This window comes from Macaca thibetana, chromosome 2, assembly GCF_024542745.1.
Source record: "Macaca thibetana thibetana isolate TM-01 chromosome 2, ASM2454274v1, whole genome shotgun sequence".
NCBI lineage: Eukaryota > Metazoa > Chordata > Mammalia > Primates > Cercopithecidae > Macaca > Macaca thibetana.
Genome location: NC_065579.1, coordinates 52,754,377 through 52,898,555, shown reverse-complemented (window position 1 = coordinate 52,898,555; position 144,179 = coordinate 52,754,377). Strand labels below are relative to the sequence as shown.

Below are 144,179 nucleotides of genomic sequence, written 5' to 3'. Positions count from 1 at the left end.
AGAATACTAAGTGACATGTCACTTACCTACTTCTCTAGGGTACTCTTAAGTTTTATCCTTGAATCATATAAAGTGTATAGGCTATAATGTGTTTAAACATCTTGATTTCACTGACCTGAGGATGCCTGCAAGAAGCAGGTATGTGAAATTCACTCCTACATTTACTGTAAAACTGCTATTGAGGGTAGTGGTGCCACACCACTTAATGCCCCCAATATTAAACTCTTTGAATTTGTTTTAGATTTCAGTACCAGGAAAACATGTCTTGCTGAGAAACATATATGCTTCTTCCTTCATCATCATAGCAGCAATTTTAATGATTGCAATTTCTAACCTCTTCTTCCCCAACCAGGAAGCTTAGAGCCAAATTTGAAGGCAAATCATAAAAATTATGTTAATTCTTAATGTTGGCATCCTCCCATGTTACTCTTTCCTGGTTTTGTTTTCTGTTTTCTTTTTATTACCCTCATTGTTACATTCGTATATAAAGGACGATTCTTCCTTGTTTCTTTTCTCTCAATTTAGAAAGTGAAAGCAAACATCTTTTTTTGTTAAAGAAATGTAGCATTTTCATTAGAAATTTTATTTCACTAGAAATGAAAATACTATTTCACCACCTGATTACTTTGTTCATCTCAATTTGTGTAATCTTGTAGGATTTTTGTCTTGACCCTTGAAATTTAGAAAGTACAGCTAGCTGCAGCACTCTTTTTAATCTTGGCTGCCCCTTAGTGAACCTTTTTGACCTAATGACTCTGACCTCTTTTCAGTTGAGAGAATTTTTCTTCTATTATTTCTTTTATGATGATTGCTTCCCCTTCATCTCATCTATTCTCTCATGAAGATAATTAATTCTTGGAAATAAACACTTTTAAGGTGGCCAATTCGCCTGATTTGCTTGCAACTTTCCCAGTTTAACACAAACCAGATGGTTGGTCACCCTACACTTGGCTAAGCTATCGAATCTCTGAGGATAGTGGTTTTCAAACTATTCATCATAAGAGTAGAGTTTTATATATTTTAAAATCTCCAATCCATTGTGGACTGATATTTTTGAAAATACAATAAAAATAAATACAACAAAAATGAAATAAAAAATATATAAAAGACAAACCCAATTTTAAAAATTATTAGATTCAACAGAATTACAGTTACTCTGTCAAATTGCTCTGAAAATTTTAAATGAGGACTCTCAGTTTCTATTGGTTGCTTGTAAAATCTGCAGTCACCTAGTGGACAAAACTTTGAATAGTCCCACTCTAGGATTTCTTTAATCTGCTCTGATAATCCCTTGCATCTTCTCCACCCCACATTCCCTTCTCTGCAGCCTGTGCTAAATGCCTCTTTTGTGTTTACATACCCCATTACAGTAAGCTGTGTACTTCCTGAGGAGCAGGGATGAAGTCTTATTTATCTTTCTATGCCCAGCACTCAGCACACTGCCAGGCAAGGAGTTTCTTAGACTGTTGTATATATTCAGTCTTTATTGAGGCTAGAAGAAATTACAACCAAGTTTCAGTTATGGTTGTTTTGGGAAGAGTGGGACTGTGAGGGCTTTCCTTATTTTTGTACTTTTCAGTATTTTCTAAGTTTTTCTAACACGTGTGCTAAAAATGGGAAGATTTAAGGATTATTTTAACAATTGATATTGTAGAATAAGTGACATCTACCTCATCATGACTTGTGGTCAGTAAAAAGTCCCCTTTCACAGTGTAGTTGACTTGTAGGACAGAGCCCAGTTTGTGTGAGAAAAAGAAAACAACACTAAACAATCCTTGTCATCATTGAGGAACAGGATCCTACTCTCATCCTATTTAGATTAGGAAAGTCATCAAGAGATTAAAATTACTAATTTTGGAAGACAGGGAAATTTTGTACAAAATTCCTCCTAAATATAGAGGATAGAAAGTGTTTCCTTTTCACACTGGGTTCCTTTTCAAGTGGCCTGTGATATTGTGAAGTTCGATAACTACCTTGTTTGTATTATTCAGATGCTGGAATAGCTGGATGTGATCATTTAAACTATGAGTGATGGGGTCCTGACTTCCTTACCCAAACAATAGTACTATTTGAACTGGCAGTTAGTCACAGCTTTTTTAAAAGTGACTTATCTGTAATATACAATATGACTAATTTAGCAGCTAAGCAATTTCATTGTGATCTTGGTGTCAGTGGAATTCCTGTCACCTATCCAACAGTTAAGTCATATTGCATAACTGTGGGGTGACATCACCATGCTACAAGATTATTGGCTGTAGACAAGAAAAAAAAGTTTCCTGGACTGTAAGCCTTTCCGGTATCTGAACGAACGACTTGTGCTGTTACTGCGGTACAGCCAGAGAGAAAAGTAAAAAGGGATTTATAGTGGCTGGCTTTTGGTGTGTCATTGGAAATCACAGCCTGTAGCACACGGGGAGATTCTCCAATGTGCCTAATTATGAGATCTCTTCCCTTTGTGTCATATTCCACAGTATCGGTCATTAAGGTATGGAGTGAGACAGCCGACACAATGGCATTCTCTTGTAATTAGAGCATTTTATTTTTCTAAGAACTTTGTAGTCTTCCCTTTAGAAGCAATACTTTTAAAAAAATGCAGTCCACCATCTGCTATACACATCGAAACTGAAGAGATGGTCAGCTGGGACCCAGCTGAAAACCTTTTATGGCTGAAAGCCCGTTTATTTTCCAGGGAACTGGTAGTACAGGTTAATTACCACATAATACATACATTTTAAGTTTATTTAATTGTATAAAATATCAAGCTTTAAAACTACCCACAGAAATGCCTAAAACCTGGAGCTATAGCTGACTGAAATTTGAGAATATAATGGCTAACATTTATTGTTTACTATTTATTGTTGACCATCACAGTTCTGGCTAAAATTTATTGTTTACTATTTATTGTTTACCATCACTGTTCTGGCTAACTTTTACTGTTTACTATTTATTGTTTATTATCAGGTTCAAAGTAATTTAATATATTAATTCATTAAATCCTGTGAAGGCAATACTATTATTATTCCCAGGTTAAGGATGAGGGAACGGAGACTGTGAGATCACAAAACTGGAAAAGAGTAGAACCAGGATGTGAATCCAAGTGGTTCAGTACCACGGCACACAGTCTTAACTGTTGCCTTCCACTGTATCTTTTGTAATAATAATAACAACAATTATTACTACTACTGCTGTTGATACTACCACTGCTACTTTCATCTACTGAATGCTTTTTATCTGACAGACTCTGAATTATAACCATCATATCTCTTTATTAACTCTATGAGGTAGAAGCTGTACTATTATTATCCCCACTTGGTAGATTAGGAAAATGAGACACATAGAAAATCAGTCACACAGACAGTAGGTAACGAAGCAAGGATTCAACCCCTGTCTAGATCCAGACTCCATGCTTTTAACGACCATACTATGCTGCTTTTCAATAGCTGCCATTTATTGAGTACCAACTAATGTGTAATCTTCACAAATATCCTGCATTGTAAGTATTATTAGTCCTAATTTATAGATGAGAAAATGGAGGTTCCAAGAAATCAGGTAACTTGCCAGTTTCTAAGCAGCAGAGCCAGAATTCTTCCGACTTCATTGAACACCACTACACCACACTACCTCTAAAAACTTGAAATAATTCTGATGCAGGATGACAGAATATAAGTCTGTAAAGGGCTGGTATCTCAGGAGTCACTTAGTGCAAAGAGTAGTATCTTGGTCTGGGCATCCCCAAGGGTGGGGCCTGGTAAAAAGATGCTGGAAGTGTCTTACAAGTCAGCAGTCACTGAGGGATGGTGCTCTGATGGAGGGGCAGTCTTCTTGAGTGCACCCTGTTCATCTGTGAATTCTGGATGATCCTCTGAGTGTGGGCGGATTCCTCTCTCTCCCGTCAATTCTCTCTTTCTTTTTTCATTTCCCTTGATATTTCCAAAACGGCACTCCTCTGCCCTCCTTCGTTTAGTAAGGAGTCTTGCACATGCTCAGTTCTCTTGCCTTGTAAGGGTTTCCTCCCCACCCCCAAGCCTCCTCTCCTTTTCTAGCACATATTCAGCCCTCTGGAATGCGGCCACCCATAAGCATGACACACATTTTCAAAGGGCTTTAGAAATGCATGTGATTAGTGAATTACATTTTGTTAAAGGGGAAGTGTATCAATACTGCACATATGTAACCTGTTAATTTCACAGTATGGGCATCCTGCCTTCAAAAATATAATAATTTTAAAAATCTGAAATCACAATAAAAAGCAAAACAAACAGACAAAGACTGAAAAACAGTTTGAATTTTGCAAGAGAATTTACTCCAGAGTTTTTAAGTATAAAGAGCCCCTGTGGTTTCTTTAAATTCTTATTCTATTAAAGGAAATCAAATGTATTCATTTATTCTTGGGGACACAGAGAATAAAAATATGTATGACACATCCAGCATGTACCTAAATACTTAAAAAGTGAAGTCAAGGCCAGGTGCAGTGGCTCATGCTTGTAATCCCAGCACTTTGGGAGGCCGAGGTGGGCAGATCACCTGAGGTCAGGAGTTCGAGATCAGCCTGACCAACATGGAGAAACCCTGTCTCTACTGAAAAAAATACAAAATTAGCTGGGCGTGGTGGTGCATGCCTGTAATCCCAGCTACTCGGGAGGCTGAGGCAGGAGAATCGCTTGAACCCGGGAGGCAGAGGTTGCGGTGAGCCAAGATTGCACCATTGCACTCCAGCCTGGGCAACAAGAGCACAACTCTGTCTCAAAAAAAAAAAAAAAAAAAAAAGAAAAGTCAAATGTCCTAAGAGTGAAACAAATGGTAAGACAGGGTTGTTCTAATAAGGAAGCAAATCCCCTGAAGCAAATTATCAGGGAATCTTCTTGAAGGAGGAGAGACTTGGCTGGAGCTAAGAGAACTGGTAGAACAACAGAAGGTTGATATTAGACGTTAAGGAAAGGACAGCCCATACAGGGAATTAGAGTGATACAAAAAGACAAGAATAAGGGATGAAGCCATGAATCCTCCTTGAGGGTAAATAGCTATTAAGTAATATAGAATATTTTATAAAAATATGCAGGGATTTGTTTGCTTTTATACCAGAGAATAGGAAGTAGTGTGAAAACAGGTCCCATCTTAAAATTAGAAGGGGAAAAGTTTAACATTTTAATGTGCTATGAACTGGCCATCCCCTGGACCCATGCATTTCCCTCTAATGAAGATAGAAGTAGACTCAGCATTATAAGCAACTCAACAGTCCCCAGAAGGTGTACTCCTCTAAAGTTCACTCTGATAACTCTCAGTGGGCAGGGAGTCTACTCCTGATTAGGACCTGGGCCCTAATCAGATGACCTCCTGGGTCCTGATCTTCTCAGTGACCTCAGGTGAATCATCCCATTTTCCCTGCTCTGAGTTTAAATTCCTGAAAAATCACAAGGTCCTTGTATTCAGATAGTCAGTAAATAATGTGTGGGAACTTCTCTCATGTGCTGTTTGTGGTCCTAATCAGTGTCTGGGGATGGATTTTTATACCCAACACTTCTGCAAGATAAATGAGTTCACTTTGGTTCTTCACTGACAAGTGCTTTGGGATGTGGTCCTGAGGAGATCACTTCACTCACTCATTCAGATGTTGAATGAGTGCCGACTGTGGTAGTCAGCCTCCAAGATGGCCCCTGATGATCCCCTCCTTCCTGGTATGCATGCTGGGTATAGAGCCCTTGGACATTTGTCAGTGGTGTTCTGTGGGTCCAATAGAATACGACAGAGTGATGGTATGTCACTTCTGAGATAGATGATTGGAGAAATTGTGGCTTCTGCCCTGTTCTGTCTTGGATCACTTCCCCTGGAGGTAGCCAGCTGCCATCTCATGAAGACATTCAGTGACCTATAGACAGGGCCATGTGGAACTGAGGCCCTCCGCCAACAACCGAAGAGAATCCAAGGCTTTTTGTCAACAGTTCTGTGAGTAAACCAGCTTAGAAGCAGATTCAGTGGCCTCAGCCAAGTCTTTGGATGATGCAGCCCTGGCTGGCACCTTGAATTGAGCCTTGTGAAAGACTCTGAGAACCCACCCATTGAAACTGCTCCTAGATTCCTGACTTTCAGAAACTGTGTGACACAATTAATATTGGTTGCTTTAAGCTGCTAATATTTGGGGTATTTTGTTAACATAGCAACAAACAACTAATAGACCTACCATTTGTCTGTTCCTGTGTCAGGTACTGGGAATGAATATAGCTTAAGAATTGCCTTCTAGAAGCTAACAGTACTCAGGGAAAAAATAAAAGTCAAAACTAAACAAACCAAAACAAAACCCAGGTGTATAAGTACCTACTTACAACACAGTACAACAAATGCTGCAAGGGAAATCCCTACACGTGCTATAGGAGACAGGAGATATATAATAATGCACTCTATTTGGAGAGAGAAGGGGTACAGAACAGCTTCACAAATAGACACTGGCAATTAGTCTCCAAGAAAAATCAGGACTTTTCCAGGCAAAAAAGAGAGAATAAAATATACAAAGACCCAGAGGTGGGAGACCCATGGTGTGCCTTAGGGAATGTGTTCAATTCCATATGGCTATGGCTAAGGATTCGTATGAGGGTTCCCTGCTAGGGAAGATCAATTTATCCTAAGATATGAGAAGCCATTGACAGATTTTAATGAGGAGATTGACAGAATCAGATATATGTTTTAGACCAACAGCTGGTGTTGGATCACAAGGAGGGCCTGGTAGAATTAGAGGCAAGGAAAGATGGAGGCCATATAGAAAACTACTGTAGTTCTTCACAGTAGCTACCCATGTTAGAGACTAGTGAGCTTCTGATGTGATTATATCACTCCTATTTTTCACTGATCATATATATGTGTGTGTGTGTATATATATATATATTTATTTTTACAAAGTCTCACTCTGTCATCTAGGCTGCAGTGCAGTGGTGCAATCTCAGCTCACTACAACCTCCACCTCCTGGGTTCAGTGATTCTTGTGCCTCAGCCTCCCAAGTAGCTGGGATTACAGGTGTGCGCCACCACACCTAGCTAATTTTTGCATTTTTAATAGAGATGGGTTTTGCCATGTTGGCCAGGCTGGTCTCGAACTCTGACCTCAGGTGATCTGCCTGCCTCGGCCTCTGAAAGTGCTGGGATTACAGGCAGGAAGCACTGCGCTTGGCCAAGACATATTTATTATGTAGTATTTCATATTCAGACATAATAGTTTTATTTTCATTTTCACTTTGAAATGATTTCAGATTTATGAAAGAATTTCAGGAATACTGCAAGGAATTCTTATATACTTTTTACCCAGCTTTCTCAAATGTTAACATGTTATATAACCACAACATAATTTTAAAAATTAGGACACTGACTGGGCCCGGTGGCTCACACTTGTAATCTCAGCACTTTGGGAGGGCAAGGTGGGAGGAACACTTGAGGCCAGGAGTTAAGAGATCAGCCCAAGCAACATAGGAAGACACCATCTCTACAAAAAATTAAAAAGTTAGTTAAGCATAGTGGTGTGTGCCTGTAGTCCCAGCTACTGGAGGAGAGGGTTGAGGTGGGAGGATCACTTGACCCTGGGAGATTGAGGCTGCTGTGAGCCATCATCACACCACTGCACTCCAGCCTGGGTGACAAAGTGAGACTCTGTCTCTAAATAAATAAATAAAATCAGGAAATTAAGATTGATACGCTTTTAATTAATCAACTGACTTTATGCAGATGTTCCTTGTTGTCTGATTAGTGTACATTTTCTGGTCCAGGATCATACCTTGCTTCTAGTTGTCACGTCTTCTTAGTCTCCTTTAATCAATATCTCAACTCTTCTTTGTTTTTCATGACCTTCACGCTAATGAAGACTACTATCCAGTTATTTTGTAGAATGTTCATCAATTTGGGTTTAGTTTATCTAATATTCCTCATGACTAAATTTAGTTATGCATTTTTGGCAAGAATACCATAGAAATGATGTTATGTGTTCTCAGTCCATTGTATTGAAAATCAGATGGTATTGATATGTCTCATTACTGGTAATGTTAATTTTGATAACTTGGTCAAAATTTTTTTGCCCAGGTTTTACACTATGAAGTTTTACACTATAAAGTTATTGTGATTCCTTTGTAACTAATACATTTTTTTCATATTTTTTGAGAAGATACTTTGAGACTATGCACATTTCCTGTTTCTCATCAAACTTTCACCCACTAATTTAAAAATTATTGAATTAAAATTACTTTATTGATGCTTGAATTAATAATTATTTTAGTGCTTGCCAAATGATGAAAATCATGAGATTTTGAATTTTTTGTCTGGTAGTTTCGAAATGTATTCATAAATTCTTTGATATTCTGTCTTTTAAAAAAATGGAGCCTAACTCCCCTTTCCTTGTGTGTGAGTTGTACAGTAGTTGGCACCTCTTTTCTAGTGAACAGTATATAGCTGAAGTGGCTTCCAAGGCCAGATCATAAGAGGCATTGTAGTTTACTTTTTGATCTTTCTCTTGGATGACTCACTTAGGGAGAAGTCAGCTGCCATGTCATGAAGACACTCAAGTAGCCCTATGAGATGCCCATGTGAGCAGAAATTGAGTCCTCCTGCCAACAATCAGCCATAACTTGCAAAACACGTACATGAGCTACCTTAGAAGAGAATGCTTCGGCCCCAGATAAGCCTTCAGGTGACTGCAGCCCTGGCAGACATCTTGACTGCAACCTCATGAGAGACCCTGAGCCAGAACCAACCCGCTAAGACACTGCCCGATTCCTGACCTACACGCATGGGGGTGTGAGATAATGTTTATTGTGTTAAGCCACTAAGGTTTGCTATAATTTGTCATGTAGTAATAGATAATGAATTCATGCTGGCAGGTAGGAAGGAAATCGTCAGAGACATGTTCAGGAGGAATTAATACTAGGAAAGAAAGTATACCCCCATCCCCCAAAAAAACCATGGATATGTTTTTATGCATTTAAAAATGCATATTAAAATTATAATAAGATTCTACTTTTCATGAGATCAGCTAAAATTGAAGTCTGATAGTACCAAGTGTCTCATACACTGCTGTCAGAACATAAATTGGTACAATCATTTTCAGAAAACAGTTTTGCATTACCTAGTAAAGGTGAAGTTACACATACTACCAGATAGATTATCAACATCCTACCCTTATATGTGCACACACCAGAAATAAGTGCACATGTACATCGAAAGATATGTATGTCAATGTTCATAGCAGTATTACTCATAAAAACCAGAAACAAGTATCCCTGAATGGTAAGATGTATAAGAAAATTGTGGAAGATTCATTCACTAGAATACTGTACATAAGTGAAAATCAACAAACTACAGCTACAGACAATAATGTGGATGAAGTTTAAAAACAATGCTGAGTGGAAAAGGTCCCACGCAAGGGAATATATATTGTATGAATCTATTTATGTGAAGTTCAAAGGGAGGCAGAGTTAAGCTATTTTTTTTTTTTTTTTGAGACGGAGTCTCGCTCTGTCGCCCAGGCTGGAGTGCAGTGGCGCGATCTCGGCTCACTGCAAGCTCCACCTCCCGGGTTCACGCCATTCTCCTGCCTCAGCCTCCTGAGTAGCTGGGACTACAGGCGCCTGCCACCGCGCCCGGCTAATTTTTTGTATTTTTAGTAGAGACGGGGTTTCATCGTGGTCTCGATCTCCTGTGATAAGCTATTTTTTTTAAGGGATGATTACTTAGGTGGTAAATCCATAAAGAAAAGTAAGAAAAGTGAATACCATAAATGTCAGAATAATGGTTTCTTTAGGGAGGAATATAGAGGTTGTAATTGGAAAGGGAATATGGGGTGGGGGCTTTCGGAGGTGTTTACGATATATCATTTCTTTTTTTTTTTTTTCTTTAAAAATAATTCCTATTGGCCAGGCATGGTGGCTCACTCCTGTAATGCCAGCACTTTGGGAAGCCGAGGTGGGTTGATCACTTGAGCCCAGGAGTTCAAGACTAGCCTGGCCAACATGGCGAAAGCCCATCTCTACTAAAAATACAAAAATTAACTGGGCATGGTGGTACACGCCTGTAATCCCAGCTACCCAGGAAGATGAGTTACAAAAATTGCTTGAACCTGGGAGGAGGAGGTTGCAGTGAGCTGAGATTGAGCCACTGCACTCCAGCCTGGGTGACAGAGACTCTGTTTCAGAAAAAAAACAAAAACAAAAGCAACAACAACAAAATCATTCCTATTGAAATTTAACTTACATTTAATAAAATTAATGTAACATTATATATATAATGTAAAATATATACTTATATATTATATATCCCTATTATATATAATACATTGTATGTGCTTATATATTATATATAATACATCTTCTAATATATGTATGTAATATATAATGTAACCTGTGTATCAGTTACACAGATGTTAACTTTACAAAGTTCATTGAACCATACATTTGTATTCTATGCACTGTTTGTTATATATTACAGTTTAAAAGGTCAAAAGTAGAGTATAGCCAGGCACAGTGGTTCATGCCTGTAATTCCAGCACTTAGGGAGGCAGAGGCGGGAGGATAGCTTGAGCTCAGGAGTTCAAGACCTGACTGGGCAACAGAGCAAGATGCTGTTCTCCACAGAAAGGAAAAAAGAAAAGTAGAGTATAAATATAGCATAGGATCTTGAAAATCAGACTGGATCAAAAGGTGAACATGAACTAGCAATTAGGGTTCTGTTTAAAAACAACTAACACATGTTGGGACATAAGAATTAGGGTAGCCCACAATAAACTATCTCCTGGCTTATTTTTTTTAAACATCACTGGGTGGGTCAGTAGTCTGAACCTGATTGCCAAGACAGTTCCTAAACCTGAGGAGTATGACTTATAAGTTTTTCACCTTGACAGCAGAAAGCAGTTGGGCCCAAGAGAGGGTAGGCTTGATGCCAGCAAAATTATGAAGATGAAGCCTTAAGTAACTTATCCTGTTTGTGCTTGCCCCCTGCTCTGCTTCTCTACACCTTTGGATTCTCAGCAGTCTGTTGCTTTTCTATACCTTTGGATTCTCAGCAGCCTGTGTACTTCTGTATGTATCCCTCTTCCCTTCCTGTCATCTACCCATTTCCAAAGCCAAGGCAGGTCTAAAGTCCTGCTTTGTTGACTCCTGGTTTAGTCAGGGGTGTTTCTATCATATCACACTGGTTGAAGGTATTTGTACCTTAACCTTGATCTCTGATTATGAATGAAAGGTTTTGGGTTCTATTAAAGAAATTTTCATCACCAGTAACTGGTTGTTTGAGGTGTATTTTGGGTGAGGTGGGCCTTGCTGCCCCTGTGGTAGCACCTTGTAAGCTCTGGTATGGTATGCCCTGGGGAGAAGGAGTCAGCTAACTTTTAAAAATCACTCCAGGTGATTCAGATATGACAACCTGTATCCTGTAAGATAACTTGCCTTCTCTCCACACCCTGTCTCTCAATGAGAACCACCTTTTACAGGAAGGCCACTCATAAGCAGATATATCTATTTATTCATTCATTAAACAACTATTTCTTGAGCTCTAACTATGTATGGCTATGGGCTAGCACTGGTGACTCAGGGTTGAACAAAAACAGGCATAGGCCATGCATGGTTTAGTGCAAGACACACATTAATCAAGTCAAGCATATAAATGTAAAGTTACCAGTCAGGTAAGTGTCGTAAGTCTGGGTTTACTCAACATAAAGACAGGTGAATTGAGAGGTAGCTTAATAATTATGATTTTCAAGTATGAGATGAATAAATTATGTAGAGGAGAATATTGTACACTGTAAAAAAGACATAAAAAAGGAAGTTTGCTGTAGCATAAAGAATTGAAGGTAGTGGCTACCATAGTCAGAGGACTTGCTCTGTGCCAAGCATGGTGTTATTTTATTTTATTTTTTTATTTTTGAGACTGAGTCTCACTTTGTTGCCCAAGCTGAAGTGCAATGGTACAATCTCGGCTCACCATAACTTCCGCCTCCTGGGTGCAAGCAGTTCTCCTGCCTCAGCCTCCCAAGTAGCTGGTACTACAGGCATGCACTACCACACACGGCTAATTTTTGTATCTTTAGTAGAGACGGAGTTCCAAGTGAGCCAGGCTGGTCTCGAACTCTTGACCTCAAGTGAGCCACCCGCCTGTGCCTCCCAAAGTGCTGGGATTACAGGCATGAGTCACTGCACCCAGCCTGGTGTTATTTTATACATTAAAAAATTTACATAAATATATTTTACATATTTTTATATTTTTATAAAATGGTGATTATATATTATCATTTATTAAACTCATATATATTGATAAAGCCTCACAGAACTCTACAAAGATAAAAAAAATCAATACTTAGAGATATTAGATAATCTGTTCTAGGTCACACAACATATATATATTTAATAACAGCTTTATTGATATAAAATTCACATACCATAAAATTTACCCTTTTAAAATATAAAATTCAGGGGGTTTTAGCATATTCACATACTTGTAAATTACCACTATCTAATTTTAGAACATCTTTATCACTCCCAAAGAAGTCCTGTATACATTAGCTTCTACCTTTCATTCCCCTCATCCCTGCCAGTCCCTGGTAACCACAAATCTACATTCTTTGTTTATGGATTTGCCTATTCTGTAATTTCAATAATGTTTTCAAGATTCATTCATGTTATAGTGTATATCAGTACTTTGTTTCTCTTTGTTGCTGAGTAATATTCCATTGTACGAATAACCTCATTTTGTTTATTCACTCTTCAGTTGATGAACATTTGAGTTGTCTCCACTTTTTGGCTATTATAAATAGTGCTGCTATGAATATTTATGTACAAGTTTTCGTGTAGACATATGTTTTCAGATCTCTTGGGTTTATTTCTAGGAGAAGAAATGCTAGATCATGTGGTAACTCTATGTTTAACATTTTGAGGACCGCCAAACTGTTTTCCAAAGTGGTTGCATCATTTTACAATCGATCAGCAGTGTATGAGGGTTCCCATTTCTATACATTCTTGTTAACATTATTTAAGCTATCCTAGGAGTGTGATGTGGTATCTCATTGTGGTTTTGATTTGCATTTCCTCAGAGCTGAAATTCATGACATTCATAATCAAGTTCAGGTCCAAAGCCAGAGTTTTAGCCACCGTGCAATACCATCTCTCTCATGCTCTTAGAAGTAAGGAAGAATATGTTGATAAGATTGTAACGCACTGGATTGAATTTTAATTATCATCTGGGTATTCACCTCTAGAAGCTTTTAAAAACAAGGGCTTTTTTGTTGTGGCTGGTTTTTTGTTTTTTTGAGACAGAGTCCTGCTCTGTCACCCAGACTGTAGTGCAGTTGTGTGATCTAGGCTCACTGCAACCTGTGCAATTCTCATGCCTCAGCCTCCCAAGTAGCTGGGATTACAGGTGCGTGCCACCACACCCAGCTAAGTTTTGTGTTTTTAGTAGAGACGGGGTTTCACCATGTTGACCAGGCTGGTCTCAAACTCCTGACCTCAAATGATCCGCCAGCCTCAGCCTCCCAAGTGCTGGGATTACAGGTGCAAGCCACTGCACCCAGCCCGGTTTTGTTTTTAATCTAGGATATAATAGTTATGGAGTAAATTCAGTGATGTGCTGGTAAATGGTTGACAACCAATTAGGGGTGCCACAGTGGGGTGGGGGTAGCAGGAGGAGCTCTGATTTGTAGCCGTTGCTTATTACCATGATGTGAATACTCCCATCCATTACCGATTTCAAGCTACCGACTTGATGTCTGTCAGCCAGTTTGCAAAAATCCTGAAAATGTAACAATCAGCTCTTGTGAACAGTATGAGCCTGAGCCAGCTCCAACACACAAATTCTATAAATTCATTAAGGCACTTTTTGAATTACAAATGTCTTTGTACATAAGAGAAAATGAAATGGTCACTGGTTACAGAAGATATAATTACGTATGTAGAAAAATCTAAAGTAATTCATGTAAAATTAAGCAATATGCAGTTTCAGCAATGGGACTAGATAAAATAGTTATACAAAAATTATCTTCTCCCACAAAAATAATTAGTTAGCAAATGTGATGGTGAAGATTTCCCCATCATAGTAGCAATGACACAATAACAGCAACAAAGCCTTAGAATACCTGTTAATACATTTAATAAAGAATGTACAGTTTCTATAAGAACAAACATCAGAAATTCTTCTGAGGGGCATTAAAAAACTTTGAAAAAAAAGGGAAAGATGTATGCTGAGATCTTACAGGAAGACTCAGTATTATGTAATTATTATTTCTTCCCGAAATATTTTAGAAATCAAATGCAATCTCAATTACAATCCCAACAAGATATATTTAGAAAATCAATAAGATGAATAGAAAGTTCGTTCATCTAAAAGAAAAAACAAAACAAAAGGAGGTGAGGCTAGGAAAATTTCGAAAAATAATACAAGAGAAGGCTAATTTTTAAAACAACAACTACATTTCTTTTACAGTCAGAAAAACAAAATACAGTTAATTGAAAAAAAAAAAGAAAAAGCAAACAAAGAGAGGCCAGCTCAACTCTGGAGTGCAAGAGCATTCCTCAGCCATGTGTTCCCTTCCTTTGTGTCCCAAATGGAATGAAAGTGTGGAGGGAGGGTGTTAAGTGACTTTCTGAGCTGTGTTTTGAAATGTATTTCTCCTTAGTAACAATGTTACAAACAGTGCCGAGATTCCAAGGCTAGCCCAGTTCTGTCATAGGTTAGGTACAGGCTTCTAAGTCATATTTTATAAACTCAACTACCAAATTTAATATGGATCCCACTGTATGTGTTCTAATCTCCAACTTTTGGAATGCATCATTACAGTCAGTAGGGAAATACTTAGACAAGTAAGTATAGTGAATAAATGAAGTATTTTGAGTGTCAATGTGGCATGTTATGGCAATATGTTCAATGTTTTTAATTCTCTTTCACCATGGAATGTTTTTTTGATTTATCATTTGCTTATTTGTGTAGCTTATAAGACAATTACATATTTAACTTAGCATTGTGAGAAACAAAATTGATAACATTGCTTTAACCTCCTGAATGTATAATATGTTCTTATTTCTGAACAGATAAATTTTTCAGAATATGGAGGAAATAAGCAGTCCAATCTCCACTGAGCTGTATATTTTTTCAGATGTTTATTCTGGAGTGAATACTTATGGGGTAGAATTTCTTGAAAATAAGACATGTCACATTCTTGTTCATATGTAACATTTATTACAAATGGCAAGAAATGGTAATTTAAAACTAACTTTAAAAAATGAGTTCAGAACAGGTGCGGTGACTCTTGCCTGTAATCCCAGCACTTTGGGAGGCTGAGGCATGAGAATTACTGGAACCTGGGAGTGAGAGGTTGCAATGAGCTGAGATCGCACCACTTATCTCCAGCCTGGGCAACAGAGCAAGACTGTCTCACACGCGCGCGCGCACACACACACACACACACACACACACACACACACACACGAGTTCAGGGAAGTTTAGTTTAGAACTAATTTATAGCTTGAATACTTTGAGGTAATATTTAGATTAATTTATTATTCACTAATTTTGCTGAAAATTTATATCATGACTATTCTGATTCCATCTTAAGGCACAAGGTTACTCGCAGTGGATAAAAACTCAGCTATAGCTGAGGTTATTGAAATGCGTATAAGCATCCTGGTTCATTTTCAATTTGCATATGTATGTGGGTAGGGTGTGTGTGTCTGCACGCGTGCACAATCCTTAAAATTACGTGGAATATTAACAAATAATATCCTTCACATCTGATGTTTGTGCAATAATATTAGAGAGAGAGAAGGTTATTCTCTGAGACCCTCCAAGCATCTTGCTGATAACTAGTTTTATCCTTTGACACCACCGTTTGAGGCCACAGCAGCTTGCTGACACTCAAACAGTGAGTTAGTGACAGGCTCTGCAGAGAACAGAGCACTTCTCTGTCCACAGAATTCCGGGCACCAGGACGAACACATATGCACTGTAGACTTTGAGTATTTTTATATGACTCAGTATAAATGTATACATTCATAGCCTCATGAGCGCATGTCTGAAAATATGGGGTCTCAATAGCTTCATGCATTTTCCTCACTAGCCAGTGAGTTCTCTGGCATACTTAATCAATCCTCTACTATTCTTGGATAGGAAGTACTAAATTTCTGAGGTTTTAACAAATACCATATTTCACTTAGGCGTGTAGAAATTATCCCAGTATAAGTGCATTACTATTTTTATGTTTTTGATTTTAAACTTCTATTATTTTTAAAATAACATACATAATGTATATTCATAATGGAAACACACAAAATGCAGATAAGTAAAAAGAAAAATATACCTGATCCCACCATGTGGAGATAATAGCAACCATAATAAATTTGATGTATACCTGATTTAGACTTTTTTCCATGCACTTATATACATGCATAGAATTTTTCACAAAAATAAATCATATAGATGTCTTAAAATCTTCAAACCCTGCTTTTAAATTTAATATACCATAAATACCTTTCAATTTCCAACATAATATTTAATGGCTGCAAGCCAGGAATATTTTAGCTGAATAGGACCAGGAATTCTTTGCCCCAAAGATCTTATATTAAATTGAAACTTAATTATCCCAGGGCCTGGCCTCCTGAGGATAAGTTGTACCACTGTGACATCAAAAGGTAGTCAAAGGTCACTGTTCAAGTCTGCTGGGTGTCTAGGTGAGTGTGTGCATGTGTGTATGGTACTTCACAGTGTGGAACTGAGCTGGGGATAGAAAGAGGTGTGAACTACAGCCCTGGGCCAGGAACCAAAGGCCAGTGTCTGGATAGACCCACATTGCCACTGAGAATTCTAAATTTAATCCCATCTTCCAGATAATTTGAAGCTTACATTTTTTAAGGAAAAAAGAGAGAATATTTTTTATTTAGTAGTTTACTTTCATAACTTTAAAACATTTTGGCACGTGATAGGTGTACTGTCCTTCATTTGTACTTGAGGCGGCCCCTAAAAATGTCAGGACCAGGCCTGAATACACAGATTATATACTTTCTAAATTTCTAGAATGTATAATAATTGTTTTATATAATAATTTACCTTTCTATATGAATGAAAAGGCGTATTACATGAGTGCTCATTTATTGACTGGCTAAGGTTCAATTTAATATGATATTATTGAAACTTCACCATATACCATATTCTACTGGGTACAGCATGAGAGGCAAAATACATAGGCCAGACCCTTACGGGACTCCCAATCTTCTGGGGACCTCAGACATGTAAAATAATTATCCCACAGAGTGATAAATGCATCAGACAAGTGTGAACATGGTCCAGAGCCACAGAGAGAAAAGAGTAGATAACTTTAGGGTCAGGACCCTGGATCAATTAATTTATCTGGATAACTATAGCCTCACAGAAATCTTAAAAAAGCTGTATAAACCATTCCATCCAAGATGAATTATTGTAAACCTTTGAAATAGTTGAACATTTTAAATTTTTGATAAATTTGGTAAGTTGGTCACTTGACAAATTGATCATTCAGGAATTCACTTTCAGTAGATGATTTTCACCTAATCAGCCTGTTTTTTTGAGGGGCTGATCTCAAGGTACATTCATAGAAACTGTGTCCATGCTGGGATTTAAAAAACACATAGGAAGGCCAGGTGCGTTGGCTCAGGCAAAGTAATCCCAGCACTTTGGGAAGCCTAGGTGGGTGAATCACCTGAGGTCAGGAGTTCGAGACCAGCCTGACCAACATGGTGAAACCTGGCTGTACTAAAAATACAAAATTAGCTGGGTGTGGTGGTGCACACCTGTAATCCCAGCTACTTGGGAGGCTGAGGCAGGAGAATCACTTGAACATGGGAGGCAGAGTTTGCAGTGAGCTGAGATTGTGCCATTGCACTTCAGCCTGGGCAAGAAGAGCAAAACTCCTCAAAAACAAAACGAAACAGAACAAAGCAAAAAAACACATAGGAGTTTGAGTGGGAAGGAATGTGGTGAGTTTATGAGGAAAGATACTTTGTGAAGAGGGAACAGCACATGTGTCAGCTTGGAGCACATCATGGAGTGGCACATTCTGAGAAGAGTAGGTGGTTAAAAGTGCTCAGGGAAGAGCCTGTCATATAGAAGCTCTTAATACATGCTAGCTATTATTATTAAAAGATAATATAATTATTATGTTTAGGAGTTCAAAAGAAAGATAGTGATGGTCAGGCAGTGGAGGAGGGTGTGAGAATAAGAAATATAAGGAGTAGATCTGACAGGCCTTTTTGGTGATTAGATTCAAGATGAGGAAGACAGGAGCAAGAACAAGTGGGATGGTGGAAGAGAATTTTGCTTTGGACATGGTGAGTTTTAGATACTTTTGGGTCATAAAGGATATCCAATGAACAGATTGATATGTAGGCCTGCAGCTCAGTAAAGAGATGTGAAGGCCACATAAGCAAAATGCCAGGGTAAGAGATTGATCAGAAATAGCTGCACTGATGTACAAATGCTATTTCATCTATTTGGCCCTTGATGCATGACGTCTGTTAGTACTCAGAAGAGAGGGCACCTTAATAGCTTTCTCAGGTGCAATCTCCACTTAAAAGCTTTGCTTACCAATCCAACTGGGTAGGGCTTCTTTACTCTTACACTCTTTGTTATGGACTGAATATTTGTGTCTCTCCCACCCCACCAAATTCATATGTTGAAGACGTAATCCCCAGTGCTGTGTTATTTAGAGATGGGGCCTTTGGGAGGTAATGAGGGTTAAATGAGGTCTTGAGAGTGGGCCCCTGGTCCTATGGGATTACTGCCCTTATAAGAAGAGACACTACTCTCTTTACTTGCGCATACACCAAGGAAAGGCCATGCGAGCACACAGTGAGAAGGCAGCTGTCTACAAGCCAGAAGAGAGCCCTCAGAGAAATGATCTGGGGCTTCTAGCTTCCAGAACTGTGAAAAAACTTTGTTGTTTAAGCCACACAGTCTATGATATTTTATTTTATTATGGCAGCCTGAGCTGACTAGTATAGCCTTGTATGAGGGATTCTTTGTATTCCTCCTATGGGTTGGGTCTTTTGTTTCACTCTCTTTATTAGTGTATGTTTCTTTTCACTCCTTCCAGATTATAGGCAGCTTGAAGATAGGTCTTTCCTCATACGTATGTTAGCATTCCCTGTGGTGCCCTGTACAAGGTTTTGCCCAAAGGAGATGTTCAATAAACATTTGATGACCTCAAGATAATGCAGCAATTTCAGTGAAGAAGGTCACAGATAATAAGCTTAGAGCAGGAGACTAGGCAGCATTCAAGACTTGGGCTCAGGTAGAAACAGAGAAGATACAGGATTTCAGTGTGAAATTTGGAGATTAGCAAGGACAGAGGTTCTCAACAATGATCAGTGAGAAGAGTGAGATGGCCAACATGTCTCCATGTAAGGCATATTCTTTTTTAAGTATTTTGTACTATGCAAGCCATTATGTAAAATTATGTTTTGGCTTGGCTGCTTCAAATTGGCTTTGAAAAAAACATTGTTTTTGAGTTAGAGTTTGTCTAAAGCAAATGAGTTTAAAGGCTAAAATCGAGAATGGGTCATGTCCATGATAATTTTATGTAGTAAAAAATATTTTTAAAAGAACTACCAATCAACTAAAAAATCCAAAAATCGAACAATGGCAGCCACTACCCCCCAAAGAAACGAAATGAAACAAAACAAGCAAACAAAAAATATTTTGTTTATTGCACTTCAAACTCTAGTTTATTGGGAACCACTTAAAATTGACATAATATTCTTAAGTGGAGACTCAGGGATGATGATGTGATTCTGTGTATTTTCTGCGGGATGCCAAGTATGTTTTGGGGGTCATGGTAGAAAACTGAGAGGGACTTTGCCACAAATGTCTCAAGATATCCCTCTGTGAGGATTGAAGAAGTGGGGGAGATTTATTTATTTATTTTCTCTGGAGCATCTTTCATTGCCATCTTGCTAATCTCCTAAGTGCTCTGGAAACAATGACTCATATTTTCTTTTCTGAGCTCTGACACCCACTCTAGGTAGCCCTAAGAAAATCGTTTAAATCTCCCCAATGCCTCAGTTTTCTCATCTGTAAAATAGAGCTAAGAATACCAGCCTTCCTCAGCTATTCAGTGAGAATTAATGTTTGAGATCTTCAGATAAAAGACTCTCTGGATGTGCAGAGGGCTATTACACAAACAATAAAACTACATTTGTACACCACTTGGCATGATTCATACGAGAAGAGACAAATTCCTGTAAGCTCTGCATTCTGTCAAGACCAGGATGTACATCTGTCCATTGGTGGTGTTAAGCCTTAGACTCTGTCCAACAGAAATACAACATAACTCATATATGTAATCTTAAATTTTCAAGTTACCAAATTAAAAAAGGGACAAGTATATATATTTTAATAACATATTTTTAGCTTAATATATACCAAATGTTATTTCAATGTGTAATTATTAAGCAAATATTAATGAATTATTTTACAGTCTTTTAACTGTTTTTGAAATCTAGTGTATATTTTACCCTCACATCTCAATCTCAGTTTGGATTGACCAACTTTCAAGTGCTCATAGCCAATTGTGGCTCTAGTGGCTCACCTATTGGAGAACACAAGTCTTAAGAGTTTGCTCCAGGCTGTGACATCCATTCATCCACGTGCTGGTTTCTCTTAGGTGGATAGGTTGGTAGAGTCAGCTTTACTCCATTTTCATCCTCTGTAGTGTTGGGCTTCAGCGCTGATGATACTAGAAAGTCCTTGTTTCTGACCAATCTCTTACCCTGGCATTTTGCTTATGTGGCCTTCACATCTCTTTACTGAGCTGCAGGCCTACATATTTACCAGCAAATAATACCTTTTTTCTCCAATCAGGTGAACTCCATCAAGGTAGGAACCATGCTTTTAAAATACTATTAATATTTCCAACTCGTAAAATGCTGAATGTGCAGTGAATATTACAAAATAGTACAGTAATAGTCATTGTTATCAGATCTAATACCTTTTGGCATTAACTATTAGATAAAGTACAAAAGTGGAAAATACATGGTCTTTTTAATTGTATGCAATTTTTCAAATTTTTGAGGGAGGGAATCATTGTTATCTCCTAGTTTGAAAGCAGACAAGTAAATCCCACCTTTGATTAGTTCACTTGTTTTTAAAATTTCATTTCCTACTTTGAAGAGAAGACATTGCAAGCAAAAGCATGTTGCTCTAGATTTGGATTCCAGACTGGCAGAGGAAGGACGAAGCTTTGAAACTCTGGTACTCTTACTAACATTCTTCTGTCATCTTCCACTTGTGATATAGATCTCCTTTTATAAACTCAGGCATTAGAACTTTGGTGAGTGAATTTTCTCAAAAGAGGCCGTCTTTATCCAACTTAAGTAGGGAAGGGAAGGCCATAAGAAACACACATCAGGCTTTCTGGACAAAAGCTACATGAAGCAGTTTTTTTCCCCAGTCTTCACATTTTTTTTTTTTTTTTTTTTTTTTTTGCACTGTGTAAGAAAGAAAGAGAGAATAAAATCTACTACAGCCTATGATTACATTTCATTTGATTGAGACTGACTGTCAATGTTACTCTAAAATACTGGGCCACTAAAGTGTATGAGTTTAGGAGTAGAACTGGGGAGTTACAGAAACCATTCATTCATTTATTCAACAAAGTGTATGTATCCTGTATTATGTATTCAAAAAAATTTATCACAAATGCATGAGTGAAAGATTTCTATATCTCCCTAATTCTGCTCCTTCTAAAAATCATTTGAATAAAGTATATTTTCCACGAATGGTTGAAGGACGTTAATTTTTGCCAATACACAATTGTATATACAGGGGAATATGTTCATATAATGCCCTGTTTACTTTCATTGCTGGTACAGTTAAGCCTGATCAGTTCTCAGTATATCATCTTGTCCTTGTGACAGGAAATATGACTAGAGTGCTGAAAGGTTTTTAATTATACTCAACGTTACCTCAAATAATGATAGTCTACTTGTGGGCACATGTCTTAGAGGAGAATCATAGTCTGTGCTTTGTGCATGAGACAGATTCCTTCATTTCCTTTGCTTTTTGCTTGAACCGGAAAAATGGTTCAGAGAAATTCATGCATACTTCCCTGCCGTCCCCACCCAGCAATGGTGAGGCTGACGCATGACGTATAAGACAGTGTGAGGAGAGTTTCAATATCTTTGGTATCTTTGATACTCCAGGCTCAGGATGGAATAGGGGTTGGGGAGGCAGGAGTGAGTAAATGACCCCCCAAGGAAAATGCTGCAGACTCCATCTTAGAAAATCCTCTGCAATGCTGGGTGTGGTGGTTCACACCTGTAATCCCAGAACTTTGGGAGGATCACCTGAGGTCAGGAGTTCGAGACCAACCTGGTCAACATAATGAAACTCTGTCTCTACTAAAAATACAAAAATTAACTGCGTGTGGTGGCACACGCCTGTAATCCCAGCTACTCAGGAGGCTGAGACAGGAGAATCACTTGAACCCAGGAGACGAAGGTTGCAGTGAGCCGAGTTCATGCAATTGCACTCTAGCCTAGGCGACAGAGCAAGACTCCATCTCAAAAAAAAAAAAAAAAAAAAAAAAAAGAAAAAGAAAAAAACGGAAATCCTTTGCACTTGATATTTTTATTCCTTCAATGCTACTGAATTCCACTTTTGTGGTGTGAGGGTGTGAGGGTACAGGGAGTAGGAAGGGTGAGGTAGGGGAGATGATATATGCATGTTGAGTCCTTTAAAAACTTCACCCAAATGGTCTCTGCAAATCTCATTGGTCACCATTTCCTGCCATTCAGTTTGCCCAGATGTGTTTATTTTCTGTTGTTGCAAAGCCATTCAGCGCCCCACCACCAGAACAGTGTAATATTGATTCTAGCACATCTCTGTTGGCAGAGAAATCAGGAAGACTTTGAAAAACAGGGATGGTTTAACTTTGCAGTATAATGGATGGTTTTGTAGGCCTTTTTAGCTGACTTTGAAGTTGAGATCTTTTACACAATTAAATCTAGTTGTTATGGATTCATGCCAGTGAGAAAGCATGAAGAGTTATGTTTTTCAATACCTGGAGGAAAGAGGCAGTCATTGCACGGATTGATGCCTCAGAGCCCTATAGTCTAGAAAAAGGTCTATAAAATCAGACTATCTTCATTCTTTCAGTAACTATGCTAAATCTGTAGTAGCTAACCTGCAAGGAAGTATTGTCTGAATGACGGCTGAAGAGACAGTGGGGAATCATTCCAACTTGAATATGTATTAGTAAAGCCTATGCAAAATATAAAAAATTTAAAATGATGATACATTGAAGTCATGAGAATACAATCGTCTTTGAGCAGAATTAATGAATCGATGCCATTTCACAGCAGGAGAAGTGGGGAAGGTAGGGGGAAAATAATAGACTAATGGAATTTCAGGATGTTAGGAATTCAAAAAGCAAATGCTTCCCCTTCTGATGAGTCCTCTAAGGACAATTCCTGGAACATGGCCCGCAGAAATTCTGCACAACCACAGCCCTCTCACTTCTCCAGCAGCAGCAAGACACCGCCGGGGCAAGACCATGGCGCTTTCTGCCCAGGCTCTAATTCATGCCTGCAGAATAACAATCTGCTCTTGGTGCACCAAGCACAATGCAAGCCCTCTAAGCTGCCACTCATGCAGGGCCTGCTAACACTCCCGGCCCTTGTTTCTAATTCTTGGCATTGTTGGGGCAGGGAGTGTGGGGAGAGTCACACACTTCCATGCTGGGAAAGGCAGGGCCCCTGGTGGCCCAGCAAGTCATCAGACAGCCTGGGCAATAGCAGCAGCCAGATGAGCTAGAGGGCAGCTTGCACCTCTTGGCAAAGTTGCCAAACATTGAGGAATCTGGGGACTGTGGTTCCAAAAAGTCTGGTCTCTTTTGGAACCAGACTGAAGCATGAATTTGAGTTGGGGACAAGGGATCCCCCAACTCAAAAAAAAAAAAAAAAATCCACCTCATTAAAAATTCTTTTGGCATGGCAGATTGCTACAGAGTCTGATTGTAGTGCCAATGTCTTTCTAACACCCTTCAAATGACAGTGCTGACAAATTCCCAAGCAGCCATCAAATTGCATGATCTTGACCTGGTTGGATAAAAAGTGGTGCTAGCAAAAAGGTGATTGATTGAAGATTATGACAGTCAGACAGATGACACGGTGAATATTGGAAGTATTAATAGCAAGCTTATTTCTAATCTTTACACTGTAGGCAAAAGAAGTAACATGTCAAAAATATCACAGAACATTTTTATTATGGGAGGAGGCAAAATGTTCTTAAGCTTATAATGTAGTTGCACCTCATAGGTAAGCCTTAAAGCCTCAAAGCTTTGCTTTAAAGCAAAGACTGGTGTTGATTCTCAGTCAATTTGAAGGGTGAAAAGGGCTGTGAGACTATTTTATGGTAAGAATAATAGCTACTACTTTTTGAGCACTATGTTACAGGGATTTTAAATATATTAGCTAATTTAAGCCTGATGGCAGCCTTGTCAGGTAGGTAGCTTTGTCTCCAATTTATATATGACTGCTAACTCTGAGACAAAGGATAGTTAGAAAGTTCTGCCTGATCCCAAAGCTAGCACACTTCAATTCACTGCAGTAAGCCACCTCTCTGCAGCTGAAAGGAGACACAAACCTAGGGACATGAGATAAATGGATTTTTTTCCCCTAAAGAATTGCCAGTTTTCATGATCTTGGATAGAGTTCTATCTTGAGAAGTAACCACAGTTGCTCTTCACAGAAAACATACAGCAACATCTAATATTGAGAAAAACTGTGAGCATTTCCACTTCTGATTAATGAATCGAAACTAAACCAATAAAGTCTAGCCTTTGTGACAGTTCTTTGTCTCCTCCTTGGCCAAGAATTTCTGCACACACTGAGTCAGAGTGTCAGCACTCTCTTGACTTGGCACACAACTTGACATGAGTCACTAGAAGGATTTGAAACTTAGGGTTGGAAAAAGCCACTGCTGTTAAGTTGGTACAGACAAAAATATTTGGGTGTCAACTCTTGTGTTCCTGGATATAGCTTGCTCATTCATCTACATGTTGATTCATTCAATAAATATTCTAATGTACCCAATAAAATACAAAATACTAGGTAAAAAGTTTAATTAGTAAAAAAAAAAACAGTGAAAAGCAAGTGTCTCACCTCAATGTGCTAGTTTCTCTGCTGAGGGACAATCACTGCTAGCAGTTTCTTGGAGGATCCTTCTAGAGATATTCTAGGCATATATGTGCCTTTCGCTTGGTTTACATAAGTGTTATCGCATCCCTTCAATAGCCTGGGCACTGGTTTATATAAAGTGATGATCAAGACTTGGGCCCTGTCCCTGAGGAGGAAATAGAACATAAACCAACTTCCACCTTATGATTGACAAGTTCCCTGATTGGAGGTACTTATAGGCGGGGTGGTGGTTTGACTGAATCAGGATTGAAATATCAATGTGTCTTATCAGCTGTCACAAGTAAATTGTTGTTATTAATAGTGAAGTGCCAGTATTTGAAAATTATTTTTTAACATCGGATAATATGTATTCCTGTGATAATCGACCTCACTTGCATCCTAATTTGCTTACAACTGAGACAGAAAGGTGTGGAGATTAAGCTGTTTCACTGAGAATTGTGCATGACACTGGACACATCTATGGTAGATTCTCCTGTAAATGTGATCTGGTGCATATCCCAGGCAGTTGAACATTTTGTACAATCAGGGTACAAGAAGAGCATAATTTCTTCATTTTCTGGGGGACCACTAGAAAGTTTTCCCTAAATAGTATATGCTTCCCATTTAGTGGGGTATGGTTTTCCTAGTTGCCTGGTTTCAAAATATTCATTCTTACAATGGAAGGGAAGTCAGGAAGTGACAAAGCCTCCCATCTGGATTGAATACAGTTTGGGACAGTAGTTTGTGCATGGTGAGGCAGATAACACTTTACAGATTTAGTAGACAGCTGAGTCTGATGCATGTGGATGCAAGCTACTGGTAGAAGACTTGGAGCAAATCCTTTCAATGCAGCTTGGATTTATGGGAGATTTTCAGGCGCCTGTAGGCTTGGAAGAGGGGTGTACAGTAGTATGTGGTTCACAAAGAGTTCACGTTTACTTCGGTTCACCTGGATTCTCACTCCCAATTGAGTTTTACTTCCAGTATGCTTGTAAACCAACTTCAGACTCGGATGCAAACTCGGCTCAATGTCTGATAGGGAGTTAAAGAGAGAAAATAAAAAATGGCATAAATAAGTTTCACATGATTTCCAGTCCAAGCTATGAGCTGGCTCTGGCTCGCTCAATCAGCCAGGAGCAGAAAAAGTTTTGCAAACTTCAGTGACCCTTGCAAAAAGCCTGGTCTACATCCTGCCATCAGGAGAAAACCCAGAACCGGTTAGATGTGCCCTGTTTTGGTTTCTTTTACAGCTTGCCTTGCAGTCGTCCTAGGAGAGAATATGGCCCAAGTACATTCTCCTCTTGATCTTCCAAACGTGCCCCTCTAAGGGGCAAGAAGGTTTGCTTTCATTATGGCACATAAGGCAAAAATGTATCTTGGAATGAAGTACAGCTGAATTGCTGAGGGCAGGACTATAAAATACAATCTTTCCCAAGGATTTTCTTCCTTAGGAGCTCAAATAGCAGCCTAGCTTGACAGCAGGGGCTCTAGGCTGACTTAAGTTTTTATATCATGTCAGAAAAATATAAATATAATTATCTTCCTTCATTAAAGAACCCATAACCCAAATTTGTACAGTCAGCCAAATTTCAGTTGGAAAAATACTGAAATATGTTATTATCCTTTTAAAAGTCATCTGTACAACACTAGGATATAGGGCATAAGGTTTGAGAGGGATTTTTTCTTCCTTCCTTCCTTCCTTCCTTTTTTTCCTTTCTTTTTAAAAGTCATATGAAGCAGAACTACATCTGAGTGAAATCTTGCCTTTTCACCTAGTTTTTTCCCCTAGCTAAGTTAAATAAAGCACAAAAAGAGTGCATTTCCCAAGTACGTTATGAGATCCTGTCAATTTGTTTCTTCCCCTTGCTTTGAAAACCACCCCTAAAGAGATAAAATTACTTGCATCGATTCTTACAGAAAAGCAGCCAAGGTTTTATTAAAAACATTGTCCTTCGTACTCTTGCATATTTTCCTTTTCTCCCTAACATGGAAGGACATCAAATATAAAAGAAACACAAATGTACAATACTGCCTCTTTCATCTTTGCTCAATTTCCAAAATCTTCCAACCCATTGCTTTACTTTTCTTTATTAAATTTTAAAGCCGAGTGAGTGGAATGCTGCATTTGAATTGTGAGGCCATGGGGGACGTTGGTGAGAGACTATCTGCATTGTTTCACTCATTCAATTCTCATAAGCTCTTCTCACCCTATATTGGGATTGGCAAAATATTTTTATATCTTGGGGAAGATGATCAAGCTAATTGGTTTCCTTTAGAACTCAGAATTCTGGAAGTTCATGATCCTTGATGTGACTGGATTCTTTAGTAATTAAAAAAAAAAAAAAGATGAAAAAGTGTCCTGGATACCTGGTCGAATATACAAACTTTAAGAACAAGTTCAGAGTTTCCTCTCTAATACATACAGTGTATTACAGAGTATTCCTTGGAAGAGCAATCCTCTGAAATACACATGAAAAATAATTTGATAATTAAAAAATCATTTAATGAAAAAATGTGTGATGATCTGGATTTCTTGCTTTTTAAAATTAGCAGCTTGATAAAGTTCACTAAAACATGTCCCTGTGAGAAGTGATCTCTAAAAGCCATAGTTGTAAAGCAGACTCTATAGCAAAATAAAGGCAAAATATCTGTGATAATAAGTTAAATGAAAAAAATCCAAAATTTTATCTTTCTTTTTAAAGACTAAAAGGAAACACATCAAAAGAATAGCCTAGAATTACTTGTTATATTTTTCTTTTTTCTATTTTCATTCTTTCTGCAATTTGGAATAATTACCTTTCTAACAACAATAATCGCCAGATCAGCTATAGTCCTTATATTTTTAGTGGGTCTGATTTATCCTGGACTGCCCTGTGCTTAGAGATGCAGACCTCTGATTTTTAAAAAATATGTGCTTTAAACACAGAATAGCTTATCAGAAACTGTAATTGTGTTAGATAAAATCTTGGCCCTAAAAGAAAACACAACTGTACGTGCTGGGATAAGCATTTTGAAACTAAATGAATAACTGAGGTTATTAGTTCAACGATGAGCACACCTGAGTTTTGAGACGTATGACCCAATAGCATATGATGAAATCCTGGATCCACAGAGAGTGTCTCATATTCACTAAACTCATCAGAATGAGCATTTAGTTCCTCTAAAGCAAGGTGCAGTAAATCAGGGGAAAGCTGCAGATCCAGTCAGACCTGTTTGCATTCCTTTCCCCTCAGTGATTCCTTAGTTCAATGGGGTTCATCCTTTGGGAATGTTTTAACACCCTTTGGAAACAGTGCCAAAGTCCAGGGCTTTGACAGCTTGATAAAACCTTATTTTAGGCTGGGTGCGGTGGCTCACGGCTGTAATCCCCCAACACTTTAGGAGGCCAAGGCGGGCAGATCACCTGAGGTCAGGAGTTCAAGACCAGCCTGACCACCATGGTGAAACCCTGTCTCTACTAAAAATACAAAATTAGCCAGGCATGGTGGCACATGCCTATGATCCCAGCTACTCAGGTGGCTGAGGCAGGAGAATCTCTTGGACCCCGGAGTCGGAGGTTGCAGTGAGCTGAGATTGCACCATTGTACTCCAGCCTGGGCAGCAAGAGAGAAACTCTTGTCTCAAAAACAAAAAAACAAAAAAACAAACAACAAAAAAACACAAAACCAAAAAATCACACCGTATTTTATCCTGAGATGGAGAAAAATGTGCCTCTGGGAGGGGCTAAATTATCAAAGGCAATGCTATGTAGCAGCAGTAAGTTAACTAGCAGATCTTGGAGAGATGAGAGCCCCTTTGAACTTGCTGGGAAGTTTAACAGCGAGAGTACAGATTCCTGGGAGAAGATCTGTTACCAAAAGACGATAAAGAACTAGTAAGTAGCTTTCCAGCTGGACAAAAGGCAGGAGACAGAATCCATCCAGCTGCAGATCCGTGTTTAATTCTTGCACTGGGGGAGGGAGTGAATGCATAGAATTTACGGGATGGTGTTGAAAATATAATAGATGCCCAAACAAGAAATCGGGCAGATTCATTTTTCTTTTGTATTATGGACCGGAATTTAAAGTGTCAGTTTGAACAGGGAATTAACTGGACTTGCTGGGATGACAAGTCATGAGCCATTAGGGAAACTGGTCATTTACCGATGCCAAGGCCAGCTCTCTTCCTGGGGACTCTCTTTGAAGTCAGGAGATGTTGAGAACACAGGGGGTGAAGGAAGGAATGGAAATTAGGGTGAGAACGGGCTTTGTAGTGGTATCATTTCTCCAAAACAATCTAGTGCTTTTCCCTTCTTCATTCATTCAGCAAATATTTCATGACCTCTCTGTGCCTGGCACTCTGCTGGCATTTGGGATTCAAAAATGAATACAGGAGAATTCATCTCTTAAAGAGTCTGGAGGTAATTTCAAACACTGACAAATTTCCTCTTCCTATTCTTATTAGGAGGAGCAGCCTGGAAGATGCATTGCCCCATATTTCTATAATCTTATGTCTCTAATTTAAAGACATTTCAAATTTCATATAATTTTACTCTTTTTAGTAAAGGCAATTCATTAAATACATAAGATGTTATTTGAAATGCTTTTTTTTTTTTAAACCTAAATAAACTCATTTGTTAAAAAAGAAAATTGCCCCAAGTCAGCCAGAGTTTTCATTCTGATTTTGTTGTTGTTGTTTTGGTAGAGACCAGGTCTCACTATGTTGCCCTGGTTGGTCTTGAACTCCTCAGCTCACGCAATCCTCCCACCTCAACCTCCTAAAGTGCTGGGATTACAGGCATGAGCCACTGCGCCCAGATTCATCGTTGTTTTTTAACAATTTAGTTTCTGTATTGATTTCATGAGCCTCCTTTTCCATCTGTTGAAATCCATGGATTGTATTAGAAAGACATTTGACCTATTGGGGGAGATGGATTATTATTGTTTTTAAATCAATTAGACATCTAACTAGGCTGAAAACAACCATGAAAAGGTTTTTGTTTGTTTATTTGTTTTTGCCTGGCAGCCACACAACCAAAGTATAAAGGCTTGTTTAAAAAAAAAAATCTGTTTTGCCTATCTAAACCTTTCTAAAAGGAAGGAAATAAAATTTTGTAACTTTCCAAGAAGTGAAAACCAATTAACATTTTAAAGTCACATTACACTCATAACCTCTAATACATTGTTTCCAGAAGAGCTATTTCTGCTGAGTCAGAATATAAAATAGGATTCAAATACCTATTTCTTTGATAAGTTTAAATGACTGTGACTAACAATCTCAATATTTCTTGTTTTATGGAAAAATTTTAGTTTCTCAAGGATCCCGTGGGGATTGGACATGATGGTGTTTAAAGGCCTCTAATGAACCCTGCCTTGGATATGTGTAGTCCCCTCCCGCACTGCATCAGGATTGGTCTGTGAAAACGGCAGAAATGATGGTATGACTTTTCCTAGGCTAGATCACAAAAGACCTTGTGGCTCCTCTCTCTCTTTCTCATACATACGCACATCATTCCATCCAGGGGAAGCCAGATGCTGTGTTGTGAGGACAGTCAGGCAACCCCATGGAGAGGCCCATGTGGCAAGGCATTGAGGACTTCTGCCAATAGCCATATGAATGACCATCTTGGAAGTATGTGCTCCAGCCCTGTATAAACCTTCAGATGACTGCAGCCCCTGCTCAGAGCTTGACTGTAACCCCATCAGAGACCCTAAACCAGAGACACTCAGCTAAGTCACTCGTAGGTTCCTAACCTACAGAAACTTTGTGAAATAATAAATGTTTATTGTTTTAAGCAGCCAAGGTTTGGGGTAATTTGTGATGGAGCAATAGATAACAAAGACCCTTTCAAAGTGAGATTAATTGATTCTCTCATTCTCATGCCACACTGGTAATAGCTGCCTTGTGAAATATTCTTACTGGAAGCCATGGGAAGTTTTAAACCTCTCTGGATTCCTGCACATTGCTTGCATTAATTAATACATATACATGTGTGTATCCATATATATAAAGTTAATGCATTTTTTCTTAACATTTTTTGAAATTCATTTTCCATTTTAAAGACAATATATGCTTATTAAAGAAGATGTGAGGAAACGTTAAAAAAAGTTACTGATAGTTCTAACACCGAAAGACATCTATAGTTAGCACATTTGAGTGTACTTCCCCATGTTTTCTTTCAGGGTGTTTAAAAAAGTAGTTGTGATCATGTGCTGTATAACCATATTTTCACCAAGTCAAATCCACTTCCTTAAATAACAGAGCCCAATAATGTGCTTTGCTCATCTTTGTCATTCAGCTCCCTGCTCCGAGTGACAGGTTCTCAGAGAAATCAGATGCAACTATGTCCTGAGCGTGCAGATGGCTCATGAGGGTGTCGTGTGTTTGGAGCCAGGCCCTGGCAGGGAGTGACCAGTGCCGGGGATGCCAGACACATGGAAGATGATTTACATCAACAGGCAGTTTCCTCTGTGCATATTCTTTTTATTTTCAGTACTGACATGTGTGTGAAGGGCCAACCCCTGTCCCCCACTAACTTATATTTATATCCACAAATTTCTTAAGGAAATCAACACTTCCTTATTCTCTGCTCTTCGTATAAGGCTGCAATGCTGGCAAAGCGTAGGCATCAGGACCCTCTCCAAGGCCCTGAGAAGGGTTCTATAAAATGTTCAGAGGGTCATACGTTTTTGTAAAATTTGCAAAAATAAAAAAACTTGAATCACAATAGGTTAAGACTGCTACATCTTTCCACTCTGCCCCACCCGCCAACCCAACACACATACACTTTCCTTTATGCAGGGTGGTGCTGAGTGGTCATGTGAGGGCATTTTATTGTTATAATTTTTTTTTTTTAAACAGAGCCTGAAAAATTGTGTCAGTTCCAGGACCTAAAAACCTGGATATACCTCTTCGTCTCTGAATTGCAAATATATAGGTAATATATTTTTAATATAAATAGATATCTGTGTGTATTTATATATATATTTTAACAGTTTTTTAATTCTTTGTACAGTGAACATAATTTATTTATTATTTGTTAGCCTTATTTGTTAAGTCAGAGGAAATTTCAGAGCCGTGAGGGTTACAGAATGAGGGATTTCTAATGAGTTCAATGTTCTAAGTGGTTTTATGTGATTCCCAGGGTTGTTTAATCAGAATTCATAGGTTCTCAAGAGGTGCTCCTCCCTGTGTTCACAAAACCCCACTTACTGACTCTGTAGATACTTTTTGCAGAAAATGGCTGCCTCTTCAGTTGTCCACTGTGACCCTTCAACTAGGAGAGAACCAAATAGATTTAACTTACTCAACTCGACACTTTTGAACAAAAAAGAATGCAGAATATATAGCACCAACCAGGTGAGGGTTCAACTCTATAAAAAAACTGTGCTGCTCCCTGAATGTTTATTCACTTTACTTGTTGATAGAGGAATTTATCCTTCTTTTAAAAAAACTTTTGAAATTTTAAAATCAAATCAATGCCTGCTGTAGCAACCAGGAAAATATGCTCTTCAGATGTCCCTTTAAGAGGACCTGCGGCCGGATGCGGTGGCTCACGCCTGTAATCCCAGCACTTTGGGAGGCTGAGGCAGGCGGATCACGAGGTCAAGAGAGCGAGACCATCCTGGCTAACACTGTGAAACCCTGTTTCTATTAAAAATACAAAAAAAAAAAAAAAAAAGAAAAGAAAAAAGCCGGGCATGGTGGTGGTGCCTGTAGTCCCAGCTACTCGAGAGGCTGAGGCAGGAGAATGGTGTGAACCTGGGAGGCGGAACTTGCAGGAACTGAGATCGTGCCACTGCACTCCAGCCTGGGCGACAGAGCGAGACTCTGTCTCAAAACAAAAACAAAAACAAAAACAAAAACCTGCTGTGGGGCACATAGCAGAATGATGCCCCTAGCTGCCACATCTTTGGATCTACTGCGACATTCATGCTGAGCCATAGCCCTCTGGGCTGCTCCCAGCCAGTGACTGAACACTGCAGTGGTGCTAGGGTGCAAGCACAGGCCCATCCCGCCTGACACAGAACTCTGCTAATGGGCAACTTTTGCTTAGACAGTCCCTATCAGCCTGGCAAGTCTTTCTCAGAACTGCTCTGGGTTCCCAGGCTATTCCTATCCAGCCTTTCCTTGCCTCTCTCTCTCCACAGGTGGCAGACCTGATCTCAATCCCAGCTCTCTCTCTGTCTACTCCTGCTTCCTGCTTCCTTTATCCTTCACAGGCTAAGCATTAAACATCAAGTAAGTAAACATCAAGTCCCATCTAAGCATGTACTTCTCTGAGCATCTGAACTGACATACGTACTCCCTGTTAAAAATGAGCAAATCTGGAAGGGCTTACACGAAGAAGCAACAGTTCCTCCCCTCATTCTGTCCTTCCCCGCATTTCCTCACATGAGGAAACACTTTCAACAGTTTCTCTTATAGCTCTTTGGCAGTTACTTCCATACTCCTAAAATAATAAGTTTATGCCATGTTTATTATTTATTTGATATATATTTTAGATATTTGTTATATACATATAAATATATGTAATATGTTTGTTTCCATAATATGTTTATGCCATATCTTTCTTTTCTTTTTTAACCATTGAAGTATAATGGACACACAATAAACTGTTTATATTTAATGTGAGCAGTCTGATGAATTTTGACATTTATATATGCCACAATCAAGCTATTAAAAAGGGCAAGGGAAAACTTTCAGGGGTGAGCACATTCATCACCCCTGAAAGTTTCCTCATGCTCCTTTTAATACCCCCTACCACCTCTCCATACTCTCTGATCTGTTTTCTGTCACTATAGGTTAGTTTTCATTTTTCTAGAATTTTAAATAAATGGAACCTTATAGTATGTGCTATTTTTTCCTGACTTCTTTCACTCAGCATAATTAATTTGAGATTCAACCATGTAGTTGCATGTACCTAATTCATTCTTTCTTGTTACCAAGTAATATATCTCATTGTATAAATACAGCATGATTTGTTTATTCATTCATCTTTTGGTGGACATTTGGGTTGTTTCCAGTATGGGGCTATCACAAATAAAGTTGCTATGAACATTTTTACACAAGTGTTTGTATAGATTTACATTTTCTTTTCTCTTTCCTTTCTCAATGATCGTTGTACTTTATCATGGGGTATCCAAAGTCTTGAGTGCCATTGTTTCATATATTTTATCTGGTATTTTAGTTGTTTCAGGCAGTATGGTAAATCTAATCCTTCTTACTCCACTCAACTGGAAGTGGAATTATCACATATCTCTTTAGCTAATTGTAATCTCCCTTTGAGTGATCCAATACCACTTCATGTGTAGTGTATGAACCCCCGGTATACCTGTTTTTTCCCTCCCAGCCTTTGTGCTATGGTTGCCATATATTTTGCTTTTACTTGTTATAAACTCTTCAATACATTATTATTACTTTCCTGTTTCTTTAGTCAACAAGTTTAGACATTATCTGCTGATTTCCATAATGTTGGCTATGGATTTAACTCACTTGTCTTTCATCTTCCAAATCTGGCCTTTCTTTTCTCCACTTCCCCATAAATTGCCACTAGTTTTAGATGTTTTCTGCTATTAACAGTTACCTTTGTAACTACCAAAAAATACACTCACATCCTTACTTCTAATTCCATCGACCATTTGACAGTACCTCTTAATTCTTTGATTTGTGAGGTGAAAGTATGAAAGCTCTTACCCTTTCCTTCATTTCTTGATTCCTCCTAATCTCAACCAAATGCTTAATTTTAACTTATGTTGTCAAGAAAAAAGAAAACAAAAAACGTGAACCTCATTCTGCAACTACCCGTAAGTCTTCCTTTTTAGGCTGACCCTGTGGGTTGATTCTAAGAGTTGAAAATTGATCAGCAGTGATTATAATGTTATGACTATGGAAAGATTGTTCACTGCTTAGCTGCATAAGACACTCTGATTTTATGTCTTTTTTTTTTTCATAGCTTTGTGATTGTCTTGGAATTTCTAATTATTTCCTTCTCTCCATCCCCATCTTTTGCATTGCTGTGATTTTTTTTTACAACTTGATATTCCAATTTCTTAAAGATAGTATCAAATATGTGGATTACTTCAGGTCATATACATTTTTTCCCCAGGTACCTGCCTTTCAAAGCCCTTGTCCCACCAGCTCCAAACTGGACTGTTCTTCTCTAGATTTATTGAAAAACTAAAACTGAAGAGACAATTAAACCATGTCTTCCTTCCATTTTTCTCCTGTTTGGCTTGTTTCTTCAACTCCATATTTTTCTCTTTTTTGGTTTACTCTCTTGTTTTATTGGAACACATTCTTGAATCACTTCTTTAAGAAGGGTATATGAGAGGTAAATTTACTGAGTCCTTCCACGACTTAGAATAACTTTATTCTACTCTCCAATTATATTGATAATTTGATTGAATGTTGATTTTTTCATTTAAAATCATTTTTCCTCAGAACTTTGAAGGCAATGTTTCATTGTCTTCTAGAATTCAGTATTGCTGAGAAATGAGATGACAATCTGGTTTTTTGGAAAATAAGGCAATTTGCTTTTTTCACTTCGAATTTTTTTGGATAAAAAATCTTGATATTCTTAAATTTCACCATTCTAGGTCATTTTTCTTTCATTTTGTGTAGTATTCTACTATTTTTTTCTCCTTCTTTTCTTCAGTCTAGAGACTCATGTCTTTCAGCTCTGATAAATTCCCTTTTAAAAATTTGTTTGTATTCTCTCATTTTGTTTGTTCTTTTTGGACCATCTATTCACTGAACATTAGCCTCCTGGATTTGTACATTACAATTTAGCCTTTCTTTTGCATTTTTAATCTATTTGTATTTTCTACTTTCTTGGAGATTTCCTTGATTTTATCTTTCAATCAATTTATTAAAACTTTGCTTAAATCACTATACTTTTAATTTCTAAGAGGTCTTTCTTATTTTGGGTCATTCCTTTTTTATAACATCCAGTTCTTGAATTACAATCTTAATATTTTAAAAATTCTGTCACAGATAATTCTGATAGTTAAAATATCATTTTCTAGTATGTATTCTTAAAATGTGCAAATTTGTGCATATCTTGCATGGGTAATGAGTGTGGATATGTCCATGGACATACATTTCTCAAGGGTTGGTATTTTAAAAATCTACTAGGAGATGTTATTTTTCCCTTTAGTAGAATGCAACTTTCTTCAGTGTAAGTTGAATTTTCAAAATATGGAGTTCACATGTTCAGAGTATGTACTTTCTCACTGACCTAGACCAGCTGCTGCATTGAATTTGCTTTAGAGAAATTTGTTTTTCTTCTTTCAAAAATTTGGGAGTTCTTTTCTTTTTTATTGTATGTTTATATCTCACATGTCAGTTGATGATCTGAAGCCAAGGGACCAATACTGGGTAATGTATGACCAGAACCAGATGAGAATACTTAGTAGCTGGGACAGAAACTCTTGCAAGTGTTTAGAAACTGATGTCCTCTCAGAGTCATCCTGGAATGTAGATGCAGTGGGAGGGCTGGGGAGAAAGATCATTAATCTGGAAATTGACCCTTTCAGCATCTGCCTTCCTCCAGATATACTAGTTGGGTGATCTAATTGCATGGTTGTTCAGAGTCTTAAAAGTATATGCAAATTGATAAACTATGCACCAAAATAGTAGCCATGCTTATTTGTGGGTTTCAGGATATGGGGTGTTACCTTTCCTTTAAAAATATATATATATGCAGCTGGGCACAGTGGCTCATGCCTGTAATCCCAGCACTTTGGGAGGCCAAGGTGGGTGGATCACGAGGTCAGGAGTTCGAGACCAGCCTGGCCAACAAAGTGAAACCCCGTCTCTACTAAAAATACAAAAAATTAGCCGAGCATGGTGGTGGGAGTCTGTAATCTCAGCTACTCAGGAGGCTGAGGCAAGAGAATCTCTTGAACCTGGGAGGCAGAGGTTGCAGTGAGCCAAGATCGCGCCATTGCACTCGAGCCTGGATGACAGTGCAAGACCCCATTGCAAAAACAAAAACAAAAAAAATTCCTTATTTCTAAATTTACTACAATGAACATAACTTATGTAATAAGAAAATAATTTATTTTTAAAGTGTATATATGAAGTTTTCTTCTGAATCTCCATTTACTATGTTGAAAGCAGCAAAAAAAAAAAAAAAAAAAAAAAAAAAAAAGCAAAAAAAAATATTTTAACTCTAGAGCTAATGACCATAGCTGAGATGAAAAGATTAAAATCCTTCAATGGAAAGGGCCAAGAATGTGATAGATAAAGGGGAAGGAGAGTGGGTAAAAATATTGGTGGGGAAGATATAGAGAAGGAGGTGGGAGCAGAGAGAAGAGGCCTCAGGTATATACTCTTCTGCCCTCAACGCTCACAAATGATGGAATCATGGCTTTGGATATAGTCTGGATTTGCAGATGGCATATAATTGAAATTGGACATCTGAATTTTCAGTATTACTGTGGTGGAAACTCATGAGGTAGGTTTCTGCCCTAGTATAATAATTCAGAAATAAGTTATACATGTGGTTGGATGGTATGTGCATCACTGACTGCCCATTTAAACAGGCAATATTCAGATCACCCATACCACCCAGGCAGCCTCTGCTTTGAAGAGGGCTTTTGAGAGAAGGCTGGCTTCTCCCTACTGAGGATCTATTCATTTGTAAAATCAACAAATGCAATGGGACCTGTACTGAGATTTTTACTCAGAGCCCAGAGTTTAAAATGCTGTCAGGATTGAACGGAATGTGAAAACCACATCACCACAGAATTGCATTAATGAATGATCTGGAAGATGGACTGAAAGTAAAATTTTGATGTATTCTCAAGAGAATGAGAGCAAAACATCGGAATACAAAACTGACTTTTGTATTCTCTCTTTGTTAAAAGGAGGATAAATGTTATCCATTAGAAAGAGTCCATTCTTTTTGGGAATCCCTATAATTCAGGAATTTGCATCCATGGGCATTATTGAGAAATGCCAGTGTTTAGAAATCTTGTGCCTTGAATGGCTTGTTGGGCTATATTTTAGTATGTTTGAGTCACACAACCACCAACTGGCCTAAGAGACTTACTTTAAAATTCTAAGCCTGGAGTATCTAAGAAGACTTTGAAACCAACCCCTAACTTTAAGAGAGGTCAAATTTAAGAATTGCAAAATCAAACTACAATCTTATATTGTATAACTGACTTAATGATTATTGCTCAGAATGAATTAACAATACCTAACAATAAATCAAAGGACAAACACTAACTGTGATATATCTCTCAATATACAACATACCTGTCAAGTTGAGTCATTTTCAAGCTTATGATGAGTGCAATGACTTGTTATGTCTTGTCATACGTTTTTAAAAAAATATATTGTCAGTGTCAGGTACTGTGGCTTCTTTTGTTTTTCTGTATTCTGAGAGCAAGGGTTGCAAACCTCCCACTCTCCAGCCACTCCCCCAAAACAAACAAATATACTCAAACAGCGTAATTTTTATTGGCTTATTCTTAAGGGCGATATCTTAACATCTTGGTATAACAAGAGTTTCAGAAACAGAATAACACCAGCTAATGTGTTTGTGTGCTTGCAGCATGCCAGACAGTCTTCTAAACACTTTACTTGTATTAATTTATTTAATCCTCACAGCAACCTGATTAGACAATATGGTCATTATGGATTGAATTATGTCCCTCCCCACACACAAAAAAAAGATATGCTGGAGTCCTAACCCCTCAATACCTCAGAATATGACCTATTTGGACATAGAGCTTTTACAAGGGTAATCAAGTTAAAATGAGGTCACTAGGGTAGATCAGGCACATGTAGACGGAAGATGACCAGAAGAGATACTGAGAGAAGATGCCATCTACAAGCGAAGGAAAAAGGTCTAGAACAGATTCTTCCTTCATAGCCCCCAGAAGGAACTGACCCTACCTACACCTTAATTCAGATTTCTAGCCTCCAGAACTGTGAGATAAACTTCTGTGAAGTCATCTAGTTTATGATACTGTGTTACAGCGGCTCTTATAAACTAACATAATTGTACTATTATTATTGTCCCCATTTAAAAGTTGAGGAAACTGAGGGCAGAAAGGTTAAGTAACAAGACTGAAGTTTGGCCTGGCATGGTGGCTCACACTGGTAATCCCAGCACTTTGGGAGGCTGAGGCAGGTGGATAACCTGTCACCTGAGGTTGGGAGTTTGAGACCAGCCTGGCCAACATAGTGAAACCCGATCTCTACAAAAATAGAAAAAAATAGCCAGGTGTGGCGGCCAGCACGTGTAATCCCGGTTACTCAGGAGTCTGAGGAACAAGAATTGCTTGAACCCCGGAGGCGGAGGTTTCAGTGAGCTGAGATCGCACCACTGAACTCCAGCCTGGACAACAGAGCAAGACTCTCTCAAAAAACAAAACAAACAAAAGACCGAAGTTTATGGCTAGTAAATGGGATGAAAACTCAGTCTGCTTCCAAATTCTGTCTTCCTAAATGGCTAAGGTATTTGACCTCTCTAAATTCAATTATTGTAGATACTGCTCTTGGTTCCAACTCTCCCTGCCAACCTCTTTCCACCCAGTGCAGGGCACAGTTATGATGAACCATTGATTAAAGTGTACCCGAAATGAAACAAAACAAAACAACAACAAAATAACATAACAACAACAACAACAAAACATCTAATACATATATTGAGCCCTAGTATCAGGCACTTATTATGATCAGGAACTGATAATATAAAGATAATATTATTCTGGTCTCTGTCCAAGACCTCACACCTTAGAAGGGGAACATGCTCTTTACTTAGGGTGAGGGAGCCCCACAGGGGTGCATAGCAGAGATATGAGTCAGTTTCACCTAGGAAGAGGCAAAGACCTCTATGGAAAATACCCCATGTAGGAGATAACCTTTGAGTTGGGCCTTGATAAGTGGAAAGAATTTGATAGATGGCTAACATAGAGAAACATTTGGAAATAGTTTCATTTTGGTGAATGTAGTTGGATACGTAGGGTTAGTAGCTCTAATTTTAAGAATATATGAATGAAAAAGCAACATTGGAGCTCTAGGCAATTGCTTGGCAAGGCTACTTTTATCAAATGAGAGAAGAGCTGCAGACAGTAGATAGTTTCTACTTTTCACAGTTATACTCCAAAGGCCATTAGCTTAAAGTTTAATAAACCTGCATGACCTAATGGAAGAAAGACTTGGGAACCTTAATTGGATTTTTCAGGGGCAGTTGAATCTGTACCAGTTGAAACTGGGACCAGTAAGGGAGGCTGATTAAAGTCTCAGGGTCAGGGTAATACTGAAGCTGGAATGTAGTCTGGAATATAGTTTGACCTTCATGGTATTGGCTAACACCGAATGAATAGCTTCCTCATAATATTAAAAATTTCTGTCTTCTCTTAAAAATATAAATCAAAAGATCTGGCAATATTGGGCTTGCATTTCTATAGGGGCTTCCTTTGTGTATTAGTCCAGGCAGGCTATCCTGTGTTGTCCTAACAACACACCCAAACCTGTAATAAATCATCAGAGGAATACATTGTTTTTTATTCATGTCAAAATCCATGTGTTAATGTAATTTCAGTAGCTTTTCTTTGAGTGATGACCCAGGAACCTAGACTTCTAATCTGTAGCTTTGTTCTATTCATCACATGGCTCCCAGGATCTCCTAGGGTATCTTTTTCACTTCAGTAGGGGGAAAAGAAAGAGTGAATAACTGAGTGGGAGATTTTTCACGGACCAGGCCTGGATGGAGCACTCATTCCTACTATATACATTCCATTGGCCGGAACTCAGTCACATGGCCCTAACTAATTATAAGGAAAGCTGGGAACTATACTCTAGCAGGAAGAAGAGGAAATAGAGTTTGTTAAGCACATAGCAACCACATATGTACTCTGCAGCTCACCATAGCTCCTACTCAGACTTCTTCACTAATTTATCTACCTAGCTTCTGTAGGCATTTGAGTTTGCAATCCCCAGTTTAGGTATTGAGAGTTGCAGTAGAAATTACTCAGATTTGGAGTTAGACAGACCTGTTTGAAAATTGGTTGGCCACAGTACTGCTTAAGATAATAGTGCCTTAAGAGAGACCAAAACATAGTTGCTTAAATGAGATAAAAGAAATACTCCCCCACATAGAAGTCCAAGTTGATAGTTATTCTAGAATGGAAAGGAGCCCTACCTCTGAGGTCATTCAGAAATCCAAATTCCTTCTATCTTGATGGTCTGCCACCCCTAAAGTGTGATCCTGGTCCGTGTGATTGGACCAGTGGTTTACCTTCAACACTAATGGGAAGAAGGAAACAGGAACTGGAGGGCATGACCTGGAAGTTAATCACATCCTGTCCTTCTGTTCACATTCCATTAACCAAAATACAGTCACCTGTCCCACAAAGCTGCAAGGAGATCTGAAAAATGTGACCATTTGCTGGGTAGGCATGCATTAAGCTATAATTTGGAAAATTCAGTTACTAAGAGAAGAATGAGGGAAAACTATAAATAGGCCACAGCCATGTACTATTTGTGTGGCCTTGAAAAATAATAAAAATAAGCAGAGGTTCAGTTTTCTTATATAACAAGAGATCCGAAGGTGGGTTTTTGTTTATCAGGCTAATGATGTTAGGGAAAATATGATCACTGAATTTTCTTTTGGCTTTTCTCTCATGATTCCAAGATAGTTGTTCAAGTTTCAATCATCACATCCAAACTCAAGTAAAGAGGAAGATGAAAGATGTACCAGTTGCATCTTTCACATTTATCAGGAAAAGCAAACATCTTCCCAAACTCCCAGGCATTCAGTGAGTGATAAATACATATTATCTCAAAAGAGTTACTTATTTATTCTTTTTTTGTTTTCTTTTTAGTTAACATGTAATTTCACATATTTATGGGCTAGAGAGTGATGTTTCAATACATGTATACAATGTGTAATGATCAAATTATAGTGATTAGCATGTCTATTTTTAATCATTCTGAACCTCAGTTTTCCCATCCATTATATGGGATGCTAAGATCTATCTCATGGAATTGTTGTGAGAGTCAATGAAATAATATTGTTGTCTAGAACACTGCCTAACATATGATAGATGCTCAGTGAAGGGAATAACTTATTATTTGAGGCAGTGAACCTTGACAGTTCTGTCTTTGAATCCACATGACCTTGATTAAGTTGCTTACCTTCTTTGAATCTGTTTCCTCATCTTGAAAGATGGGGATAATTTTATCTTCTTTTTACAGAGCTGTTGTGAAGATTAAGTGGAATTACATATATTAAGCATCCGGCTTATAGGAGCACCTCTTTTAAAGGTTAAGCAGGAGCCACCCTGAATTTACTTGGGGTGAGAGAACAGGAGATGCTGGGTATATGTTGCTGAGATAGCTTCTCCCAGCACACTCCCAGAAGAATGGGGCTGGGTAAACATGATGAACACAGCAAAACACCAATAGGGAGGGATGATGGGAAAGCCAAACACAGGTCAGGTCAGTAAAGGAAGCACAAGTCCAGGGGCCAGTTCAGTCTTCTACCTGAAGCAGAGACAGCACCAGGCGAGTTTCAACAGGGCTCTGGTTACCTTCCCAGGTGGAAGATCAGGCCCTTCTCACTTGTACAGAAGTGGTGAGCTCTGATGGTCTGGAGATGATCAGCAAACTTTGACAGGTCTCTGTCAGTGTCATCCCAACAGCCAGTTCTTAGGGCAGCAGAGGACCCAGGACAGGTCTCTGAAGGATGCCTTCTTCAATGGGGTGGCCAAGCAGCTGCATTGGGACAGGAGTTCATGCAAGCAGATATGGGCGGGGTTAGCCTCATGAATTACAAAGAGGCTGAAAATGAAGGCTTCATTCCTGGGGGCAAATTTGGCCAACACTAGAAGGAGGGCCTTTCCCCTTCATGACTCTTGGGAAGGGTTTGTTGGGGGAAAGAGACATTGAGGGGCAAGATTAAATAGCTCAGTGTTTACCCCAATCAGTTTGCTCCCTACTCTTTGTCTTTCTTTCTCCCTCCATACTTTCCTTCTTTCTTTTTCTCCCTCCTTCTTTCCTTCCCTTCCTTCCCTTTCCTTCCTCTCCTCTCCTTGCCCCTCCCCTCCTTTCCTCCTTACCTCTTCTCTCCTCTTCTTTTCTCTGTTTTCTTTCTTTCTCTTTCTTTCTTTCTCTTTCTTTCTTTCTCTCTCTCTCTCTTTCTTTCTTTCTCTTCCTTCCTTCCACTTTATTGAAATATGATTTTTGTATCAACAATATAATTCAGTGGTTTTTAGTATAGTTGTATGTGCAACTATCACCAATACCCACTTCCAGAACAATTTGATCACTCCAAAAAGAAACCCTGTACCCGATAGCAGTCATTCCCTATTCCTCTATCCCCAGCCTCTGGCAATCATTAACTACTTTATATCTCTATGGATTTGCTTATTCTGGACTTTTCATGTACTTTTGTGGCTGGCTTCTTTCACTATGTTTGAAAACCTTTGTTTTCAAGGTTTATTCCTGTTGTAACATGTATCACTCCTTCATTCTTTTATGGTCGATGATTTCCCCTCATATGGCTATACCACATTTTATTTATCAATTTGTCAGTTGATGGACAGTTGAGCTCTTTTCATCTTTTTACTATTATGAATAACAACGCTAGAACATTTGTGTACAAGTTTTTGTGTGGACATGTTTTCATTTCTCTTGGGTATATGCCTAGGAGTAGAACTGCTGGGTTATGTAGTAACTATATATTTAGCCTCTGAGGAACTGCCAGACTGTTTTCTGTAGTGACTGTACCATTTTGCATTCCCACCACTGTGTATGAGAGTTCCAATTTCTCCACATTCTCTTTTGTTGATTTGCAAAAGGAACACTAGGTGTCTGAACCAATACTTGTTATTGTCTTTTGTATTATACCATTATACCCATCCTAGTAAGTGTGAGGTGGGACCTCATTGTGGTTTTGATTTCCATTTCTCTGATGACTGATAATGGTGACACCCACACCTTTTTTTTTTTTTTTTTTTTTTTTAATACACAGAGTCTCACTCTGTTGCCCAGGCTGGAGAGCAGTGGTACACTCTCAGCTTACTGCAACCTCCACCTCCCAGTTTTAAGTGATTCTCCTGCCTCAGCCTCCTGAGTAGCTGGGATTACAGGCATAAGCCACCAGGCCCAGCTAATTTTTGTATTTTTAGTAGAGACAAGGTTTCACAATGTTGGCCAGGCTGGTCTCGAACTCCTGACCTCAAGTGAACCATCCACCTCAGTCTCCCAAAGTGCTGGGGTTACAGGTGTAAGCCACCATGCCCAGCCGCCCCCACCTTTTTTTAAGAGTAAGCTGAGTGGCTCCTTTTGTGGCAAACAGCATGAAGATCATACAGCTTTTGGGGAAGACCCTACCATATCCCAGAATGAATTCTGCAAAGACACAGAGCTTGTGCTCAGTTATTTAGAGAAGGGCCAAGAAGAATTGAGAAGAAGTGTTCTGAGGTGGCTGACAATTTGCTTCTGTTCTCCCAGCTTGGATTACAGAGATTTTAGTTCTCTCTCCCAGGGCTGAAGGATGGTAGCTCCAGCTGTAAGTGGAAAGTTGCTCTAAAAGCCAAGATGGTTAATATAGTAGAATATTCAATAGTGTTAAGCAGCTTCATTTGACTTTGCTGGAAAAAAGGTTTATGAACAAGGTCAGGAATTCATCAAATGCCCTAGCAAGCCTTAGGCAGAAAAGGACTTAGCATTTAGAACTCTGGTTCCCAGCTGCTTGCTGAGTTCTCCTTTTCTATGAGCATGAACTGGTAATTAAAGACCCCAAATTGCTGAAAGTAAAGAGTTTCGTGCCCATCTCCGTGGAGCTAGATGAAACTGCTCCCTTCTCCTCTTGTACCTGGACACCAAGGTCGTGAACAGGCTGCATCAAGTCCCAGGGAAAGAGAGGAAATGAGTTATTTCACATTGTGTGCCCCGGTTTTTTAAAGCACTAAATTCACCTCTGCCTTCCTTGCCCACAATTCCCACTTCTCCCCAACAACCATACAATAAAGCAGTAGATCTGAGAGCTTATGAAATCTTGCCTAAAGTGCTCTTCACAAGGAATATTCTTTGAGTTAGCTCATGGGAGTAGGAAGGAAAAAAGTCCTCTCCCTCTGCTTGGACAGATTAAAGATGGGAAAGGCGGGAATGCCTCCATCGATGTCTGGTAGGGAGGAACATCACAGGAAGAAGTAATACTATGTTGATTGTGTTTGAAGTGGGAGAACCTGGTATTTTCTGAAGCGCCACCATTTCAAACAGTGTTCTCATGACCCTCTGATGGTGTTTAAAAGGAGTTGAGGGGATAGAAGCTGGTTTGCAAAAGGAATACCAGGTGTCTGAATGATCTGCCCCTTTGAAATGTCTGGAATTTTCCTCTTCAAAGAACTGCTAAGTGGAATCTGGCTTTCAGATACTCTGAAAACGTCTCCAGACTTCAACAACTTTCCCGGATTGTGTGGAGAGCACTTATGTACTTACAAAAATAATAATCTGTAAGATCTATTGTACTTGGTGTCTGTTTTGGGTAAATTCTCAGCCATGAAAAGTACAAGCCATGATCTGTGGAGAAGGGAATTGGTTGTGTCTCTTTCTTGGTCAAGGCGGGGCGCGGTGGCTCACGCCTGTAATCCCAGCACTTTGGGAGGCCGAGGCGGGCGGATCACAAGGTCAGGAGATCGAGACCACGGTGAAACCCCGTCTCTACTAAAAAATACAAAAAATTAGCCGGGCGCGGTTGTGGGCGCCTGTAGTCCCAGCTACTCAGGAGGCTGAGGCAGGAGAATGGCGTGAACCCGGGAGGCGGAGCTTGCAGTGAGCCGAGATCGCGCCACTGCACTCCAGCCTGGGCGACAGAGCGAGACTCCGTCTCAAAAAAAAAAAAAAAAAAAAAAAAAAAAGGATGAGGAGTACAGGTGGAAGGGGTGTTCTTAACAGGGAAGGAAATGAACTCATGCACATGCTGCAATTGAGAACCAAGAGATTTCCTGACGTGCTGTTGTGCGACTTAGGATGAAATGTGCTTGTAGTGGAAATTTAAAAAGATCACCCCTGTAATCCCAGCACTTTGGGAGGCCAAGGAGGGTGGATCACGAGGTCAGGAGATTGAGACCATCCTGGCTAACACAGTGAAACCCTGTCTCTACAAAAAAAAAAAAAAAAAAAAAAAAAAAAAAAAAAAAAAAAAAAAAAAAATTAGACGGGCGTGGTGGTGGGTGCCTGTAGTCCCAACTACTCGGGAGGCTGAGGCCAGAGAATCGCTTGAACCCAGGAGGCGGAGGTTGCAGTGAGCCGAGATTGCGCCACTGTACTCCAGCCTGGGCAACAGAGTGAGACTCTGTCTCAAAAAAAATAAAGAATAAAAAAAGACAGGAGAAAGTAGTTTTCTGGAGTGTTCTTGGGTGGGTGGGAGGTGAGGTGGAGAAAAAGGACACATGGTATTATGAGACTATATCTTTGTTCTAATGACTAGTATTCTGATGGAGAAATGAATAGCTCAATCCCCAAACTAGTGTCAGTGCTATAAATTTCCCTAGAATCAAGAATTCATTTTTGATCTAAATTAAAATTTATTTATTTTTTTTCCCAAACATGTTCCCCAAACACCAACAGTTGACTATTCTGTGGTGGTGAAGGGATAGAAGGAGAGGCAGAAGAGGCAGTGGAGAGGCAGTTTGTTATGCTGGTATAGTCTAGGAATCCAGAAATCAAAGACTTTTCTGGTTATACCTCTATTACAGTTAATTCTTTTGGATTCTTAGAAGGATTAAGATAATCTATATGAAAAGGTTTCTTTATCAAACTCACCTTGTTAATCTACTTGCTGGAGGGAATCCATAGTCTCATTAAAAGTTAATAAGTTCTTAGGCTAAAAATTGGAGTGTGTGTAACATATTTGTAACATTTAGCAGAACCGGCCGGGCGCGGTGGCTCAAGCCTGTAATCCCAGCACTTTGGGAGGCCGAGACGGGCGGATCACGAGGTCAGGAGATCAAGACCATCCTGGCTAACACGGTGAAACCCCGTCTCTACTAAAAAAAACAAAAAAAAAACTAGCTGGGCGAGGTGGCGGGCGCCTGTAGTCCCAGCTACTCGGGAAGCTGAGGCAGGAGAATGGTGTGAACCCGGGAGGCGGAGCTTGCAGTGAGCTGATATTCGGCCACTGCACTCCAGCCTGGGCGACAGAGTGAGACTCCGTCTCAAAAAAAAAAAAAAAAAAATTTAGCAGAACTATGTGGGAGGTTAGAATGCTGTAACCATACTGATTCTTTAAAAATAAAATTATTTACATGCCAAGTTGATATAAAAAGCATTCCTCTGCATGAATAAAAAAATAAACATGTAGTATTCTATGTAAGAAGCTGTGTAAATGTTTGGTAAATAATTTTTTTCACTGAGGATAGAATCATCAATGTATACATTTTCCATTGAAATCCAAGCCATTTTATTTGGAGGTGAGTTTTGAAAAATTATACAAATTTATATAATTGCCAGTTTATACTTAGAAATAATAGAAAGGAATATTAAATTGCTTGTATGTGTTAATTATAACTATAGTCAGTGACCATAGTTTTAAAATCAAAAGTAGGGCACATAGTTTGCCAAATAGTCTTATACAATCATTAATTTTGAATGCATTGCTTGAATGTCTACTGTGTGCCAGATACCGTATTAGTTTCTGAGCATACGACAATGAACTAGAGTCACACGTGGTGATCACAGAGCAGAATATTTCTAATTGAACTGCCTCAGAAAATCTAGGTTGAATGATTGCTATAGTTATAAATCTTGCCTAGTTGCATATTATTACATCTTTTCATTGAATTTAATGAGTAATTTATTTCATGTGACAAAATGTCACTATTTGTACATAAATTTCCACACAAGGTATAAAATAGGGTACATAGGCTGTCGTTTATGGGCTTTTGTTAGTGCAAAGTCCCTGAAGCCTACAATTTAGAAGTAGTTTACATTCCAGAAGTTTGTTTACAAGTCACTTGTTCAATGGTTGGTTTCCAAAGCCGATCAGCAAAAAACCTATTTAACCTATAAAGCAACTGAAACCAAGCACTTGTCTTATAATTAAAACTAACCACTAGGTTTAGCAATGTTTCTAAGGTTGAGGGCATTTAAAGTTCAATTTCAGGTTCTATCCACAAGCACATTTTTCCTGGAAGCAGTATGGAAATGCAAGTGGGAACATTTCCCTAATTCCAAGATAACCAAGGGAGCTACCACCTAAGCAGGGGCGGGTCCAGGCTTTGTGGTGGCCTGAAGATTAGACAACTTGGGGGGCCCTCTTTAAGAAGAATAATACAAAATTAGATATGAGACCTTGGAAAGGGCCCGTGCCAGCTAGGACACCCGAAGTTTAAGCTTCACTGGTATCCTTGGTAAATCTGCCTCTTTAGCTATGGCAGGGTCAGGCCAGGAGTAACAATGGATAGATGGGTGGGAGATTTGTCAGAGGAAGTTGAAGCTCTGTGGGGAGCAGTTAAAGGACTAAGAGAGATAGACTCTAGGCCCCTAACATAGCCAATGAAGAGGGATGGGACATTCAACAACTATGATTGTTCCCATGTCAGAGATGCTGTTACCCTGACCTTTAACGGTCAGAGTCAAGGGCATGTTGTTGGAGGGACAGGACCTTTGGGGTGGCAGGATGGGGCCATATGTGGGACATTAACAGGATTGGTGAAAGGATGGGTGAGACTGCTTCAAAGTGAAAAGTAGAGGGATGGGGATGGGGACAGATTCTATAGCTGAGGTGGGATGGGGCGTAGGGTTTAGGTTAGCTCCACATTGCTGTGATTAGCAGGTAGAAGGATCAGGCCAGCATTAGAAAAGGGGATTGTGAGGGAACAAGGGAGGTGCATTCTCACCTGCAGCAGATGGAGGAAAGAGGCCACAGGTACAGGGGTGGTAAGAAGGGGTGGAGTCCCCTTGAGTTCAGAAAGGCATGATGTAAGGGACCATGAATAATTCAGAAGCCATGAGTGAGACACAGCCTGTAATTATGAAGAAGGATAACACTCACCAGGCCAGAGTGTGATTTGGATGCATATGAATTGAGAAAACCCAATCATTTCAGATGAATTAGAACAATGTGTTAGCAAACCCCACAGGAACCTATAATCTGCAGTAGTTAGGCTTAGGATAAATTCTGGTGAGCACTCTGTGGTGACAAGAGATAAGCCCATGACTTTTAGATAAAGGCCACTGGCTTGGTTGAGAATAATTGTCTTTCCTGAGGAACAAGTGAAATGAGATTTTGATTTCTTACACCAGAAGAGCTTGAGACAAAGCCAGTTAAGAAATGGTAGAGTCTGCGCATGAGCACCACACAGTCATTTTCCCCTAAAACCTGTGTCTGAGAGAGACTCTGAATATGAGCCTTCTCTGATAGCTCAGCTTGGGTGACTTCTGTGGCCCCAGGCAGCTTGGGCAACTCCTCTGGCCCCAGGAGTTTGATCAGAGAGATTTCCACAATTAATGCTCGAAGTGTTCTTGTTTTGAAAAGAATGCAGTGGCCATTATGCCTATGCATGTATCCACAAATACTGTCCTTTTAAAAGGTCTCTGTAGCATTAAGCAAAGATAAAGAATGGTAGTTATGAAATATAGGGGCGGGGTGCAAAAAACTAATGTAAAGCTAGTATGTTAGGAGTTCTGCAATGTGAATCTAAGATAAGATGTTATGTGAAAAAGTACTGAGCTGTTTTTCTTTCTCATGGAGAAGGGTGTTTCAAAGCAAGAAACAGAAAATGTGAAGTATATCAGTCAGGCCCTCTGGCCAGAAAAACAAGTCATTCCAGGTTTTTCTGATGGGAAATTTGACATAAATAATTGATTACCTGTGAAATAGAAGAGCAGAGAAGCCAAACATGAAATGCAGAGAGAATTCCAGAGATTAGCAACCTTCTCTTACTTTAAGCCCGGAAGAACAATAGCAGGAAGTGGCATTGTCAGAGCCCAGGGCCATTCTTTGGGGACTAGAACCATAGTAGAGACTTTCCAGTTGGAGCTGAGACCACAGAGGGGACACTACTGGTGCTTGAAATACCACAGGGAACACGGAGAGAAACATACCCTGGCTTCTTTCTTCCTTTTACCCCTCATTCTAGTGCTCATGCCTTCCATTGGCTATAGCTAGCTGGACCAGAGGTCCAAGCAACCTGGGAAATGTAGTTTCTTTCCGCCAAAGCAGAGTACTAGATTCCTAAGAGAGCAAATTGCAGGTGGACTGCATAGCACAACAAATTTAAGTTTTGTGTAATGAAGAATGTTGCCAAACTGCCTTGGAATTATTAGCCCTTTATGTGATCAACCCTGTAATAATGTCATAAGGTGATTAGAAAATATTACTGTATTAGTGAAATTCTTGAACTTGACCTTCACTATTTTTGATATAAAAATTTTAATAAATAGGTAATACAGGCACATGAAACAAAATTCAAAATTATGAAAGATAGTGTAATGCTTCCAGCTTTGTTTTGGTTATTTGTTGTTGTTATTTTTGTTTTTTGCTTTGTTTTGTTTTTGCTTAAGATTGCTTTTACTATTTGGGCTCTTTTTAGTTCCCTATGAATTTTAGAATACTTTTTTCGAAATTTGTGAAGAATGATATTAGTAGTTTGATAGGAATAACATTGAATCTATAAATTACTTTGGACAGTATGGCCATTTTTACAATATTTAGATTCTTCTAATCCATGAGTGTGGAATGTTTTTCCATTTATTTGTGTCATCTCTGATTTCTTTCAGCAGTGTATTGTAGCTCTCCTTGTAGGGATATTTCACTTCCTTGGTTAGCTGTATTCCTAGGTATTTTATTTTCTTTGTGGCTGTTGTGAAAGGGATTGTGTTCTTGATTTCACTCTCAGCCTGGATGTTGTTGATGTATAGAAATGCTATGGATTTTTGTACATTGATTTTGTATCCTGCAACTTTACTAAAGTCATTCATCAATTTTATGAGCCTTTGGCAGAGTCTTTAGGATTTTCTAGGAATAGAATCATATCATCAGTGAAGAGAGATAGTTTGACTTCTTCCTGTCCTATTCAGATACCTTTTATTTCTTTCTCTTGCCTGATTTCTCTAATAATTCTGGTACTATGCTGAATAGGAGTGGTAAGAATGGGCATCCTTGTCTTGTTCCAGTTCTCAAGGGGAATGGTTCCAGCGTTTCCCTATTTGGTATAATGATGGCTGTGAGTTTTTCATAGATGGCTCTTATAAAGCCACAGTAACCCAACAGCTTGGTACTGGTACAAAAACAGACACATAGACCAATGGAACACAATAGCAAACTCAGAAATAAAGCCACACACCTGCAACCATCTGATCTTCAACAAGGCCAAGAAAAACAAACAATGGGGAAAGGACTCCCTATTCAATAAATGGTGCTGGGATAACTGGCTAGCTACATGCAGAAGATTGAAGCTTGGAACATATCAAAAAATAACTCAAAATGGATTAAAGGTTTAAATGTAAGGCCTCAAACTATAAAAATCCTGGAAAACAACCCAGGAAATACCCTTCTCAACATAGCCTTGGCAAGGAATTTTTGCTAAGTTTCCAAAAGTAGTTGTAACAAAAACAAAAATAGAAAAGTGAGACCTAATTAAACCAAAGAGCTTCTGCTCAGCAAAAGAAACTATCAACAGAGCAAACAGGCAACCTGCATAATAGGAGAAGATATTTGCAAAGTATACATCTGACAAAGACCTAATATCCAGAATCTATGGGGAACTTAAACCAACAAGCAACAAACAAATAACTTCATTGAAAAATGGGCAAAGGACCTGAACAGACACTTCTCAAAAGAAGGCATACATACACCAACAAACATGAAAAAATGCTCAGACTCACTAATCATCAGAGAAATGCAAATCAAAACCACAGTGAAATACCATCTCAATTAGAATGGCTGTTATTAAAAAGTCAAAAAACAACAGGTGCTGGAGACGTTGCAGGAAAAGGGAAAGTTTATACACTGCTGGTGGGAATGTAAATTAGTCTAGTCACTGTGAAAAGCAGTCTGGAGATTTCTCAAAGAACTTAAAACAGCTACATTTCAACCCAGCAATCCCATTACTGGGTATATACCCAAAAGAAAGTAAATCATTCTACCAAAAAGACACATGCACTCATATGTTCAGCGTTACGCTGTTCGCAATAGCAAAGACATGGATTCAACCCAGGTGCCCATCAATGGTAGATTGGATAAAGAAAATGTGATACATATATACCATGGAATACTCTGCAGCCATAAAAAAGAATAAAGTCATGTTCTTTGCAGGAACATGGATGGAGCTGGAGGCCATAACTGTAAGCAAATAAATGCAAAAACAGAAAACTAAATACTGCATGTTCTCACTTATAAGTGAGAACATATGGACATAAGCATTGAGCACACACGGACATAAATATAGGAACAGTAGAGACTGTGGACTACTAGAGGGCATGGTGAAGTTAAAAAACTACCTATCAAGTACTATGCTCACTACAAGGGTGACAGGATTTGTACTCCAAACCTCAGTATCATGTAATATTCTCATGTAAAAAATCTGCACATATATCCCCATATCTAAAATAAAAGTTGAAATTAAAAATTAAATTAAATTTTTAAAAGTTACGAAAGGATAATTAAAAGTCTTAGCTAGTCCTCACCCTTCCATATAGCTATATCATATCTATATATCCATATCTTAATCTATATCATATCTATATATCCATATCTTAATCTATATCTATCCTTTTTTCTATATACAGAAGACGTATATTTTCTCTTCCACAAGTAATAGCATACCACATGTGCTGCTCTATTGATTCATTTGGGACCTACCAATTTAACTCCAAAGATATTTCTTCTCTGTAGAAATACAATAGGTGTGCCCACTGGGTCAGACTTGTGCATTTCTATAAATCATCAGGCTTGCAGTCATCCAGTGTTCAACCAGTCAGGCAAAGAATTCTCCTAGGCAGTAATTCAACAGAAGCTTTGTGGATTTGTCAGAATGATTCAAGGGTTTGGAATGACTCACTGGGACTTGGGTTAAGTAATCTCTGCTTAATCACATCACTTGGAGCAAAGGTAAGTTGAAGATTTAAATCCTGGTGGCTCATCTGGACACTGGCAGAGTAATTCTCAGCCCAGCAACAGTGTCAGGGTCAGAAAAACAGCCCCAAATGCCTTGTATTTTTGTATAGCAAGACAATGTCTGCAAGGGTTAAAAAGAGTATGTGCATATGTCTGTGTTTATGTGTATATATGCACATGTAAAAATACATAAATATATTCACATACATATATTTGTACATACTACACAGGTATGTACACATGGGAAGAAAACAGGTTTGAAAATTTCTCAAGTCTCTGGAGCACAGACACCTTTATAAGCTCAGAAATGATAGAAATAATTACAAAAGTAGGAAAAAGCTGAATTGATAATAAGAACATTAATATGTTCTGCATGTAAAAACACAACAACAACAAAAATACAAAACACTGGGAAAATACTTTTCGTAAGTATAACAGGTAAAGGGATGACATCTTAATTATTTAATACATTCATATACAGCTATATAGTGAGTTGACAGTAAGAGCCTCAGCTTTGATGTTAGACTTCCTGTGATATGAACTTATCTGGGTCCCAGTTTCTCCTTCTGTAAAATGGTTATCATGGTCATACTTTTTGGAGTTTTGTGAGGTTTCAATGTGATATATATGTAAAATAGTTAGAACAGTGCCTGGCACTTGATAAACACTCAATGGGAGTTACCTATTATTGTTATTAGTAAAAGCAAAATTGTTAAATAAATAAAAAAGGACCTGAACAATCAACTGCAGTTGTAGCACAAGGGAAATGTTCAAATTTATAATCTATTCAAGAAATATATTGTTGTACTTTGGCCAGAGTAGTTAAAAAATTAATACCCAATGCTAGTGAAGATGAAGTAAAACTAATACACTTTTTGTGGCAATAAGGTTAAAACTATACTTTTGTAAAGAAAATTGGCAATGTATATTAAGAGTCATACAATGCTTAAATTCTTGTTTAATTTGATACCTTGGTAATTTATAATTTTCCTTAAAGATATAATCCAAAGAGAGAACACATTATAAACCAATTTTTTTCTGCATTGTTTATGAGAAGAGCATAAAGTCCAAAGCAGCTAACATGTGTACCTATAAAATGGTTGATTACATTCTGGTACAATAATTGTATGTATAGGCATCAATACCAGATGATAGTTATTTGCAACAAAATGGCAATTCATATACTGTAGTTATGTAGTTTATATTAAAAATATAAAATTCAAAGTTATAATGACCAAATAGCAACATTCTTATTATGTAATTTTGAAATTTTACATATTTTCCCCATACTTAAACTCATATTCAAAGCTTGGCAGGCAATACATGTAAATGAAAATTGTTGTGTTTGGGTGATGCAGTTATGAGTAATCATTTTTCTTTTTTTAATCTTTAAAATTCTTTAAAATTACTTTTAAATTATAAAAGTAATTCATGCTTATTGTTTAAAAAATTGCAAAGTCATATAGAGCAGAAACTAAAAGTCCCTTATGAATGCCCTCTCCCAATTTTCTACCCTCCCATCTCCATTCCAACTCCTCAAATCTCACACTCTTCCTCAGCAATGACCACTTAGGAATATGTCCTCCTAAATCCCTCTCTATGTGTTTACACATACATACATACATACATCTGCACACTTACCACACGCATTTTTCTTACATTAATGTGATTTCTACTATTCTGCTATTTACCTTTTTTGCTTCATTAGTATATTTTCTTTGGTCTTACTCCTTGTAGGTTCAAATAGAAACATATGATTATTACATTCAAATATGGGCATACAACGATTTGTTTTATCAACCCATTATTGAAGAATTTTTGTGCAGTTTATTTTTTGCTATTGGAAATATTGTTACAATCCTTGTACTCTTTGTTAATATGTGTATTTCTTTAGGACAGGTTTTTAGAATGAAATTCCTGGGCCAAAGATTTACCCATTCAAATTTCTAAGAGTTGCTTCCAAACCACACTGTGAGAAGACTTTATCAATTTTTATCTCCATAAATTTTTTTTAAAGAAAATAGTCAAAACCAGAAGTCCCATGAAACTAACATAAGAGATAAGCAAAAGTGTCTATACCCCATTGATTTCCATACTTAATTTTAGGTAGGTAACTTAATTTTCGTTTTACTCTTTCAGTTATCCTAATCAATTTGGCTAACTCATGATTCTACCATACCCCTCATTCCTTTTTTACTTTGACTTTACTTTGACATTCTGGTCAGAATGCTCACTTCTAGGTTTTGTCCTAGAAATGTGTTTGAACTGGTTGGATCAGCTTAGTAAATAAAGATGAGTAACTTCGTAAATAAAGCTAATTTCGACACTGTTCCTAGAGCCGCTGGGCATGGTTGTGCTGTTTTGCTCTACAAAGGGGACTCAGGGGCACTGACATGCGGTCTGTGCTCCACTCACTAAGCCCTATACCCTGGGTGCAGGCAGGGGAGGGCAGAGTCTGCTTGGAGGAAATAATTCCTTTCCAAATTCATGTAAAGAACGGTTTATTGGAGTCTCAGCTGCCCTGATGATTCATAATTAAAATTTTTTTAATTTAACTGATTCTTTACCTCTCAATAAGGTTTGCCATATTAAAAGGATGACGAAAAATTTACAATTAGCCTTAGAATATAAAAGGTAAGTATAGTTCAAACATACTTATGTCAGAATCTGGCTATGATGAAAAAAAGTTTTGGTGAGCTAAGGAACCAAATGAGAATACACGTCATTAGGAAAAGAACTATAATTGAAAATTCAGAAGCAGTCTAATAATTTCCTTATCATTGACAGATTTTGGAAAATCATAAAATGAACTCATGCATATACTGCCAAAAAATGAAATAGAATCGGGCTAGGATACATCTAGTTTATAACTGTTATAACTGTTGAGTATTGTTCCACTGTTAAATATCTTTTTTTTTTTTTTGGAAAGCCCTAACTGAGATATATTCAAGTAGATATAATTATTGCTGTTCCATAGATGCTAAACAAGATATTTCACATTATCTGTAATGAGGCATGAAGTAATTACAATTTCAATGGTGAGCACTTGGTAAGTTGTAGATCATCTTCCAATGTAAGAAGACATCCTCACTCCACTTGATAATGTTTAAACTAGAACACACACGGTGTGCCTATAAAAGCAGTCAGCAGTGAACAATTTAAATAGAAAATACTGAACATAGAGTTGACGGACTCTATGTGCATGGATTGGGCAAGGATCGCATAAAAATCTTAACATGAGCTGCTCCTATGGGCCTAAATAACATCAGGAAAGGTTTAGGTTACACCCAAAGGTGGGAAAGAAGAAAGGAAAAGGACAGACTTGCCAAGGGAAGTATTGTTACCTGAAGTTTCCAAGGTAACCAAATTATCTTTTGGGGATACCTTTATAATAAGACACCTGAGTTTATGAACGTGGGCTTTAAAATATATATATATACACACACACACATATATATGCGCGCGCACACACACACACACACACATATATATATATATATATATATTTTTTTTTTAAAGAGATGGGGTCTAGCTAAGTTGACTAGGCTGGTTTCAAACTCCTGGGCTCAAGTGATCCTTTCACCTCAGTGTTCAGAGTAGTTGGGACTTACAGGCATCATGCGTGGCAATGGCTTTTTTTTTTTTTTTCCTGGCGATGGCAGGAATGTAAATTTTAGGAGAGAACGAGAGACTAGCTGTTGTTAGGGATTCTAAAATTCCACTAAATAATTGCTGACTCTGACAGTTAGCAGGTTATATTCTAGATGGGCTCTAATAAAGGTATTAGATCAATATTTAACAAGGAGAATTACTTTTGCTTTGCTTTCTGTGACTTTGGATTCACTCAGAAGGAAAGTGAGGACAGGATGAGTATGGACCACAGCTCTCCTGCTCCTTCTGGCAGCTCTAAAACCATCAGGGTCTAGGACCATCCCTGCCCTTGACTGCATGGGGAGTTTGGATCTACTAACGTGAAGTTGCCAAGTCACAATATCAAATTCAGCCTGGGCCCAGCTGTTGAGTCCATGAAGGTCTCAGGCAAAATGAGAACTGGTAGGACTGGTAAGAACAGAGCATCAGGAGGGTGGGCAGCATGAGATGTGTGTGCTAGAAAGAGGAGAGAGGAGGATATGAATGTCAGCAACAACTATTTGCCACATTCTCTGAGGCTGGCAGCAGCTCTGGAGCAAGACATTCTGAGTTACTGGGGCAACAAAAATCAGGCTGGTAAAGCAAAGCCACAAGTAGTTCTTAAATTTTATTTCAGCCTCAGAATCAAGCCTCTTTCTCATCAAACTGCTAAACTGGGTCAGTTTACAAATAACATTGGACTGGTCTCAACCATCTCATTAATTCTCTTCTAGTTTATGTCACAGAAACTAGTCTATGCCTTCTCACGTGTCTATAGGATGATCCCCTGGTTGACTGAATATAGTCTATATGTTTTTATCTAGAAGACATATGTGCTGAGGTGAAAACTCAAATCATAAGACACCCATAATTTACACTGATAAGAAGACAAAGAGCTCAATTACAATGACAATAATAATAGTTAACATTCATGGAGTGCTTATGGTTAACTACTGTGCTGAGTGTTTGTACACATTGCATAATTCAATACGGAAAACATCCACTTTGAAATATAGACTAGTATTTATTATCCTTATTATAAAGTTGAGGAACCTGAGAGATAAAGAAGTTAAGGAGCTTGCCCATGGTCACATCGCTAGTAATGGCAGTAACCAAGATGTTTGGCTCCCATAAGGAAAACCTAACCAAACCTAAGGAAATCCTAACCCTTAATATACTCAAGGAGCAGGCTAGATCCACTTATTTATTGTAGCTTCTTTTTCTTCTCTTTATCCATGAATATAAACTATTTCTGAACATCACCCTGGAAAGATAGCTTTGAGTTGCATGCCTCCTGTGCATATGGTATACACATTAAACTGTATACACCTAGCAATAGAATAACATGAAAGACTGGACCCAGCAGCCTGCTTGGCATACTGCAGTCTTTGAGTCCCCTTGCAGGACCCCCGAAGCAGATTTAGTGCTTCTGGGAAAGAACTGTCCCCTCTCAATCACAGAGTTCTGTTGAAGCAGTGTGAGTATGTAATCCATGACACATAGTGAGGGAGGAAACCAGTATTTATCTATGGGGCTCAGCCCCCAGTGATAAGGGACAATATGAATGGAACTTTTTCTTTCCTCATGGTTGGCAAAGGCCCAGTCAAGCTGCCATCAGCTCCTCCCACGGCCAGAGGCTTAAAGGAACTTCTGAGTCTAAAACAAAACAAAACAAAACAAAAACAAAAACAAAAAAAGAACAGCGAAGCAAAGAAAAAAAAAAAAAAAGAAAAAGCTAGGTCACCCAATAGGTAGAGCACGGCAGGTGACAGGTGACAGGCTACACGCCCTGCTGCTGGGACTGTGTTCACAGCCTGGCTCACAGCGACTGTGTTCACAGTTAGCAGTCCTTTTGCTAGGGCTGTGAATTTTTGTCTGACAGCTTAATACTTTCGGGTGGGACAGAAAAGTGTTAATGTAGTATAATTTTAGATCCATTTAAAGGAGCTTAATTCAGAATGCTCTCTCCCATTCTTTTGGCTAGGACGCCTGTGGGTCAGCATTTGAGATACAGTTAGATTTGATCCAGCTGAGCAGGGAGTATCTTGCAGCCAGCTAGTGATCTGGAAAATGTTTATGACACCTTGTCAAGTGAAAACAACGGCGTATAAAACAGCAGTACGCTTGAAATATACACAGAAAAATGTTAGAAGGATAGATACCGCCAAGTTAACAGTGGTTACCTCTAGATGGTGGAATATGGGGAGTTTCTCTTTCATTTTATTCTTCATTCAGATACCGTTTGAGTGGTTTTCATGTCTGAGGCATAACAGATTCTCACAAGTATTTTCTTTTGTATTTTAAAACACATACTATACAAACATCTGTTTCTTTTGTAATAAGAAAAGAGCTATTTTTCAAAGACTACCTCATATCTCTAATAAAAACTTTTACCTCTTTAGAAGCCAATTCAGTGCACAAAAATCCTAAACTTAAAAATGAGTAAACTATGATGTGACCATTCATTTTACAAATAGATTTACCACGTGGTTATTTTGAATAGAGTGCTCCCTTGCCCTCCATATCTGATTCAATTTTCAATAATTTGCCTTGATAACAAGGGAAATGTAAATTCAAACTTTGTAAATTAGGATAAAATTGTTTACACGCCCTTTGGTTTAGCTTTTTAATCCGGGTTGGAACCAATAAATGAGAAAAGTAAACTGTGGTGATGGAACGCTCTTGCCCACAAAATAGAGATATGTGTGTAGCAGAGACGGCCTCTTGCCCATTGACATCTTTATCAGGACTGGCAAGCTGGATCTGCCGCAGGGACCCTGCTACTCCTGCCCCGAACCTCACCCCTTCTCCCTCGCCAACAGGCCTTGCTGCTTTCCCTCATTCATAAGTGCCTTGGCTGTGATGGGGGCCAGTGGATGGTGAGGTGTCTCAGAAAAGGAGAATGATGCTCTGCAGCCAGGTGCATGGCCTAGTGTTAGTGCTCAAAGAACGGAATGAAAGAGGCTTCATTATTTCCAGAGTTAATCACAGAACTTGAGTATCTATCAGAAGGAGTTTTATGTGATCCAAGAGGCTGAGGGAGCCTTGGGTAGAGTGAGGGGTATGGGTGGTGCCGAGACCCCACATTGATCCTGTGGGGATTGAAACTGTAAGGGGTTGAGGGATAGAAACAAGGATCCGCCTATAACCAGGGACAGTAGAAAAGGTGAGTTGGGCCAGGACTAGTGTGGCTTTGTATGCCCACTTGAATCCACTCTATACAGTTCTTATCATGTGCCAGGCTACACACTAGCATGGAAAATACAAGTGTTGTGACTCTCAATTGGGTTTCAAAGCAAGGCAGAGTAAGGGTTGCATAGGTCACAAATCCTATAATATTGGAAGGAGTTAGCCATGGGTTGTGGGAGAAGTGTCTACAGAAAGTCTGAGCATACAGAGGAGACTTACAGGAGGAAAATATTTCCTGGAATGGATGTCATTCAAGAGGGTCAAGGACTCTGAGAGGCAGGAAAGGTGGGGGGGGGGGTATCAGTGGACGTATTAGCTTAAACAAAAGTGTGGAGCTGGGAGACATTACCTGCTCCTGTCTTGTTGGAAGGTAGGGTAGAGATAGGAGCCCAGCAGTGCCATCTGTACCTGTGCAGGGAAAGTGCCAGCTACAGAACTAACAAGTTTTGTTTTAACTATAGAAAGAGATATATGTCCGTGGGTATCTTTTTTTTTTTAAGTTGGTATTTTAAAAGTGCACAATCAGAGCAACTATCACCACTATCTAGTTCCAGAACATTTTTTATCATCCCCAGAAGAAACTCCATACTCATTAACAGTCTCTCTTCTCTCCCAAGACCCTGGCAAGCACTAATCTACTTTCTGACTCTACCGATTTGCCTATTCTGAACATTTTATTATAAATGGAATCATACAATATGTGGCCTTTTGTGTCTGGCTTCTTTCACTTAGCATAATGTTTTCAAGGTTCATGCATGTTATAGCACATATCAGAACTTCATTCCTTTTTATGGTCAAATTATGTTTCATTGTATGGATATACCACATTTTGTTGATCCGTTCATCAGTTGATGGACATTTGAGTTGTTTCCCCCTTGTGGCTATTATGAATAATGCTGCTAAAACCATTTATTTACCCATAGGCATCTTAAATAAATACACAGGAGTATCCACTTGAGTGAGTGAAATTTCAAATATTTTTTTCTCTACCAATGAATGTGGAAGTCTTTCTAGGGCTTCTCTCTGGCTCAGCTCTCAAAAACCTTTATGTACTCTTTGAGGACCAGCTTGCTCCTGACCAGCTTGCTCTTTTTGCAGGCTCTGAAGTGGATCCATTTCTGGGTTTCTGTTTGGTAGTTTCTTAATCTAAGAGCAGGCATTGCCCCCTCATTCCCTGTGTAAACTAGGTTCAGCTGCCCCCTGCATGTGTCAGGCTGGGCAGTTATTTTGCAGGGAGTATTCCAGGTCTCACATGTGCACTGCTGTGCTCGGGGTTGTCTTGAAAAAGGCAGGATTTTCACCCTGCCACAGTCAGAAGAGAAAAAACTCTAAACTCTGGGCAATCTTACACCATCAAGGCATCAGAATGTTACCTAAATATTTATTTTAAAGAAGGAAACATTCAGATTTATTGTTTAAAAATACTCACTGTATAATATTCAAAACTGTACTTTTGTTCTTTTGGGCACATTTTTGAAATGTATATATTTTATATGTGACCTGGAGTCCAAGACAAGTAAATTGTGGCCCGAATCCAAAGATCATTGCTTCAAACTACTTTTCTTTGTTCTAATTTTTCTTTTGATCCCCTCATTCCAAACCACAGCCTTCTTTCTCCTGTTCACCACTCAATAACTCTAGACCCTCCTCTGAAAAAGTCCCTAAATCATAGCCTCTCTTCTTTAATCTCCCTTTCCAGACCTCACCCCCGGCCTTTCTAGTTACCTCATCCTCCAAATCACAATTCTCCCTTTCAAAACATTTAAAACTCATTTCCTAAACCAGCTTCTTTTCACAAATCCACTTTCCTGAAAACTATAGTTTACTTCTTGGAACTGAAAGACACACATGTCCTACAATCAGTAATGGGGCTGGGACTGTTTCATGGAGAGAAGAAACCAGAAAGCTATGAACTTTGGAGGCTGTGGAGACACGTGTACAGGTTGCTGTAGGCAGAAATTCAGAAATTCTAGAACCATGACTTCAGGGCCCTCTGGATAAGCCTGGGGCTGTGGGAAGCTGCCCTCATTTTGCTGAACTTTGATTTTCTCATCTGGCATGTACTAAGCCTCTGTTTCACAGGAGGTCTCAATAATAATATTTGTTGACTTGATTAAGTGGTTGAATGAAGGACTAAGACAAGGTGACCTCTAAGCTGCTTTCAGCTCTATGTAAAACTCTAATATCCATGAAGTCAAGATGAAGAGGATCAGCAGAACTTTTGAAGTTTGAATTATCCAACCAATTATTTTCATTTTGTTCTTCACTTTGCTTGTGTACACTAAGTCTTTTTTTGTTGAGGAGGAAAATGAGTTGAATTTTCCTGGGAATAGATACAAGACAGTTTACTCCCCTCTTTGGACTCCAAACTCCTTGACTATATATCTGTCAGTAGGTAGCTAATGAAAGTAACTTTGGTTCCATGGAAATAACTGTGAGGACTATGAAATCCAGGGATGTGAGCTGGGAGTACAGGACGTCCAACCAGGATTGTTCTAAAGTGCTCAGAATGTAGTAATGAAAGTGAAATGCCATGGCTAATAAATATTTGTTGATTGATTAAAGAACATCAAATGCTGGATATACCTCTGATAAAAATATCTTGTAGCTCTAAGTTTATACACAAGGACCAAATGTAAATGAGCATGCTGGTTTCAATTAATGAGTAACCCCTGTCAAAAAGTTTGAAAAATTTTTTAACTCAAAATGGGTCACAGATCAAAATGTAGAAAGTAAAACTATACAACTTTTAGAAGAAAACATAGGAGAAAATATTCATGAACTTAGACTAGGCAAAGAGTTCTTAGATAAAACACAAAAGCATGATCCACAAAAGAAAAAATGGATAAACCGGTCTTCATGAAAATTTAAAACTTTGCTCTATAAAAGACACTCTAAAGAGAGTGAAAAGACAAGCTATAGACTAAGACAACATTTTCAGAAATCATATATTCATAAAGAGCTTGTATCCAGGGTATATAGAGAATTCTTAAAATTCAACAACAACAACAAAATGGCCAAGAACAGTGGCTCATGCCTGTAATCCCAGCACTTTGTGGGACTGAGACAGACGAATCACTTGAGACCAGGAGCTTGAGATGAACCTGGACAACATGATGAAACCCTGTCTCTACTATAAATACAAAAATTAGCTGGTTGTTGTGGCCTGTAATCCCAGCTACTCAGGAGGCTGAAGCATGAGAATTAACCCAGGAGGCAGAGGTTGCAGTGAGCTGAGATCGCACCGCTGCATTCCAGCCTGGGTGACAAGACCCTTTCTCAAAAAAAAAAAAAAAAAAAAAAAAAAGGAAACAAGCAACCCAATACAACTGAGCAAAATATTTAAACAGATGCTTCGCAAAAAAATGATATATGGATAGCATATTAGTACATGAAAAAGTACTGGAGTATATTAGTCATTAGGGAAATGTAAGTTAAAACCACAATGAGATACTACTACACACTCATTAAAATAGCTAAAAATAAAAACAAAACTGACATTTTCAAGCGCTGACAAGGATATGGAGCAACTGGGTTTTCATTCATTGGGAATGTATGGAATGCTGGTAGGAATGCAAAATGGTACAGGCACTCTGGAAAACAGTTTGGCAATTTCTTATGAAATTAAACATACACAAATCAGATGACTCAGCAGTCATACTCCTAGGTGCTTACCCTAGATAAATGAAAATTCAAGTTCACACAAACATCTGTATCCAAATGCTTATAGCAACATTATTCATAATTGCCAACAACTGAAAACTATTAAGATGTCCTTCAATGGGTGGATGGATAAGCAAACCATGATCCATTCATACAATGGAATACTACTCAATAAGGAAGGACTGTTGATATGTACAACAATATTGATGATTTTCAGATGTGTTATGCTAAGTGAAAGAAGCCAGACTCAAAAGGTTACATAATATATAATTAAATTTATATGACATTCTGGAGGAGATAAAACTATAGGATGGCGTTGCCAGGGGTTGGGGGTGGGTGAAGAGTTTGACTCCAAAAGGGAAGGATCAGGGACATGGGGTGAGAGAATTGTTCTGTGTCTTAATTGTGGTGATGGTTACATGACTATGCATTTAAGACGTTCACAGTTGTACACCCCCACGCCAAAAGTTAATTTAATGTATGTAAACAAAGAAAAAACTTCTCTAAGTAATGGAAGGGAAAAAAATTTAGTCATCAGAGATCTACCATAGGTTAGTAATGAGGCTTTAATTTTTACTCAGAATAATCTTGTTTTTGATGCTTAACTGACTGTACAATGGGTACAAATGAATATTTTCCCGGTACTATATTTACATAGCAGCCAGGATGACCCTTAAAGACATTCTCAAACACAGGGCAGCTGTATCCCCTAGCTTTCCTAACCAAGCTATCTGACACTCAAGCTCCTGTAACCTCGGAAGAATTATGACTGCTCAGCCAAACAAAGCGTTGATAACACCACACCCTGCACTTTTCACCTGAGCAAATGTCACCAAGATCTCATGCACGTCATCTGCCTTGGTGAGTGTGCCAGCCTGAATGCAATCCACGGGAGGTTTCCACATCCTCCTCACCAAGTGCTTCCTGACCTTGCCCCACTGATTAGATCCTACTTTGATGACAGCTGAGATGCAACCTGGGTGCTGCCCCTGGGCGGGACTCAGCTTTGACAAGCCTGATTTAGCGCTCCATTTCTTTCCCTTATAAATCCTGTCTTCAACCTCAGACCATTCATTGTTTAGGAATTCAAGGTCTCCTTGGGAGTCTCATGTCCTTGCCAAGCCTTCGCCAGGCTCTCGCCACTGCTGTTCCTCTGCCAGCCCAACGCTACATTCTGAGGCTCTAGGAACACAAGAGAGAACTCCAGTGCTCACATCCCATATTGACCCTCTCTATGTTCTTTAATTACCACCTACCTGAAAAAGCCTCAAAGTCTCAGGGGAACATTCTGTAGTCCCTGCTGCCAAAGAGGGTTTTTTGAGTTTTAGTCGTCTTCCAAAGTTTATTGTATGAAGTCTTAGTGCTTCACTGGAGTTTGTCATATGTCTGGATAATAAATAAGTTTCAAAAATGTAACTAACATAAGTTCCAGTTTAATTTCCAAGGCTAGTAGAATTGTGGTCTTCTTCATCTCCCTTTCTCTCCCTCCCTGCCTCCACCAACTGCCACAGCATATATTAAAAGCTGACGTGCCAAACTTTGCCTTCCGGCAGAAATTACCTCGGAAATAAAGCTAAGATTCCAGGGGTCCTGGCCTTGAAGAGAATCTAATCCAAGAAGACAAGCGGAACTGAGAGGCCTAGGAAGACTTAAAGTTGGAAGGAAAGAATTCACAGCTAATTTGGAGGATAAACAGAAAAGTAGTTCAGCATAATGTGAACATTTTTCCATGTGCTACAGCAAAGGAAGGGGATTTGGGATATTTAAGGAGGAGAATTGCCCTTTCCACCTTAGCCTTATTTTCTCAGAGTTAGCATTCAACCACCAAAACAGCCAGAAACCAGAGGGCTGTTCCCACATCCACAGTTTATATAGTTTTACTCCATTCATAGCAGGTAGGTATCGAACGACACTAAGGCTTCCTACCAATTTTTTTATAATTTCATTTTATTGCTCATTATTCCCTTTTGTTACTTTTATCAGCTTTGTGTCCTGGAATTTCACTTAGCCTGGCAGGCCTTCCCTCTGCCACAGCTAAAAGTGAACTCAAATAGACTTTGTCTCGGGAGTGGGACATGACCCAGCCATCTGGGGTAGCATATATCCCTTCCCGTACTAATTGTTCTACTGATTTTTTAAATCCTTACTTTCAAAAGAAATGTAATCCTTATGTTTCTACTTCATTTACACTCAATTTAGGAAAGCCCTCTTTCGTAAGAGCTGTGTGATGTCCAAATAGCCTTCTTGACACGCATGCCCCTTTTCAAGAGCCTCCAGTAGTCTTCCAAAGCCAGAACCAATGCCTTCTGACTCTAAATTGAAAATCCAATTAAACACGCAATTTAGGTGAATACTGGAAAGTTTAGCCTTGAATTTTCAGCTAGCACCTACTCACAAAAATATTTGAGAGCATCGAAATTCTAGAATCTAGAAAAAAATCTGTAGTGTGTGCTAACAATTCACTTCTCTAGCATCAATAATTTCTGACCCTGCGGCAAGTCCCAGCACCAGGAAGTGATGCATTTGAATTCCATAGGTCACTTTAGCATCTAGTAGCAATGCCCAAGACATGGGCTCCAGAGCATACTTTCTGCATTTGAATCCTACCTTTACATCATAAGTTATTTGTAAATATCAAATGAGTCAAAGCAGGCAAAGCACTTATTGTAGTGCCTGACATAGTCACTACTCGGTCCCATTACCTGTGATCACTAGGCTTTTGCATACTGTTCTTGATGCTTATTGGGAACAATATAAGACTTTACTGTATCTACAGGAAGACATTTATGCAATTTTTGTAAAACTACTTTTAAAGATACTGCTCATTTTTCCTTTTAATATCCCGTCTAGTAAATAAACCTTTGTTAAATTCATGTTAGATTACTCAAGCTAGAAAATAGAAATGTGATTAACTAGTAGACTTCCTTTAACTTTAATATCATAAACACAGATGAGTGACTAGTTTTTAATTCTTATTTTATTCTTTGCTTTGGCTGTCAAAAAGTAAGGGTTTATGTTTGGCTATAGTAGCAATCCTGAGTTTAGCAATAATAATAGCTAAATAATAGCTCTCATTTATTTACGAAAAAAGTGCTAATGTTTAAGAGCAATTTGTAAAGTTATTGTCTGATTTTTGCACTCCAAAAATAAAAATTAAAAGAGGGCAGTTCCTGCAAATAAATATACCTGAAATTAATACACAAGAACTTTTTGAGCCACTTGCTTTATTCCTGTCCTGGCTCTGACCTACGTTATATTCTGATATAAACAGGAGAAAAGTATACATAGTCTAATGTTACAGATTTCAACAGCTGTTAAAATCACACAGTAATTGTTCCTTCACACTGTGTAGAGTTACACCATGGTGAATTTGCTGCTCATATGCAAGGAAGGAAATCAGAATCTAGACATTGATGAGTACTCATTAAATCGGACACATATATACACAAAATACTTTGATGCACTCTTTTTCTTTTGTGTTTTACTCTAGTGCCATGTAAAATATACAGCCAAGACTTTCTGGAAGTTTCTGATTCTCCACTGCTTCATGGAAACGCACATGAATATAAAGCATACGAATGACCAGATCTGTGGCTGCACCCATCAACTGCTTACTATCTCAGACACCCCAGTCCAGAGGACCACCAAGGGGAGCACAAATTCAAATTACAGTTCTTAGAGGTTCCAGATGGACTTTTCATTTATGATCTAAACTGAGATAGCTTTGAGAGAAAAAGAAGGCACAATTAATAATTTTGCCAGGACTATAGGTGTAAATATATACTAGACAAATTAGGATGCGTAATCACCATACCTAACAGGCTCAGATTATTTCAAATCTACCATTGTAATTGCTGGTGGGCTGAAAAGGATGTTGAGCCAAAATATTTCTGCACCTCCCTTTCCTTACTGATGACTTAAATTTCGCCATTACAGATTCATTGCTTTGGATTAGAAGTTGTCAACCAGGGATAATTTTGCCACCAGGGGATATTTGCATAATGATATTTTTCATTGTCATGACTGGGATGGGGGCTGTCACTAGCATCTAATGGATAGAGAACAGGGATGCTGCTAAACATACTACAATGCTCAGAACAGTCCCCAAGAAAGAAGAAATTATCGAGCCCAAAGTGCCCATAGGGCAGACTGAGGTTTGGGAACCCTGCTTTGGATTACGCAGTCTCTTCTGTTGCTCCCATTTGAAGATACATGAAGGTCAAGAGAATGATACGACAAGTCACAGTCTGGGAGAAAATATTTGCAAAAGAAATATCTGAGAAAAATCTGTAACTTATCCAAAACATACAAAGAACTCTTAAAACTCAACAATAAGAAAACAACATGAATAAAAAAATAGGTAAAAGACACGGACAGACACCTCACCAATGAAGAGCTACAGATGGAAAATAAGCATATGAGAAAATGCTTAACATCATATGTCACTAGGGAATTGCAAATAAAAACAATGATACTATTACACACCTATCGCAACAGCCAAAATCCAGAACACTGACAACACCAAATGCTGGAAAGGATGTGGAACAACAGGAACTCTCATGCATTGCTGCTGGGAATACAAAATGATACAGCTGCTTTGGAAGACAGTCTGGCAGTTTCTTACAGAACCAAACATTTTTACCGTAGATCTAGGAATTGCACCCCTTGGTATTTACCCAAAGAAGTTAAAATTTATACAAGTTTTATTTATAATTGCCCAAACTTGGAAGCAACCAAGATGTCCTTCAGTAGGTAAATAGAAAAATAAACTGTGGTACATCCAGGCAATGAAATAGTATTCGGTACTAAAAGGAAGTGAGCTATCAAGCCATGAAAAGACAAGGAGGAACATTAAGTGCATATTGTTAAGTGAAGGAAGCCAATCTGAAAAGGCTACATATTGTACAATTCCATCTATGTCACTTGTTTGAAAAGGCAAAATGATGGAGACAGTAAAATGATCAGTGGTTGCCAGAGGTTAGGAGGAGGAAGTGATGAATAGGCAGAGCACAGAGGGTTTTTAAGGCAGTGAGATTATTCTGTATGATACTATAACAGTGTATACATACCATTATACACTTGTTAAAAGCCATAGACTCTACAGCACCAAGAGTGAACCCTAGTGTAAATTGTAGACTGGGTAGTAATGATGTGCCAATGGAGGTTCATTGATTATAATAAATGTGCCACTGTGGTGCAGGATTTTGATAGTTGGGGAGGCTGTACATGTGTGGGGGGCATATGAGAATGCTCTGTATCTTTTGCTCAATATTGCTATGAACTTAAAACTGCTTTTAAAATGGATACATGAAGGATGCACGTAAGTCCTTCATACTTCATATCAAATGATTTTATCAAATGGTAAGAGAAAGTGATAAATGCAGGAGTAGTAAGTAAAAATATTACTGTCTTTAGATTATTGCCTATGCTGACTCTGCTATAGTGGACTGGGAGTGGTTAGGAGATGAGGGAGGTGACTGCAATTAGCTGATGTTTTGAGAGAGGTTATAAAAATCATATATTCATTTATTCATTTCACTAGCCAAATTTTATTAAGCCCTGCTGTTGGCCAGAGCCTTAGGGATTTCCCATAAGCCTCCCATTTCCATAGTGGAAAACAACGTAAAACTTGAACTAGTGAAGCCTAACATCCTGGCCATTCCACTGCCCCCAGAGGCCACCATTTACCGTATAGTCACTAGACCTATGCTGGCATCATCAAAACTTTGAGTATGAACCTTAAACTGAGGCTACAGCTTCCCCAAATGTGACATGATTGGTTTTGCTCAACGATTATGCATTCCAGTTATTCATCTTGTAAGCAGGTTCAAACTGTCGCAGTACCCTGAGTTTTGGTGTGTAGAATGGGTCAAGTATGTGGGCCAGAAATGCCCTATATCCTGGATCTTGAAATGAGTGGGAAAGAAGGAAGACATTTATCTAAAGAAGCATTTCCCTTGGTGTCCCATGTATGCCAATGATTGGCTTCTGTACTCTTCTAATGTCCTAACCTAAACTATAGAGTTTGTCCTGTCCCCCTAACTTCAGACCTTAGAGACATACAGGGCATATCCAAACAACAACTAGTAATACCAACCCTAGTTACACTGATGACACCAAGACCCTATGCAGATGACTCAGAGTGAATGTTGCTACAGAAAGACAGACTAAATCGATGATGGGCTGAACTCTGGCATGTGCTGAACTCTGGCAAAAGCAATTTATTTTTTTTGTCTCATTCCAGGCAGCTGTGGTGAGATTTTTCCCCTCCCCGGCCCCCAAAATAGATAATCCTTGGTTTTCCTAAAAGTAGCATAATTTTCCTGATGTAAATAGTAGATACCGCCATAATCTCTTGTCAAAGATTGCTTCAGAAGGGAATAATTTTTCTGTGAAACTTCAATTAAGGAAAGAAGTAGCTCAGTGAGTATGCAAACATATAGGAGGTGTAACTCTGAAACTTCCACTGCAAGTATTATTCTATGCAAAATATTGTTTTTTCTTTTTATATATGATGCGGAGGTGAGATTAAGAATTATTTTAGACACCATTAAACCACTCCCACGGTCTTTACATTTCTTCTAGTTATCCTTTCATCTTCTAAGTCCCTATATTTTGAAGTTTTCAATTCCCTTTTGTTTCTGACTTGTGTTTCTAGTTTTTCATAATCCTCCTTTCACTGCTTTTCTTTTGGTTCAATCTGATGCCTTTCTTATTTCATTCTGTTTACTACAGCATTTTCTATTTTTTTTTTTTTTTTTTTTTTTGAGACGGAATCTCGCTCTGTAGCCCAGGCTGGAGTGCAGTGGCTGGATCTCAGCTCACTGCAAGCTCCACCTCCCGGGTTTACGCCATTCTCCTGCCTCAGTCTCCCGAGTAGTCGCCCGGCTAGTTTTTTGTATTTTTTAGTAGAGACGGGGTTTCACCGTGTTAGCCAGGATGGTCTCGATCTCCTGACCTCGTGATCCACCCGTCTCGGCCTCCCAAAGTGCTGGGATTACAGGCGTGAGCCACCGCGCCCGGCCTACTACAACATTTTCTGTGTGCACTTTTGTACTTATTTCCACTGCCTTTTTGCTCCCAGTTTTAGTGTCTAATCTCCTTCATCTGTTGTGTGTGTATGTTTTGCTTTTTGCCACCGATGATAATTATTTTTACTTCTCAGGATTGCTGCTTTCTTTTTTAAAAAAAGAGTTAGAATGTGAACATTTTATCTGCTCTCATTTGTGGTATCTTTGTTTATTTCTTGAGTCTTCCAGTTTGGAACTCTCTCTCTGTGCCACAAATTCTGCCCTTCAGAAACTCTTTTACGACATGCCATAATGTGTGGCTCAATCTAATTAAGAGAATAGGGGAAAAAACCCAGATGGTAAAAAAAATTGGGCTGAGATTATCAGCCACCAATATTTCGGTTTGTTAGAGGACTCTCTCCTTTTGTTTGAGGGGGTGGAGGGGCTGTCCACTGCAAATATGCCTCTCTATGCCTTGATGACATGTGCATTGGAGGAGTTTCTGGAATAGACATTTAATAGCCTTCAATGGTCGCTGAAGGAAATTAGTCAGTGTTGCCAAAAATATCAGAGAACTAAGCAGAAGAGTAGGAATATCATGGAGAGTGGGCTAAGGGATTAAGAAACAAAGAAAGAACTGGAATGTTCAATTGGTTAAGGAAAATCTCAGTATGGATAAGAAACACAAAGCTTATGTCTGTGAATGTCCTAGAAGCTGTGTTATATCACTTCACCTGTCACTTTGATGAATTACTATTTACTGTAGTGAAGCCACGTTACACCATTCACGTGGGTCAATCTTCCTTTTTAAAAATCTGACCTCAGGTTCCCAAAACCTAGTCTCCTAAGGAAGAACAGCAGGAACTTTACTTTGTACTTAGGAATTAACAATTTGAATTTTTCCTGTATGTGACTCTGCAGATACATCTTTTTAAAAACTCACCGAAATTAGGCAGTTTCTAATAATTTTTAAATAGGTAGGCCACTGGCTTGGGATGGAATTGTTTCTACGTGTATTATTTATTTGGAAGAGAATTTGCCTGAGCTAACTAGGTTGGAAATCGGCATGTAATATAAATTTATTGAGGGTTAGAGGTGTGTCTTTTACAACTGTATATCCCAGGAGAACCTACTGCAGACCTCTGTACATTGTTAGCACTTAACAAATACTTGTTGAAACAATGCACAAAAGAATAAATAGCAAATTTCGGTGAAGTTGGAAGGGACCCCAAGTGATCAGCATGTGCTTCTCCATCCGGAATGAGGTAAATGGACAAGTGCACACGAAGGTTTCTTTCTACCTGGATTCACTTTTAATATAGGAACAACAGGGTCAGCTCCTTGTTCTTGAGGATTCATGGGGATTGGAAATTACAAGCCAAGTTCCCAATTTACAGAGTGTGTGGAGACAGTTTGATGGACAAACTCTGTAACGACAAAAGTGTATCACTTATCAATCACCTTCAGCAACCAAACTGGGAGCTCAGAGCAGCCCTTGTTAAGTAACCATATAGGTGAGGCAGCACAGGAGATTCAAACAAAATCAAATGTGAGGAGACTGCAATAATGCTTTCTGAGAATTGATATTCCCAAGTTGGCATACAGATCTAGTTAGACACAAAGCCATTCTCTTTCCCATAAATTCAGGGAATACTAAGCTAAACCAAAAGCCTGTCTTATTTTAGTTGATTGGACAAAGTGGGGTTTCTAAATGTTAAAGGAGACAAAATGAAAAGACTTCATAAGTATTGTTAGAGAATTTACAGCAGGAACCAGCAGTTCGTTTTTCCTTCCGACTTTACAGCCTATGACTGATGACTAGTTAGTGAGTAAGCAAGTGTAGAGTAAGTGTAAGGAAATGATAATTATTTCTTATCGATGCTGATAATTGTATCAGTTTAATAGTAAATAAGTGTGCTGTGTGTTGGCAAGACTCTAATTCAAAGTAGCATTTCTATCATATGGACCTTGGGATTACTTTTAGCACATTCACCACCTTGTAAGCAAGACTTTGGCCCTCTTCATGGCACAGATATTTACTGGGCAATACCTTGCCGCACACACTAGGCACTGGAGATAAATAAATCAAGGAGGTAGCAACTGCCTTGTGGAAGGGGGGTTTCGTCATGCCAACACAACCTAAGGTAAGCTCAGAAATTCCATCCTCAATGGCTTTTTTTCCCCTAAAAGCATAACACATACAGTAGTTCCCCCTTATTTGTGGTTTCTTAGCTGTCATCAGTTGAGGACAAAAAATATCAAATGGAGAATTCCAGAAATAAACAATTCATAAATTTTAAATTGCCCATTGTTTTGCAGTGATGAAATCTCTCACCGTTCCACTCAGCCCTGCATGGGACATGAATCACCCCTTTGTCTAGGGTATCCACATCCACGCTGTATAAGCTACCTGCCTGTGGGTCACTTAGTAGCCACGTTGGTGATCAGATGGACTGTCATGGTATTGCAGTGCTTAAGTCCAGGTAACTCCTATATTTCTTAATAATGACCTTAAAGTACAAGAGCAGAGATGCTGGCATATTGTTATAATTGTTCTACTTTATTATTCCTTACTGTTGATTTCTTACTGTGGCTAATTTATCAATTAAACTTCATAATAACTATTAATGTATAGGAAAAACATGGCATATATAGAATTTAGTACTATTAATATCTGCAGTTTCAGGTATCCACTGAGGGTCTTGGAATGTATTCCCCAGAGATACAGATAACAGGGGATTACTGTATATTGGTTGATTTGAATGTTGAATAACAGAGAATACAGATAACTGTATATTGGTTGATTTGAATGGATTTCCTTCCCCCACCTTGCCACCTGATTCCACCACAGCCTCTTTGAATAGACCCCATAATTCAGACATGATAATGTCATGGTCTCTAACATGACAGTATTTTTTTAAAAGACTTTTAAATAAGTCTATATGTTGGCAAGTGCAATTTCATGTGTATTTTGCTTGATAAAGTTTGATTAGCTAATGAAGTATAGCAATACCTAATATTTATAATACCTCGTAATTCAGCCTCATATAAAAATTTAAATTAAATATTTAACATAGCATGTTGTGGTTACTTTGAAATATTATGTGCTGAGGTAGGGCACGGATTTACTAAGCACTGACAAATATATTATGTTTTATTTACTCTCAGTATCACTTTATTGTTGCCTTACTTCCTTCTACTTCAGTTATGTCTTAAAATAACTGTTCTGTACTTCAGCAATAACACATACAGCAGAAAATTTGGAAAACCAATAAAAACTCAAAAGAAACAGGAAAATAAGTTACCCCAAATCCTGTCGCACGTGGGTGGCTTCCATTATGTTTGGCAAAGCCTTATAATGTTTTTTTCATGTGTCTTATGTTGCTTGACAAAAATTGTATCACATTATATTTACAGCTTTGAACCTGTTTTTCTCTTAACAACATACTGGGGGCTGTTTTCCCATGTCAGCAAAGATTCCGTTAAATGGCTGAATAGCATCAAAGTGTGTTATTCTTAAATTGCTGCATGCTGCCTTGCCATGGACCAGCGGGAATACAGCCCCAGAAGTAGTGGTTTCATCCAGACCAAGAAGTCATTCTTTGCATTCTCGGTGGAGGGTCCTCCCCTTAGGAATGTGGAGCTGATGATGCCAAGTGTGTCCTTGACCTTCTGGGCAGGATGGAAAGCTCTTCTATTTTCTCAGGCTTCTGCCTGATAAGGGTGATCAAACAGCAAGATTCAAGATTTATTACTCAGGAATCTAATTTATTTGCAGTTGTTTAGAGCTTTCATTGGTGTCCTGATCCTTTTATCCATTTGCTGCCTTATTTTAGAAACTCATCAGTTGAAGCCAATATCAATCAACAAAACCCCAGTTTGCACCCTATTTACAATTCTGAATCAGTTTCTTTTCTGTTTTAGTGCTTCTCTTCTATGTGATTGTTCCTATAGTGGTCAATATCAATATATCATATTTGGCTAGCACTTATTTCTGCAAAATGCAACTAAGACATGTTCATTAGTTGTTTAAAAATGTAAATTCAATAGAAAATTTACCTCAAAATTTGACTGTGATGTGAACGTGAATGAACGTATTTTCCTATATCTATTATATTGTTATATATGTAATTTTTAATAATGCAAGTTCCAATTTTTAAAAACATTTTTCTCTTGAGTATATCAGTTATAAAATGCCTAAAGTTATTAAATCCTGTGACGTGGCATCTTATGTGTGTGTGTTTTTTTTTTTTTTTTTTTTTTTTTTTTGAGATGAAGTCTTGCTCTATTACCCAGGTTAGAGTGCAGTGGTATGATCTTGGGGTCACTGCAACCTCTGCCTCCTGGGTTCAAATAACTATCCTGCCTCAGCCTCCCAAGTAGCTGGGATTACAGGTGCCTACTACTACCCCTGGCCAATTTTTGTATTTTCAGTAGAGATGGAGTTTCACCATGTTGGCCAGGCTGGTCTCGAACTCCTGACCCCAGGTGATCCACCCACCTCGGCCTCCCAAAGTGCTGAGATTACAGTCATGAGCCACCGTGCCCAGCCAATGCATTTTAGAGTCTAGGTTTTGGAAGTCCTAGAAAAGCTTATGATAATCAAAAACAATAAATTATTTCTAAACCATGACGTAAAATAGCAATAATGGACAGTTATGACATTCATGCCAAGTGTGCTCTACTTGAGCACTTTTCATATATTATTTCAATAAACTTCTTAAAACAACCCAAAACCAGTTACTATTATAGGCCCCATTACTGCAGATGAGGGAAACCCAAGTGAGAATTTCTTAAAAGCCTAATTTTTCACTACCTTTTTCCTCTAAGAAGGTGAATATGAATCTCGGTGCTAATTGCTCCCCCCTTAAAGTTAATAATCACACTATTAATAGCAATATGAGTCATCATTCATTGGGTACATATCATGAGAAGCAGGTACTTTATAAATATTATTCCTAATCGTCACGTGGTAGATTGTATTTGTAGCTACATTAATCTCTCCTTTCCACATGCTCCTCTGCAATGTGACCTAGCCAATCTCCCATCAAGCCCCTCCAATCTCCACTCCCTCAATTTCTCCACCCCCTCCAATAAGGGTGGGCCCTATGACTGCTTTGACCAAGAGAATACAGCAGAAGTGACATTATGCCAGTTTCAAGACCTAGGCCTTAAGATTTTACCTGCTTCCACTTCCTGCCTCACAGAATATTTGCTGTGGGGACCTAGATACTGTGTAAGAAATATGACTACTCTGGGACCACCATGTCATGAGAAACCCAAGCTGTATGGAAAGGCGCAAGAGTAAGGGTCATCAAACTATAGCCTGTAGGCCAAATCTGGCTCGTCACATTCTTTCTAGCTAAGAATGGCAGGGAGGGGCAGCCAAAAGAATAACAACAGTCTGTGATACGTAAAAAGTATATGAAACTTAAATAAAATGTTATTGAAACTATCACACTTATTTATTTACTTATTGTCTGTGGCTGCTTTCATGCTACAATGGCAGAGTTGAATAGCTGTGACAGACATCATATGACCCTTGAAGCCTAAAATATTTACTATCTGGACCTTTACAGGAAAAGTCTGCCAACCCCCAGCCTCAGAGGATAAGAGGGAGAGGCCAGGAAGCATCAAGGAGCTAATACATATAAGTATATAAATACGCCATGTATCTCAAACCTTCCGCCTCCAGCCAATTTAACTGATGCCACGTGGAACAGAGACAAATTACCCAGCTGAGCCCTTCCCAAATTCCTGATCAACAATAGCAAAAGCAAAATAAATGACTGTTTTAAGGCATTAAGTTTTGAGTAGTTTGTTACATAGCCAGAAATAACTGAAACACCTTACAACCATCCTACAAAGGAAGATGTTATGCAGATATTTGGATGAGGAAATGGAAGCTCAGAAAGATTAAATAACGCACTGAAGTTCACACAGCTGGCAAATAAGGAGCTCGGATTTCTACCCAGGTCCTTTCAATTCCTAAGCTTTATTTGTGATACAGTAGCCCCATAATATTCAGCCTTTACTCTATTGCAATACATTTTATGCCCATGTCAGTCTTCATTAACTCAAAAAAAGTGTACTGACAATTGTCACCACAGGTAAGCACTGCACTAAGCTTTGTGGGGAAACAAGAGATATAATTTAGATGGAATCTGAAAATTTTACTTAACTTTTTACTTAGCTAAGAAGACCAAGGGTTATTATAATGTGATGATGGATGAAATATTGTAAATTAAAATTTGACACATTTACTCTGAAGGTGGTGGCCTACAGAATCCCATTTTAGGTAACAAAACCTTCAGAAAAGCTATTTGTTTGATCTTTATGTCACAGTTCTAGGACTTTCCTTTAAGGAGCAAGTCGTTAGCAGTCAGTGAAGAGATGGCGTGAAAGCTCATCCTGCCTACCTGCAAAGTTAGTTACACATTAGTGTTTTACTTTGTTTTTTCATTTCAGATTAACTGTCCTCTTCCATGTTCAAACCATATGTAACTGTAACTGAATGGAAGTTAAACATCTGGAAACTGTTAGGATTGAATAGCAATGAAAGGCAGGAAACACAAGACTATGGAAAGTGGTTTTGAACAACCAGGGTAAGGAATGTAAAGAAAACTAAGCATATTCCAAGTTGTCTGCCATTATCATACATTCTCAAGGTCGTTACTGGAGATGGGTCACTCTCAAGTGAAGGCTGTCAACTAGGAACACAGCTAGATGAAATACAGTATGGTGAAAATGGAGGCAACTATGGATTTAAAGGTCATTTCCTTGTTTATCAAGGGCCCTACTTAAATGTAGGCTGCCTGAGAGCCAAAATATGTCACCTTTATAATATTTGATAGCCAGTGGTTTGTTGGGACTGGGGCATACCAGCTTGCAACAACTGATTACATTTTTAGGAATTTTTGTGAGCCGATTGTTGAACTTTGCCATGATAGGAGCATTTACACCGTGGAATCTAGCAAATACAATAAGTCAGGGCTCTTGTTTAAGACAGCCAGTTTGCCAGCACACCACTAAGACAGAATCAATTAAAAATGATTAGCCAGTAGTCCAAAATTCTTTAGAGTGTGTGATAAACTATAACACGTTCATTACATTTATGCTTTTCAATAATTTTTAGTGACACGAGAAACAAATCTGGAAGCAAAAGTATAGCTCCAATATAGTCCCCAAAATGCTAAAACATATAGCTATATGTACAAAATTATAAGAAAGAAAATGTATCAATGTCTGCACAGTGGTTATCTTTGGGCTGTAGATTTACGAGTAACTGTTGTTTCATGCATTATATCTTTCAAGTATTCTATAAGCATTGCTTTCTTAATTAAAAACCATTCACAATAATGTACCTAAGTATTAACCTTTTTAAATTTTGTGTACAGGAATGACAGAGGGAGGGTTTACAGGAAGAGAGGTTGGAAGAGGAGGACTTTCTCTTCTTAACACATTCAGTCCTGTGAGAAAAGGATTGAGGAGAAACCATTATGATTGAATTGGAGCTAGGAGTTGGGCTAGGGTCACAGAGGGAATGAGTAGAGAAGCAAAAGACGAATAGAGAGAGGCAGGAAAAGGGAATACTAAAACAGGGATCAGAAACTGTATCCCTAGCAGCTATATAAAGAAGCCATGTCATAGTCATTTCACTTTTTGAGCATCAATTGTTTCATCTCCAACGTGTGCAGGCCACACTAGAAAACAATGCACAAATTTCATTTTAATCAAGATGTTCTAAGTGAACTTCCTCTTAAGGGCAGCCAGCTCTCAGGGTAGGTGTGCGGCAGCATGAGACTCACCTGGCAAAGGAAAGTAGAGGAATGTTTGCTGGAGAGGAAGGAAGGGAATTGTGCAAGATGAGAGTAGAGGGATGTCGTTTAGTGAGGGTGCTGGAAGAAAACTGTCCTAATTGTAAAACCTCAATGGTAGTATCAAAGGGATGTTTGGGGACAAAAATATGACTCCACATTTGTTTTATTTTATATGTAGATAAAGAACTCTTGCTCCTCACAGACAAATTTCTAACTTCTACCAAGGAATTTCTGAATGTAGTCTGTATGATAAGATCCCTGATTATGTGTTATAATGAGAAAATCAGGAATCTTCATTAGAAAGTTACTCTGCAACTGAATAAATTTTGTTTAGTAATGTTTTAAACACATCTCTTAAGGTCCAGATTATTTTCTAGGATCACATTATAAAAAAGATCTTAAAAATACAGTAGAATTTTTTTTTTTTTGAGATGGGGTCACATTTTGTCACCCAGGCTGGAGTGCAATGGGGTGATCCCTGCTCACTGTAGCCTCAACCCCCTTGACCTCAAGCGATCACTCCTGCCCACCCCAAGTAGCTGGGACTACTGGCGCATACCACCAAGCCAGCTAATTTTTGTATTTTTCAGAGACGTGGTCTCATCATTTTACTCAGGCTGGTCTCGAACTCATGAGCTCAAGTTGTCCACCCACCTTGGTTTCCCAAAGTGCTAGGATTACAGGTGTGAGCCACAGCACCCAGCCTAGTAGAGTTTTTATTAGTTGTTAACGCTGACACTAATGTAGTTAGAAAGAGGTAGAAACTAATGGCTCAGTATATTACTTTATCTGTGGGTTCCAATTATCTATACAAAGTTGTTGCTTATTTCTACAATAGTTTCATGTCTATTGTAGTTATTCTCACTCATCTTGAAGAAAAAAAATCCCCTGATGTGATAAAGTACAATAGTTCCAACTCATATATTTACAATGTAATTAAAGCTTAAACTTTAATCTTTTTATAAACCTTAATATGATTTAACGCGTATTACTTTATCTGTGGGTTCCAATTATCTATTCAAAGTTGTTGGTTATTTCTACAATAGTTTCATGTCTATTGTAGTTATTCTCACTCATCTTGAAGAAAAAAAATCCCCTGATGTAAGTACAATGGTTCCAACTCACATATTTACAATGTAATTAAAGTTTAAACTTTAATCTTTTTATAAAACTTGATTTAATGCATGCCATGTGTGCCTTTTTTTCAAGGAGATCTGTATTTTTTAAATGACTTTGTAAGTCAGTCTCATGTACACATATGATGTTGGTGCTAATTGGTTATCTCCATTTTAATTGTATTTTTGAGACATTATAAGAAAAACATCAATGTTGCATTCCACTGGATCCCTCTTCCCAAACAGACCTGGATGAGTCTAGCTTTGCCCAGGACCGTGGACTTCCATGTTATGTGGGGCTGGGTGCTGAGGACATCGACACATCTGTAACCAAATCAGTGAACCTCAGTGGGAGCTGAGAGCCATGTCTCTGGAATGAGGGCCTCTCATTCCTTTGTTCTCGATATTTCCTGGCAACGTGTACACAAGCACATGCTATTAACAGATGGTGGAAGGCATAATTGGGATTTTTATCATAACATATCCCTCATGCTTCCACCATGCGCCAAAGAAGAAGAGATGCTTGGACTAGCTAGCTTCGTCACAGCAGGACTAAAACCCCCTACTGTACTTCAAACCTCCCAAGACCCGAGTCCCTCCACGATAGACTCAACCACTCAGTGAGATGTGGTTTTCAGTCAGAAGTGCAGAGCCAACTTTGGCAGATATGTTCCTTCAGATTCCTTTTAAGATCAATTGTTAATGTGAGAGAGACTGGAGCCTAGTTTATCTGGTAAGTTGAGGCATACATCTGCGCTGCAGAGCTGAGGCCTATGGGATTGGCAGAGAGCCCTAAACTTTGTACAGACAACTGTGCCTCATAACCCGCACAGATGAAAAGGTCTCCTTTGCTTAACCCCATAGCTATGTGCTGAGCAAGTCAGAAAGAAAGCAGGAACAAGTATGGCAAAGAACTTAGCCAAAGAAGCTTAAGAGGATTAATTTTGATTTTTTGCTGTTGATGTTCAAATCTAGTGTGTGCCTTCTCAGTTCAAAATTGATTACCCAGGTCTGCTTTATAAAAGCATACATACATAGTGCATATTTTTAAGAGAAAATTAATTCTTCATAATTTATAAGTCTCTAAAGAAGTATAGTTTATAATGTTCATATGACTCTTGTGCATTTATGCCACTTGCATCATCTAAAGAATTTGAAGGGTTTTGTTAAAAGTATCTGCTGGCTGGGAATATTTCACATTACACGCAGGATGATTAAAATCGCAGGGCTACCCTTTGGGCACATGCCTGAGCATTGTAATCAGTGAGGTTTATATTTAGTGGTTAGTAGCATAGCTAAAGAAGTACCTCAGACAGCTTGAAATCTAACATGGTGGTGGTTATAGCTGGTGGTTAGGAGCTGGGAATCAGATGGTTGGGTTCAAATCTGACCCTTTCTCCTATCAGCTAAGTGACTTCGATCAACACACTCAACTTCTCTAAATCTTGATTTCCTCATTTGTAAATAGGCATGAAAATATTATCATGGGGTTAATTATATCATTATAAAATATTTTAAAATGTGTAAAACAAATCATTATAAAATATATAAAATACCATATGGTTGTGAGTTTTAAATGAAGTAATATGTGAAAGTACTTACCATAATACCTGTTGCATAATATGTGCTAAATAAACATTAGCTGTTATTTATACAAAGTGATAAACAGGGCTACATAATTTTCTAGCCCCACAGCAAAATGAAAATGTGGAACCCTTTGTTCAGAAAGCAAAGCAAAAAAAAAAAAAAAAAAAAAAAAGTGCTGTTAAAGGTACTTAAAAAAAGCTTTTTATTCTCGTTCATGCTCTCTCTCAGCTTGTGATGGTGATATTGTATGTAATTGCTAGACTTTTCAGATTTACAAAAAAAAAAAAAGAGAAGGAAAAAGAAGAAAATGGAAAGTGGAGTTCTCATATTACTCCCTCCAGGTTTCCACTATTATTAGCATCTTGCATTAGTGTGGTACATTTGTTATACTTGACAAACCAATATTGACACATAATTACTAACTAAAATTCATAGTTTATATTAGAATTCACTCTTAATGTGTATAGTTCTACATGTTTTGAAAAATGCATAATGTCATATATCTACCATTACAGTATCATAGAGAATAGTTTCACTGATCAAAAATATCCTTTGATAGCTGGTTAATCATATGCAAAAAAATGAAACTGGATCCCTATCTTTCACCACATACAAAAATTAACTCAAGATGAATTAAAGACTTAATTGTAAGACCTTAAACTATAAAAATCCTAGAAGAAAACCTTGGAAACACCATTCTGGACATAGCTTTGGGAAAGAATTTATGACTACATCCTCAAAAGCAATTGCAAGAAAAACAAAAATTGACAAGTAGGACCTGGTTAAACTAAAGGGCTTCTGTACAGCAAAAGAAACTATCAACAGAGTAAATAGACAACCTGCAGAATAAGAGAAAATATTCACACACTATGCATTCAACAAAGATCTAATATCTGGAGTCTATAAGGAACTTAAAGAATTGAACAAGCAAAAAACAAACAACTCCATTAAAAAATGGGCAAAAGACATGAGCAAACACTTGTCAAAAGATGACATACAAGTCACCAACAAACATGAAAAAATGCTTCTCATCACTAGTCATCAGAGAAATGCAAATCAAAACCACAATGAGATATCATCTCATACCAGTGGAAATAACTATTATTAAAATGTCAAAAAACAACAGATGTTGGTGAGATTGTGCAAAAAAAGGGAATGCTTATAAACTTTGGTGGGAATGTAAATTAGTTCAGACACTGTGGAAAGCAGTTTGGAGATTTCTCAAAGAACTTAAAACAACTACCATTTGATCTAGTAATCCCATTACTGGGTATATATCCAAAAGAACACAAATTGTGCTACCAAAGGGACACTTGTACTTGCATGTTCACTGCAGCACTCTTCACAATAGCAAAGACATAGAACCAACCTAGGTGCCCATCAGCGAAGGGTTGAATAAAGGAAATTTGGTACATATATACCACGGAATACTACACAGTCACAAAATAGAGCAAAATCACCTGGCCAACATGGTGAAACCCCATCTCAACTAAAAAAACAAACAAACAAACAAAAAAATTAGCTTGGCATGGTGGCAGGTGCCTGTAATCCCAGCTACTCAGGAGGCTGAGGCAGGAGAATCACTTGAACCTGGGAGGCAGAGGTTGCAGTGAGCCGAGATTGCGCCATTGCACTCCAGCCTGGGTGACAAGAGCGAGACTCTGTCTCAAAAAAAAAAAAAAAAAAAAAAAAAAAAAAAGGAACAAAATTGTGTTCTTTGCAGCAACATGGATGGAGCTGGAGGCCATTATCCTAAGCAAATTAATGCAGGGACAGAAAACCGAATACCACATATTCTCACTTATAAGTGGGAGCTAAACATTGAGAACTCATGGACATAAAGGTGGCAACAATAGACACTGAGGACTATTAAAGAGTTGAGGAGGGGTTGAAAAACTAACAATTGGGTACTATTCTGTATCTGTGTGACAGGATCATTTGTACCCCCAACCCCAGCATCATACAATATAATCAGGGAACAAACTTGCACATGTACCTCCTGAGTCTAAAATAAAAGTTGGAGCCGGGCGTGGTGGCTCACGCCTGTAATCCTGGCACTTTGGGAGGCTGAAAGGGTGGATCACTTGAGTCCAGGAGTTTGAGACCAGCCTGTGTAACCCTGGCGAAACCCTGTCTCTACAAAAAAATACAAAAAACTTAGCTGGGCCTGGTGGGTGCACCTGTAGTCCCAGCTACTACTGAGGCTGAGTTGGGAGGATCACTTGAGCCCAGGAGGTGGAGGTTGCAGTAAGTTAAGGTTGCACCACTGCACTGCAGCCTGGGTGACAGAGTGAGACCCTGACTCAAAAAAAAAAAAAAAAGTTGAAAAAACAAAAAAGATTCCTTGTGCTTTGCTTCTGCATCCTTTCCCCACTATTTCCCCCAGTCCCTGGAAACCACTGATCTTTGCATTGTCTCTTTTGCCTTTTCAGATGTCATATAGTTGGAATTATATAATATGTAGCTTTTTCAGACTAGCTTCTTTTAATTAGCAATATGCATTTAAGCTTTCTCTTCCATGATTTTTTATGGCTTGATAGTTTATTTTTATTGCTGAATTTCATTGTATGGATATGCCACAGTTTATTCATTCATCTGCCAAAAGACTTCTTGGTTACTTCCAATTTTTGACAACTATGAATAAATTTGCTATAAACATTCATGTGTAGTTCTTTTTTGTGTGGGCATAAGTTTTTAACTCATTTTGATTTTGGCCATTCTAATAGGTATGCGGTGGTATCTCATTTTTGTTTTAATCTGCAAATTTGTAACAGCATATGACGTGGAACATTTTTTTATATGCTTACTTGCCATCTGTATATCTTCTTTGCAGAGGTGTCTGTTCAGATCTTTTGCTCTCTTTCTAATTGGATTGTTTGTTTTTTGTTGTTGAGTTTTAAGAGTTCTTTGTATATCCTGGGTAACAGTTCTTTCTCAGATATGTCCTTTGCAAATATTTTTTCTGTCTGTGCCTCATCTTTTCATCATCTTAATGAAGTTTTTCACAGAGCAGAAATTTTTTATTGTAATGGAATCTAACATCAATGTTTTCTTCTAGAAGTTTTATAGTTTTCCATTTAGGTTTGTGATTCATTCTAAGTTAATTTTTGTGTAGTATAAGGTTAGATTCTATATTCATTTTTTGCATGTGGATGTCTAATTGTTCCAGTATCATTTATTGAAAATACTATCCTTACTCCAGTGAATTAACTTTGCTTTGTCAAAGATCAATTGACAATACTGTGTGGGTCTTTTTCCAGATTCTCTATTCTGTTCCTCTGCTCTATTTGTCTGTTCTTTCACCAATACCACATTGTCTTGATTACTGTGGTTTGTAGTAACTCTTGAGGAAGTATAGTGTCAGTCCTCTGACTTTGTTCTTCTTCAATATTTTGTTGGTTATTCTGGGTCTTTTGCCTCCCAATGCAAACTTCAGAATCAGTTTGTTGTTCACCACAGAGTAACTTTCTGGGCTACTTTATTGAAATTGCATTGAATCTGTAGATCAGCTTGGGAAGAACTGATATTTTAACAACATTGAGTCTTCTTATCCATGAACATGGAATATCTCTTCATTTATTTGTGATCTACTTTGATTTATTTCATTAGAGTTTTGTAGTTTTCTTCATATACACATGAAATCTTATAGATTTTGTTAAATTTATACATAAATATTTTATATCTTTTATTTGCTATTTAATGTTGTTCTGAGTGTAAAAATTAAAATGTAAATTTTACCATTCATCTCATATCATGCGATTCCAGTTTTAAGCGCAAACATAAAACATTTAATTCATATGTAGAATCACCAGAATTACACAGTGGAAAATCTGTACAGAATGTATGTGCATGAAAACAGCCCAGCTGATAAATGAGAAGTGGTGGAGATACAGGCAGTACAGCTGATCACAGAAGGATGTTAACTAACTAGAGAATAAAGAATACTTCAGCTGGAAAGGAAATAATGTTGATCTCTAGTTCAAGAAACTAGGTCCCAAATGAAAAGTGGCCAGGGTCACACAGGTAAAGACTGATGAGAACTTCTCTTACCATCCAAGCAGCATTGTTGAAATTCACTATGTAATATTAGTTCAGGTTTCTTATATACTGGATTTCAGGTCTACTGACATTCAAAGTTTTATTGAGCTTGACTAGGTACCTCTGGGAATATTCAGATGTACACACTGTGAGTCCAAGTAGAATCCCAAAGCAGTTACGACTGTCACAGATGTAGCAATACCTTTGGCCCCAAAACTTGTTGAAGGAGAGACTAAATTAGAACTAGTCACACTGACATGTTTTTAATATTATGCATTGATTCTGCTGGGAAATAAAAGAGGCATCTTCCTTCATGGGGGAGAAAAGTAACTGGTGTGTATGTGTTCTTGGCAGGAGTTTTTGCCATCTGAGCCAGGCTCAGTTGGGGAGAATATCAGATTCAGAAGAGACCTGAAAGATAAACTCATTCAGTGGCTTTTAAACTGTGTTCTAGGGATCCACACACATTTCATTACATTTATTTTATTATTTGAAACACTAAGTTAAAAAATGCTTACTACTCAAATATGTTACAGATCAAAGCTTGACATGGTGGAAATCACAGATCATGATAATCTTCAAATATCTCATGAGGAAATGCTATACATGGTACCTTATGAAATAGGTATACTACTTTTATCTGTGCTATGTATTAGGGAGCCATACAAGACTTCATTTTATGAAAGGATTCCCTTGCACAAAAGTTAAGTTTGAAAATCACTGATCTATTCATCCCCCTCCAAATAAGCCTCTAAGAACTGTTGATAGATTCATAATACATGTTTAACAAATTTCAGTCATCATTATTTCCTACAGATAGAGAAATTGAGGCCTAGGTTGACTAAATGACTTGCCCAACACATCCAGATATTTAGCAGCAAAGCCAGAATTTTACCTGTGTCTTGACTCCTAGATCATTTTTCTTTTTACTCTATTGCAATTGCCTCCAGATTCCATTCCCAGCAAATAGCTAAAATATTAAGTCTTCCAGGCATAGGCTGTATTTCCTGTCCCTTTGATCTATCCTTTTCTTAGTCCTGGGAGCCAGGAGGGAAAAAGAGAGAGAAAGAGAAGGGGGGCGAGAGAGAGAGAGAGAGAGAAAGAGAGAAAGAGAGATCTCAGCAGAGGACTCACCAAGATGTTCTTATTTTGACATCTTTAACACTTGGGCCAAAAAAGTGACAATCCTGCTTTTAAATGTTTATCCCATTTTCCTTATAAAAACACTTATATGTGGCAGACCATGGATCCCAAATTTTGATCAGAAATGTGATCTTTCTTTCAGAGGTCCCAAAGATAGCCAATTATTTACAGCCTAGAGGAGAGGTAAGAACCCACAGCTACCATGAATGAATAAATGATGAGTTCTGACCATCGTTCTCCAACTCTACAAACTGTGGCACTACACACAAATTTAAGATATCCACAAGCCCCACTTCTGAAAACTTTCCAGTCACTTATGCGGCCTGTTCTGAAGATACTTTCAAACCATTCCTTCTCCCTCCTTCTCCCATCCTCTATACATTGATATACTCTTGTCTATGCCTATCTTTCTAGTCTTTGAACACCTCCATATTCAGGCTTAGAGTAACAAATGAGTAAATGGGGAAAAAATGAAATCCCCAAACCGCTTTACAAAGGCTTAAATGTATGATTAGAATATTACTGTAATATCTATATGGCAAATAATAGGAACTCAATAAATACTTGAATTAATAAATTTGTTTTACATATTTTTATGGAATATTTCTTATTTTCTGCTTACAAGTTAAAGGGATTGTTGAAAAGCACACAGATTGATAAAATGAATAACGCAGTAAGCAAAGCTGCCTTTATAGGGAGGTTCGGACCATGTCCCGCAACACTAGGCTACTTACTGGTGGGCTTTAATGATGGTGATGAGTGATTTACCTGAATTCAGCCATCTTTAACCTACTCCCCCTTGTGGTTAGTGTGAGACATTTTAAGGTGGCTGGTGTGGCTTTCACTCCTTTAGCACTATGTTCTGACCTAGAGATAAAATAATTCACGGACAAAACCAAACTCAAAACCAAAACATTTTAAGAGTGGACTAGACTAATGTGAATGCGGGAAGACCTAGAGAGCCAGGCCCTTTTCTCTTGATCTCTTTCTTTCCTAAGCAGCCCCTTCACCTTCATCAAGACTCAGCTCAGGACCAACCCCTTCCAGAAAGTTTGTTCTGGTTTCTTGCTCTGTGAGTTTGAGGCCTCAACTTGTGACTACCTCTATCAAAGAGCCCATCACTCTGTGTCTCTGCTCACTAGTCCCTAGTCCCCAGTGGACTGTGAACAACTGGAGGTGGGGGCAGGAACTGTGCCTTGCATTTCTTTATTCCAAAATGTCTTCTTTTGCCAGCTATGGAGTAGATGTTCAATAAATGTTTGTTGAAATAAATAAGTGGTTCTTGCCACTAAAAACTTCAGACAATTGGTATAATATCTCAGGTTGCAATTTTCTCATTTATTTTATTAGGGATTGAGGACTTTAAGTCCCTAAAGAGTCTGTGTGTCTGGAATTACATTTATTATCAAAATATTCTGTAAGAATTGGTCCCCTTTTGACTTTCAAGTTCTTTTTTTTTGAGATGGAGTCCCGCTCTGTCACCTAGGCTGGAGTGCAGTGGTGCGATCTCGGCTCACTGCAACCTCCACTTCCCGGGTTCATGCCATTCTCCTGCCTCAGCCTCCCGAGTAACTGGGACTACAGGTGCCCACCACCACGACGTTGGGCTAATTTTTTGTATTTTTAGTAGAGACGGAGTTTCGCCGTGTTAGCCAGGATGGTCTTGATCTCCTGACCTCGTGATCCACCCGCCTTGGCTTCCCAAAGTGCTGAGATTACAGGCGTGAGCCACCGCACCTGGCCTTGACTTTGAAGTTCTTTTATTTGGGGACTTTTGAATCTTTTTGACTCTACGGAATTGTATGTCATGGTATGTTAATATTGGAGGTGGGAATGGAAAACAGCCCAGTAGTTACTAGCAAAGATGGCATTGAAGAGATTTCTTCATAAGTAATTGTCTGAATGATTATTTTCCAAAGAAAATCATCTATTCCATATAGACCTCAAATAAGTTTTTATTTATATTTTTTATTTCATTTCAAGACATACCAGCTTATGGAGAGGTCTAGAAGTATTTCCTCCTCTTGGCTTGGAGTTCCCAACATATCAAGTTTTAATAATATTTGACTCAGGACCGCAAAGCATTATTTAGCAAATATACAGTTTGTGTTCAAGACATTTGAGGAAAATAAAAACAGGAAGAAAAAATTACTAAGCTTCCCCCAACATGGTTTAAATTTCTATGTTGATTCAATGAGTAAACATTGAAAAGTGTATATGACTGTGAATCTAAGAATAGTAATACTTAATACAGACTCTGCCATAAAACAAAACTTTGTCCAGACTTTTCTCAAAAAGATAATGGATACAAGTGTTGGCAAGGGTGTGGAGAAAGGGGAACGTTTGTACACTGTTGGTGGGAACGTAGATGGATGCAGCAAGTATGGAGGTTTCTAAGGAAATCAAAAGAAAAACTACGAAACTACCGCATGGCCTGGCGATCTCCCTTCTGGGCATATATCCAAAGGAAATGAAATCACCACCTCATAAAGATAGCTGCACTTTCATGTTGATTGAGGCATTACTCACAATAGACAAGATATGGAAACAACCAAAGCACTGTCAACCGATGAATGGATAAACTGTGATATATATAGTATGATGGAATAGTATTCAGCCTTAAAAAAGATTCTGTCATTTGACACAACATGGATGAATGGAGAGGACATTATGCTAAGTGAAGTGAACTAGACCACAAGAAGAAAAATACTGCACGATCTCACTTATATATGAAATCTTTTAAAACATTGAATAAATAGAAATGGAGAGTATAATGGTGATTGGAGTGGGAGGACGGGGGAAATGGGCAGAGGTAGGTTAAAGGGGACAAAGTTGCAGTTATATAGGATGAATTAATCTAGAGATCTAATGAATAACATGAGGAAGACAGCTAAAAATATTACATACTGGAAATTTGCTAAGAGAGATTTTTGGTACTTTTACCACACACACAAAAGTGAGTATGTGAGAGGATGGATGTGTTAGTTCACTTGACTATAGTAATCACTTTATCATATATGTGTATATCAAAACATCGTGCTGTACATCTTAAATATACACCATAAAGAAAGTGTTCAAACTGCCTAAGATCTAGAAGACATCAGAGAGGATTGTATACAAGTCTGGCAATGAGGCAAAGTGAGAATTCATTGTCTTATCCCACGTCTCTGTTTTGTTTCTGTGAGAATTTGGGTCTATTGGAGGCAGAGAGAGTGGTGTGCTCTAAGGATACTGACAGCTGGAACTTTTGTTCCTCTAAAGTAGGAAGCACTCAGAAGTGGGAATGTTTGCAGGAGACAGTCCTTTCAGAACTGAGGTAAAAATTTTTCAAATTAAAAAAAAATGTTTTGGAGGCCATGGAAAGAAATTGATATTTTTAATGAACTAAGTTAGGACAGGAGGAATCTGCAACTGGTCAGAAAATAGGATTTTAAGTAAAGGGAAGAAAAATAAATCTTGTAGATACCAGGATGTTTGTTGCTAAGCAATATTTTTTGGGTGTGTTTGTGTTGTTGTTTTTTGAAACTTACTGCTAGTTTGTAAAGAGGGACTCTTTGATTATAAAGAAAACTGCAGGCCAGGCATTGTGGCTCACGCCTGTAATCCCAGCACTTTGGGAGGCCGAGGTGGGCGGATCACCTGAGGTCAAGAGTTCGAGGCAAGCCTGACCAACCTGGAGAAATCCCATCTCTACTAAAAAATACAATATTAGCCGGGCGTGGTGGCACATGCTGTAATCCCAGCTACTTGGGAGGTTGAGGCAGGAGAATTGCTTGAACCCGGGAGGCGGAGGTTGACGTGAGCCGAGATCGCGCCATTGCACTCCAGTCTGGGCAACAAAAGCAAAACTCCATCTCAAAAAAAGAAAACGAAAACTGTAGTTTGAAATGTAAAATGACCCCATAATGAGGCCTGTATTTGCCTTTACTGCAGTCTTTTCAGGAATGTAGGCACAGGTTAATCTGTATGTAAAGGATTATGTTAGCCTCTGAGAGACTCTGGGAAAGGGGTGTCCTGTTAAAGTCATAAAGGCTCTTCTTTTCCTTCAAAAGGTATTTTTTTTTCTATGTAGAAAATCTACCAGAAAACCTTGCCAAATGTCTAAGGATGGCAAAAAGAGTTATCTCAGATCTTCTATTCGTGTTTGGGAATTCTAATAAACTGAATTCGTGTTTTCATTTATTTATTTGTTTCGTTTTAAATTTTTGTGAGTACATCATACATCTATATATTTATAGGGTACATGAAATATTTTGATATAGGCATACAATGCATAATAATCGCATCGGGGTAAATAGGGTATCCATCATCTCAAGCATTTATCCTTCTTTGTGTTTCAAACAATCCAATTATAGTCTTTTAGTTATCTTTAAATGTACAATAAATTATTGTTGATTGTAGTCACTCTGCCATGCTATCAAATACTAAATTTTATTCATTCTATCTAATTATATTTTTGTACCCATTAACCATTCCCACTTACCCCTCACTCCCACTGCCAAACTATCCTTTTCAGTCTCTGGTAACCATCATTCTACTATCTCCATGAGTTCAATTGTTTTTATTTTTAAATCCCACAGATGAGTGAGAACATGCAAGTTTGTCTTTCTGTTCCTGGCTTGTTTCACTTAACATAATGACCTCCAGTTCCATCCATGTTGTTGCAAATGACAGGATATTATTCTTGTAATGACTGAATAGTACTCCATTGCGTATATGTACATTTTCTTTCTCCATTCATCTGTTGATGGATGCTTAGGTTGCTTTCAAATTTTAGATATTGTAAACAGTGCTGCAACAAACATAGAAGTGCAGACATCTCTTTGATATACTGATTTCCTTTCTTTTGGGTATATACCAGCAGTGGGATTGCTAGATCATATGGTAGCTCTATTTTCGGTTTTCTGAGGAACCTCCAAACTGTTCTCCGTGGTGGTGGTACTAATTTACAGTCCCACCAGCAGTGTACAAGCGTTGCCTTTTGTCCACAACCTTGTCAGCATTTGTTATTGCCTGTCTTTGGATATAAGCCATTTTAACTTACGTGAGATGATATCTCATTGTAGTTTCGATTTGCATTTCTTTGTTAATCAGTGATGTTGAGCACGTTTTCATATGTCTGTCATTTGTATGTCTTCTTTTGAGAAATGTCTATTCAGATCTTTTGCCCATTTTAGAATAGGATTATTGGAGTTTTTCCCTATAGAGTTGTTTGAGTTCCCTATATATTCTGAGTATTAATCCTTTGTCAGATAGGTAACTTGCAAATATTTTCTACCATGCTATGGGCTGTCTCTTCACTTTGTTGATTGTATCCTTTGCTGTGCAGAAGCTTTTCAGCTTGATGTGATTCCATTTACCCATTTTTGCTTTGGTTGCATATGCTCATGGGGCATTATTCAAGATATCGTTGTCCAGTCCAATGTCCAGGAGAGTTTCTCCAATGTTCTTTTTTTTTTTTTTTTTTGGTAGTTTCTTAGTTTTAGGTCTTATATGTAAGTCTGTAATCCATTTTTATTTGATTTTTGTATACTGTGAGAGATAGGGGTCTAGTTTCATTCTTCTGCATCTGGATATTCAGTTTTCCCAGCACTGTTTTTTGGAGAGACTGTCCTTTCCCCAGTGTGTGTTCTTGGCACCTTTGTCAAAAATGAGTTCACTGAGGTGTATAGATTTGTTTCTGGATTCTCTATTCTGATCCATTGGTCTATGTGTCTGTTTTTATGCCAGTCAGTACCATGCTGTTTTGGTTTCCACAGTTCTTTAGTATTATTTGAGGTCAGGTACTGTGATTGCTCCAGTTTTGTTTGTTTTGCTCAGGATAGCTTTTGGCTATTCCGGGTCTTTTGTGGTTCCATATAAATTTTAGAATTATTTTTTCTATTTCTTTGAAGAATGTCATTGGTATTTTGATAGGGGTTGCACTGAATCTGAAGAATGCTTTAGATGTATGGACATTTTAATAATATTGATTCTTTTAATCTATGAACATGAAATATCTTTTCATTTTTTGTGTATTTTCTTCAACTTCTTTTATCAGTGTTTCATAGTTTTCATTATAGAGCTCTTTCACTTCTTTGGTGAGGCTAATTCTTAGCTTTTTTTGTAGTTACTGTAAATGGGATTATTTTCTTATTTTTTTTTCAGATTGTTTGCTGTTGGCATATAGAAATGCTACTAATTTTTGTACGTTGATTTTTTAATCCTGAAACTTTGCCAAATTTATCAGTTTGAATAGTTTTTTTGTGTGTGGAGTCTTTAGATTTTTCCAAATATAAGATTATATCATCTACAAACAAGAATAATTTGACTTCTTCCTTTCCAGTTTGGATGGCCTTTATATCTTTCTCTTGTTTGATTTCTGTAGTTAGTACTTCCAGTACTATGCTGAATAACAGTGGTGAAAGTAGTCATCCTTGTCATGTCACAGATCCTAGAGGAAAAGTTTTCATTTTTGCTTCATTGAATATGATACTAACTGTGGGTCTGTCATATTTAGCTTTTATTGTGTTGAAGTATATTCCTTTATACCAGTTTTTTGAAGGTTTATTAATCATGAAGAGATGCTAAATTTTATCAAATGCTTTTTCAGTATCAATTGAAATGATCATGTAATTTTTGTCTTTCATTCTGTTGATACGATGTATCACATTCATTAATTTGTGTATGTTGAACCATCCTTCCATCCCTGGGATAAATTCAATTCAGTCATGATGAATGATCTTTTTAATGTGTTGTTGAATTCAGTTTGCTAGTATTTTGTTGAGGATTTTTGCATCAATGTTCATCAGGGGTTTGGCCTATGTTTTTCTTTTCTTTTTTTGATGTGTCTTTGTCTGGTTTGGTATTATGGTAATACTGGCTTCATAGAATGAATTTGGAAGTATTCCCTCTTCTATTATTCAGAGTAGTTTCAATAGAATTGGTGTTAGTTCTTTTTTAAATGTATGATAAAGTTATCATGTTGTTTCTGAGCTCTGACAAATAATATAAGCTTGTTTACTTTGTAACAACAAAAATTTGTTTTTCTAGAAATGCATATGCATTCCCATTTTTACGCCTGCTCCTAGAAAAATAACTGTGTATTCATATAGCAGGGCCATTGGACTTTTAAAAAAAATAGGAAAAACAGGCATAACTTTATTTTTAATTTGTGGGGCACTATTAATAAACCTAGTACATTTGTAGCACTACAATGATGTTGAAGCAGGAAATTTCCCTGACCCCTCTGTGGGCAAGAACTGGAACTAGTTGGCTGCTTCAGCACCAGAAGGGGCAAGCTCTACTCACTCGAACCCACAGCGCTTAACCCGTTACTGAAGGGAGCATGCAGGTGAGGAGGTGCCCGAGCTGGGGAGAGTGTTTTGGAGTGCCAACAGGAACAAACTTTGTACCGGTCCTGTGGCAGTGTTTTGGGGATGTCCATGACCCCTGAAGCCCCAGAAGGAGTGTTACAGTCAGTGCTCTTTTAGCTTTGCCATCCATGGACAGCTTAAGTGTTAACAGCTCAGTAGAGAGTCAGTGTGACTGCCTTTTGCACCCACACCTGGGTTCTTATCTGGCATCCAGGAAGAATGTTGCATAAATGAATTTGAAGGATGGTCAGTATGGGGGATTTTTTTGCCAATGATGGTGGCTCTCAGCAGAAAGGGGAGCTGAAAAGCGGACAGATTGGGGGAAGGTAAGCTTCCTCTGGAGTCTGGCTGGGGATGACCAAACTCCTCTCCAAAGCTGTGCCATCAAGCTGTCCCTCTGAAGTCAAGCTGCTTCTCTCCAACTGTAGTTTCTGACATCCAACTGCATCTCCTCTTCTCCTCTCTCTGCTGGCTGAGCTTGGGGTTTTTGTGGGCACATGATGAGGGGCAGGGGGATCATGGGTGGTTTTGGAAAAGGCAACATTCAAGTGGGAAAACAGGGATGTATGTTCTCACTTTGGGCCACAGTTCCAGGCTTGAAGGTGAGGCCCTCACTGGGGACCTGCCCTCTTCTGCCCAGAATTTTCCTGTCTCCTGTCCCTATCAATGTGAAAATTGGTTTTGATCTAAAATGATTGAATATTAGTTAACAGAATCAAAAGTTTTTTATTGGTAGAAAGACTTAAAAACTAGATTCCCCATTGATCTATTTTTAGGCTTTGTGGTGACAGAGCCTGGCACCTAAGGGACATTCAATAAATATTTGTTGACTCATGATTGACAAGTATCAATTTTGAGGCTAAAATGAAAAGTCCACTTAGAGTATAAGAAGTTTATATAACTTATCTTAACCACGGTAATGATTTTAGCTGAAGTTTTCATTGTTCTTCCTTCATTTGGATTTCCTGACCTCTGAAAAGTGGAAGACAATTTTATATTAACAAAATTATCTCTAGGCCAGGCATGATGGTTTATGCCTGTAATCCCAGCACTTTGAGGCCAAGCCAGGAGGATTACTTGAGCCCAGGAGTTTGAGACCAGCCTGGGCAATATAGCAAGATCCTCTCTCTACACACAAAAAAATTTTTTTTAATTAGCTGGGTATGGTGGCACATGCTTATAGTCCCAGCTATGCAGGAGGCTAAGGTAGGAGGATCACCTGAGCCTGGAGGTCAAGGCTGCAGTGAGCTGTGATCTCTCCACTGCACTGCAGCCTGAGTGACAGAACAAGACCCTGTCACAAAAAGAAAGAAAGAAAAAAACCCTTTAAAATAATGTGATGTCTGGGATTAGCTTCAAAATAATGAACAAGATGGGCTATAAGTTCATCATTGTTGAAGCTGAATGATTCATACACGGGAGTGCGTTATATTATCCTCTCTACACATACATATATATGAAGTTATATATATATATATGTATATAACTTTTCAATACGTAAGGTTAAAAAAGGATTTATAAGATTGAAATGTAGTTCCTGTGTCTTTCCCAAATATTTATTTCTCATTCTGGGTCCCTTACTTAAAAGACAAATAAATGAGGTTGGGGAGAGCATTTCCAGGCTCCAAAAATTTGATAGTATTGCTTATCTCCCTAATCCTAGGCCTCCTCTTTAGAAGCTTCTGGACAGGAATGAAGGCTTTTGGAAGCTTCCCAACACTTATGGTTGAACAGCCTACTTTAGTTTCCATTACCTTCTTTTCTGGGTGGAGAAAAAAGCCCTTTAGGTTCAACAGTTTACAAGGATGTGACAGGGGAGGTGGTTTTCCATTGAGAAAGAGATAATGGCAGCATTCCTTGCCTGAGAAAGGAGTTGCAAGGTGCTGTTGCCTCAGGGCACACTCCAGACAACTGAAACCAGCTGTTGCTGACTGGGCTGACTTTTAATTGATTATTTTGGTACTTGTGTTGGCAATTTTCCCTTTTCCTCAGTCTTTGAAAAAAAAAGCAAACACATCTGTTTATGTAACTACTAGAAGAAACACAAGGTTCTTAGCAACTGACCTAGTGTACCTTGACGGAATTGTATTATGTTTTGTGGGCATGGACTGCCATATAATTTGTGAGTCTTTTTTGATCACTCGGGTTTTGCTGGTAATATTTCAACAAAGGAGAGGAGATATTCGGGGCTGTCTTTGCTCTTGCCTTGTGAGATGTTCTCACCCTGCTCCAGTATAATTGAGCCAATATGAGTTTTAATCTTTTTTTCCTCATTAAGAAATGCTCAAATTTATATATAGAACACTGAAATCCAATATATATTTAAGAAGTTATCTCTAGGCAGTATAAAAGAAACCAAATACATTTGTAACACTACAATGATGTAAAAATTTGTTTTGTTTGACTTAAAATGATTAAATATTGGTTAAAAGAGTCAATACTTTTTTATTGCTAGAAAGACTTAAAAAAACAAACCCTGGAGATTATTCTATCTGAAAGTTCTTATTTATGCAATAGAAGTTACTGATGCCCAGAAAAGCAATGTGACTTGTCACTATCACAGGTCCCTTTGAGAAAACTTTTTTTTTTGTTTTTGCTCTCTCTGAAAAGCAGTTTTACAGGGCCTGACAAAAAAATTCACTCAGCACAGCCATAGTTCAAAAGTTAGTGAGCCATAGGAGCTATGGCAGAGTAGAAAAATGAATTTGCTGTCATCTGCTGTTTTGTTTTATGCAAGACACATACCATGGAACCTCCAGCTTTAGGGTTCTCAGGGAGACAATGTAATGTAATGTTTCTATTACAGAAAAAAATAGAGAAAACTCAGCCATAAAGGTTCCAGTTCAAAAATTCAGTTAACGTGCATTTGGGAAATCAAAATATCGTTCTCATATTCAAAGAAAATAATTGCTGTTAAAGTCAATTTGGGGGAAGTCTGCTTTTAATAACACTCTCTTTAGAGAATAGTCACTCAAAAATTGAGAAAATAGATTCAGCTTCAAGTCAAATATTCTCTATGCACTATACTGATAAGACAGAAATTGGGGGCAGGGGGAGTCTTTTAGAAAAGAATCAGTAAATGGAGAATATATTACCAAGTGAAATGCATCTAACATTTTATCTCTCCTGAAAGAATATTTATAAGAATTAACTTTCGTCTGTGTATGAAGTGTATATTATTTATAGCTATTTAAAGCTATTAAAAGAAAATTGAAAAAGGTAACTTAAAAGTGTTTACTTTCTCTTAACCTTTTTCATTTTGACTTATTCCAACCATTGCCACCATACATAGAAACTTTCCCATTCTAAAGGAGACAGAGACCACTTTGTAGAACAAAAGTGGCTTTAAACACTTATCTTGTGGTCTTGGGAGAGTGGAGAAAAGGGAGGGGAGGGGAGGAAAGTAAGGAGGGTAGAAGAAAGGACTCCTTTCTAACAAACCTTTTAAGAGCAATATTCTTAGAAATATTTAACTCCTATAAACTTTGCCTCACATATTTGCCAAGTGCTTAAAAAAAAAAAAAAAAAAAAAAAAGAGTAAAGGAGACAGTAATAATAGTGGGCTATAAAGGTGGAAGGAAGACAACAAAGATAACTCCAGGAAAGGAACAATGCCTGTGCACTGACCCTGAGGAAGGAAGCAGGGGCGTATCGTCTGGACCCTTGAGTTGCGAAGCACTTGACCTTCAGTTTCTCTGTGGACGATGTGAAATAAAGAGCATCCGCCTCTTTTTATTTTAATTCCAGTTAACCTAAGTGCATGAAACTTGACAACTGGGTCATCTTTCCCCTTAGTGCTAATGAGAAATTTTGAACTGAGTAATTTCACATGTATGAGCTGAATTATCTCTCAAAATGATTTCCTGAAAAAATTGGATAGTGATATACTGTGGATATTATTTATACATAATACTATTGACATACTGTAGATATTATTTTAAAGGGCCTCAGAACTTTTCTTTGCACACGATCCACTGTAAGAAATACATTTTATATCACAACACACATATGCATACATGTAAATCTAAATTACTGAAATGGAAGTTTCATTTAAAAAATACTTTCCCGGCTGGGCGCGGTGGCTGATACCTGTAATCCCAGCACTTTGGGAGGCCGAGGCGGGCGGATCACCTGTCGGGAGTTCAAAACCAGCCAAACCAACATGGAGAAGCCCCATCTCTACTAAAAGTACAAAAATCAGCCAGGCGAGGTGGCATATGCCTGTAATCCCAGCTACTTGGGAGGCTGAGGCAGAAGAATCCCTTGAACCCGGGAGGCGGAGGTTGCAGTGAGCTGAGATCGTGCCATTGCACTCCAGCCTGGGCAACAAGAATGGAATTCCATCTCAAAAAAACAAAAAAACAAAAACATAAACAAACAAAAAAACTAACAAAAAAATACTTTTCCTTACTAGGCGTGATGCATTTTGATATTTTTCCATTTCACTGTATTTTTTTTTTTTTAATTCTGGGTTCTAATCCATTAAATTGATTTTACCACCTACGAAAGAATTGAGACTCAGAGTATGAGTCAGAATCACAAACATAAACAAATCAGGGTGCTGGTTGTACTCGAGAATAATATGAAATTCAAGTATATTTTATTTGAAACAAACAAGTCTGGTAGAATCCAGAAGTTACCAAATTTGTGTTTTGTTTGTCATAATGTAAAACTTCAAATTTTTCAGAATCAGGTATTCTTCCAATTAGTATGTGGCTTATGCTGGTAAAAGACGATTTGGCAGCAAAACTCTTTTAAATATTAGACATTTTGCAATGAGAAGAATAGTGACTTCTCAGTTCTGGGGGCTCTTAATATAAAGTTGGGGCCTTAGTAGATAAGACAGAAAAATCTTCTAAATAGAGAATTGCAAGAAGGAACTGAAAACAATCTGGAGATAGAAAAGGGTTCTTAAAAATTGAAAAATGCTAACTAACACATTGCACACTTACCATTGAATTTAGCTTTCCACAGGATAATGAACACTTCCAAGAATTTCACAAAGTATCTTAAAGTTTTGTTTTCCTATGCCCTGCTCAATAAATGCAGGATTTCCCTCTGTGTTATTCCTTCAATCATTAAAAATATATTTGTTAAACATGCACAATATGTCCAGAGATGCAGAAAGCAATAAAATTTAGAAAGCTGTCCTCAGGGCTCCTACAATTAGTTAGAAGGGATAAAAGATGAGCAAAAAAATCCTAAAATGGATGCTCATCCCCAGTAAGCGGGGAGCTCCCCCTATTTCTTTTCTCTTGCCACAGAAACTCAGTTCCTTTGATTACTGGCTACTTCTTTATTAGACAGCTCTCGTTGTTTTTACATTGAATGGTTCCTTCAGTGACATCAGTCCAAATTCCATTTCTGTCCTTGGTGGCCATACAGTTAAAAAAGAAACAAATTTAGAGGAAACCCCGCTTTACCAGATTGACATCAAGAGGGGAGACTCATTCCTAAGACCCCGTGAAATTCTGAGCAGGACACACCCACTGGCATCCCAGTTTGAGAAAGGGCAACTCCTGGACTGAATCCAGCAGAATCAGAACCATAGACTATTTTAGTTGACAGAGACCCTTCAAAGATATTTATCTAACTTCTATAATTCTTTAAATAGGAAAATGAGTTTGCAACCTAATCCACTGAAATATTTTCTAGGAGACGTGATTCTGATTTCATCAAAGACATCAGTGGGAAAATAGGATTCACTTTTCAGAAGTTTAATTAAGTCAACTTTGCTGCAACAGATTTTTTTTTACCCTTGAGGCGGATATTTCATATGGTTTAGCCTCTAAAGTAACCTTAAACATAAGGCTCTGGGCTTTTTGATGAAGAATTTGTGTATGTAATATCCCCAAGTGAACTGAAGTTAAGAAGAACTAGTATGAACAACTAATAAATTGTAGTACAGGCTACAATTTAAGTAGTACATAGCTTTTTCAAGCTATGGATTATTATTGTTATTATACTATAGTCACAGTTTACAATGCGTGTTCACAAACCTGCTCCTTTTAAGCCTTACAATAATCTTTGAAGTAGGTTTTCTAAACCTTTCTTTCACAAAAGGAAACTAAGAAAGAATTCCTCTTACACTCATAGCAAATGAGAACTGGAATAGTATAAGTATTTTCTAGTTTAACCCCTTGATTTCGTAGAACCCGAGGCATGTAAGGGTTAAGCAATGTGGTAGATTTAAGACTAGAACTCAGGAATAAGACTCTCAGGAGACCTCTTTGCTCGATATTCTGCACATATTTGCCAGAATCCTGTGGGAGTAATCTGTAAATCTCATCAGATTCCTCTAAACATTTATAAATTGGACCATGTTGTACCTTGTGTTACGCAAATTTGTTTCCTCACTTGGCTATAACTTGGACATCTTTCTATGTTGATACCTATGTTGCGATCTCATTGTTATTTTTGAAGGGTGAATTAATTGGTACTCAGTAAGTATGCTCCAACTCAGTGATACCTATTATTTGTGCCAGTGTCAGTCTTGACTTGTCTGTGCCTGTGCCATATTAGTTATTAAATATTTTGAAGAATGATTCCTAGTCCTTTCTCTGTATTCCAAAACAGAGCAGCTGTATCTCTCAAGTCTTGAATGTAACCCACCATATTTCTCAACAAACCTAAAGCTCAACAAAGGCTAGAACTATGTGACAAGCATGCAGATCTTCACAATGCAAGGCAGACAATCTGGTGTTCTGAGAACAAGACTGAGGTCTTTCTGCAGATGCCTAGGCCATATGTGGAAGTTGACACTTGGCAACAACAGGTAACTTTTGTTGTTTTATTTTCCACAAGAATTCTGACTGTTAGAGAACCTTCCATGGGTATTCTAATCATTTCTGCTCTTATGGGCAAATTTAAAGACATTGTAATCTTTAATGATAGTCTCTGAGAAGTGAGAAAGCAGGATTTCTTCCTCCGTACCATCCTGAGTCACAATTGCACATGCGCAAACAGTTGAGCAGAATATCCTTTGATGAAGTCACCAAAATGGCTGAAAAGGGCAATGATTTGATTGATGGCAAAATCAGATATTTGCCATTTGATGGTAGAATTGGATAAGGAAATATTTTGGAATCTCCTCTCAATTTTCTCATCAAGTATAGTTTTGACAGAATGCAGAATGTAAAGTGGTTTTTTTTTTTTTTACTCCTAACTTCAAGATAGAAAACTTTCACCACCCTTGTGAATTCCTAATGAATTCGGTATTACTAAGTTTCATGTGTTGCCAACATTTATGCCTTTCTGAAAAATAAGCAACTCCATAGCATTTAAAATTAGATATTTGTGATTTTGACTCATGTGTCTGTCAAAATGACAGTTACAGTGCCACTTTGGACTATTGAGATTTACAGCATGTTGGAAAATCGAACTTCTTCCTTTGCAGTAAATGTGAAACCATAATTGATGTGAGTTCCTTTTTTTTTTCCCTGTCATCATCAACTAACTCCCAAAATAATAATAATGTAATCATGAGGAGTACTGTGGGAAAGTGTCTGGTCAGGCTGGTTGAGCAATGAATGAAGGTGATAGTGGTGATGGGTGGTGTAGTTGTTTTTTCCAGGGAGTCAAGCTTTTTAGATCTCTGACAAATGGAATTACTCTTTTTTTTTTTTCATTTACACATTGGCTCACAGCATAATACCTGGCGCCACTATTACCCAATCTAAACAAATTTACTTTAATAATCCACTTATTTCTGTAATCACGATGTATTCAACTTATGGGCTAGAAGAAATAGAAGAAGAAACAAATACATTTTGAAAGTCTAAAAGCTCCTATTATCATGTTATCAAGGCATAACTTGATAGGGCCTAAAAGCCCTATTTTTGCTTTATCAAGGCAAACTTTAAATGAAAATAAAACTTATACTCATCTTAAAACAGAAAACATTCTGCTCATGGTAAGACACAGAGCAGTGTGAATTATACACACGCATGATGACATCAGAAGTAGCCAACAAACATGCTCTGACTTGAATTAATGTAGGACCAACTCTCAATGTGTTCTCATTCAAACTTCAGCATACTGCACCAGTCTATGTGATTTGGTTTAGGTTTTCTTATTTTAGGTACGTTTATGATAATGACAGATACTTCTTTTATCCCCTTCCTCTCCTGCCCCTCACCCAACATGCACACAATTAAATTATATAATTGTGTATTATTGTCAAATGACAGATAGTCTATTTCCGGAGGTTTGGTTACACTACCCTCAATTTTCTAGTGTACCAACAAGCCTATTGACAACATCTACATATTTGCTCTTAGATATTCCTTCTTTGATCTAAGGAACTGAATCCTGTTTAAATGAAAGCAAACACCCCTCAAAGGGGTAATGTTTAAAGATTGTATCGGTCATTAACACCATAGCATAAATTGTGGAATTCAGGTAATTAGCATTTATTACAGGGCTTTTGAGGGCCTGTGTCAGGTCCAGTGACGGTAAAGACATGCCCTTGAGGAGCTTTTGACTTTTGTCATTACTTCATTTGGTAATGTTGGACAAGTTGATTCACTTTTGGGCTGAAGTTTGTCATCTGTGAATTGAAGGGACTGGATTAGAGTAATGGCTTTTTAAATATCTGGGGATTTCCAGGCTCTCCCTCTGGAAAGAAAAGGGGTTGAAACCAGTATAGCTCTTGGTTCACTTATTTATACCTTAGGCCTTTTTGAAACTTTTTTTTTTTTTTTGAGAAAGAGATTTTCAGCTAAAATATTAAAAATTAACAGTTCTGGAAATAACCCTACTGGATGATTTTCAAGATTTTTTAAAAAATTGTTGCCTCCAGTGGCATTCAACATTCTGTAATTTGACCCTATTTTCTCTATTCACAATAGGATAACCTCCTAAGAGGACATTTTCACTGAGAAGAGAGAAGTCCAGTAGGGCACTCTCTGGGGGTTTCTTGACGTTGGTCAGACAAAGACCTAAAGTGTTTAGTGCTGTGTGTGCCAGTGTGGATGTGCAGGAGGTTGCACCCAAGCTCAGCTTGGCAATTTATCAAATTTGCCAAAGGTTAGGCCTGGGGCTCACCAGAGCCTGGGCCGCCAACTTTGTGAGAAAAAAATTTCCCTCTGAGGAACTTAATTTCCACCAATTCTTCCACTTCAGAAATGTCATTTCTCTCTAAGAAGTGCATTTCCTGCTACTTTTCAGAAAGAAGTTTGGGGCTTCAATAATTCCACTGGATACATTTCAGCAGGCAAAATGTAGCTTAAAAATATACATAGGAAAAAGGAACTTTCAACACAATAATCTCATCTGATATGGAGAAACTTTAAATACAAACCATATTATGCCTTGGCTCTTTTCCTCCAGCCTCAACTTGGAATATTTTCTGGAATTGTTCCAAAAAAACTCTCTTAACAATGTCAAAAGAAATGTTAGGACACTCTTTCAACAGTCCTTTAAAATATTAGGAAGTGCAGAAATCACTAACTGATTTGAACTGACCAAAACAGAGAAGGGCTTGTTGTTTGGCATTATTTTTATGATGCTCAGATAAAATCTCTTCTTGGATTGACAGTATAAATGGAAAAGATTGAAAGCTATCTGGAATCTTTTTATTGGGGGTCATAGGGTTTGAGGCTTGAGAAAAGCCCCACACTTCCTTAACTTCCCACCATTAAACTCTGAACTTTAGGACCAAAATAAAATCCACGGGGCAAATTTACAAGGGTCTCAGAATGGCTATCCTAGTGGGGGAAAACACAAGGGGAGGGAGTTGAACCTGGGAATCTTAGCATCTTCATGTTGGTCCTGACTGCAACTGCATGTATGGTTGGGGATCTGAGATACAGTCTCTGCATTCCAGAGAAAAGAGGAATATCAGTAAAGTAGGAAGATGTCCCAGAGACTGGAGAGATGTAGGCAAATAAAGGTAAGTAAACAGTGATAGTTAGCTTGAGGACTAAGGTAGAGGTAAACTGGAATTGTCCATGCCCAGCCCTCAACGATCTTTGAAACCGCTCAGCCTTTTAAGTGACTTCTGGTCAAGAAGCAGCCTGGATTTTCGTAGTGTGGCAGGTGTAGACTTTATTACGTGCCATTGTCTCTGAGACAGCTTTTTATTGAAAGAGGAGGAATTTTAAAATATATCAAGTGTATTAGTCCATTTTCACACTGATGATAAAGGTATACCAAAAACTGGGTAATTAATATAGGAAAAAGGGATTAATGAACTTACAGTTCCACATGGTTGGGGAGGCCTCACAATCATGGCAGAAGGCAAGGAGAAGCAAGTCACATCTTACATGGGAGGCAGCAGAAAAGAGAGAGCTTGTGCAGGGAACTCCTCTTTTTAAAACCATCGGGTCTCGTGAGACTTACTCACTATCACGAGAACAGCACGGGAAAGACCTGCCCCCATGATTCAATTACTTCTCACCAGGTCCCTCCTACAACATGTGGGAATTCAACATGAGATTTGGGTGGGGACACAGCCAAACCATATCATCAGAATAATACAGATGCCCAGTGAGTTCTAATGATAAATATTTTCCTCCAGCTAGGAGGATCAGAACAAGTGTGAGGTACTTGACTAGAGCCATGGGTTGGGCACTAAGAAAAAATCTTGCTTCACACACCAGACTATGCAGATGAGGACTGGTCTTTCTCTGATCTTTGTAGTCCTTCTTGGAAAGGTATCATTCATAGTGACAGTATCTAACTTGGCTCAGACTTAGTCCTCATTGAGGCAGTATTTATAAAATGATTTTATTGCTAGTTGGTAAAGATGTTCAGAGGATGTACTCTGTGCCAAATGTTGTTTGTTTGGGGTTTTTTTGGTAAGTCCAAGGTAGGCATTTGAGTGTCACTTCTTTCTATCAGTTCACTCTCTTTCTTTCTTTCTTCATTTCATTTTTTTTTTTTTTTTGGTGGAGTTTCACTCTTGTTGCCTAGGCTGGAGTGCAATGGCAGGATCTTGGCTTACTGCAACCTCTGTTCAAGCGATTCTCCTGCCTCAGCCTCCCAAGTAGCTGGGATTATAGGCATGAGCCACCACACCTGGCTAATTTTGTGTTTTTAGTAGAGATGGGGTTTCTCCATGTTGGTCAGGCTGATCTCGAACTCCTGACCTCAGGTGATCTGCCCGCCTTGGCCTCCCAAACTGTAGAGATTATAGGCGTGAGCCAGCATGCCCAGCCAGTTTGCTTTCTTTATGACTTTTCTTCATATGAAGGTGTAGAGTGTGATGTTTTCTATATACTTTGAATTTCTTTAAAAAAGGCTATTTTTTAATAGGAAAAAAGTCAAACCACAGTATATTTGTGTTTTTAAAATAATAAAATACTTTCTATTAAATTGATTATATTGTGTATTGCACAATACTATTTTATAATTCTGCTGACTCCTAGTAATGGATCTACAACCCTGTGTTGAAAGAAGACTGTGTTCTCATGAAGAACCAAAATGATAGAATCTCATACAATGGACCTGTGCCTCCAAGTACATTATCAGTGACTTCTGATTTTTGTGATCTCTAGTCAATGAAACTACAAAGTGAGATCATTTGGAACTTACGGAAGGCTAGATAAGAGAGAAAGCAAAACTTCAAAATATGAGACTGGTTTAGTCAAGACCAAGGGACCATGAACTGTTTGGGACTCAGAAGGAAAAAAGGGGAACTTGAAAGTGACTATAATAAATAGGCCCCAATCTACTGTTCCGAGATTGGCTTCTACTTGATGGGAAAATTGTGGTTCCCCAAAGTAAAGACAATAAATTTGATTAAGGGATCTGCCTGGAAAAGGGAGTGTACTCTGACCTCTGGGAGAGGGTTTTGCCTCACCACATCCTATGTGTACACTGGATGAGTAATATTTATTATTGAGCCATGTGATGGAACGACGAACAAAGGTTGTTCCTGGTCATCCTGTGTCTATCACTGCAATTGCTCCTCTTGTAAATGTGATATATAGCTGGCCACCCTCAGCTGTTTTTGAAGCAGAAACAAATGCTATTTTGTAAATAGAGCTTAGAACCCCTGGACATGTACTAGGACAGCTTATCAAACATATTGCATGTTCACTCTCGTGCTCAGTTGCAGAAGGATCTCCCAGGACTTCCTTTGCCATGGGGCTATGCTTTGATTGGCTGTGAATGATGTCATCACACTGTTTACTTTTTTTAGTGAAGGCAAAGATCTGAATGTGATATGCATGTGCACACGTTAAGTAATGGGAGAAACTCTACCCATAGATTTCGAGCCATGTTGTACTCATTTACTATGAGCCTATGATGTGACAACTCAGTAAAACACAAATCAATTGTGTGTCCTTTGGTGATTTACAACTTTTGGAAGTTTCTGTTTGTCTTGGATGCTTCCTCTTGGACTATCTTTGTAAGTTTAGTATTTGGGTCCTACTGTTAACAAACTGATTTTTTTCTGCAAACATAGGGCAATCTGCTAGGCACAATTTGAAATGAAATTTACAGATAAAATTCTGCCGTGACAAAATTTTAAGACAAATAGGCTTTGTTTGTCATTGACAGTTGAATTGACAGGTCTTTGCAACTCATTTATACAAAGCAGAACGTGTCTGGGAGAAAAGATATTTGACTAGGTGGTATAAGAAAATTATTAATGCATTTATTGAGCTTAGAAAAGATTGGATTCCTCTCTGGCATTTCTAGGGAGGTGGGAAAATGTTCAGTGTTAAGGTCAAAAATAACTGATTAAATCATAGAATTGAACGTATGCAATACTGGTCAGCGGATGTCATGGAATAGACCAACAAATTTTCAGGAGGGATGAATCCTACCAAAATGTCTTCAAAGTTTTGGGATTTTTTCTAAGTATGATTTCATCCTGCTCTATGCCAGGTATATTCCAGAAATTTGGGTTGCACAGTTAAAATAAGAATAATAATATTTTTACAATTACTTTTATTATAATTTGAAGGTACAAAGGTACACTGTCCAATAAAAAGCTAAGGGCTCTAGTTAAATAAAAACTAGGCTTAAGAACCCAAGAGGGCATCCTGAGGCAATGTCAGTTTTGGACATTTAAGGCTTTCATATCCTCATTAATCCATCCACACGATAAGCCTAACAAATATTTGTTGATGCTGATGAGGGCTATTTCACATGATTTCAGCATATTCATTAGAAGCATCTACATACCAAAACATTCCTCGAAGTTGATTCTTGATTCATTGACAACTTTGGCTGCTACCACGGGATTTCCAGAAGTTGCATTGTTCTTTCTGGGCATTCAGTGTAACTCACTCACTTGAAACTGCTTTCGTGGACAAAATGTGTTTCTAGGTCTAAGGTGAGAGAAAAATAAATAAATGAATAAGTAAAAGAATTAAATGTGTTATACTTTTATTATAGCACACTGATTTTCTAAAAGGCTAAATTATATTATATAGATAGATATAATTTTGGGTTCTCGTTAGAATGTATATTTGTCTAGAACCTATTAAACTTCTTTAAAAGATTTGTAGGCACTATCCAAAAATTCTCTAAAATATCTAAAATCTTGAACTTAGATAAAATTGTTGTAATATTTGTTTAAAGTTAGGAAGTTCTGTAAGGGGTTGTAAATTGCCAGCTTGCTCTGTGCTTTGCAGAATCACAGCTTGAACAGGGCCACGAGGACTTCAGGATGATCTATGACCCATAGCATCCACTCTGTTGTCAGACACTGCCTATGATGCAGAACTTACCTTTCATGATAAGCCTTCCACCTTTATATGTCTTTCAGAGGAAATTTATTTGCTTGGCCTTGGGTTACAGGTTTAACTTTTCTGGGTCTCAGTTTTTTCACTTGTCAAGGTGTTCAGTCATTTTTGAATTTCTACTATGGGTCAAGCAATCCCAAATCCCAGATATTTTCTTGTGGGGGCTGGAGGAGGACCAAGGCAGGGTATACATAAGCAGAAAAATGAAATGAAATAATGTGCACAGAAGTTTTAGGCATTAGGAAAAAAAGTTAGCTTTCCCAGGGGAAAGGCTGGAACATTAACAGTTATGAAGACACTATGGTGAGCCATTTAATAAGGTCAAGGAATTCTGAGGACACTGAAGAGCACTGGGAACATCACTATTTGATTCTTTAGCAGCTCCTTCCCCTCCAAGCTCATGAAGCTGATTTTCCTTAAAAACAGGTTAGTGGCTCTGTTCTCTGGATCAGGATTTCACCCTAGGTACTCCCATCCATTCCCTCCGGAGTCCCCTAGACTGTACATGCCCATGAAAGCAGGGACCCCATCTATTTAGTTCATCTTTCATTCATATCACCAAACCAAAACCTGACATGGAGATCCCAATAAGTATTTGCCGAATAAAAAAATACATGGACCATATCCAGAAGCTGAAGGGGAGCTACTACAGGAAGTTACACAAAATAGTGACATGCTTTTTCTCTTCCCTCATTAGGCCACCTGGAAGCATAATTCTGGTAGCAATGGGGACGTGGGTCAAAGGGTACTTGAGGTAAGGAGGCCTTGTAGGATGGTATTGCAATAATTCAAGTAAGGAGTGATAAGCAGGTGAAATAGGGCGATTCCAAGGACACTGGGGTTAGCCTTGATGGCTTACTGGCCATCTGTATCATTTGGATAAGCATCTTGTTATTGACAATTGAAAATATCCTAATGAAAACAGCTGGAGCTATACATTTGGTAGTCACCGGCCAGTGGGTGACTGCTAAAGCCAGGGATGTTACAGAGACTGCCTGGGAAAGGTAGGTTGAGAATGGAGTTCTGTACACTTTATGTTTGTGATTGCATTCAATTCTAAATTCTAGCCTATGACCCAAGAGGCCCTAAAGCATCAAGGCACATCTTCTTCCACTTAGTTCGAAGGTTATTGTGTGGAATGAGTGAGATAATGTAATGTGCTTAGCACATAGTATTCAATAAAGGTTACCTGGCATGATTATGAATAATTTAATATATAATTTATAGCTAATGATGGAAATACACCAACATATGTGCTTATTTAATTTTTCTTCTGCTTGCTTTAATTTGCCCCTCACTTCCAAGCAGAACGTTCCCCCTCCCTCTCTCTCTTTCTATCTGCCAGGGACAACTTAACCATTAGACACAGTGGACCTGGTGCTTAGGCCCACAGCACTTTTAGGAGCACACAAAAATGTTTTTATTTCTTTCAAAATCAGAAGAAAAAGATGAACTTTCAGGTTGAAGAAAATATGTTTATACATAATGTAATTGTATTCATCTTCATTCCAATGCAGTAGTAAAATAGAAATTTCAATTTTTTTTTCATGGAGAAAAAAGCCCACAAAAGTCAGGATGCAGCCCTGTTGCCTTTCCCCTTTGAGTTTCTGTTTTTCTCTCTTTGTTACTCTCTCCGTCTTCATCTCCTCCTTGCCTTCAACCCACTCTTTACTGTTGTAATTCCTAGCATTCTTCTACTTCTAGCATTATTTGGCCTATATCCATATGACTCCTTCATATTAAGTGAAAAAATAAAATAACAAAAACTAGCATTTTCCTTGCATTGGTTTTCCTTTCCTGTGTCTTTAATTTCTCAGGTTATCAGCTTTCAGAGTGAAGACACATAATCCCTGTTAGAGTAGAAGACTTAAAATCGAGTTTGAGACACACCTTCTGAAACTGCAGCCTCTTGGGAGCCTGATTACCAGTGAAGAGTGTTGCTGCTTTGCATTTTTCACACTTGAACACAGTGAAGAAGATGAACATTAATTAGGATTATAATGCCATGAAGGCTTACTGTGCTGTGAGAACTCACAAGAAGGAAAATGCCATTTCTTTTTTTTGGATGCAATTCTGAGTGTCATGTATGTATTAGTTCTTGGGCCCAAGCCAAGTTACTTTAGGGGTGATATACAATCTGTTATTTTTAGATCATATTGGGTAAGGGTGTAGGCTATTATTTTAGGATAGTAAGAGAAGATAAGTTTGTCTAATTTTAGATGATCAAGTTTCCTAATATGAATCTTCCTTTAGAAAGTATTTTTGAAATGTTATCGTTTATAGTTCAAGCTTATGGAGAACTTAATGTTGGAAGCATTCCTTAGTTCAAGGGGATTTCATGCCTGGGTGATTTTCGAGTTTGATTGTTTTCTAGCTTACTTGCCTGACTTAGGATCCTTACTGCTTCTTAAATTTCACAAATAGTGAGTTAAAGAAAAAAAGCAAACACACCAAAAACAAACCAATACTAAACTCCCTTCTCTAGCAACCAGACTGTCCTAGGGAGTTGTATGTAAAGTTAAAAAAAAGTGGCAGGATTCCTGTTTCACAAATAACTTGAATTCTAATTATTTTTTAAAGACAGATTTAAAACAAAGCATTTTGTGAATAATGTACAGATCATTAAGACTGTAATCGCTAAGCTGTAGTATATAATATAAGCCTCTATTTCACCACAAAAATTCACACTGATTACCCAGGATGATTTCCAGATGTTTACTCTCTGCATGTAATAAAATGTTGGTTAAAATTGTAACTTAGCTGCTATTTAAAAAAAAAACAAAAAACAAAAAAACAAAAAAACCCTAAACTCTCAACAGACACATGAAATTTTCACCAAGACTTTGCCCCCATAGAGTCATCCCTCTCACGACAGAAATCTTCAAAAATCTCTGGCTTACTTAAACCCACTTTTAATTTTAACCAGGGAGAGAAAGTTGAACTATGAAAGGTGATGAATCGATCACTTCACATATATCAACTGGGTGGAAGTTTCCACAGAACTTGCATAACTAGAAAATTGGTACAAGTAAATTATTGGGTCTGTATTCACAGATGCGAAAGGGAATAGGAAAAAGACTAAAATGGCAGTAAAGTTAAATCTTCAGGGAGAATCAAAATATCATGGTAAAACAGGGTATGAATACTGTCTTTTTATGTGTCGGGAACTTGAAATTTGTGAAAATATGCAATGGATCCACTTGGAGCATGACAGTATCATGTACAGCAGCTGAAGAAGAGACAGGTGCCACATGAGGAAAAAGGGAACAGAGAGTCAGGTAGTTCAAAGACAGGAAAGTAGTTCAAAGACATATATTATGTAGAAGTCATTAAAATATACTAAAGAAGGAGATGGTAAAATAATAAAATACAGGATAATAAAGTGGAAGGGTAACACAGTGAGGGAAGGAGGAGGAGGTGAGATAATTTGAAAAGAGAGAAGAGATGAAGAGGTAGAATGAGAGCACGCATGGGTGCGATGATTTTGTAATGACTTGTTTCTCATGAAAAACACATTATCCTTGAAAGGAATGATTTTTCTCCTCCCGCACACTACTTTGATTTGTGTGTTTACAACACGCTAAGCCCACTGGGATGCAGCTGAGGATTCAGAGCCTTTAGAATGATCAACCAGACACTGCTATTCCAAAAGACACCAAATGCAGTGTAAATAATTAAATATCCATACAAGTCAACTAACATTTATTGAGTGTGCAATCTCAGAATAACGAGGCATCAGCCTTCTGATAGACCTTAGGGTCTTGACAGAAAGCAAAAACCCAGATGAATAAAATGGTGATTTGGGGGAGAGGGACTCAAAAAAGGCAAAAGTAACTTAGCCCAGTAGGTCATAACTTTTTTGGGATAACAGACTTCTTTGTGAATCTGATGAAAGCCTCAGAGCTTCACCCAGGAAAATACACATTTGTGTGCAAAATAAAAATTTTGCTTATGTCATGGAGATTATAGATTTCCTCAAGTTCAATTGTGGGCCCCCTCGTTTAAGATCCTATAGTAAGTGCTGAATTTAATAGATGCATAATTTTTAACGGGCCACTGTTTAAACTACATACAAATTCACTTCAGTTAAAACCTTAGGAATGATTGGAATTCATGAATTGAACTAAAGAGAGGGACCCAGATGCCATCCTCCTGTGAAACTTTAATAAACCAACTAGTTTCTCCATCCTCCAGTGGAGCTAAATTTTGGGGGTTTGTTTGTATGTTTATTTATGCCTTGCCATGCTCTGGAAAAATTTTAACTTATAAAAGTACATATAATACAAAAAACATAACAAATATTTTAGGAAAATAAACATCAAAACATATTTAGGATTGAGAAAGTTGAACTAGCAGAACTTACAGTGGCATGGTAGACATAGGTTACAATTTTGTAACTTTCTGGTGGCTAAAGTTAAGATGAAATAGGCTTAATTGCAAGACTAATAACAATCCATAAAATAAAAACTAATCTGGTTGTTAGATTATTGGTTAGGATACATTAGGTTGCAAGTAACAGAACACCCAACTAGGAGTGGCTTACAGGCATTGTTAGGATTTTTTTCTAATATCACAAGAAGCCCAGAGGTAGGCAGCTGTTCAGTCATATTATCAATGATGCGGGTTTTCATATCTGTCATCTCTGCTATCCTTAGGCTGTTGGTCTCTGTCATACTTGTAGCTTCATTGTCTCAAGTGAACTGCTAACTTGTGGCATCATATCCATGAGCAAGGCAGGGAGAAGACTATAGAGGTCTTGTCCATCTGTAGCTTTCATCAGGAAGCAATTGCCACCCTCAAAGCCCCCTTGTAGACTTTCTTTTATGTTTCATGGCCAGAACTGGATCATATGAACATCCCTGGCTACAAGAGAGACTGCTAAATTAGTATCTGCCATTTTGGCTTTTTTAGAGCAAGGAGGGCAAAGGAGGGTCTTGGGGATGGCATTGGATTAGTATCTTTTACAAAGGATATGAACAGTTTTTCCTGATATTGAGCAACCTTATTCCTGGGTGTCATCAAATGAAGATCCTGTGTGATACATTACACCATGCCCTAATGTCAACCTATACAGTAAATATAGTAGTGAGTTCTATCATGTACCATGGAGTTTCATGGTTCTCTCTGTAGGCTGATGGCTTAGACCAAGGCACAAACTGGGAGAAGGCAGGTCTACAGGAAATCAAAACAATGTATTCAAGTACAAAGCCTTGTTATGATCTAGTTTAATCCAACGGTAACATTTAGCTTATCTAGAGTCATGTATGAACACCAATGCCCTTGAACCACCTTTCCATAAATATTATTTATCACAGCTGGACATTGAATAAGAATGGGTCCACAGGGAGTTAAAGGCTGTAATCTCTAACACAATCCTACCTGGAGCACAAAAGCCTGCATTGTTGATAAGGACAGATACATATGCTTTGACAACCAACCAGGGAGAAAGTAGAGTTAAGTGCTGCTTATAAAAATTCAGAAGCATAACCAAGACATGTGCCTGTTAGACAAACAATCACTGGTGGTTAGACTGGTGGAGGTGAGCACCAAGAAGAAGTAATTATTCTTTCCACTATCTTCCCTTAGAGTTTGTCTCTATCTCCATGATAGTATGTACAGCCCATATTTATATAGTTTGCTGGCTATCAGCCTACTCATTTTGTAGCCCCTGATCATGTTATCTTTTATATAACAGACTTGGGTCTAAATTTAGAAATATTTGGAAAAAATATCATTTTATTGAACAGTGAATAGTAGTTGCTTAGGTAATATTTGGAGGGACAACTTTGAACAAAGAAATCAATGACAACTTACTTCATTCTATTTTCAGTACTAATTATTTGACATCAAAATATTGGCCAAAAAAACCACAATGACTTTTGAACCAACCTAATATCAAGCATTACTTAAACTCTCACTGCTTGAAGACCAGAATACTTGGTGTAATGGACTAGACACTAGCGGTTAAAAGCTCAAGGGAAGAAACATATGTGCCTTCCCTTGATGAACCTATGAACTAGCTGAACTGGAAGAGCATGGAAAACATATCTGAGAAAGGAAACCAGAACATTTATAAACACTGTTGTTTTAATAAAGGGTAATTCTACTTTTGGAAGAAAAAGGTACAATTTAATTATAATGCTTTTATGTCCAAGTCTATGTTTAAGGTATTTGCTTGATTACAAAGAACTAAGGTTTATGACTTGCTTTATAGTTGGAGGTGTTCATAAATGAAGAGAGTTGGTGAATGGAGTTTCCCTATGTGAAATTTTTAAATGCATCTGTGAATATGTTCTTCATCATTTATACTCAAGCTACATCTTTTACACTAATTGTTGGTTTACATTAGAAACACAGAAACACAATTTGCGAATTGTTTTTATTGCTATAGACATAAGGAGACATTTTCATCTTATTGGTGGTTTAGTAACAAATGGAAAATTACATGACACAAATTACACACTTAATTGCAAGAATAACAGGAAATGAAAGATGATTGACATGTGGCAATAACAAAAACGCTTATTTATTCTCACAGAAAATTAAAGAATTAAGAACTGGAATGTCAGCTATCTGTGAAATATGAAATTCTGGACAAAGAAATTTAGATATTACTCAGAGAGTGATTGGTGCTTTTTATATTTTTGCTATAAGATTATAAATTATTTGAGAGCAAAGCCTGTCCTCTGGTTTTACATCTATTCATTCAATAAGCACTATGGCACTATGTGGGGGATCAAAAATAAATAAGAAATAATTTCCTTTCCTCTGTGGAACATGGTCTACTTTGGAAGAAATAATGTTTATAAAAAAAAAAAAAAAAAACCTGTTATAGAGGATAGACTGTTCTAAATCTCACACAGGAGATTAAAACAAGTTCCCAGGATTCTGGGAAGAAAAGAGTATCTCCAGCTGTCCTGTGTCAGGAAAGGCTTCACAGCGGAGGTGACATCTGAGCTGGGCACTAAGAGGCCAGCAGTACTTTACCATAGGGAGATGGAAAGAAGGACATTCTGGGGAGGAAAAACGTTGTAACTAAAGTGCTGATGGCCGAAAAGAGAGGCTCATGTATAAATAATGGAAAATCATCCAGTTTTCCTGCTCCACAAGAGCTCAGTAAGCAGAGAAATGAGAGATAAGGTTTAAAACATGAGTTGAGGTCATGAAAACATGGAGAGTCTGTTATGTTTAAATTAAGGCCCTTGGACTTTGTTTGATAGATAATGAGGAGCTATTGATGGTTTTTTGAGTACCTGATAGACATTAAACATAAGTTTTTTGAGTGGATGAGGTGTCAGGTGATCCAAACCATGCTATCATTCTGTACACTCTGAAGTGCCTAACACAGTGTTAGCACATAATAACTGTACAACAATAGTTTTTAATTGGCTATAGAAAAATACATAAGCAGAAGAGCCATCAAACAAGGTATTGAGAATATCTGACAGCTTAGAGATAAGCCAGACATGCTCTTTTGGCACTCACTGTTCACATCCACCCCCTTCTGCACACTCTTGTGTCGTAGGGGCTGGAAGGCTGACAACTACATTTCTCAGGCTCCCTTGCTGCCAGGGTCTGAGGTGAAGTCCAAGAAATAAGATCCCTCCCATGAGATGTGGAAAGTGAAATGTTGGTGGAGCCTGTTTTTATTTCTATGGTAGTGGTAAGCCCTGGCAGAAATTCATTTTGTAGTGGACAGTCTTCACAATCACTCTACAGTGACCAGCTTCATGAATGTGAAGCAACTGTGAAATTGGCAGCAGTTTCTTGACCTCTGCGTGTTGACAATGATTTCCTGACCTCTGGTTCATAGCCTCAGGGTTATAACCTTATAACCTAGGATCAGCATGATCTGTCTAACAGGACCTCTTCACATGCATTTCTACAACTCTTCCAACGATTTTGTGGCACCCCATTCCCTGTATTAAATTCCTTTCTACTCGAGATACCTAAACCCTTTTCTATTTCCTGCACCAAATCTTTACAGGAACAAAAGATGAGGAAATTTGCATGGCAGAGGGTAAAAGTCATTCAAAGGCGAGTCAATGTGGGACCGAAGAAAAATACTTCAAGTCCAAGGCTCTTTCATACTACAGAGGGCGTCAAAGTGCTTTTCAGTCTGTGTCAATGCAGGCCCTTGTCCTCCAGCCTCTCCCTTACTTACCTAAAAAAGAAACTTTTTTTTTTTTGCCAATTTACAAATATATATATACACACATGTATATATATACACACACATATATATTTCTGTATTTCCTAAGTTTTCTACAATGAGTAGAAACATGTATATATATGTGTGTGTGTATATATATACTCATTGTAGAAAACTTAGGAAATACAGAAAATTATAAAGAAGGAAATAAAAAGCATCTGTAATTTTACTAGTGGGAGGTAACTTCTTGAATCAGTAAAGATGAGGTTAAGCTGTAAGAGACAGAAAACTCAACATGCAAGCAACTTAAGTAGACATTTCCCAGAACGAGCAACACTGCAAAACTCTGTCTCTACAACAAACAAACAAACAAACCCCACAAAAATTAGCCAGACATGGTGGCGTGTGCGTGTAGTTCCAGCTACTGGGAAGGCTGAGGTGGGAGGATCATCTGAGCCTGGGAGGCCAAGGCTGCAGTGAGCAGTGATCGTGCCACTGCACTCCAGCCTGGGCAACAAAGCGAGATTCTGTTTCAAAAAAAAAAAAAAAAAAAATTTTTTTTTAAGTAGAGATTTCATTCTTTGTTTCTCACATAAAAAAGTACAGGAGTAAGTAGTCCAGGGATAGTAGCTCTAAGGCCATCAGGAATCCAGACTCCTTCTCTCTTATAGTTCTGCTATTCTTGATGCACGCTTACACTTCTTTAATCAAGATGACTGCTCTAGCTTACTCTCTCATACTACATTCCAGCCAGGAGAAAGAAAAGTAAGAACATATCCCCTCTTTTTAAAGAAGTCACATGTGAAATTTTGCTGTGTCCCTTTGTTCCCTGTGGTTATACCTATTTGAAGAGAAAACTGAGAAATGCAATCTTTATTCTGAGCAGCTGTATACTTAGGGGAAAGCTGGGGGTTTCCCCCGAAGAAGAAGGTGCACATGGGTATTGGAGGACAGTTAGCACTCTCACTCACTTAACTGTAACTAGCCAGTCCTCCTTCATACAGAAGCGTGCAGTTTTCTCTTTCTTGGCATCTCAGGTCCCAAAGCCACCCTCATTCCAGGTACTAATCTTAATGTTTCTGCTGATACCATATTTTGTCACTTTGGCCTGTTGCCTTTTCCTGAAGCATTTTGCCCAGACTAGTTCTATTCAGATTAGTTACTTTTATTTTTTATTTTTATTTTTAGAGATGAGATCTTGCTCTGTTGTCCAGGCTGGAGTACAGTGTTGTGATCATAGCTCACGGCAGCCTTGAAATCCTGGGCTCAAGCAATTCACTTGCCTCAGCCTCCCAAGCAGCTAGGACTACAGATGTGCTCCACCATACCTGGCTCATTTATGATTATTATTTTTTTAGAGACAGACTCTTGCTGTGTTACCCAGGCTGATCTACAACTTCTGGTCTCAAATGATCCTCCTGCTTCAGCCTCCCAAAGTGTTGGGATTACAGGTGTGAACCACCATATCCGGCCAGCATTATTTATTTTAAAAATTCTTTCTCTATCAGACCACCCCAGGCCACCTGACCTTTCTCTTCTCAACTTATCTGAAAATGTAACACCCCAATGAGTCCCTCAGATCAAACTTCTTTTTTTTTTTTTTTTTTTTTTTTTTTGAGACAGAGTTTCACCCTTGTTGCCTAGGCTGGAGTGCAATGGAGCAATCTTGGCTCACTGCAACCCCTGCCTCCCAGATTCAAGCGGTTCTCCTGCCTCAGCCTCCTGAATAGCTGGGATTACAGGTGCCTGCCACCACACTCGGTTAATTGTTTGTATTTTTTAGTAGAGATGGGGTTTCACCATGTTGGCTAGGCTGGTCTTGAACTCCTGGCCTCAAGTGATCCAGCCATCTCGGCCTCCCAAAGAGCTGGGATTACAGGTGTTAGTCACCATGCCCAGCCTACAAATGGTCATTATAGAAGTTTGATCTGTCCAGGCACGGTGGCTCAAACCTGTAATCTCAGCACTTTGGGAGGCCAAGGCAGGTAGATCACTTGAGGCGAGGAGTTCGAGACCAGCCTGGCCAACATGGTGAAACCCCATCTCTACTAAAAATACAAGAATTAGCTAGGTGTGGTGACACCCACTTGTAATCCCAGCTACTGGGGAGGCTGAGGCATGCAAATTGCTTAAACCTGGGAGGTGGGGCTGCAGTGAAGTGAGATCACGCCACTGCATTCCAGCCTGGGTGACAAAGTGAGACCATGTCTCAAAAAAAAAAAAAAAAAAAAGAAAGAAAGAAAGAAAAAAACCATTTGTAAAGCCACCTTGACCTGTATCTGAGTCCTTTTCCAAGAAGGGCTGCAGGCTGTATTGCCTGTCCTTCCTCTGACCCACCATTCTATCTTTCCCTCTAAATGTCAAGCTGTTCTTTAAAACAATATTTCTGGATTAATTGCAGCTCTCGTGCTCCTCACAGGAAGCGCCAATCAATGTCCCTTCTTCTGTGCATTTCCAGGGCTGCAAATTATTTTCTGTTCAGTACAAACTGTGTTTCTTCTGATTTTTAGCCAGTATTCTTTCTGGGTCCTTTAGAGTCTGAGTTTAACCATATTCTTCTTTTTTCACTTTTTCCACTATTTTTTTTTTTTTTGAGACAGAGTCTTACTCCGTCACCCAGGCTGGAGTGCAGTGGCACCATCACGGCTCACTGCAAGCTCCACCTCCCAGGTTCACGCCATTCCCCTGCCTCAGCCTCCCAAGTAGCTAGGACTACAGGCGCCCGCCACCACGCCCGGCTAACTTTTTGTATTTTTAGTAGAGACAGGGTTTCACCATGTTAGCCAAGATGGTCTCAATCTCCTGACCTCGTGATCCGCCCCCCTTGGCCTCCCAATCCACTCTTACATTAAAAGCTGCTTAGGGACTACAACCTCTGACCACAGAAATATATGCAAATAGACACTTAATGCAGTCTGTTGGTGAATTTCTCTCATGGCTTCTTTTAGGCTAAGCAAGACTCAATGAGCATCTTCTTGCTTCTTTCTTGGGATCTATTATGGTTCTTTTCTACAACATCTTGGGTTTCCCAAAGCTTGAGGATTTGAGATACAACCATAGACAGTTGACTTCCAATGCTACTCCCTAGGAGAAATTCCCTAGCTGTGAGAGTTCCTTGCTTAAATAAAGCAGGGGTGCTTTCTCAAGGAAGTCAAGGATCATTTCACTATCTAATCTCTGCTAGTGCAATTGGACAAGGAAAGGAGTCTTTGGGGCCTGTAGCAGTTAACAATAATCTAGGTTATGCTGCTATAATGAACAACGGTCAAATCTTAGTGGCTTTAAACCAAAATGTTGATTTCTTGCTTATGTTACTTGGCCCTTGTGGGTTGGCAGGAGGACTTTGACATAATAGAGTCCCCATACCAGTGACCCTCATTCCAAAGAGGAAGAGTTCTGGAGCATCTTGCATCAATAATTCACTATTCCAGCCAGGAAGAGACCCACATCACTTCTGCTCATTGGCTAGAACTAGTCACATGGTTCTGTCCAAAGAGACCAGGAATTACAATCTACCTTGTGTTTGAAAGGAAGGGGAACTGGAAATATTTAGAGAACAGTACTAATGATGTCCACAGACCCAATTGTAATGATTAACATTCACAGGCTAGTATTTGACCCAGACTTACTTGAGGCAATTGCAGTCAGCATTTCTAAACCTCTTTGTATTTCAATCAAAAGAAATCACTTTCAACATTTTGCTTCTAATTACTCTGTATCCCTCTCAAATTGTTCCTGCTTCAAGGTGAAATCAGTGAAATGTTTTGAGAGCCCTGGTGCAGAGTTTCAGGCCTGTCACAGCTTCTTTGCTAACATCTTCACCTTGGCACTTGGGTTCTCCTTGAGTGTCCTCCCCACCCCCTTCACCAGCCTCAACCTCACTCTGCCTACCTCATCACCCTGGGAGCTGCTTGCATGCATCACTGTTTTGGTGGATGGCAGCAATACACAAGGGCACCTCATTGTTGGAAAGGAACTGCCTTCCGCCTGCCAAGGACAAATGCAGACACACAAAGCAATATCAAGCAAGACTTCACATCAAAGGGAACCCTGCCCGGGCTTGCCAAGAGCAGGCTGCCTCTGTGTCTTTCTCTTCAGCCTTGTCAGTATTCTTAGGGCCCAATACGCCTATGGTGTCCCTGCCAGGCCGCCTCATTCAACCAGCACTCCTGTTCACTCTGACACCAAAAGCTCAGGGCTCTCCCTGAATCTGGGCTCGACCACTTGAACAGAGCACAATGCCAAGTGTTTAAAAATGTTGCGTGATTAGGAAGGAAAAGCACTGAGAAATATTTACTCTGTGAACCCTATATGAGTAGGAGAACAGAATGCTTTACCTTGTTCAGTGAAGCAACACATAGAAAGTTAAGAAATTCCTGCCTAAGACCTAGGAAAGATTACCTAATGAGGAAGGAAGAATGCTCTATAAGCAGAGGTCTGGGAACATTGGAACCAAACTGAAATTGACACTGGCTGGCCTGGGCATTCAGACTTGACTGGAGAAGTCGTGTGACAAACAGAAGATCCAGAGAAACTTTAAGTTCTACTTTAGAACCAACAGAAGAATTCAGGTTCTGTTGCTTTAAGGAAAAGAACATGTTTGTTTTACAAAGAGTATGAGGGAAAAATGGAAAAGAGGGACTGGCAGGGACAAAGAAGGGGATTGAAACTTTATTTTAGAAAACAGGTAAGCCTATCTGTTCTGGATGCTAAAGGGATGCTAAAGAACTCTTCTAGAAGGATACACTCATCATCAAAATACAATGGAAGTCAAAAAGTTTTAAAGTCAAATATTGTGAGAGCTTGAAAGGGGAAATGGTCTTTTCCAAAATTTTTTTTTTTGAGTTATGAAAATCTAAGGCTCAGGAGTGTCAAGGGGCCTTTTCACAGTCACACAGCTGCTTAGTGACAAAGCTGTAGCTAGAACTCTGAGTTTCTGACTCTCAGGCATAGGTTGTTAAATCACAGCGTGGTGTAATGGTGCTACGTGTGACACGTGATCAGAGAGCACAGGTCTGCAACTTCATCAAGTAAGGTATTTTTAACATGGTGACTTCAACCCTTTGACTAAGCTCTTCCACTGTAGCCAACCCTACTGCACTGTTCCAACAGCTTCCCAGAATGGTAGTAATTAGAGCAAAGAAAAAAAATAGGGCCCAGAGAAAATGTAACATTTCTTAGTAGTGGGAGGAGGTGGAGATAAATTCATTTACATAACTTTCTACTTTCAGAACACTTCATGTGACCACAGGTTATTAACCTAGGGTCCATGGAGAGAACTCAGGCATTCCAGGACAGGAAAAAAAATTACATCTTTCACTGAACTCTCACTGAAATGCGTCATTACCTTCATTATGAAGGTAGGCAAAAAACCACAACAGTATTTTCAGTCCTTGGACTTTGTCACTAATAGAAATAAACAGTTTCACATTATATTAGCTGTTGCAGGCATCTTGACATATCTTTACCTTTTTTATCACTTTGCTATGATGGTAGTTTTTAGATCTGCTGCTAGATTTTGTTAAATAATGTTTAATAAGCACCTATATTACTATACCACAGATTTTCATAAATGTTTTGATAATAGTATTTCAATATAATTGGATTTTTAAATAATTCTATGTATGTATTTATTTTAAGCAGTTAAAGGCATTATTCTGAGAAGGGATCTGTAGACTTCACCTGTCAGAGGGATCCTTGGCATGAAAGTTAGGAACTCTGACATGTGAGGGGTCAACGAGTGTCAGGTTGCCAATGGATACCCAAGTTACTAGGTCCCCTGTCCCAGCACCATCATCCTGTGGGCTCAGAATGACAGGGATGCTTGCTTGTCATTCTGGGTTGGAGAGCTGCCAATATCTCTTGCTACAGACTGTGTTTGTAATTCCAGGGTGTGCCAGCCTTTGAAAGCTGACATGATTATATTGCAAAACGTGACAGAAAAGAATCCATTGTTTGGTGTTATTATTAAAATTAAGGCTGATATGGAGTTGGTAATATTTCTATTAAGAGGGCTGTGTTCACATATCCATGGAAGTTGACTTTTCTGCGGGAACTGGCACTTTAAAGTCTAGTCAAAAGGAAATCAATGTTTTCAAAGATGACAAAAACTGATTTGGCCTGGTCAATACATGTTCAGACTACTATTAAGTAAGAAAAATAAACATTTTAAATATTAAGGCACCATTTCCACCTCTCAAATAGGCCAAGAGTTTTAGAGATGGCAATTCTCAGGATCGATAGGGTGTAATAAAATAGATATTTTGCTAAACTACTCACAAGACCAAGGCTTGACATAACTTTTCTAGATGACAGATTGGGCTTTATGTTTTAAGTGAGTGTTTTTCACCCAGTCATTTCACTTCTAGGAACTGATTCTGCAGGCAGAATTACAAAGATATTCTTCAAAATGTTATTCATAACAGTAAAAAAGTTGGAAACAGCATGAATGCCAACAACGAGAGCTTGGTCAAATTATGCTACATCTGTAGGATGAATTATTACGTAGCTAATTTTAAAAATAGCCATTCTGGCAATAAGTAATGATATGAGGAAATGTATAACAATAATGTAGACTTAAAATGCAACACATAAAACTGCAAGTATAAAATAATTCTGTTTTTTAGTTTTAAAATATTCTTCGTATTTCTTTGCAATCTTACTTATGTACATATACCTATAGAATATGTATGTGTAAAAAACTAGAAGGAAATATATCACAGTGTTAGGGTAGTGGCATTTTAATTATTGGGTAGAGGCATTTTAATTATTTTTATTTACTTCTTTATGTTTTTGGAACTACTGACGTTAGGAAAAGCACTAAGACACTGTTTTTAAGAAGATGAGCTGGTGCCACATGGGCTGATGTGTTTGCTGTGCCTTCTTGTTGCTCCAGACAAAAGTTTGTTTTGCTGGTTGCTACTGAGTGTTATTTTTCTTGTAACCTTTGCTCTCTTTCCCCACCATTGGCTTCCAGATGTCTGATTTCACCAAGTTCAGGGCACTTGACGCATGTGCATTTTCCCCTCTAACTTGAACAGGAAATTCAGAAACTGCCTTAAGCCTGCCAGTCTGATAGAGCCAGCACCATCGTGAATATCAACCCCAAACCTCTTGACCTAATAAAAAATAGCTTGATGGGGGAATCTGAAGCTTTCGTAAAAACTGGTGACGGAGTTTGAGATAGGAAAAGAATTTTAGAAGGCATCTGCCTCTCTTTCCTCTTGGTCAATGATGGCTTCTGCCTAGTTGTGCTTTCTGCATGTTGTGGGCGAAGAACGGAGCTAAAAAGTAATTATTCTACAGCAACTTAACCTTTTGCTGATATTTGGTAGAAAGTGATGAACTTTCAACTTTCAGTCATTATTTAGCATGTAATGTATAAATTAGCTGGAAAAAAGTCTGTTTGACTAGATGAAGACATATTTTCTACGGATTTTACCTTGAAAGTGAGAAATACAAAGATAATTTTCTGTTTGGGAATGTTTGTTTTAGGATTCCATTATTTGCAGTGCCATTTAGAATTTTGGAAACATTAGAGTCTATATTCCATTCCTCCTCTCTTTCTTAAACTTGGATCAATTTTCTCCTGGGTGAAGTTTAAAATAATAAAAACTGGGAAACCATTTACTCAATGCCTCCTGTTGCATAGCAATCTAAACAAACAGGCCCCTTTCCTCTGTTAAGAACTTCCAATAAGACAAATCACAAAGCTTGTGTTTAAAAAAATCATTTCCAAGTTCCCCACCCCCAACCCCATTTTAAAGCTCCCTTTAAAAAAAAATAGAGGCAAAAGATTGTAAGCAAGAAACTGAATTGACTTTTTAGTGAGTCACTTCTCATGCTACTACAGGGATTAGAAAACTCTTTTGTTTGTGGTGAGGCCAGAGGATCTGAGCTGGACACATAAAATACCAACCCAGCCAAAGCAGGACAAATAATAAGAAATAATAGTAACCGTCAGGTGATCAGTATCTTCTGTGTAGCAGACACAGTGCCATATAAGTTATCTAATCTTATAACAAACTTCCTGTGTTGGATATCTTACATTTGCACCCCCAGGTCCTCTCTCTACTCTTCTGCATCCTGTTCTCTGCCCAGGGAGGATGACCTATTTAGACAGCAGCAAAGGGCTTGCTTACCCAAGGGTACTGGCAGGAGAGAGGAAGGAGGAGGTAAGATCAGAGTATGTTCCTGGCCCCTTCTCTGCTGGTTCCGGCAGGTTGGCTGTGTCCCTCCACCTAGAGATATAACTCCTGCCAGGCAGCCTTTTCCATTCCACTCCCCTCCCTGGCTTCCAAGAATGGCTCCTCAATGCTTCATTCAGGTCTAGTGGTGGGAAGAGCTCCCTGTGGTTGCCAGCTCCATATCAAAGTGAACTCTTAGGCAATGTCTTCTCATGCAATTTATTGGGAAATCAATCAGAGATTGACCTTTGCTAGACAACCTCTAGTGTCTTGTAAACGTTATTTAAATTTTAAATTATTTGTCTTTTCAAAATCATGGGCTTTGGCACTAAGTAGTTTTGGCCTTGACTGTAAGCGTTGTCAACACTGAACACCTGGATAAAGTATTAACCTAGCAGAGACTCAATTTACTAAAAATTAAAGAGTAACAGTAATATCTACTTTACATGGTATCATGAGAATTCAGTGAACATATATAAAATTTTATTACAAGGTACAGCACATAAATATAATTTTATTCCTCTTTTTTCCCTCTTTTTTTCCTCCAACTAGGGGCCAAATTTAGCTAACATTTACTGAGTGATTATTATGTGTCATGTACTAGTTTAAGCATCTTATACATATTAATTTATTTACATCAGTTCTGTATACTATTGTTCTCTCTTTTACAGATGGAGAAATCAAGGCGCAAAGAGGTTAAGAAGCTTGCCCAGGGTTTGCCGGGACATAGATGGGAGTACTAATTCACAACTAGATGGTAAACTTTTCAAGGCAAAACCAACTGTATACTAAATTTCTTTCTTTCTTTCACAGGGCCTAGCATGATGTCATCCATACGTAGGTGTTCAATAAGTGCTGATTTTATTCCAGGAGCAGAGGCAATTAAGCTAGGGTTGCAATAGTTAGGGAGCCAGGAGATCCACATGGTCAAAATAGCAGCTGCTTTCACCAAGGGCAGTAATGTGTGCCTCTCGAATGTGGATGCAAGGTCCTGGTAACTGAGGAATGGGCTGCTGTTGGAAGATAGAGCAGAGAGCAGCCAGCTATCTTGGGGAGGGGTGAGGAAGGAAAGAGAACTTGAGCTGGGAGGCCAGCAATGGTGGAAAGCTCCCCAAGTGAAGCTTGAGCTCCTCTCTCAGCAGTCCTCCTGTCCTTGAGGAGACAGTAAATCTCACTCCATCCTGTGGTTATACCACTGAAGCATCTTTAAAAATACTTAGTCCCAAACGATGGGCCCTTTCCTGCTGCTTTTCTTACCTGAGCCAGCAACCTCAGAGCTTTCTGGGATTTCTGTTAAAAACACCAAGATCCTTCTCTACCAACACAACTGTCGCTCACGCCAAGCATGGGACATATGGCCGAGCATCTGGGAGGGAGAAGATGGGCCAGGAGTGCTGGCAAGCGGCACATGCTTTCATTATAATGGATGTGTCACAGTAAATCATTTTGTAAATGTCCCCCTCCCCTCTGTGCTGCATAGCAAAACATAAAGGAAGACGAATTACCCACAGCTCCACAATGCTGGTTGAATATGCCAAAGCTTGTGCCTGAGACACTTACTGACATTTCCTTAAATATCTTTTTAATATCTTGGCCAGGTCGGGCATACCAATGGCATTACAGAGCTTGCAAATCAATACCCCAGCTGTTTTGGTTTTTTAATAAAACTGAATGTGATCTATTTTAAACGATTGCCTTCCGCCCCTCTAATTTTCTACAGGGCTTTCAGAGAGCAAGACTGTGGGCAGCCCTGAAGTCAGGACTTGGCTCTGAAAGGGTAGTTGTTCCTTTTGGGGGTAGGGATAGAAATTAAACATTTGCTGGATTACTGTCGTCATTTTTTCCTAGTCCTCTAGTCTCCCAAATCTAGTGATCTACATGATTTATAGGACCAATTTGTGGTTTGCTGCTGTGTTTAAAAAATGAGTTTACCAAAATGTTGCGGAAGAATCTAAAGGGTTTAGCTTCTACAAATCAAATTGATTTCTCCATTTGGGATCAGTCCAAGTGATTTATTCATAATTTTATTAGAGATCTTTTCCTAAGGAAATTCTTTGTCTCTCATTATCACCATAAAGAAAATGAAAAGAACTTCTACCAAGAATTCAGTCGTATGCATGTGACTTTTGCCCCTTGGAAAACTGGAATATGTAAAACTGTCATCAACAGTAACCATCTTGGTTACTGGACATCCACAGCCCTCAATAACAACAAGAATTCCTCATGCAAATAGGGAGGTGGTCCTGTCACATTTGGGGTCCCAGTAGCCAGAAAAGCCCAATCAAAATACCTATAAATCAGAGTTTTATAAAGATATTAGTTGACTGCTACTTATGTGGGTCATAAATGTGACACCACAATAAACAATCAAGTTTCTTTGAGGATGTATTTGAGGACTCTTTTATTGGCTTTGAGAAATCACAGTACTTCCATCAGGAAAGTCTCATCTGCTTGTGCAGTTTATTGCTTTTATTTTCTGTAGTTTATACTAAGTGTCTAAGCTTTTTTCCTTCCAGTATTTTTCCTGGGCTACATTAGTGCAAGTCCATGTTTTCCCTGGGCCAGCAGGACCACAAACCAGATTAAAACAAAAAGGGAGCTGGAGCCTCGGCTGGGCCCCTGGAGAGGCCTCCTCCCTCTGCCTTCCCCACCCCTGACCTCTCACAAACCAGCTTTGAAGCAACTGAAATTTCTCTCTTTCTTTCTTTCTTTTTTTTTTCCTGACCACAGGCAAAATCCTGTCTCCCTGGTTCTCTGAAAGTTATCCATTCCTGAATTTTACCCTTAACCACAGGGGAGGAAAGGGAATAGCTGAGGTCAGGAAATATGGAAAGAATGTTAACAATTTACCACTAAAATATACATTAAGATTATTTTCAGCAAGTGTAATCCCCACATTGAACTTCTAAATCTAGAATTCTCCTGTCATGTGACTATATTCACATTTATGTGTGCCCCTTTCAGCCTCAATTCATCCCTTCCTGAATGAGCTCTCTGTGAAAGGTAGGACTGAGTGAAAATAGCCAAGTGAAATCTCCAAGTTTCCCTCCCTAGTCAACACTGATTACAAATGTTGAAGTGGTTAGATGAAAGCAGTTGTCTTTTACGTGAGCTAGCGCACAAATATCATCAGAGATTTTAAGAGGCATAAAAATAGAAGTAAAAATAGACACACAGGTCATACTTTCAATCAGACAGCTAGTTCTGTTATAGAAATCCAAAATCATAAATGTTTAGATGCTGTTTAGAACAAAAGGAATGAACCAGGGATATCTCATCTTGGGTACTTTTAAGATCGTCACAGAATGTTAGCATTAGAAAGAAACAAAGAGAATCTTTCATTCAACTTCTTCGTTTTATATAGGACACAATTAACAATAATTACTATTGCCAGTGTATATGTATTTTTCCATTTAATTATTACAACAACCCTAGAATGTGTCACTTCCATTTTGTGGAGAAGGAAAAGCGAGGTGAAGGAACCCACCCAAGGTGAAGAGGTAGAGGTAGGATTCAAACTTGCGCATTTTGGTTCCCATTCAAACATCAAATTAGAGGCCCTCCAAGGACTTGAACTCATTTCTCTCAGAAACCAAGCAGTCTTTGTCCTACTGGGGCAAGTAGATGGCTGCTAACTGCCTGGCTTTATCCACCCCTGCTTTGCACCACGTCTCACCCTCACGCTGGCCTCAGGTTGGTTTGGAGTGGCTGTCATGGTCTAAGATGGATCTGCCTTTCCCCAAGGGCTGGGGCCAGTGCCTCCCCAGACACGCATGCTGCGCTGCATCTGTCGCTAATGGGATTTCCAGATTTCTGCCTCTTCATGAGTCCCCATTTGGCAGCCTTGCATATCTGTGAATCTAATGTCTGTGTGTAGTCGTGCTCCTCAGCTGTTCCAGTTTGGCAAATAAGTGATGACGGCTGTGGCCAGGTTAAATCTGAGGGCAGAATTACTGTGAGTTTAGTTTTCTGAGTCTATCTTTGCAGGGACTGAAGCTACCTTGAGAATGTGATGTGTGATGTAATCATGATGGCCCTGGACATGTCCTAGACTCATCTTCTTCAGTTACTAAGCACTTCATGTATTGTTTCTTTGTAGGTGAACTTTCCTTAAGGGGTGTAGTCCCTCTTTTTCCCTTTTTTTCTTAAGTGACATAGTTTTTTTTTTTTTTTTTTTTTAAGTGACAGTACCTGGGAGGTCACTGTCTTGTTTAATTTTGTCTCTCTTATATATTACCTAGCTTACGGCATTAAACTTTGAAAATCAACAAATGATTATTACATATAAGAAGGAATAGGCCGGGCATGGTGGCTCACGCCTGTAATCCCAGCACTTTCAGAAGCTGAGGTGGGTGGATCACTTGAGGTCAGGAGTTTAAGACCAGCCTGACCAACATGGCAAAACTCCGTCTCTATTTCAAAAATACAGAAATTAGGTGGGTGTGGTGGTGCATGCCTGTAGTCCCAGCTACTCGGGAGGCTGAGGCAAGAGAATCACTTGAACCTAGGAGGCAGAGGTTGCTGTGAGCTGAAATCATGCCACCGTACTCCAGCCTGGGCAACAAAGCAAGACTCTGTCTCCAAAAAAAAAAAAAAAACAAGGAAGATTGTAGTGAAGTCCTCTGACCCTAGTAGACATTTGTTATTTCATGGCTACTCACAATCCCAGTAAGCCCTGCTTCCTGTTAGAGCATGGTCTCCTCTCATGGCGAGAGCTCTTAGCAGTCAAAAAATCGAAGTACACTACCCATTTCCCACTTCAAAAGCTGAAGGGAAAAGTTTGTTTCATATGGTTGTTATGAGTATATTTGATCAGTTAATTTAGAAATAACAGATAAAACATGTGGTAACGGCTAGTATTAGCTCTTCTACTTGTTCTTCTTCTTCATCCTGTTCTTGTTTGCCTTCTCATTTTTGTTGTTATTAGTAGTAGTATTATCCTCTGCACAGCCAGGACAAGGGTACTTGACCTAAACTTTGCCACTCAGATTCCTTGGAATATTGAATGTTGTATGGTTGACACAAGGACAGAAGATACAGTTAGTTTTTTTAATTGTGAAATATAACACAAAAATGCAAAAGCGACATGAAAGATTTGCAAATAACCAAAAGCAAATGCCTATGTAGCAGCATTGTCCAGTTTATTAATCCACCAAAGTCTTCTATATGCTCTTCACCAGTCAAAACCATCTTCTTCCCTCAGGGACAGCTTCAAGGGTTTTGGACCCTGCAATCATACAGGGCTCCGTGCTCAGAAGGGTCCCGTGCTTGGTTTAACATCTGCAGTTGCCTTCTTGAAATTTTTTATAATTTTTGAGCAAGTGGCCCTGCATTTTAAGTTTGTTCTGAGTCCCACAAATTATACAGCTAATTCTGCCTTCACTCTTAAGGTGACCATTATCCTGACTCTTGTGAGGATGATTTTCTTGCTTTTCTTTATAATTCTACCACCTGTATGCATCCGGAGCTCTTTCATCCTCAAGGTATGTTCCGACATGCTATTCCTGCTTAAAGTCAGTCAGTTCTATGATTCCTGCTTCATAGACCACAGATGTTCCAGTGACTGACTCTTTCAATATTCTCCTTTGCTTAGATTTGCCAGTGTTGATTTCTGTTGCTTGCAACCAAAGGAACATAACTGGTATCGTCGTTTTTCTAAAAGACTTTTGATAGAGAAAAAGATAGCGTGTAATAATTGTCTTTGTTTTATTCCTTTCTTCACAAAGTCTTATGAAAGTTCCACAGATGTAAGATTTATTTTAAAACTAACATTCTGACAAACTTATTTTCCAGCAGAAAAAGTTAAAACTTGAAGTTGTTAACGTAGTTACCTATATTTAGAAAAATGTTACCTTCGGGACAAGCCATGAAGCCCAAAATGCCTGCCAATGACAATTTGTTTTCTTCTCAGAAAAGTTGCCAGAGGTTGCTAGTGGATCACCCCAGGTTGCTAGTGGATCACCACAGGTTGCTGGTGGAGAACTCTTCCCCATGACATGTGGTTGAGATGGGATCCCCAAATTGCTAGCTACACATGTATCCTCAGCCTCCTGGCCTCAGTGATTAGAGCAGGGATAGGTGAATAACCCAAACAAAACCAATAACGATTCTCCCGAGGAGTTTTCTGCCTTGAGCTATCAGGGAAGATGATTTCAGGTCTTTGGGTTGGGGCTCAGGGTGTCAAGGTATGGGAAAACCCTCCTACAGCAATAGAGACAGTAGAGACTAAAACCGAACAGCGCACACACACATAGTGGTAAGCAGAAGCCATGAGGCAGTAAAAGCTATGAGGTGTCAAGGGAGTTAGTAGTTGAGATGTTGGCACAAAAGCAGAGGCAGAGAAATGCTGGCTGCCAGACTTCTCTTGAGTCACTGGGGTTACTGTGATGCCTTTAGAGATATTTCAGTGCTCTATGAAGCTTGGCTTGGCCAGTGTTAAGATGGCTTCCTCTGCTTCCTTACTTCCCTGCGCATCCTAAAATAAACTTCCTACATCTATCTCAGCCCTGATCATCAGAATTGGTGTCTATAACGAAACATATGTACAAACCTTGGCACTGGTTAACTGGACTTGAGACCTAAAATGAACCCTTCTCCATGCTTAGTCAACCATTGTTCTTTCTAAGAGTGGAGCTCATTTATGCTCAGTCCCTACAACTCAGGGGTAAGTGAAACAGCAGAAAACCAGAAACATCAAATGATAATCCAATGAAGAGGACCTAGAAATAATTACCTGCTACACTGGAATGCTGACCTGGTGATTCTGGAATTCTTTTTTCTCCATTTCTACTCTCTCCATTATATTTTAGGCTTCCAGAAAGCTTCCCGTGGATTGAAGTGGGCCTCCCTGCTTGCAATATTGCTCCTTTTAAGTCCATTCTCCACAGAGCAGTCAAAGCAATCGTGATCAAATTAATAACAAAGTGACTACCTATTGCTCTCAGGATGTGGCCCAAAAATGTTAGTTCACATGTTAGGTTGTTTATGATTTGGCTCTTGTTTACATTCCCAGCCATATTCTTCCCACCTCTCCTCACCTCTATACCATCCCTTACATTCTCTGCTCTAAACTTGAACTCACTCTTTTGTCTACTTACCTTTTGCACACATTTTCTTCTGCCTTGAATGCCTTCTTTCACTCCTTCCCCTTTCCTTCTCCTACTCTTCTTTAAGGCCTTAGTTTAAATGTCCCTTCCTCCAGAAAATTTCCCCTGAATTCCAAAGACCAGGGTTCACAAACATGCGCTCTGTAGAGTTCTTTTTTAAAATAAAATTGCCCTTTAACTTGTCGGTCTTTAACTTGGCTGTAAGTTTCTTTAGGATGACTGGCACATAGTTGATGCACAAATGAATTTACAAGATTAGAGGAAACAACAGAATGTTTCTACTCTTGCAGCCAGAGTCCAGGGCTATGGTGTGGGTGAACAGAGATCAGAGAATTGGACTAGCAGCTGGGGCAAAATACGAGGCCAAGAATCCCACCCACTGATCTAACAAGAACGCTAGGAACCATGAATTACTCAGGAATTACCATCTTGATTAGTTTAGTTTAAGGCAAGTCCCCAAACCCATCCATCTCCTTTTCTTGCATATTTTAGCTGAAGGCAAATAACAGCTTTTCCCAAATGGTCAATACTTACATGTAAGACAACTTGTCTATTTCATAATTTCTCAAAACAAAAGCAAAATCAGTCCAACTAGGATGCCTGGTGAGCTGTAGTTGGAAGCTTGGCTTGGGAATCCATTGTTTTGAAATTGATTGGACTGGCAGTAGAACAAAGTACAAATGGTTAAGCAGATTCCCTAATTCTGCTAAAACAAGAGGAAAGATAAGAAAACCAGGAATGTCACCTCCATCCTGGCCAACGTAGAAGAGGTAATAGGTGAATGACAGTATATTTTGAATCCATTACAGAATGTTGGTTTGTTTTCTTGTTTAATGGCTTTCTTTCTTTAGGAGAACCTGATACAAGCAAGCAGAACTCCAGAAGGCAACATCTTGAGAGCCCTGAAGTGACAATGGGATTCTGGGAAAGTCAATTCCTGGAGCCCAGTCTCTTTATCTGCAAAATGGAAATAATTATTACAATGGAGCCTCTCCTGCCTGCTGGGCGGCATCACAGGAGACAGTGTTTTGGAAAGTCCTCTGTATGTTCGAGGTAGCATTAACACCACCTCCCCCTGCCCCCAGCCAATAAGGGCCTACAAAAGAAACAGCCAGGGAAACTGAGTCAGTAAGCACTGGATTTGGGAGTTTGAGTATTTCCAAGCAGAAGTCATGAGGTCAAACTTTGTAATACTAATAAATAGGAAGAAGCACAGGAATCCCATTTCTTTGATCAATTTATTAACTTTTTAGTAAATTCTCTCTCATCAATTGTGCTATAATGATTTTGCATCCCAGATAGTTTTATACAATATCTTGTGTTTCATGCTCCTTGTTCATCAATATAATGCAGTTAGTTGGCAAAACAGTTACAGGAACTGAGGTTACCCTTTCTATTCAGCACAGAGTGGAGATATGGAAGGAACATCCAGGAATATATTTCTGCCTGGGTTTCGAGTAAAGGTGGCCACTGGCACCAGTTAGGGCTGGAACTCTGGGTAATTATGGGGCATGCACACAGCTCCATCCCTTTACCATAGCAGACATCAGTGATCTACCACAGCACCTTTCCCCTTCTTAGACCTGGAGATGGCCTCAGAGCCCTTCCCAACACAGTGGTAACTGGATCAGATCACAGTGAAATGCATTCGTCACGCCATGTCTAGGCACTGATCAGAAGCCATGACTCTCATTATCAAACTGTTAAGCAGCTATTAAGTGATGCCCTAATGCCCTACTGAGAAAATTAAACCAGTAACTTACAGGTTTATGACTTATTCTTTCATTTTTTGAGCTCTTACTGGTTGCACTTAATTCAAACAAAGAAAACAGGGTAGCAGAGTTAAACCAAATGCTTGGGTTATAATTCCAAAGTTCTTTTCTCTTCTTCCAGCCACACAGGATATTTGATCCTTCTAATGCCTTTAACTGTTGGCTTCAAACAACTGTGAAGAAGAGAAGGAAATCTGACACTTTAGCTGGATGATGTTTATACAGATGCAGCTTCTTCCTTCACATATTTGGTTAGGAGGAGCTCAGTGAGCTGGAGGCTGAATCTCAGGAATGTTTAAATAAAGTGACATTGACACAGACCCTGAGCAACATTTGCAAACTCCATTCTAACCTCACTTAGAGTTGAGGTTCTTAATCTTTGTTGGACATGTATTCCTTTGGCAGACTGGTGAGGTTTATGCATCTCGCTCAGAATACTATCTTTATATAAAACAGTAAAAGAAAATCCGGTTATAAAAAGAAAATACACTGGGTATACTATATAATGCATCTGGGTATACTGAAATACAGTTATTAAAATATTTTTTTAAATCTATGATAAAGATTTTTATATGTTCTTATTTATTAAATATTATACAAAAAGATCTAATGGCAAGTTAAGTAACTTCCATAATTTTGCAATAGCTATCAGGGCAAATATTTTGAGATATCTGGGGTAACTATAATGTTATATGAAATTATCTTGATTTCTATTGGTGACTAAGCCACAGGTACCAATAAGACTACTGTAGTTTGTTACCATATTTAACTGATAGAAACAGATACTACGCTTGATCTTAGCCAAAAGACCGAGAAGCAATGTTACCTTATTTAAAATAGAAAACTTGATAAATTTCAGAGAGAGGTTAGTGGAAATAGTGATTCCTCCCCCAATCCAACTAGTCTGTGAACCCTTTAGATTATGTCCAGGGATCCCAGTAATAAGCCTTGGACAAATTTGAATGTGGAGACTTGTGAGCGATCAGGTGTAACATTCCTACCACTAATTCTCCACTTAGAGAATTCCTGAGGTGGCTGGGCACAGTGTAATCCCAACACGTTGGGTGGCCGAGGCAGGTGGATTGCTTGAGCTCAGGAGTTCGAAACTGACCTAGGCAACATGGCGAAACCCCATCTCCACTAAAAAAAAAAAAAAAAAAAAAAAAAAAATTAGCTGGGCATGGTGGCACCTGTAATCCCAGCTACTTGGGAGGCTGAGGCAGGAGAATCGCTTGAACCCAGGAGGCGGAGGTTGCAGGGAGCTGAGATCGTGCCACTGCACTCTAGCCTGAGAGATAGAGCGAGACTCTATCTCAAAAAAAAAAAAAAAAAAAAAAAAAAGGAAAGAATTCCTGAGGCAAAAGAAAAGGATCTTATGTGGATTGCTTTGTTTTGGTGTGAGACTGCCTTGCCCTTCTCTTCAAAAAGAGGATCTTCTTTACTACTAGAGCTTTTTCCTCAAGGGTAACATGGGGTTTAAATATATTCTCTAGTCTAGAAACTGAACGCCCCTGTGGATGTGAGGAAATAGGAGACTACCCAGGTTAAGCGACCTGACCCACATAAACAGTGGGAAAGACCATCCACATTTTCTATCCCTGGCAAGTTGAAAAGTTAAGGTGGCCCCAAACTCTTGCTAGGTCTGACATGAACCAGAGGTTGAATCTGGGACATATGATCTGGGACTCTGTGGTCTAGTGGGGTTGAGCTCAGCTCTCACTAGCACCAGATAACCTTAGAAATTTTCTGCAGGCTTCAGTAGGGGAGACGCTAAAGAGAGAAATGACCCCTCAGCCCATCTGTTGTTGGTGGGAGCTGCTCTAACAGTGTATCATCTAAACATTTGTTGGTGCTAGATGTTCTGCTTTGTTATTGGCTTCGTACTAGATAACAAAATCACGGATGTGTGAGAGGCATGTGTGCTTGGAGGTGGAAGCTAGGTAAGAAGAGACATTTTAGGCTGGGTGTGGTGGCTTATGGCTGTAATCCCAGCACTTTGGGAGGCCTAGGCAGGTGGATCACCTGAGGTCAGGAGTTTGAGACCAGTCTGGCCAATATGGTGAAACCTCATCTCTACTCAAAATACAAAAATTAGCTGGGTATGGTAGCAGGCGCCTGTAATCTCAGCTACTTGGGAGGCTGAGGCAGGAGAATCACTTGAACCTGGGTGGAGGTTGCAGTGAGCTGAGATTGAGCCATTGCACGCCAGCCTGGGTGACAAGAGCAAAAATCCGTCTCAAAAAAAAAAAAAAAAAGAAGACACATTTTAGAAAATATTGCCATTGGGATAATGTGCTTCTTACATATTACAATTTAAATCCACATTGTAATTTAGCTTATATTCTCTATGAGAGAATTAAAGTTGATTCATTATTTATTTGATTACAATTTCACTTCTTTATTTACTCAGAGATGATCACAAAAGGGCTCCCTAGAGTTATTTAATGCTAGAAAAATAGCTCCTGAGAGTCAATCAAATTAACCATCCCTTCCTAACAATATAGAATCCAACTTACTTTTGTTCTCTTATTTGGCATTTTGCGTGATGACAGTTGCAGAATTTAACTTCTGGGCATTTTGGTTTCTCCCCAATTTAGGAGAATGCCCTAATGCAGAAACATGAGAAGAATGAACAAAACAAAGATGACTTTATAGGTCTCCTTTGAAGAGCTTTGCGTTTCTATTCAATTGCTTTCTCCCTGCCTAAAAAAAAAAAAATTACCTCAGTAATACATGCTCAGGTAAAAATATAAACAATATGGAAGCGAATTGAGCAGAAAGTGAAAGTCCTTCTTTGCCATCCTCCAATCCCACTTCCCTCCCCAGAAGTTAAGAATCTTCAGACTTTTTTCCTATGTGTTTATATATGTGCATGTATATAGATGCACAAAAATACATCACCGCAAGATGCACATATTTCTTTACATAAATGGGAACATATACACTGTATATATTTTCCTATGACTTGCTTTTTTATTTACTAATATTTCTTGGATGTCTCTCTGTACATATAGAGCTATCTTTTTTTAAAAAACTACATATTATTCCATAATATATATGAATGTACTGGGTTTGTTTAAGCATTTTCCTACGGATAGACATTCAGGTTGTTTGCGGATTGGGTTTTCTGATTTGTTTGTTTTGTTGCTATTAGAAACAGTACTCCAAATTTATTCTACCTCCTTTAAGCTGATAAAAACCATCCCTAGATGTGGATTTTCTCTTTCTATTTCTGCAGGAATAAGAGTGCAGATGGGTAGAAAAGAGACAGAATGCAATCCCTTTTCTTCCTTCTGACCACCTTCTTCCCACCTCCCACCTCCCACCTCCTTCCTGTCCACAATATACAAAAAAAGAGCTCCCTCTACTGGGAATGCCATTCCCTTCCTCCCGCTCACCTGGGTAACTTCTTTCATCCTGCAAATTGCACCTCACTCTATCTCCCTGAGGTCTCCAGCTCACCACCCGGGAGGTCAAGGGCCTTCCTTCATGCTTCTTTGGCCCTCTCTGTATCCGACATCATATTAAAGTTACCCATCCAGACACCTGCCCCTGAGGGGAGGGAAGGAACTCACCATGTATCCTCAGCACCTAGCACCGGATCAGCTGTGGCAGGAGCCCTGGGGCATACCTGGTGACCTGAACTGAAGGACCTTCAAGTGAATAGATCTCCACATGGTGTGCACTTGGTTTAATTACCATTAAATCCATGTTGAAGCCAACAGCATTAAATGATGAATCACTTGGATAACATCGGAGCCTTGGACAAGGTGTGCAGACTAAGAATGGGATTTCAGAAACGTTAAAACAACACACATCACACCAGCATTCGCCAGTCCTTTCTGTGGCCTTCCCCACACTCATCACATTGGTGGGTATCACTCTGATATTGGCAGCAGGCCTTCGCCAACTGAGAAAGAGCAATACCTGTTCTACAGGTTCTATTTTTAATTTTTATTAACATTTTTACCTGTGCCCTGCTTGATCTCTCTCAGGCAGGCTGCTCTGATACAACCGGTTTAGTTATGTCCTTTCCCTGGTGCATTTCTGCCCAGAGGGAAGGCCAAATGCACAGAAGAGCCTGGAGACAGGTCCATCTGGAGTAGCCAGTGGATCAGACCACAGGGCTAATCCTGAAACTAGACTATCAGGTATCTTGGAGATCAGCTAGTCAGTACTGGAGAAAAGGGTGGCTTAGAAGGGATGGATCTCATTTTATGGAAAGCACAACAAACACTGGTCCCCCCTTGCCACCAGCTTGCTGCTCCTTAACTCAACCTGTAGAGAAATTCTGAAGAAAACTGGCAATCAGCCAAAACCTCCCACTCTGGCTTGTACAGCTGAACTCTGATATCCACACAGCTGCCCCAACAGTGAAAGAGAAGGAAGAGGGATGAGGAGAGGAGGTGGTGAAAGGAGTGGTGTGGACCGGTTCTTCTTCCTACCCTTCATTCTACAGAGAAGCACACTGACACCCACAGAGGTGAAGGGTCTGAGCCCCTCACTGTTGAGTTGGCAGCAGCCCTCTGAGAATTCAGCTCTCTTCCATGCCAGTCTGCATGCTGTTCCTATGCCCTGCATGTTGAGTCGGTACAGTAGTTATCCACCACACTTCTCGTATTATCTATGGCTAGGTGAGGGATCTACTAGGCCTTAAATGCCTCCTCCACTTGATTTGCCAATTTCCCATATGAAATGATGGTTTTATTCATTGGCTCTTTTATGCAAATACCCCTGGGAGAGGCAACATAGCCTTAAAGGATTCATTAACTCTTTTCTGCAAAGTGGATGAGCAAAGTGAGTTGGGGGCTAATAAGAGCTTGGGGATAGGGGTGTGTGTGTGTGTGTGTGTGTGTGTGTGTGTGTGTGATTTCCAATTTTCCAGAGGGACTACAGATGTCAGAGGGTCTGAGTTTACTTTTTGCATAGTAACAGGTTTGGTATCAGAGCCGTTTCTCTTAAGAGTGCTCATGGTCACTCTGACCACCAGGTGAGATGTAGACTCACCGTAGTTCATGACTGGTCTGGCTGCTGCTACAGCTGTAAACTCCCACTGACCTAGATTCTTCCTGGCAGCCCACAGGAAGATGAGTGTGCGATGCCTGGCACATTAGCTCTTTCAGGTGGAAGACTGCCAGAGAGATGTGCCAGCACTCTCCTTGGCGGCAGAGGGTGGGAGAGCTTGCCTTGGAGTGAGGTGTATCCTCAGGCTCCTAAATCACCTGTGTGTGTCCATGCCTCCTTCTCTCCTTGCGGTGGATTCCTTAGGTCTTTGCCAGCTCCAAAAGCAGGGGTGCCTTCAAACCCTGACAGCTGCACTGATCTGGTGGTTCTACCTTTAATAGCTATTTTAGGTTCCTTCTAAACCTTATCAAGTCTCCACACTTCTACTTAGTTGGAGGAACCTAGAGTGAAAAACAGTGTATATACAGTAGCCCCCATTATCTGCAGGGGTATGCCTGAAACTGCAGATAGTACAGAACTTTATACAGACTGTATTTTTTTCCTATACATACCTATGATAAAGGTTAATTTATACACTAGGCACAGTAAGAGATTGGCAGCAGTAAACAAAAATAAAATAGAACGATTATAACAATATACTCAAATAAGATTTATGTGTATGTGGTCTCTCTCTCTTTCTCAAAATATCTTATAATACTGTCCTGCAGGTAACTGAAACCACATAAAGCAAAACTGTGGATTACGGTGGGGGAACTACTGTACCATGTACATTACAGCAGCTACAAATTCTAGGAAGATTGTTTAAAGAAGGCTGGCCCCCCTCTTCCTCTTCGAATTCCCTTGTGAGGATGAATAAAGGAAAGTAATGCATCCGAAGCTCACTGAGCTCCTTGGGGAGAGGGGGAATGAATGCCCAGATTCTGTGGTTTTACACCGGGCATTTATTAATACCACTGACAGCTAGACTTTCTCCTCCCTAACAGAATTTGATTGCATGAATCACCCAAAGGTCTTCTTTGCAATAGAATTTTTTTAAAGTCAATGAAAGTGGAAAACATCATAGTCTTCCAGTAATGACTGACAACAGGCAAGGTTCTGCTAAAACTGGGGGAGGGGGTACATTTCCTATGGGACATGGAGAATTCTTCCTCTCTGGAAACTCTCAAAGACCGGAGAGGTAATGGGAAACACAAAAGCGAGTCTGACTACTGAAATTTAATAAGGCCTGACATTTCTATGCCTAATCCTCATATATATTCCATTATGGTGATTTTCAAGACAGGCCACCAGAATGAGGCTGTCTTATGCATACAAAAGGGAGGCAGAAGGCAAGGGGAAGGAGGTGCTGCACTCACTCTAAAAATAAGAGTAATCACAAATAATCCCAACAAAACTTTCGGAAAAACCAGTACTGATTTCCATTTCTCAAGAAATTCTCCCTTTAAATTATTCTGCCAGGTTCCAGTGAAATCCTAAACTAAGTTTTTTATAGGCTTAAAACACAAAATCCAATGTAAAACTAAACATTTTAAAAATAGGTACATGAAATGACATTGTGGAAAACCAGGAGAAAGAAAATTTGGTAAGTCAACTCTTTCTAAAATATTTCAGCCTGCCTGGATCTCTAGACAAGGAAGGAATTCAGAACCCAGCTGCATAGCTTCTCTCTGTGGCTGGTCAGGCATTCTTCAGTGGCTCTGGTGGCAAAAAAAAAAAAAAAAAAAAAAAAAAAAAAAAAAAGCTTAAAACTTGCTTCAGAAAAACAAGCAGCTCCCATCCGGGACTGTTAGAACTCAGAAAACCAGGCCTGTGTTCACACTGGGCCAATCAGTGACAGATTACATGTCTCATATAAGGCTGCAGTACCATCTACCCTTGAATAGAATGACTAATTTTGTGCTATTTTTGGATGGTGCAGTGCTTTAAAACAAAGTGATAAATTAAAATGGCCTCAGTAATGCAGCAAAAATGTTAAACCGTTTGAAGGCAAATGGAAAATGTGGACTTAGTGTACAAAGAAGGAGCCAGCAGATGGAAAGGTTTGGAGTCTCTCAACTGAGTAAAGAAGAATGGCAGCCAATCAGTCTGGTATTGAATTTTGGAAACTGTGCTGTTCCCAGTATTGTGCCTGGGCATGAGGAATTATTAAAGAGAAATTATTATTATTTTTTTGTTTCTAAGTCCCCAGTTAGATTATTCCTTGAGGGTAGGTACATCATTTGTTTTTCCATAATAAGACCTAGACTTGTGTAGCCAAGTTAACACCCCACCTTCTACAGATCAATGGCCTATTTTGGTCACTGCCGGCATCCATCAACTCTTCCCATTCCTCTTCAAGTCCAGGCCCGATTTCTCCACTTTACACTTAGCCAAATCCTACATCCCACACATCCTCCAAGGTCCAGCTTACACCTCCTTTTGTTTCCTCATGATTTCAGCCTGTGCTGGTTGCTCCTTTCTCTCCTTTCCTATTGCACTTATACCACACAAGGGTTTAGATGAGCAGCGGGGAGCCGGGGTCACCCCAGGAACAGCATGGGCAAAGGCAGATTGGGTGTACCTCAGTGATGCTAAGATGATGCTAAGAAAGGAGAAGAAAGGGACAAAACGGAGGGAGCAAGGAGGAACACGATAGATTCAGATCTCTCCACTCTTGAGCTCCATAATATTGGACAAATGATTTTCAAGTCCCAGAAACTCAGGTTTCTCCACTCCCAAAGACCTCTCACAAAGGGTTTTCATGAGTGATCGCCTGCAATATCTGAACATAAATAAATGAATTTGTGTTAGACTCATCTAACTGAAGTCAAAATGGCACATTGGGATGAAGAGGGTAAGACCATGAGGCAGTAATAATCTTCCTCGTGGTTGGCTCAAAAGGGTGTATCTTAATAGCAAGATTTATTGAGTTTTTATTATGTGCTAGGCACCATCCAAAGAACTTCACACGTGCTAATCCAATTACTCCTCACAACCGTCCTATGAGGTTGGTAGCACTATTATCCTCGTTAGCTGGGGAAGCTAGGATTCCAGCCAGTCTGACTTGAGAGCTACTAGGCTTAACCAGTACAGTATACAACACTGCTCCATCCTCTACCCTTTGAAAGGAATCATATGGCTTGCTTTTGCATTTGCAAGTGATTTTTATTTTATTTTATTGAATAGATGATATAGCAATGTTAAACCCAATTTTTTAAAAACAGTTTATGTATTTTTACTGTTACTTTCTGGTCCTTACTCATTTTTGCATGTTATTTCAAAAAAGACCCTGGTTTGCCTCAATTGTATATGCAAACTTAGAGGTGATGATAGCAGGAGGAGCATTACCTTAACCTGGCCCTGGCTCACCACTCAGTAATAATGACATGCAGTTATAAATTAATTTTATTAAAAAATAATTATTTTTGTGAATTTTTTATGTATTCCAGTTCTGGTTTGTGATTTACTTTCCCCTAACATGAGAGAAAAAAAGTACATTTACTACTTATGAAGGAAAACATTTACATCAAATTCTCTTTGTATCCAGGAAATACAAGGTGTAAAATGTTGGATCTGAATGATAAGAATACAGGTAATTTTCTTTTGATTACTTTTTGCTGCCCTTTTTAATATGTCACAGTGGAAAATACATAATGCACCATATGTTTTTAAAATCCCATAAAATTACAGCATTAATTAAAATAGACCAAACTGCACCAAATTGCCCATGAGAAGCACTTTCTGTGGCTACAGGATCACCACGGCTTGTCTGTATACCACCCCCACTTGCAAAGACCCTTCAGTGCCTTCCTTACCATGCCTCAGGCCATAACAGAGCCAGAATGTAGGGATTCCAACATGTTCTTAGTTTGTCCAAGATTATTATCCAGTGATGGTCCAAAGAAGAGAATTCAGGCATCCTGATTTGTTGCTCTCTTACTTGTTAATTATATCCTAAATGAGCCTACTTCCTGAAATTTTCTTTATCGAGATCTCATCACATGCAATTTCCTACTTTGCATTAGGTTCATGGGTTCATGGCTATAGGAACCTAAATGTGGTAATTGGATGCAGGAGTAGCAAAAATCTGGTGTACTCTTACCTTATTCTATCTCCCTTACCTGTAGCAGACATTATTAACGGATCACAGAACTCTGAGCTTAGGTTTAGCCCAAATCCTTTTTAACACAGTACTCCAGGCAGCCACCACAGTAGTTGGCTTCAAGGATGAATCTATTTGTTCTCCCTGGAGATGGCACGTCAGTGTCGACCTTTTTCTTTGTTAGTATCTGGCCTCAGTTCTATGCCAATCATAGCTATGACCTTGCACTTCTTTCTCACTCTGCTTGAGAGAATATATTCTGAAAATGGGTACTCAGGCCAAAAGCTACTTTCATTCCAAAACCATTTTCCCAGACACAAGGGCTGAGGGAATCACAGCTAGCCCATTTACTTTGCATGTTCAGAAAACCTCAAATGACTGGCACAAGCTCACATAGCTGGGTTCGTGATGGAACCGAGACCAGACCCCAGGCTGGCTGACTGCTTGCCCAGAGCTCTTTTCACCACTCTGCCTATCTGACTCTGGGCTTTGTCAGACAGAACAAAGAAAATGTTCCTGGGATCTGACACTTGTAAACACTTCTCCATCACCCTTGCCACGGCAGCCTGCCAAGACAGGAATCAGGCCAAATTTAGTGGGTCCTTCATCCCAGTGACTGTAGTTGAAACAATCCCCTGATATAGAAGAGTGGAGGCCAGAGGAAAATGCACTGTTCTACAAAGAACAAAGCTTGGGATGATTCATTTTCCTGATTCCGGTGGTGGATGATTGCTGATGCCTGTCACTTACACATGGCTGTCAGCAACTTTGCAGGAATTCTCATGTAGATGCTTGTCTTGAACACATAAATCCCTAGTTACTTCTTCATAGTTCTCAGACTTTCAGAGGTCTAGGGGACATACTCTCCTGGCTGTCCCTTTTGGAATTTAGTAAGACATTTTAAAAAATTTTTTACTTATTATTATTTTAATTATTTGAGATGGAGTCTCGCTCTGTCACCCAGGCTGGAGTGCAGTGGCATGATCTTGGCTTACTGCGAGCTCCATGTCCCGGGTTCATGCCATTCACCTGCCTCAGCCTCCCAAGTAGCTGGGACTATAGGCGCCCACCACCATGCCCAGCTAATTTCTTTCTTATTTTGTATTTTTAGTAGAGACAGGGTTTCACCGTGTGGGCCAGGATGGTCTCGATCTCCTGACCTCGTGATCTGCCCACCTCGGCCTCCCAAAGTGCTGGGATTACAGGCGTGAGCGACTGCACCCAGCCAAGAGACCTTGAAAAAAAATGCCAAATAGTCTGGGGGCCTTGGAAAACTAGCTTATCTGGACCTCAATTTTAGCTTCCTTAAAAGTCAGCAATTGGACCAATTGGCCTCTAAAATCCCTTCTGGCCCTAAAATCTGGTGACAAGAAGCATTTGAGGAAACCCTCCCCACTTTTTCTGAGAAAATCCTTTTAAATATTTGAGGCTTTTGTATCTTAAATCTTGTCTGGTTACCAGTATACTAACAGGGCCAGGCTGGTCAGGTCAGGTAAGGCCCTCGGTTCATCACAGCTGGCCTTCTGCCATGCTTTGGAAATTGTTCTTGGACAGATTACTAATGATTTATTTGTTACAAAATTCAGTAAACACAAAGTAAAAGAAAATTATACAAGCAGTATGAATATATTCTTATGAAAAATAAAGCAGAATTACATAGTGTATGGTATATGTATAGACACACAAAATTATGTATACATATTACAAATATCTCATTTTTATAGGGGTTTATTCTACGTGTTTTAGTTTAGTTTTATTTTTACAGAAATGGGATCAAACGGAACACATTACTCTGCAACATGCTTTTTCCACTGAACAATATCTTGGATTCTTTACCACGTTGACCCGCAGAGGGTTTCTTTTTAACTGCCGTAAAGGATCCATTGTGTGAATACACCACGTTTTGTTTACTTCTTTTTGTGAGCCACTCCTCCGTTGATGGGTATTTAGTTTGCCTCTAAAGTTTCACTATTCTAAAAAATGCTGCAATAAGCTCATATTTTTGCCTACATATTTGACAGTTTCTCTAATGTAGATATCTAGAAGCTAAACTGTTGGGTTTAGGAAAATGCAAATTTTACGTTTTGAAAAATTTTTGTCAGATTGTCCATCAATATGGTAGTACCAGAGGGAATACCTGTTTCCCCACATTCTTACTGATCTTTCATTGTTTTTTCATTGCTAGCTAGGTTGAGCACTTTTATACATGTTTTTTGAATTGCCTATTTATACCCTTTGCTCATTTTTCAGTTAGGTTGTTCTTTTTTTTTTTTTTTTTTTTTTTTTTAATCAATTTGTAACAGCATCAAAATTTTTTTAAAATCCATGTACTCATCACCTGGCTTCAATATATCTACTCATGGCCAATATATTCTCCCACCTACTTCTATCCCAGGCAAGGATTATTTTGAAGCAAATCCCCATTACATTATTTCATTTGTTAA

General features: G+C 38.7%; 2 long non-coding RNA genes and 1 pseudogene across 3 annotated transcripts; all 3 read right to left on the bottom strand.

Annotated features, from left to right (window-relative positions):
• Window positions 1-25,142: 25,142 nt before the first annotated feature.
• LOC126948254 (uncharacterized) lies at window positions 25,143-123,978 on the bottom strand. 2 transcript variants are annotated; one of them, XR_007723375.1, is made up of 4 exons: window positions 123,767-123,978; window positions 106,911-107,056; window positions 86,171-86,312; window positions 25,143-26,189 (listed from the first exon to the last, which is right to left on the bottom strand). It is a non-coding gene; the product is annotated as an uncharacterized LOC126948254 (long non-coding RNA). The 2 variants fall into 2 exon arrangements; XR_007723376.1 differs by lacking the exon at window positions 86,171-86,312.
• Window positions 123,979-133,371: 9,393 nt separating this feature from the next.
• Window positions 133,372-133,510, bottom strand: LOC126949580 (uncharacterized; annotated as a pseudogene).
• A 1,556-nt stretch (window positions 133,511-135,066) lies between these two features.
• On the bottom strand, window positions 135,067-136,743 carry LOC126948259 (uncharacterized). Its single transcript, XR_007723381.1, has 3 exons — window positions 136,660-136,743; window positions 136,265-136,328; window positions 135,067-135,392 (listed from the first exon to the last, which is right to left on the bottom strand). It is a non-coding gene; the product is annotated as an uncharacterized LOC126948259 (long non-coding RNA).
• Window positions 136,744-144,179: the final 7,436 nt, after the last annotated feature.